This window comes from Leiobunum rupestre, chromosome 1, assembly GCF_980474605.1.
Source record: "Leiobunum rupestre chromosome 1, qqLeiRupe1.1.hap1, whole genome shotgun sequence".
Lineage (NCBI taxonomy): Eukaryota > Metazoa > Arthropoda > Arachnida > Opiliones > Sclerosomatidae > Leiobunum > Leiobunum rupestre.
The window spans coordinates 23,605,228-23,710,006 of NC_143384.1; the positions used below are offsets into that span (position 1 = coordinate 23,605,228).

General features: G+C 38.2%; 5 protein-coding genes and 1 long non-coding RNA gene across 7 annotated transcripts; all 6 read right to left on the bottom strand.

The window, feature by feature from the left end:
- Positions 1-12,977: 12,977 nt before the first annotated feature.
- On the bottom strand, positions 12,978-56,861 carry LOC149961891 (organic cation transporter protein-like). 2 transcript variants are annotated; one of them, XM_090177201.1, is made up of 11 exons: positions 56,568-56,861; positions 23,472-23,873; positions 21,249-21,352; positions 21,023-21,177; positions 20,382-20,550; positions 15,889-16,033; positions 15,736-15,827; positions 15,462-15,676; positions 15,175-15,356; positions 14,212-14,351; positions 12,978-13,182 (listed from the first exon to the last, which is right to left on the bottom strand). In XM_090177201.1, the coding sequence occupies exons 2-11, from the start codon at positions 23,844-23,846 to the stop codon at positions 13,167-13,169; spliced, it is 1,593 nt and encodes a 530-aa protein (XP_090033327.1). In that variant the 5' UTR covers positions 23,847-23,873; positions 56,568-56,861; the 3' UTR covers positions 12,978-13,166. The 2 variants fall into 2 exon arrangements, with proteins under 2 accessions (XP_090033327.1, XP_090033335.1); XM_090177209.1 differs by having other exon boundaries at positions 56,564-56,861.
- LOC149961892 (uncharacterized) lies at positions 26,014-37,189 on the bottom strand. The gene is made up of 3 exons (XR_016481126.1): positions 36,997-37,189; positions 26,662-26,995; positions 26,014-26,592 (listed from the first exon to the last, which is right to left on the bottom strand). It is a non-coding gene; the product is annotated as an uncharacterized LOC149961892 (long non-coding RNA).
- Positions 48,847-49,722, bottom strand: LOC149961893 (uncharacterized). Its single transcript, XM_090162085.1, has one exon. The coding sequence runs from the start codon at positions 49,720-49,722 to the stop codon at positions 48,847-48,849; it is 876 nt and encodes a 291-aa protein (XP_090018211.1).
- Positions 56,862-61,049: 4,188 nt separating the features above from the next.
- On the bottom strand, positions 61,050-64,131 carry LOC149961894 (uncharacterized). Its single transcript, XM_090177189.1, has 2 exons — positions 64,059-64,131; positions 61,050-63,979 (listed from the first exon to the last, which is right to left on the bottom strand). The coding sequence occupies exon 2, from the start codon at positions 63,552-63,554 to the stop codon at positions 61,377-61,379; it is 2,178 nt and encodes a 725-aa protein (XP_090033315.1). The 5' UTR covers positions 63,555-63,979; positions 64,059-64,131; the 3' UTR covers positions 61,050-61,376.
- A 12,061-nt stretch (positions 64,132-76,192) lies between these two features.
- LOC149961895 (uncharacterized) lies at positions 76,193-82,530 on the bottom strand. Its single transcript, XM_090171210.1, has 2 exons — positions 82,454-82,530; positions 76,193-78,697 (listed from the first exon to the last, which is right to left on the bottom strand). Exons 1-2 carry the CDS (start codon positions 82,479-82,481, stop codon positions 76,740-76,742), a joined length of 1,986 nt encoding a protein of 661 aa, XP_090027336.1. The 5' UTR covers positions 82,482-82,530; the 3' UTR covers positions 76,193-76,739.
- Positions 82,531-95,911: 13,381 nt separating this feature from the next.
- On the bottom strand, positions 95,912-101,566 carry LOC149961896 (uncharacterized). The gene is made up of 2 exons (XM_090171307.1): positions 101,462-101,566; positions 95,912-98,344 (listed from the first exon to the last, which is right to left on the bottom strand). The coding sequence occupies exons 1-2, from the start codon at positions 101,487-101,489 to the stop codon at positions 96,387-96,389; spliced, it is 1,986 nt and encodes a 661-aa protein (XP_090027433.1). The 5' UTR covers positions 101,490-101,566; the 3' UTR covers positions 95,912-96,386.
- Between the last annotated feature and the right edge of the window lie 3,213 nt (positions 101,567-104,779).

Genomic DNA, 104,779 nt, shown 5'->3' on the forward strand with positions numbered 1-104,779 from the left:
TACAAATATATTTAAGAAAACAAATATTAAATGTAATACTTTTACGATTATATTTAAGTTATTACCCGCAAGCTGTTACGATCTCAAAATTGAAAAAAAAAACCCATCGAAATCCTACGGGAATAGTTGATTCTGAAATATTAGGTGGCTTTATTTCGCCTGTTCTGGGTTTTTTGAGCAGCTTCCAAAGTGAAGACCTATGACGTCATTTTACTCCAATTCTATCTTGACGAAAAAAACGAGTTGGAGTAAGAAGGGAGTAGTTAGAGGTTAAAGGTTATATATTTGTTTTGTTTTTAAGATGGCGACCGGTGGTGATATCATCTATATAGGACTCATTTTTCTTATTTATTTAATAATAATAATTATCAGCTAGGCTAATACCCAAGATACCACCTTAGGTCTAAGTCACCAAGCAACTTTTAAAGTCATTAAATAGCATTTAACAATTGTATATTCGTTATTAAAAGCTTGCCACATGTGAAGATGTTCAAAACCCGTTATGTTTTTGTGAAACGAAATTTAAGCAGACGAATTTTCTATATAAGCTAGATTACTCCCTCTACACCTCCTTTCGAGGAGGAGTAAAAAGTGTAACGTTTGAGCTCTGGAACAAGCGAACAAAATTCGGGACAGGGTAAATCTTACCCAGAGAACATGCGAATAAAACGTTTAAGGGTAAAAAGTTTACACTTTTTGTCCTGGGATCGGCGAAAAAAAACCACCTATTATTTCGACAAATACATGTACAAAAGAGTTAATTTTATGGGCGCGCGCTCTTGATATATTAGTAGATTGTGGCTCGCGCGATTGTGCACGCGCGTTGAAAATGAAAAATAAAGCGCGCGCTCAAATACTCTAACCATACAACAGAAAGTAACCAAATCATGTGACCACCGATCTTTTTCGGAATCACCTATTTCCCGAGCTTGGCTGTCGATTGCATCGTCGGCAATTGACTCCCGCGAGAATAGCAGAACCACTCTACGGCCTATCATTGGCTGAAGGTTCAAAACGAACTGGCGACAAGCTCGGCCGTAGGCGGCAGCATACTAGTTACCTATGAGATTTCTATGGGAATAAGTGCCCAAATGTATTCATTTCAAACATGAACATCGAATTAATCACCCATTTCTTCCATCTGGGACTATGATTGGCGGTCATTTTCGCTGACTCAGTTTAGTTTTATCGCTGAACAAGATCAGCGAGACAATCATATTTTTCCAATTGACGGATTTTGAAATGACGTTTTAGCGCGTGACACTACAGGTACATGTCTTGGGCACACAGCCTTCTTTGCGTGCTTTTTTGACCATAACATGTAGAGGTATTTTCACGCGCAAAATTAATTTTAAAAGCCGTCAATTCAAATCGTTGTTTTTTAAATAGTACCCGCGATACTAGCGACCCTAGTAGGAATTCGGGCAAACTCACGAATATCGCAATTTTCAAAGTGCTACCAAGAATGTATAGAAGTTACTAAGAATATTGGACTACAGAATTCTGATTCCCATCTTCGCAGCCTTTGGAGCTTAAATTCGTCTGCTTTCCCATTTAAGTTTGCTATGTGGTATAACCTTGAATGCCCCTTAAATGCAGACGAACTTTCTCCACAAAAGCTGTGAGGATGGTACCAGGGGTTAATGCTATGCTCAAATATTCTTAGTAACTTCAATACGTTCTTGGTGCTACGAACGTCCAATGTAATCATGCGCATTGCGCAAGGGGGAAATTAAGAACATGACGGAGAAGTTGAAAATTTTCATGGCCCCTCGAAGCAACAAACACAAAGGAGAACGCAGCTAGCCTTGTGTACAAATTCCACCGGACGAACCTTTACGCTGCACGTTTTACAGAAGGACAATAAAGGTGGGAAGACAATTTCCGAATTTCCCCCTTCCGAAGGGGGAGAGTTTCGTTTGGCCGACTTCTCATTTGGCCGACCACAAAATACACGTTACGCCGACTGTCCATTTGGCCGACTGCACATTTGTCCGACTGAGAAGTCGGCCAAATGGACTGCTCATTTGACCGACTGAACATTTGTCCGACTGTCCATTTGGCCGACTGAGAATTCGGCCAAATGGGCAGTCGGCCAAATGGACAGTGCATTAGACCGACTGCTCATTTTTCCGACTACTCATTTAGCCGACTGCTCGTTTGGCCGACTGCTCGTTTGGCCGACTGCTCGTTTGGCCGACTACTCGTTTGGCCGACTACTCATTTGGCCGACTACTCATTTCGCCGACTGCTCATATGTCATTTAGACGATACTAGGTGCGTTTGGCTAGGTACTGTCCTCTAGGTCGCGTTTTAGAAGGCCCAGCTTGGTTATAAAGAACGGGGCTGGGGGGGCGCCGGTCCGGCCCCCCCAGCGCTCGAGCGAAGTGAGTGCGCGGCGCCGTCAGGCGCCAATACTTAGAATACACTGCCCGTTCTATAAGTCAACCTAACACTAAAGACATAGATAAGGACAGGCTATAGTATAAGAGTCAGTGAAATGAGCAGTCGGTCAAATGAGCAGTCGTTCAAATGAGCAGTCGTTCAAATGAGCAGTCGGCCAAACGAGCAGTCGGTAAAACGAGCAGTCGGTAAAACGAGCAGTTGGCCAAACGAGCAGTCGGTCAAATGAGTAGTCGGACAAATGAGCAGTCGGTCAAACGGGCTGCTCATTTGGCCGACCAGAATTTCAGCTAAAAGAGTAGTCGGCCAAATGAGTAGTCGGCCTAATGAGTAGTCGGCCATATGGTCTGCTCATTTGGCCGACCGAAAAGTCGACCAAATGAGCTGTCGGCCAAATGGGCATTCGGACATATGAGCAGTCGGCCAAATGAAAAGTCGGCCAAATGCGGAGTCGGCCAAATGCACCCCACCCTCCGAAGGCAGCAGGCGCTAAAGCGTCTAACCAATGAAAAATGTACACAAGAAAATAAACGACTTTGGACGGGGTGCTGTGTTTATTGCTTCTAGATGGCACACTCTTTTTCTTCTATCATTTATTAATTTTACCATAAGCAAAGGCTTAGGCCAAATTTTTTACGATCACATACCCGTTATTAAGAGGTAGGTATTCAAAATCTGCACCTCCTAGTGGTTACGTCCTCAACTATACATTTCTGAAATAAATTTCGCGAACGGTTTTAAACTTAGAACCACGCGGGATAAATCTCCGTCGCGAGCCCTTATTTGCTATTTTATCGCTTAAAAATGTAAATTAACACTTCTCATGGCAAAATGATTCATCAGAACCTAAAACTGGCTATTAGAAATAAGAGTTGCGTATTTATTTTTCAAATTTGAGATTTAGACGCGTTTTGTGTGGCATTTATCAACCCGATTGTTTTTTTTTGTTTTTTTTTTAGTCGATTGTGACAATTTAGTCATCTCGTCCATTTGATTAAGCAGGGCAAGATTTGTGTAACGGCCACGCCAACGGGGGGATACGTGGGGACAGAGGTGAGGACACCCGTGGCGGAAGTATTCCGACCACCCGTTGGGGGATTGGTGGTCTTCCTCAAACGGCCATCCACAACCTCTGCCTCCCGGACGCTTGGGATTACAGGAGTACGCCACTACTCCCGGCCAACCCGATTGTGGCTGCTCTACCAAGTAAGATAATATTTTAGATGTAGAAATTTTGAAAAAGATGTCGCTACTGCCCTATCCTCGTACGTTAATTTTCTTATCTCCACTCTCCAGGACAACGCCGTTAACATGAGACCTTATACTTATGGGTACCCTATGACAGGCTTATGATTTTACCATCATATAACAGTTATTTTTAGTAGAGCAGCTGCGGCACCGTTCTTCACGCAGCAGCCGTAGATTTGGAGTTATAATTATGAAAAAAAATCATAATCAGAGCACAGAACGCGCTAAAGCTGCAGACGGTGTTTGACATCCAGTAGCGAAATGACTGTTATTGGTAAGCATTTCGCGACCGAAACGAGTCTAGGTGGCATAACGGCACTAGCATCTCCGAAGCTGCGCTTATGAGCTAGCGTCTGCTACAGTCAAATTAAAAAGTAATAAGAACTTTTTTTCTTAAATAAACTTATCAACATAAAAGCCAACGATGCAAAAACTATATTAAAATGCAAATATAATTATTTATATAGTAAAATCTACGAAGAAAGCAACTGCCGGCTCTATCATTGCCACCTGTATTATGAAAAGACCTCTGTTATTAGAGATGGCCATGAATCTATCCGATTCTTCGAAAAAAAGCGACTTTAGTGGAGAGCGTAGTGCCATCTATTAATGGCAAAGGAAGTTAAATTCAAAATAGCCAAATGATAACGTCGCCAGAGAGCCTTTGTAGGGGATTATATTTAGACAACTTGTACTCTATTTAGTGGGCTTTAACCTAAACCAAGAATGTATTTATTTATACTTAGGGATAATGAATATGTCGAGACTATCGAAAGACACGTTGAGGCCCTAACGCCGTCACGCGGAGGAGGGAGGAATACAAAAGGAGGCGGTCTTATTTTTTGCGTAACTCGCGCCAGCTTTTTACGTCAATCGCGTCGGGAAACGTTATTTTTAAGAAACCCATGAGATTGCAGTATTATTTGAATTGTTTTAAGCGGAGGAGCATACTGGGGTCCCAACGGGTGGAATTGGAGAAACGCTAAAAATAATCTCGACATATTCATTCTCCCTGAGTATAAATAAATACATTCTTGCCTTAACTATATATCCCATGAAAAAAATATTGTTTAAAATTACTCTAATTTATGTCATTGACCAATTTACAAACGATATAATCAACGCGAGGGATACCTATAAGTACCCGCCTTTTGGGTAAAAATGTAGCTTAACTAACTTGTTTTAATTTCGACAATAGCGACATCTGTTGAAAAACGAGCTACTTGACGTCGAGCCGACACTTACTTTAAATAGAAGCTATAAAATGTTCATATTTGTGATTTGTAACACAGAGCAATTACAAAGCACAGAATTGCCCATTTTTCTCTAATAATGTCAATAGGAGATGCTAGATCATAGGCGCTACCTAGGAAGAGTGTGGCACAGCAGCGTGACCTAGATTCGTTTCGACCGCGAATTTATACAATTCTCAAGTCAATACATAGTTTGCACCGAAGGGAGGGGCCAATAGTCTCCATGGAAACCGGGAGGGGGTCAAAAAGCTACTAAATAGGTCTCCATTTTGTTGGTTATCTCATTGCGGCGACAAAACTGACGAAAATAAGATTTATACGCTTTAAAGTTTTTAAAATAATATCGTTATGGGCCTTAAGCAAAACCAGATAAGATTTTAAACCCGGGATATTTAGCACTTTCGCCTCGCAGCAAGAGGAGCCGGGTTCGATCCCAGCTTGTGGCACTGGGTGAAAACTCGGAACAAGTCCTTCCGCGTTGAGTTTGCAAGTTCTCTCCCCACTGGTTTAAGGGGTTTTCCCCCGAGTTCTTCGGTTTCCCCTTCCATAAAAACTTGTCTAGGTTAACGGTAATAGTTAGTGTAGGGAGCTGTTGGCTCGATCTCGTGGCATGCAGGGCTTGCCACCACCCTCCTACGCATTGTAACCCGGCCACCTGATTTAAGGGCTTCAAAAGTCGCATGATGACTTAGGCCTAAGGTGGTGCCTTGGGTATTCCTAGCTGATTATTATTATTATTTTATTAGTTGGCAAAGTTTATCAAATTACTAAATTAGGCCTTTGTGGTGAACCCTTTTACAATTACCTCCGGTATCGAATAAAATGAAAATTTTCGGTCTCTCTTTCTAATTGAACTAATCGAACAATTTTGAACAAGGCAGGTAACTCTTTTTAACGTGAAACTAAATCATTTGAAAATAATTAAAATCCGCAAAACAGACGATTGAAATTGTTAACCCTCGCATATTAGTAAGAAATCTACACCAGCAAAATGGCGTTATTATAATTTTCATTCTTGCTCAAATTAAAAATATTACATATTTATTCTTGGTGCATATATCTGTACTTGGAACTGCGTTATTGATGACGTAGGGATGCAAACTATGTATAGTTCTTGTGCGTAATGTTACTCATCCAGAAGGAGTGAATTCATGGGCTATTTTGAAGCAATATAATTCAAGCTTATACGAATTATCCTTTTCAACTTACTTATCTGCTGAATTTTCGTCTACAAAGCACACGCTTCGTGTTTAAAAATGACAACTATTTTTCGCGGTATTTTCCAGGGCGTGTCCATGTTTTGTTTTCCCTTTTCAACCCCATCCGCCATTACGGGAACCGAAAGAGTGGATGGCCGACGAGCGGGAGGCGAGTAAGAGGGGTAAAATAAAGGCGCGAAAAAGAGTGTATAGCTCAGAGGCTTCTGGTGTAGATCGCAAGGTGGCAATATGTTATCTAAAAAAATAATTGGGAATAACCAAAAAAGACCAACTTCATAATTATTATAACACTGCCTCTCGTGACGCCAAAATTCGTAGCCGAAACGCTTCGAGGTATTGCGTCTTTTTCTAAGATCACAGTTACCACTCCTTTTATGGTGTTTTCTGTAGCTTTACCTTCATACAAACTGTTTTTACACATAGAAAATAATGTAAGAAAAGGAATGAAAACTAGACGCATTTATATTCTCCAGAGTACTTTAGACCCTAACTTCCGGTAATGTTTTGACTTATTATGCGTCTTGTATTTAAATATATATTAATAAGAAGTAATAATAATAATAATAATCAGCTAGACTAATACCCAAGGCACCAAACACATACATTTTAGAGCTTTTTCTTTAAAACAAGATTTTCTATTCCTCTTCTATATTTTCTCTTGCCTGTAGTTTGTGTTCGCGAATGGATGCCGTAAATGAACTTTAGATGACTTTAGGGAGTTCCCCAAAAACCAACATTCCAACAAAGGCAGCACCCAAAAAATACCAAACCACCATCAACAAAACACGAAACTAAATCGACACGTTTAAAATATGTATTATCAGAAGTACCGAATATATCCTAACGCAAAATCTATTGGGCGCCATTTTCCCGCCAAACTGTGGATTTGTACACTGAATCACGGCTCAAAATTACATTTCCTAATTATGTAAAATGTTAAAGTTACACTCCGTAGGAATATGCACTAATTAATAAATCATTTTCTCTGTAATAATTTTAGAAACTTGCTATTTGATGAACTTTGCACTATGTTTTCTTCGAAAGAGCATTTTGAAAAATCAGTGTTAAGTAAGGAAGTTGGGAACCAGCGTAGATCAAATCAAATCAAATCAAATTTTATTGCTGTTAGTATAATCATAATTTTTTGTTAGATATTTGCAAGGTGCATGTTTCGATCGATTAACATTAACTTTTCTCGTAAGAGTTAAATTTAAAAATGCGTACCTTTTGAGATCCATTTTATCTGCTATCCTTATTAACTTTAAATGGTTTTTACGCTACTACACTGTAGAGGCTGGTTAAAACGCCATAAAACAGCTTTATTTTTCAAAGTGTTTCTACCTGAACTCATTATATTTGATGGGTATAATATTTCGACATAAATTTACCCTTAAAAGGTAGACATTAACAAAAGCCCTATTCTTCAAACTGCGTCGGCCGCACTGCCGTGCAAAGCGCAAAAGCATTAACGACCAAATTTTCGATTTACAGATTTTGATTTTATTTCACCTTATTTTATACGTTAAATTCAATTTTGAACTAATTTTCGAATTTAAAATTTTTGTTCTTAGACAAATGACTTGTGGCACACGCATTATTTTAGGTTTTTGCATTATTTTCAAACCAAAAACGCATTAATGTGTTTATTTTCTTTACAATTCAAATCAAGACGCATTTTTTTTCTAGTTTTAAGACATGGTTTTAATGATATTTCTGAAATATCATTTGGCCCGTAAATTGTTTAGTACCAGAATATAATTTGAGTTTGAAAAATCTAAGTCTACTATATAAACTTGAAAGAAGTAAGTTGGGGTATCTTAAGGCAAAGAAAGTTTGAATTTCGCGGGTTTTCTCCATATTTTGGTTTTGGTCGTTGATGCTTTTGTGCTTTGTACGGCAGCGCAGCCCTTCTACCGAGATAATTTAGCGGAAACGTTTCTACCCAAATACAAGACGTAACAAATATTTATATTACCATAAGTAACTTAATTTAAATAAATATGACACTTCCTATATCTCATTGTTTTAATGGTAAAATTTCCCGACCGAACCTTTTTTTTCGACACTGAACTTCTCGCCAAGCTCCGACTAGAACTCAGTAGTAGTATTATATTTCGCCTTTGGCATATTTAGACACTAGCAGTGTTGGGCACCGCTCATCTCATTGTGGGCGGATTTGTTATTATGAGCGAAAATGAGCGGTAAAATATCTTTTTAAAAGAGCGCAAAACAAAAATGAGTGGAGCGCCAATTTTACCGCTAAAAAAAAAGAGCGGTAAGAGAGGAGCGAAAGTTTTACCACTCAAGAAAGAGCGGAAAGAGAGGAGCGAAAATTTTGCCGCTCAAAAAAGAGCGGAAAGAGAGGAGCAAAAATTTTACCGCTCAAAAAGACGTGAGCGTGAGCGGCTCTTTGACGAAAATGCCCAACACTGGACACTAGGGGACTCTGTGTTGAGAACTAAATCTAGATTCTGAAAATCACTTCGGTGATAATTTGGTCCAACAGGCGCTTCAATAAATCTTCCTCCCAGGAAATCGCCAAGAAGTAATATTACCGAGAACCAGGACCCACAAGGTATTGTTTATATAGTGGTTGTTGAAATAATGGAAACTTTGCACCTATAAACAGAAGATCGTGTTTTTGCCAAGCCTTAATATGTCTAAAAATCTACTTGGTTAAAAGGGAACGCTTGTGGCTGCCCTTACCATTATTTCAACAAGCACTATATAAACAGTGACTTGCGGGTTCTGACTCTCGGAAATATTACTTCTTGGCGATTTCCTTGAAGGATGATTTATTGAATCGTCTATTGACATACTTTTGGTTGTTGTTATGTTTTTTTTATGATATTAGGCTTAACATCGGATTATTTTAATATTTGGGTGGAAATCTTTTCAATATCGGACACGGTGGCGCTAAAAGCCGTTAATAAGAACCAAGCTCGCAATCTAGTTTCGGGCGCAGCAGTTTATTTGTTCAAGGTTTCGTAGGCATTCCAGCTTGGGGTTACATAAGCCTATTTAATTTTTTTTAAATACGGTATTATTAAGATTTACAGAGATTATAGAATATTTACGATTTGGTTTTAGAATTATGCTAAATCAGGTTGGTCACGATTATTAAGATTTAGAGATTTAAGAATTTTTACGATTTGGTTTTAGAATTATGCTAAATCAGGTTGGTCACGATTATTAAGATTTAGAGATTTAAGAATTTTTACGATTTGGTTTTAGAATTATGCTGAATCAGGTTGGTCACGATTATTAAGATTTAGAGATTTAAGAATATTTACGATTTGGTTTTAGAATTATGCTAAATCAGGTTGGTCACGATTATTAAGATTTAGAGATTTAAGAATATTTACGATTTGGTTTTAGAATTATGCTAAATCAGGCTGGTCACGATTATTAAGATTTAGAGATTTAAGAATATTTACGATTTGGTTTTAGAATTATGCTAAATCAGGTTGGTCACGATTATTAAGATTTAGAGATTTAAGAATTTTTACGATTTGGTTTTAGAATTATGCTAAATCAGGTTGGTCACGATTATTAAGATTTAGAGATTTAAGAATTTTTACGATTTGGTTTTAGAATTATGCTAAATCAGGTTGGTCACGATTATTAAGATTTAGAGATTTAAGAATTTTTATGATTTGGTTTTAGAATTATGCTGAATCAGGTTGGTCACGATTATTAAGATTTAGAGATTTAAGAATATTTACGATTTGGTTTTAGAATTATGCTAAATCAGGTTGGTCACGATTATTAAGATTTAGAGATTTAAGAATATTTACGATTTGGTTTTAGAATTATGCTAAATCAGGTTGGTCACGATTATTAAGATTTAGAGATTTAAGAATTTTTACGATTTGGTTTTAGAATTATGCTAAATCAGGTTGGTCACGATTATTAAGATTTAGAGATTTAAGAATATTTACGATTTGGTTTTAGAATTATGCTGAATCAGGTTGGTCACGATTATTAAGATTTAGAGATTTAAGATATATTTACGATTTGGTTTTAGAATTATGCTAAATCAGGTTGGTCACGATTATTAAGATTTAGAGATTTAAGAATATTTACGATTTGGTTTTAGAATTATTCTAAATCCGGTTTGTTACCATTTTTAAATACTCCCACGAATTTGTAGTCTGATCTACAGATTTTATGTTAGATTTAAGGATGTTTTATAGCGTTTTCCATTTGATTGCTCAAGATTCGCTCTGAAACTGTCTCTGACGTCATAGATCTCGCCCCGATCGACTAGAGTAAAAAAGCAAATGGAACATTCCATGAACATATTCCCGCGCTTTGTTGTTTTTCGTCTGCTTCGCGTCTTGGTCTGCCATTTTGCCAAAAATCTAAAAGGAACACGCGGAAATTTGCTCCGATCTCGATCTCGATCCGTTGATCTGTCGAAATCGGCAGATTGGTTTTGGGCGATCTCGGAGCACGCGAGAGCGTGAAATGGAACACGTGAAACTTGATCGGAGCAGATCCGAGCACTCTAATGGAACATAAAATGTTGATCAGAGCGCTCGAGAGCAGTCAAATGGAAAACGCTATTAAGGATAAGAGAAAGTTTGTTGCAACTATATAGCTTCCGTTTACATGACACCTGGAAGATGATAATGCGCCGTTGCGCCATGTACCAAGAATTTAAGGGGGCTCACTGTTCAGGCTTTAAAAAGCGTTAATACTGGGAATAGCAAAATCACGGTTAATTTTAGTTCAATGTGGACAAACTTGGCGTCGCTGAAGTCGTTTTCCGACGTAGTTTCGTAGAGAAGCTGGAGCGAGCACGTTCAATTTTGACCAAATGGCGCCGTTGTTGTCGGTTAAATGATTAGGCTTGGTAAGTTTTAGACCTTTCATTTTTGAAATTGGTTCTTTAAAAGTTTAAGTAATGGTAATTGCCCATCGTGTTAAGTAAAAATAACTAGTAAGTCACATATGGCGGAGGTTTTTTTAGTCAAATTCCCTGGAATTCATTTCCTTTCTAAACTTAAAACTCTAATGAACTAAGCCTAACCTAACTTTCTCGCACGCACTGTCGCTTTAGCCGCGAACAAGCCTTTCGCAGTGGTAGTTGAACCGAATTCTTGAGGCGCTTCAAAGCGGATGATGTACCTCAGTAAGCCTTCCGATTTAGACCACGCCTGCCGTGTCAAAATATCGGGAATAGCGATTCCCCTTAGATTCTTGGTCCATGACTAGTCCAACTTCATCATCCATGAGAAAAACGCGGAAGTAGCGCGTAAGAGGACTCCGTGTGGTATTTAGAAGCCGTGGTCATAACAACTGGGGATTTAAGTCAGAGTGTTGGTTTCTAATTTGGCGCTGTTTCTGTCGGGGTCATTGTCAGGACATAACTGGCTGGGGCGAGAACGACCGGGGAGTATCGTACACATTCGGGGGTGACGTGGTGAGGTCGTTTCTGCAGAAGCACGACTGCACGCTGGTCGTCAGAGCGTACGGGGCTAGCCCCTAAAGTTCCAACCATGGACATTCTATAGAATGTCCTTGCTCCAACCTGTGTAGTATTTATAAACTGCGCTATGGAAAGTGGAGTGTTAGCCGAGCTTATTTGAAAAACCGAGCTCGGACCACTGGCGGATACAGAAACAACTCAAAGGGGGGGGGGGGGGGGCGCTAAAAGACATCTTGACTTACAGTTGTAATAACAAATCATCAAGTTACATGCAAAGCTAAAGCGTCAAGGGGGGGGGGCGCTCCCCATATGTATCCACCTCTAGCTCGGACGGAACCTACCTCATCTGGATAGGACTATAATAATAAGTCCAAAAGTAATCCATGATCGGGCACATCAGTTGAACATAATTCTTGAGGCGCTTCAAAGCGGCTGGTGTACCTCAATAAGCAAAGACTTTATATTCGCTTCGCTAAATAGATTGGCGTGTTCAATGGCTCAGCTTCCATACGATACCAGACGCTGGTCAATATTTTACGCGCGGTTCAGCATTGCTACTAGTGGCGCCTCTAACGGCTGGTCAAAGGCTTCTCCCGTGTTTCGAAAGTGTTCACAGATTTTTTGTATGAGACACCTGTTTAATAAGCGAAGCGTAGATACAGGGTGTCTTCAAGAATTTGAAGGAGTTGTAGGGGGTGAGTTGAAAAGTATGCTGGATTTTCCCCATTTTCCTACGATGAGTGAAAAGAGCGCCAGAGAGTTTCAAAGTGTGGCTTACTAGCCCCTGGAAGTAGACTGCAACAAGCGCAAACCCAAGCAGCAGGGAAACGCGAACACTAAGGTTTGGGTTCGTGTGATAGGTGAAAAAGGACTTAGCAAACAAATCGAGGTAACCAGCGTAAAAAAGTGAACTTAAACAGTATTTAAAGTCCCTGCTGCTTGGTTTTGCGCTTGTTGTAGCCTACTTCCAGGGGCTAGTAAGCCACACTTTGAAGCTCTCTGGCGCTCTTTTCACTCATCGTAGGAAAATGGGGGAAAAACAGGCATACTTTTCCACTCACCCCTACAACTCCTTTAAATTTTTGAATAACCTTTTGAAACACCCTGTATACTCTTTGTCAATAAATCTTCTGATTTAGGCCACACCTACCGAGTCAAAATATTGGGAACAGTGAGTCCCCTTAGATTCTTGGACCATGCTTGCGCGAACAACGCATCAACAAAGTTGGCTTGATTCTTATCTGTAGTTGATTATCATCATGGCAACTATGGAGCAAATTTTTTCGGAGTCCCGGCAGGAAGTGGGTAAACACTATTGAATACGCGAGAGGCAGTTATTTCGAAACTAGGAAAAAATCGCGTCAACATAGTCCTAAAATATAATAATAAAGGAAAATACGCATACAAAATAGTGCTACTCTTTGAAGTCAATAAAGTTTATTATCAACAAAAAAAGATTGGGGGAGGTAAACGAATAATTGAAGGCGTGAAAGACTTCTAACACGTATATAAAACATAATGAAAACTTAAAAAAAAAGAAAACAAGTACGAAAAACGTATAATGAAGTAATGAACCACTTTTTGAGATTTTTTCACGGGTATGGAAAGTCATGTAACTTTGACTCTGAAAAGAAAAAAATAAAATTTTAATTTTTGTAGTTCTTGCTGTTTTTCGCCAAATACAACCGAATTCATAGATTTCAATAAATCAGTTTTTATAGTTAAATATACTCGCTGAAATGCTAATCTAGCAGAATAGACGCTTCAATAAAGCATCTTCAAGGAAATTGCCAAGAAGTAATATTTCTGAGAGCCAGGACCCGCAAGTTACTATTTATATAGTGCTTGGAAACTTTTCACTTGTACGGTACGCAAAAAGTGTTTCCTTTTAAGCAGGTAGCTTTTTTTTGACATATTAGAGCTTGAAAATTTCCATTATTTTAACAAGCACTATATAAACCGTGCATTGTAGGTCCTGGCTCTTTAAAATATTACTTCTTGTTAATTTTATTGAAGCGCCTATATTGGCAATGCAAAACCAGTATAAATCATCCTAAACCTAATCCGTAATATTCAGATGAATCCAAGGCTTAATTAAATTATTATAGGAAATATGTTAGCAGTAATCCATACTTCCAGGTTGGAAGAACCAAATTTGAACCCGGCCACCTGAATTAAAGGCATTAAAAGTCGCCAGATGACTTGGGCCTATGGTGCCATGGGTATTAGTCTAGCTGATTATTATTATTATTATTAAATCCTAACTACACCACTGATCTACTCGTATCCTGGACTATGGTATTTGGTTTCGGAACCTAAATGCCCTAAGACTGCGGGACGTCGAAGGTTTAACCTTTGACTGTTTGTTAAAATATTTGGGATTACGTCTAGCCGAGGCCGCCGTCGACAAAAAAAAGGAAGACGTAGGCTCGAAAAGTGAACGCAACAGAAAATGGTTTGTTTTGTCACCCAAGCTCTTGGAGAGTTTAAAATTTTATTCACAAAACATATCTAATTGCTCATTAATTCAAGTATTCAGATTGTTTGAAAAAGAACGAATGTGTTACGTAACCTAATAATTTGCAAAGGCTTAATGTTACCGTTCTCATAAAAAGTGATCTGAATTCGTTGCAAATAGCGTTAGTGAACTTACAGTTCGAATGCTTCTCTCTCTTCGACTGTATCTGGAAGCCTCTTATCTTTCGTTTCGGGCAGGAAAACTATCGAAATTCCGCAACAGATGGCGCAACCGGCGAATAAGGCCATAGGAATACGTGGATCGGTTAATTCTCCCTAAAAAATTTAACTTTGAGTTACTTTGTGCACGCGTAATTATACCAGGGATCCGAGATTCGTATAAATCCCGTACACTCTGGAGAAAAATGATTATAGAAATCAGTTCCAAAATCACAAAATCAGCCTATAAAAACGGAAATGCACACGAAAATCGTGCTCTGAAATCTCAAAATCAGTTAGATTTCTTAAGTCACTTTGAGATTTAAAGTCCCTTACGCAAAATTTGCAAATGTCGGCAGTGGCGTAGCTAGCATGGGTGACACCCGGGGCGGATATCATGGTGGGCTACTTACCAGTCTCTATAGTTTGTGTTTTCACGGTCGGGTGTCACCCCCAAATCACGCCCAAACGGGTGTCACCCGGGGCGGACCGCCCCCTCCACCCCCCCTTAGCGACGCCACTGAATGGTGGGGTGGCGGAGTGGTTAGCACTTTCGCCTCGCAGCAAGAGGAGCCGGGTTCGATCCCAGATTGTGGCACTGGGTGAACACTCGGAACAACTCCTTCCGCGTTGAGTTTGCAAGTTCTCGCCCCCACTGGTTTAAGGGGTTTTCCCCCGAGTTCTTCGGTTTCCCCTTCCATAAAAACTTGTCTAGGTTAACGGTAATAGTTAGTGTAGGGAGCTGTTGGCTCGATCTCGTGGCATGCAGGGCTTTCCACCACCCTCCTACGCATTGTAACCCGGCCACCTGAATTAAGGGCTTCAAAAGTCGCATGATGACTTGGGCCTAAGGTGGTGCCTTGGGTATTAGCCTAGCTGATTATTATTATTATTAATGTCGGACCCCTCGGGCCCTCGGCGTAACAAATTAATAACGTACCAGTTCCTTAGCGAAGGGAGCCACAGCGGCACCAACTCTGGCAGTAAAACCACCAGCACCCATACCAATACTCCTAATGGTAGTTGGATAAAGTTCGGCTAAGTACGTATTCGAAACTGGGAAGGCAGGAGTGATAAAGCATTTGGCTAAGGTTACCATGGCGATTGATAACCATTCAGGGCCTTCGGAAGTAGACGCAAAATTGTTAGTTAACTTATAGCCCGCGTCAAGTGACGCCATTTGTGAAAACGGCGCCATCTGTCGATAAAAAGGTTTTAAAAAAATACCCAAAGTGGCGGCAGTGTAGCATAAGCAGACGATGCCCGTTGCTAAGGATATGCCGGCCAGGGTTTTCTTTCTAGATACGTATTTGACGATGAAAATGCAGATGATACCGGCGGGATACGTAATGATTGTCGATAGGAAAAAATCCATAAAGAGATCGGTTCCGAAAATACCAATGTTTAAAGAAATGCCGTAGAAAATGAAGCCAGTTGTGAAGCTAATTAGTTAATATAAGATTAGTTATGTATAAAGCGTTAAGTTAATGATGTAACTTACCAGTATGTTAAAATGATAATGGACCAAATCCTAAGCCTTGGCGTACGAAATAAATCAATTGCGCTAGATTTATTTTTCGCGTCGTTTGGATTCTAGAACGAGCGAATATAAATTAGCGACATCTGGTGGATTTTTTTCATAGGAAAATATTACCTCAACTTTTTCCCGCAACAAGGCAGTCTTACGATCTAAATTCTCAATTCGCAATTTATTCCTTTTCGCAATTTTGGAGATGCAATTTTTGGCCTCATCCATTTGATTTGTGACCAAGAGCCATGATGGAGATTCGGGTAGGAACCTATGGAAGAAATAACGATAAATTAGTTAATTAGTATTTTACTATTTTAAGGGTTTATCAAGTCAGTGAGTGAAAATTTCGTTCCCTCTATCTTGGGAAACCACATTTCCCCTACATCATAACGTCGTCTGTTCCGTCTTTTTCCCTCATGACTAGTTTTCACCATAAAGGAACAGAACTATGTTTTCACTTGACCAAAGCATGTATTAGGCCTAACGGGATTTTTTTTTGCATTGACGCCATATAAATGATTTAAGCCTAACGGGATTTTTTCTGCATCGACGCAAATAAAAATGTTTTTAAGCCTTGAGATTTTTTTTGCATCGACGCAAAAAAATGTTTTTAAGCCTTACGAGATTTCTTTTTGGTCGACGGCGGCCTCGGCTAGACGTAATCCCGAATATTTTAACAAACAGTCAAAGGTTAAACCTTTGACATCACGCAGTCTTAGGGCATTTAGGTTCCGAAACAAAGGGGGCGTAGCGATAGTTTTCGGTCGCGAATAAAAGAGGCGCGATATTTCATGACTAAAATTAGAACTTGATCATAACGTAAGCTCGCTGTATTATAAATATTTGAACAAGATTTAATTTAAAAAACATTGGTCATGAAGTATCGTGTCTCTTTTAGATAATTTAATTTACGCCTCTACAAGCTCCCCGAACATTTTTTTCAATGGGTGACTTGACCCGATTATTATGTACTACTGGTCATATAAAATTCTACGTTACAAACAAACCTAAAAGTTACGAACGAAATATATTTTTCAACTTTTGTATCGCCCGACTAAACGAAATCTATATTTCTGGGCAACGATTTTAACTTTTGTCTCGCCCGACTTTGTTCTGGTAATACGGCATTTTTTTGTGTAAATAAACCAAGATTAGCACTACAAGTGGTTACAATAACCGATTTTTGATAAAATTAATCCCCTTTTTTGTCGGTGGCGGCGTTAGTCTGAGCCGATAAAACTATTTTTGAGTGAATTATATAAACCTTTTGTCTTGGAAATGTTATTTTCAAATTACTCAACGACTGTCAGCCACTTTAAAATATTTTTAGGATCCTTTTGATAAAATATTCTTTTTTTTTATCGGATCACGTGTAGACGAATGTTAGCTAGAAATTTCAAATTTTAACGATAAGCATGAACTTCTTCTAGTCTCGGGGTTTGCCTTATTTGAAGCATTTCCTCGTACATACAAGGTCAAATTTTAACCTTGAATGCGTTGAAAAATACCCCGTTTGAGAGTATAACAATAAAATATCGGGTTTGTAAGTTTTTTGGCTCTTCCTCAAATTGAAAAGGAAAAATGTTAAAAATGAAATCAGTACAGTGGTTTTCCGTTGAATTACATTTGCTGATGAAATACACATCGTACCAGAAGTATATAGTTTGTTTCATACGAGATAAGTATCCGTAAAATTGAAACACGAACGTTAGCAGCCAGGGGTTTGACATTCGCAAGTTTCGCGTACGGGATTTTGAATGTCGAAGTCATTTCAAAAAAAAGAACCGACTTTGGGATTTCAGAGCCCGATATTCGTGTTGATTTCTTGTTTTTCTTTAAGGCGGATTTCGAGATTTTGGAACTGATTTTCGCCAAGGTTTCGAGATTTTAAAGTTGATTTCAAGATTTCTTCGCAGGATTGAGACATACCGATGTACCCAGGGCCGCATTATCGATAAGGCTGACTAGGTTGAAGCCTATGTGCCAAGCAGGCGCCCACGCGTCACAAGGGGGAGGAGGATGTCGAAGAGTTATAATACTACGCCTACGAAAAATTTAAAATAAGCAATGGAGCAAGAATCTAATACCTGAATTTATTTAAAAAGAAATTAAATTACACGTATTACTTTTTAAATTTAAATAAAATTAATATTTACAAATGAAATACAGATGAAATTGACTTGTCCGTGGACCAGGAATCTAAGGGGACTCACTGTTCAAGCTTTAAAAAGCACGCCTGAATACTGGGAATAGGAAAATCACGGTTAATTTTAGTTCAATGTGGACAAACTTGGCGTCGCTGCAGTCGATTTCCGACGTAGTTTCGTAGAGAAGCTGGAGCGTTCACGTTCAATTTTGACAAAATGGCGCCGTTGTTATCGGTTAAATGATGAGGCTTAGTAAGCTTTAGACCTTTTATTTTGGAAATTGGTTCTTGAAAAGTTTAAGTAATGGTAATTAGCTATTGTGTTAAGTAAAAATAACCAATAAGTCGTGAATGGCTGAGGTTTTTTTAATCAAATTCACTGGGATCCATTTCATTTCTAAACTTAAATTAATGAACTAAGATTAGCCTAACTTTCTCGCACGTACTGTCCCCTCAGCCCCGACTAAGGCTAGGCGCCCACTAACTCTCCGTTTAGTATCCGTTCTGCCTTCCACAAGACATTGGCTTCGTTACGAAGCAAAGGCTTGTGAAAGCTAGGACGGAGACGTTACGAAGAGCAGTGTGGGCGCTTGGCCTAAACCTTAGATTCTTGGTCCATGAATAAACTAACCCCAATCAATATTAGCTTCTGTTAAACCAGGTGCTATAAATTTACTCAATTTAAATGAATAAAATTTAAACTGAGTAGAGATATTTACTTATTAAAAACCATATTTTTCCCCATTGAACTAGTTGTAGAAAAATCAATATAATATCGATTTTTTTCTTACGTAAAGTCCTTTAAAAGATTAGCGAGCGGTGACACAATCTAAGGTTAATTATCTTTCTTCAAGAGGTATATTATATAATTCTGATCGTGCTGATAAATTACAAATATAGAAAATACAAAGTTTCGAAAAACTACTCGACGAAAATAATCTTTTGAAAACAAGTTGCCTAAGACCATTAACTTTGAACAGATGGAAACATAGCCCCAATAAAACATTCCCAAATATTACACGGAATAAATCGTTAAGACTTTTTTTAAAATGTTTCAGAGAAACCTAGACCATAAGTAATGTAATAACCATAAGTAATGAAATAACCATTAGTATGACACTCCCTATTGTTTTAAAGACAATTTTCTTGTCGAATCTTTTTTCAACACATACTCTAGCCCACCTCCAATGAATCTGTTCCATTGCGCCGAATCCCATTAGACCGAAAAGTCCGCACTTCTCCGGGTTTAGAATTCGGTTTTATCCGTTTCATCATCTGTCAGAACAGCATGCAGTGTTACCTAACCTAACCTAACCTATCCTAACCTGGCAATTCTTAAAGTGGTAGAAAAATACAAAACCCGCCTTTGGGCTAATTTCATCAAAAACATTGGCGGAATTTGGTAAAATGGGATTCGGCGCAATGGGAAGATACCCCTCCAATTGGGACTCGAAACCGAACTGAACAGTACATTATCCTCCTTGGTATTTCACCTTTGACATATTTAGATACTAGGGAGATCTGCGCATGAACTAAACCTAGACTGCGCATGAACTCTGAAAATCAGTTTGTTGAAAAATTTTGCTAAATTGTCATACTTATTGTTATTATGTTACATATGGTAAGACTGACTACAAGATGAGAAAAACCCCAAAACATTTCGCGTAGTTCCAAAACCATCACCATAAGTTTATAACCATTTTCCATAAGTGTGTGGCTGGTAATTATGTGTTGAGTGATAATTTGTTTTTAAGTTCATTGCACATTTTTTTGGATACGACGTCAAATGTACGACGTCAACACATATCTACCAGCCATTATTTCCACTAAATGACACAATTATGGAACATGGTTATAAACTTATGGTGATAGTTTCGGAATTTTGTTCAGAGCTAAAGAATACGTATTACACCTAATGCCATAGATTCAAGTCCATTAAAAATGTGTGTTCATTCTAAAACGGGCTAAAGATGTTAAGCTTATCGCGGTTGGCTTATAATGCGCGCGTATTTAATATTTGAGTGGAAATCTCTCCAATACTAAACACCGTGTCGCTACAAGCGGCGTTGCAATCTAGATTCGGGTCCCGTAGTTTTTTTAATCCAAGATTAAACTTGGTGGAAATTTTTTTTAAATGTGTTGATCCACCAAAAAATTTTGACCTTTCTAACAGCAAACAAGATTATATATTGACTACAACACCTTTTCCGAATAAAAGTTAACTAGTTAACAAAGAGCTTAAGACAACTAGTAAGCAAAGAGCTTAAAACAACTAGTAAGCAAAGAGCTTAAGACAATTAGTAAGCAAAAAGCTTAAGACAATTAGTAAGCAAAAAGCTTAAGACAATTAGTAAGCAAAGAGCTTAAGACAATTAGTAAGCCAAGAGCTTAAGACAACTAGTAAGCAAAGAGCTTAAGACAACTAACAAATTTCACCCCAAATACTAGGAAAGCACTAAAAGAAACTTACCAAATTAAAACTGCGACGAGAGAGGTCAAGACGATAGCGACAATTTGAATGTAGAACCAGTCTCTGAGCGCGAAGGCCGCGAAGAGAAGCAGCAAGTGTCCAGTACTGAAACTGAACTCAATACTGGTCCCCAAAACGGATCTGTACTCGGCGCCGACTGTCTCCATCACTGCACAAAATGATACGAATTTCGTATTAGCAGGAATCTATATTATGTACATTTGGAATGTCTAAGGAACGTGATGATTATCATAGAAAAAGCAGTGGTTTACAACGGCCTGTTAAAAGGTGCTAAGCTAGACTCTGCTCCACTAGGCTCCTAGTCAACATTAAGCCTTGTCTTTCAAAGAAATTCCCATACCTATAGCGCTCTTTTTAACCATCTAAAATCAAAATACGTGATTTATACGCGGAACTATGTCGGTTTGGTGACGACCGTGACATATTCTACAAGGCATTCAGTGAGACAACTCATCGGGGAGTGACCTTCAATAGTCATTTATTTTAATTATCAATTGTTTGGCTTGAAATAATTTTTTTTCGTCATGAAGTATCTTGACTTAAGATCCACCCGTTTCTCGGTGGCAATGAATTCTTAGACATTCCAAGACATTATACTTAATTTCGACACAATTACTCACTAAGTACGAACAAAATGTTGAAGAGGCCAGTTCCACCAGCTCCGCAGATGAACTGTCCCACGGCGAACATGGCGTAGTTGTAGGACCACAGGATAAGTACGTTGGCCACGATGGTCGGCCCGATTAAGTACAACATCGAACTTCGACGCCCAAAGCTACGCGTTTTCAGTTTTAAACATTTCACTTTCTTTGGACCAAGGCTTAATTTCAAAGTTTGTTCGCTGACCTGTCCGCCACTTGTCCGAAAACGAGACTTCCAATCAGTCCACCGAACATGAACAGTGAGCTACCGAATGAAGACATCCAACTGCGTTCGCATATTAGGCCCAGCTAGAATATTCAAATTCATTACTTTAGTTACAATTATTATTAAAACGAGTTTAATTTTCGTACAAAATTGTCTGGATAATTAGCTAGAAGCTAGAAAATAAGGTTTATAAAAGATATACATTCAAGGTACGATTTGACCTCAAACAAATGGCTAGATAATTGTTCTTTTTCGTGTCGAAATGGTAGCGAATTGAAAATTGAAAATTCTCGGTGTTTTCTTTGATGTGACCTAACGATCTTTCAAAACGCCACATTCGGTAAGAAAGTAAGCCAATATACTTTTACGATTTTTATCGTTGCTTCATGGTCGAAGAGCAAGCTCCTCCTCTTAAAGCGGAACGGTCAAGCTTTAACCAGTTAGAAAAACTAAAATTTATGGCGAAAACCGCATAAAAAAAATATTAAGTGGTTAATTTTTAATAAAATAAAGAAATTTCGGGAAATTGATAAGCAAAAATAAGATTTTTTCCTTATTTTACTTAATAATTCTTACAATTACATCCCAAAAATTTCCAATTTACCCAAACTTGATGAAATTTGCCTATTGTGGTTTAAATTACCCATTTCGTGATTTTCAATTTTTTTTTAAAAAACCGAGAAAATCCCATGCTTTTATAAATGGAGATTTTTTTGTTTCAAGTGGTCAAAAACATTTTCGGTTGCCATGGCAAATCGAATGGGTAGTGCAACGTCTCCTTTTTGGAAATTTCATATCTCATATAGGTCTACATTACGGCCGACTTTGAACAAATTCGGCAATAAACACCTCGGGTACTCTCCTTGTGAGTAGTATGTTATCGTCCTTGGAAGTAGAATATTTCGCCTTGGGTTATATTATATTATATTATATTTCGCCTTGGGTTATATATAGACACTAGGGGGCTCTGTGCTGAACTTAACCTTGATCGCTTAATAACTCTGAAAATCAGTTCGGTGATAATTTTTGCTGATTGTTGTGTTACTTGCGGTTTTGGACTAATAAGCTAAAGGACGCTAATCATAAGCAAAAACGACGTTCTTCGAAATTACATAACCCATTAGCTACCGACGAAATCGGAAAACTTTTCTTCCCAAATCCCGAGCACGTGCCTAAAAATGTTAAATGTTAGGCTTGAAGTCTTCCGCTTATCATACAGCGCGGGTTTGGAATTCACAACTTACGAGGGGACTACCCGAGGTGATAATCACCGATTTTGTTGAAACTAGGCGAGGGGCTAACCACTCTTAGAAAGTCTGTACACCGGATTACGCTTAGATTAGCACTGCCAAAGGCAGGGACTTCAAAGATTACGCGTAATCCCATTAGTACAGTCAAAGGTACGGCTCTGTACACCGATTACGCGGAGTGATCAGCCCCTCGAAACTAGGTGGGTATGTAGACCTTATGTTAACATGAAATCTCACCAAGGGAAAAGTTGCAATGGGCATTAGTTTTGCCATGGAAACCGAAAATGTTTTTGACATCACAGTATGTATATTTTCCCATTGAAAATAACATGGGAATCTGAGCACTTCTAAGGGTCCCCAAAATAATGATAATAATTCTAATCAAAATTGTTAATTTTGATCAAATTCAAACAACTTAATTCCATTTTATTAATTTCGATAAAATTAATTTAATATCCTCGATTCGGCGATTAGTTGGCAAATACAACTTTTTATCTTCACATTTCGCTTTTCTCCATTTTTACCGATTCTGAACAATTTTTACATATTTTTATCAAATTTTTTTGGTTTTGAAATTTTTCACAGGGGGGACCCTTAGAAGTGCTCAGATTCCCATGTTATTTTCAATGGGAAAATATACATACTGTGTTGTCAAAAACATTTTCGGTTGCCATGGCAAAACTAATGCCCATTGCAACTTTTACCTTTGTGAAATTTCATGTTAACATAAGGTCTACATACCCACCTAGTTTCAACCAAATCGGTGATTATCACCTCGGGTAGTCTCCTCGTTAGTGATAATTTTTGCACGTTACTTACCCTGATACTAGAAAGTAAAAGCTAACAGGCTTACTAATTCGTAGAGATCTACCAGCCATTTACCAACTTATCCTGACACTAGACAATAAAAGCTAACAGGCTCACTAATTCGTAAAACCAGCCATTTACCAACTTTTTCTGTCAACGTGTGGGTAAACACCCGGGTGCTGAATTCCAAGTCCCCGCAGGAGCAAACGTCGGGCAACCCGTCCAGGAGCTTCGTGTAGTTGCGAGACACTTGATCGGACACTCTTTTGGTCCCGTTGCCATCCGCCAGGCTCTCCTCCAGGTCCGTCTCGGCCAACAGCAATTCGTTCATGGTTATGTTCTGGTTGACAACTTGGGGGTTTCGACACCAGTGCTCCACTCGCGGTGCCAAGAAGGTCACCGTCACCGAATGCCAGCTGTGCACCGTCGCCAGGAAGAACAGAGACGCGAACACCAACTTCTGCGTGAACCCGAAGTCGCCGATTAAGTCGTTGACGCCCTTTTTTGACTCCAACTCCATCCTTAGGCCTTTTCAAGGTCACAGTTTCTGTAAGAAAAGAAAATAAGTCCACCATTTATTAACCATGGATTGCTTATCGCGGCAGATTTTCGTCTCGATGTGGCTGACGGGTTTTTTGACGTCACTATGTTAACTTAACAAACAACAACGTGAGAGGGGACCGCGGGCAGGTGGGATTTTTTCTCTCGTAGGCGGGGCCAAAGCCGTCAGAGAGATTTTACTATTCGCGATACGGCAGGATAAGCATTCCAAGTAGAGGTATGGATTCCTGGTCGTAGCTAAAGGGAATTAACCTGCAAAGCAATCTTTATGGAAGACCCTATTAATTTTTCAAATTTCCCTGTACAGTGGCGCCAAACCTTCTTAAAGCCAAAGGCAAGAGCGGCCAGAGCTCCAAACGTTGGAGTTCCACACGAAATACCGGAGTTTATATTCTTTTTAAGCCTCCTTTAAGATAAGAGGAGGCTTAAAGGGAATATAACCTCCAACGACGGAGCGAAAAATATGGGATCTCAATGAAAAGCGATAGGTCAGACTTTCAATTTAGGGCAGTCCGGGGGTCATTGACTCTCAAAATAAATGCTGAGACCCTCGAAATAAATCATCCAAAGAGGGGTCAAGGGTCACCAGGACCCCCAATTTATATTAAAAAACGTTTTACACAATATAAAGATATATCATAAACTATATGCTTTTCCTGTCGTTTCTGCATATATTTATTTAATTTTCACTATCCCATTTCACTCCCCCACGAGTCCGGGGTCCCAAGGACTCTCACCAAAAATACCACTATTTGAAAGTCTGCTACAGGTTATATTCCCTTTAAAAAAACGCAACGACGTCATTCTACGTCACAAAGCACGATGAAGAACAACACACGATTATGTTTCGAAAAATAATCACGGGGCCAGCCTGAGCGTCTAAATATCATGCTTGACATCATGGAAGAAAAAGCTGATATAAACTCGTTACCGTGGCAACGGAGATACATCACTTGGAGTACTCAGAATGCCAATGAAGATAAAAATCTGTTTAAAGTAGTCCATTATTTACGTAACGCCGAAAACTTAGGCTACCCTCCCTCCCCCCCTTTTGCACTCGTTACAAAGAGTACCAATTGAAAAGACAACCCCCCCTTCAAATTACGTCACAAATACTCACTCCACACCCAAATATAAAACCATGGTGAACCTGAAAATTATTAAATTACTTTTAAAATTAGGCCTATTTTTGGCTAAGCTTTAATATCTAATATAAAAACCTAGGAAAAATACAATTTCTCGCAATATTCGTCTACTTTGGCCTAAAATCTAGAAAATGCTCCACGTGCTCAAAACGCCAAAAACCAAAATTATTGAGGTACTAATAATATAAATATAAACAAAATCAAGGAAATATATCCCCACCGAAATCCTCTACTTTTACCCCTGGACCCACTTACGATTGTTAGATGGTAGAATTATAATTTTTTTAAACATTCTATAATATTTATTTTTAAAAGGAGAAACAACGAATTTTAAAGTGCGCAAGAAAATTTTTAAAATTTCATTTTAAAACATTCTTCACCCGACTAGTTTCGGACACGATATCGGACCGTCATTATAATAAGAGAGAAGGGTGTCTATCCGGTGATTGAGAATTTCATTCTCAATCACCGGATAGACACAAAGAGCTTGGCTCCCGCCGTTCACCCGCGCCTCTCCCGTTCCTCCCCCACCCGCGCCCCCATCTCAATCACCAGAATTTCTATTCACCAGATTCTCCCGTTCACGGGTTGCTTTCCCCCAACCCCCCATTCACTGGATACTTTATCTCTCGTTCACCAGCTCCTTTCCCCCATTGCGTTCACCCCTTCTAATCACCAGTTGCTTTCCCCCCATCCCCATTCTCCAAAATTAGTTTTCCTCGCGCAGATATCTGGAGATTAGATTTTTACCCGTTTGCTTATCGCTTCAGAACTCCTTAATTTCTAATCTCTAGGCAATAATAACAAGTTATTTTCAATTTAATTAATTTTTTATTTTATTTTAGAACTTTGTTTACATGTTAGTAGGTACTATCAGATATTCCATTAGATGGTTATCTTGTGCATTACACAATGAAAACAAATTAAAGTAGCTAAGTTTACAGGTTAATTGATTATCTACGAGTAAATTAGTAAAATCTTGTAGTACTTCCGAGGGTGATTTAAAACAGCCAAAATAAGATTTTACTTGATGGTACGAATTAAATTGATCTGGGTACAAAAATAAACCCTCGAAAGGTTTTCCATATAATAATTCGTGAATTTTTTTAAGGTTTTTAACAATAGCTAAGTACATGCATTCGATAACATTTTTATGTTCGTTTAAAAGATTTATTTGAAACCGAATAAAATCAATTTTTTTTTGGAACTCACCGATTTCGCGAGCTCCCAGATCCAGAACATGACCGTAGGCAGAGTTCAATTTGATGTTGTTGGTAGTGGCGACGATGGATACGTTGTTGTCGTGATAGTCGATGATGTTGTGGGTTAGAGACGATGCTCCGGTTTGCGTAGCGGCGAAAAGCTCTCCCCAAAGAGAGAGTAGATTGGTGAAAGCTTCGGAGGTCAGGAACAGAATATTTTCGTTCGATTTTTTGAAGAAGAGAACTTGTAATTTTGATCCGTCGAAACCAAAAGAAATGTAGACTGATCCTCCTAACGTGATTTTTATGTTGATACGTCTTTCTTGGCCCCTGCGTTTGGATACGGTATGCGTCTCGGCTATAGAAAATGAAAATGTTAAGCCTTTGTCCATTGAAATAGTAATAGTATTAATAAAATAATGCTTACCAATAGATCGTTTTTCCATGTTTACGGTAGATGACGAGAGCAAAGCGGATGCACTTCTTTTCAGTTCAGCGTCTCAGAGAGAAATGACGCATGGGAGATTAATCAGTTCCTATCTTGTTGAGATTAATTCATCACGTGATCTAAACTTCAAATAACCCTCAAATTCTATCGGCTCTCTCTCTCTGAGATAACAGTTCTAGACACTCGAAATTAAACCGTCCCGTGCTCGAAACTGCCTCTAATTATCCCCATTGACGTCACATATTAATCCACTTGGAAGAAGAAAAAAAACCCATTGTAGTTTCCTTTCGAGAGCTTGTGATGCAATCATATCCTAGAAAACAATACAATTAATAGAAATTAACATAAAATTAGTATACTTTTAATACCATTTTGTGAGCTACAGTGAAAAAAGTTACAATTTTACGGTAGAAACGTTTTCAAAATACCACAAAATGAACTCAAATAAGAAAATTGTAATTAAAATAATCACTACGGCTATAATTTTAGAAGGTTGTTTCAGGACGGTGATTATGGCAGATGTTTGTACTTCAGTGTCCATATCGGAAATGAAGTTAAATGGAATATTTTGCGAAAATAAGTATAAATTTTAGCATAACCCTAATATATTCTCGAGAACTGAACAAGTTCTTTGGGAATAAGAGATAAGCTTACTATCTTCCCCTAGGCCCTATATAAGGGGGGCGCCTGAACCGGGGGAACGTCACTCTATTGTTGTTCTTTGTGCGTCTAGTACCAGGATTTTTGAAGCGCGCTCTCTCTCTCTCTACGTAAGTTTATTTTGATTTTTTTTATCGTAATTTTTTGAATAAGGTTTAAGTAAATCGGCATTAAAATGAAAGGTGTACAATACCCAGAAATTAATTTAGTTGATACCCCGGAAATGATTATAATCGACTCCCCTGAATTGATTGATATAACTGATAACGAGTTCCCGGAAGTACCCATAGTAACTTTACCCGATTCTCCAGAAATGGAAATAATAGATTTAACTGATACCCAAGACCCTACCCTTTCCTTAACTACAGTAACTGATTCGCAATTGGAACGTTTAAAAGAAATGACAATGGTACGAGATTATCTTAGAGAATATCAACTAACCCATCAAATCTGTTCGCCCCCTATCGATAATTTACCTTCACCCCTTTTAAGACCTAGTTCTATTCCACATGCCGAAGTACGTTTTTCGCCCTCGTATACGCCTATGGATGCTCCCTCACCCTTTCTAGAATCAGATGACACATGCCACTCTTTATCTTTGGAAGATAATTTTATCATGTCGTCCCTCAGTACGGACAGCATTCAGCGCTTAGCTGAGAACGTACAAGTTGCCCGACGGGACGCGGAGGAACTTGCAGCCGCAGCCGCAAGGGCAGCCGAAATGTTCGAGGAAGCTAAAGCGTTGTTAGCTGCTCGTACGGCTAGTAGTAGTAGTAGTAGTAGGCCACCTCATAATATTTCCCCTCAGCGTAATAATGACCCTATAGCGGTCGCAGGCCCCTCACGAGCTCCGCAGTATTCACCTCCATCGTCTCAGACTGCTGAGAAAAACGCGAACCCCGAGAACGCAAATTTGACTGCCCCCACTTCGTCTCCTCCTCCTCCTCAAGTTGGAGGTGGGTTGGTTGACGTTCCAATAACGCCTCCGTCCTTTCCTAATTTACCAGGTTCTGTTAAAATATTGAATAATAATATCCAAAATTTCCCAAATTTTGGACTAATGGGACGGACTTTAAATGTCCGGTTAGAAAATAATATAGAAAATGGTATTTATATATTGATGGAAACCCTATTAGAGGACTGTTTGCCTTCAGATATGGTTTCGGTTTCATTCGTGAACGTCACTAACCCCGGTTTTCAAATTAACGTCAGTTTCCGGCGTCGGGACCAATTAGACTTGCAATGGTTGATGACGTATATCGATGAAAAAAGCTATAGATCCGAGAACGATGGTAGTTTTTTTGAAGGAATAGTTACGGTTACGTTTAATCGAGTCAGATTACCGCAAGGAGGAATTAGATCAGTTGGGTTAGGGATTTCCCTTGAAAAAGAGTTTTCTTTTTATAAACATTGCACGATAACGATAAATAACCAGGATAAAATTTGTTTAGCACGCGCTCTTGTAGTAGCCATAGCTCATAGAGAATACATGGAAAATAAAAATGATGGAGAACTTAAAAGAAAATATACTACTATAAGACAGTGTAGAGGAAAAAATATTGAAATGCTATTACAGACCCGCGAAGCTAGGACCCTTTTGGCTTATTCTGCATTAACAGACGAAGAATGCGCGGGTCCGGACGCTTTAACTCGGTTCCAAGAAATCTTGCCCGAATACAGTATTATCGTTTTTCGATTACGCGATCCCGTACCCTTAGTTATTTTCGGCGACGTCGAAGAAGAGAGGGAACTAGAAGGACCTCTCCGCAAACGTCTTTATCTTCTAAATATTGACACACATTTCAACGTAATTACTAACCCCAAACCCCTTTTCGCGTTTAATTACTTTTGCGAAAAATGTTTAGTAGGTTTTAATCATCTCGCTGACCATAAATGCCTTCTTTTCTGTCACGCTTGTTGTAGAAAACAAGATTGCAGGAAGGACGTAGATAAAATAACTTGCCAAACATGTTTAAGAGTTTTCCCTAATCAAAATTGTTACGATTACCATTTATCAGGACCCGAGCCCTTATGTAATAAAATTTACGTTTGTAATCTTTGCGGAAAATTTATCAGTATGTTTAAGCGTAAGGCAGTACACGTTTGCGGAGAGACCTATTGTCTTTCGTGTAGTGAGTTTAACCCCGCAGGTCATCTATGTTACATGCAACCTTTAGAGACCGACCGTAAAGATTCTGCCGATAAAACTACTCGTTCTCGAATAAATAGCAATAATAAACGGGTCCACGACTCCGACAATGAACAATCACCACCAACTAAGAGAAGTACTCCAAAAACGGAAGTCTTTGTTTTTTATGACTTGGAATGTAAACAAACAAATCGTACTGACGCCAATGCTTTGATTCACGAACCAATTTTATGCGTCTCGCAAAAAGCGTGTAAATTCTGTTTCGAAGAAAAAGATAGTCAGTACGCATGCGCTAAATGCGGTAGTGGTCCTCGGGAGAAAATATTTCTCTCAAAAGACCCCGTCGGCGACTTTCTAGAGTATCTTCGTACGCTTAACAGAGTGGCTGATAAGATAATATGTATTGCCCATAACGCTAAAGGTTACGACGCGCAATTTATAGTACGTAAAATGGTCGATTTAAAGTGGACCCCTAAAGTCTTGACAGACGGGACCAAATTCATGAATGTACAGTATAAAAAATTAAAATTCTTAGATTCCTTAAATTTTATGCCCTTTGCCCTTTCTCAATTCGTTTCCACATTTGGTTTAGATAATAATTTAAATAAGGGACATTTCCCGCATTTACTGTTTAATACCGTAGACCATGAATTTGATCCAGCCCGTTCGAACGAAACCAATTACGTACTACATAATGACATGCCTCCGATGGACGCGTACGACCCTAATCGTTTAAGCGGTAAGGCCTACGATGAATTTATCCAGTGGTATAACGATTCCCGGTCCGAAGCTTGCGGAAATTCGGACCCCAACTTTAATTATTTTGATTATAAAAGAGATTTAATCCGGTACTGTCGCCAGGACGTAAACATTCTTTTGCAAGGCTGTTTATCATATCGTTCTATTTTCATGGATAAATTTGAAATAGACCCGTTCTTAACTGCGATAACGATTGCGGGAGTATGCAGTTTTATCTTTAGGAAACACTTTTTACAGTCCGATACGATTGGTGTAGTGCCCCCTTTCGGCTATCGTATGAACTGCAACCAGAGTTTTGTAGCGATCGAATGGCTTGAATGGATGTCTCACTTACGAGGGAAGGAAATTCAGTCTGCTTTTAATGGATTTGAACCTAGAATTCTTAACATTAACGTGGACGGACTTCTCGATAACGAAGTGTTTCAATATCACGGATGTTATTTTCACGGGTGTAAAAAGTGTTTTCCTATCAATAGAAACTTAGCGTTATACGGCGACAACACTCAGACCCATAATTCGCGATACGCGTCAACCATTGCTACCACTAACCGCTTGAAACAATTGGGATACACTGTCCATGAAAAATGGGGATGTACTTTCAAAGCTGAGCGGAGTACTAACCCCGCCATCAACGCATATCTTTCTACCGAAAATTTAAAATTAAAAATTAAAGAACCAATCCGCCCCCGCGAAGCCTTTTTCGGAGGACGTACGTCAGCCTTGAAATTACATCACAAGTGTAAAGAGGGGGAGGAAATTAAATACATTGATATTTGTTCACTCTATCCGTGGTGTAACAAGTATTGCAAGTTACCCGTGGGACACCCTAAAATACATGTAAAAGCTCCTTTCCCTGACATTTCTACCGTAAACGGATTAATAAAAGCCACAATGTTACCGCCTCAAGCTCTCTACCATCCCGTTTTACCCCAAAGAATAGGATCGAAACTAGTGTTTGCCAACTGCCAAAAATGTAGTGAGTCTCGAAACCAGCAGGATTGTCCCCACGAAGACTCAGAGCGACAAATAACTGGTACTTGGGTTGCAGACGAGGTACAGTTGGCAATCGAAATGGGTTACAAGGTCATTTCTATTCACGAAATTTGGGAATACGAGGTAGTAAAATACAACCCGATATCGAAAGAGGGCGGTCTTTTCTCCGAGTACGTCAACGCGTTTCTTAAACTCAAACAGGAATCCAGCGGCTTACCCGCGGGAATAGAGACCGATGAAGAGATTAAGAAATACGTTGACGAATATTACGAAAAGGAAGGAGTAAAACTTGATCCTACCAATATTAAAAAGAACCCTGGTCTTCGTACCATCGCGAAGCTTTGTCTTAACTCTTTTTGGGGTCGTTTTGGTTTAAACCCTCGCAAAGACCAATCGGCTATTATTAGCGATCCCAAAAAATTTTTCGATTTATTCTTAGACCCAGACATAGAAGTTAAATCGGTTATTCCCTTAAGTCAAACGCATTGCGTGATCAAGTGGGCGTTTTTGAAAGATATTGATCTTGTTTACCCAAACACGAACGTAGTAATTGCTGCCTATACGACCGCAATGGCTAGGATCAAGTTATACTCTTATTTAAGGAGATTAGGCCAGCTTACGTATTATTATGATACGGATAGTTGCATTTATCTAAAAGAACGAGATGGAATAGAGATTGATACGGGCAACTATCTCGGAGACATGACCGATGAGTTGGCAAAGTACGGAAAAGGCTCGTACATCCAAGAATTGGCAACAGGTGGCGCAAAAAATTACGCCTTTAAAGTACTGAACCCTACGACCGGTAAAGTCTCCTACGAAATGAAAGTCAAAGGGTTCCGTATAAATCAAGGCATTAAAGATTTGGTTAATATGGACACGCTTAAAAGATTAATAGGTGTCGACGGAGAAACGAACGAGCCAGTAACCGTACCCCAGCCGAGGCAGATTTTGCGTCTACCCGATCATACGGTCGTTTCCGTCGACCGTACTAAAATCTATAGACCCGTCGTAGACAAGGTACGGTTACTGGACGACTTCACTACGGTACCCTACGGCTATAAAGCGAATCTATTTGCTCCTGAGGCCGGGGACGTAGAGCCCTCCAATCGCTAATTCTCGTTTAAAATTAGTCTCTCCACTCTAAAGTGAATATAGGTTTCAGTCTTACGACTCTAAAGTAAATATAGTCTTGCGACTCTAATGTGAATATCAAACCTATACGGGGTAAGGGATGAAATAGGTTATTCGATTATATTTTTCCTCCGCTGAAGAGTCCCATAAATTTAACCGAATTTTAATTTACATTTTCATTTGTACGCTAGTACTCGAAGAGAGATAACCATGCAATTTATTCATCCGTTTAATTGCGTAACGGCAGGCCCGAGTCAGAGTGGCAAAAGCTATTTAATTGAATCTATAATTAATCACGAAGAGGAAATGTTTGTTCCGGGTTTCAAAGAAATACATTGGTATTACGGAGAATGGCAAGCTCTATACGATAAAATGAAGCACAGGGTAGTTTTTAAAGAAGGATTGCCTGTTTTATCTGATTATGACGGAAAAGATCCTATATTATTAGTTATCGACGACCAGATGAGCGAGAGTAAAGGTCAAATTGGTGATTTATTCGTGAAAGGCACCCATCACCGTTCTCTAAGCGTTATTTTTATTACACAGAACTTATTCCATCAATCAAAAGATAGCAGATCCATATCCCTGAATTCGCATTACATAATTTTATTGAAAAGTCCCCGAGACCGTCAGCAAGTGGCTTATCTCGCTAGACAAATGTTCCCTGATAAGTGGCGTTTTGTAGTTGACGCTTACGAAGACGCGACTTCGAGACCTCACGGTTACCTAGTATTCAATTTAACTCAAACTTGTCCCGAAGATCAAAGAGTCTTGACTAATATTTTACCGGGAGAAACGTGCTACGGTTATCTCCCTAAATAAATAAATAGAACTTACATTTCGTAACTTCAATCAGTTATGAATCATGTCTCGTAGAGTACGTATCGAGAGAGACGCTCTCCGATATCTCGGTCGTTGCAAACCCGTTCAAAGAAAAGCCATTTTAGCTAAAGCCGACAAATCCCTCATAGACGCTATCAGTGAATGTATTCATAACACTTTAATTGGTAACGTAAAACTATCAAATACCCAAAAAACCAGGTTATCTCGTCATAAAAATACCCTTCGAAAACTAGCTAGTAAGCGGGTAGCTTGGAAAAGTAAAAAGAAATTGTTAGTTCAGTCTGGGGGCGGATTTTTCTCGTTTCTTCTACCCGTCGTTTCAACCCTTCTTGGTTCTATATTTGGTAGTAAACAATGAAACACGCCAGAAAAATGATTCTCGTCCCTAGCGGCGTTTTAAAGCCAGACCCGTTCCCGCACCCCCTCGCTCTGACAGTCTCTGAATTAGACGTTAAGATGGACCAAATATTAAATATGAAAGATTTAGACGACGCCTCGAAATGGATTTTATACGAACAAGCTTTAATGACACACGGAAATCTACGTAAGCAAGCTTCGGCTCCTAAAGAAATCGAAATTGCCCCCGCATTCGACTCGCTAAGTAGGGACTGGATAGACGATTTGCCTTTGATATATTACCAAAAAGCGCAAAGCATGGTGGATCAGTTGGAAACTGTACCCGAAAGAATACGGTGGGATGAAAACGGGGAGCTCGTAATAAACGGTCGACCTATTAAAGGTTCCAATATTAGCGAAATTACCAAAGCGTATTTAAATCCTAAAACCCACCCAAAACCTATCGGATATTTCGCGTTTATTTCCAATTTAACCCAATTTAACTCTTCACCGGCAATCCAAGGCTTTCCCTCCCCGCTAGCTCCGAGAACCCGACAACGACGTTCTCCCGTTAAACGCGAGTATCCGGTTCCTCAAAGTGGGCGTGCGCGCAGGACAGATAAGCCCCGTCCCACTCGTAGCCTTAACCGAGATCACTCCTCCTCCACGTCTGACTCTTCTCTTCACTCTTATAAACAAACAAGGAGTCGCGCGCAAAAGTCTAAAGTATGGGCGAAGCTATTTTAGAAAAAATATATTTTAACCCGAAGCATCCGGCTTCTTTCGGAGGCGCTGAAAGGTTATTCCAGTCCGTAAAGTCTCACGGCTTAAGTAGGGAAACTGTAGAAAAATGGTTAAGAGGAATCGACGCTTTTACGATGCATAGGCCGAAATATAAAAAGTTTCAACGAAATAAAATAGTAATTAGTAATATAAGGGAACAATACCAGGCTGATATTAACGATATGCGCTCGTTAGAGGCAGATAATGACGGATACAAATACATTTTAACAATTATAGACTGTTTTAGTAGAAAAGCGTGGGGGTTACCTCTTAAAACTAAATCGGGGAAAGAGGTTTTGAAAAATATAAAAATTGTTTTTAAAGACGGAATTCCATATAAATTTCAATCGGACAAGGGCACGGAATTTAGGAATAAAGAAGTACAAGGATATTTCAAAAAGAATAAAGTTAAATTTTTTAGTACCGAAAATGACGAAATAAAAGCCTCTATCGTAGAAAGGTTTAATAGAACGTTAAAAACAAAAATGTATAGATATTTTACCCATCACTCCACAAATAGATATTTGGAAGTCTTACAGGACTTGGTCGAAGCGTACAATTCCTCTTATCATAGCTCAATTAAAATGGCCCCTAATGACGTTTCGGAAAATAACGTATTACGTGTGTACAATAATATCTACTCTAAATATTATGCCAAGAAACTGAAAATGAAACCGCAATTCCAAGTAGGGGATTTGGTTAGAATAAATACAACTAAAATGATATTTCAAAAGGGTTTCGAAGCTAATTATACCGAAGAAATATTTAAAGTCGTAGCTATAGTTAAAAGACATCCACCCGTTTATAAAATAAAAGACTTGGCAGAAACCGATATAAAAGGAACGTTCTATTTTCGAGAGCTTCAAAAGGTCAGTGCGCCTCGTTCGTTCAAGTTAAACAAGATTTTACGTCAGAGAACTAAAAACGGAGTAAAACAATTGTACGTTAGTTGGCTAGGATATCCTCCATCGTTTAATAGTTGGGTTAATCAAGATGACGTCTGGGATTTACATAACTCTTCCTAGTAATACTAGAGATAAGAATAAGAATAATTCAGAAAATACTCTAGCCTCGTATTCTACAACGTTGGCCAAACCCATTAGTTTACGCGGAGATTGGGAAATTGCTCTGGTAGAAATTATTTATCCTTTATCTTTTTATAACGTAAGCGAGCCAATGGGATGTGGAATAGAAATTAAGGAATTACTATCGAAACCTCCAGCCCACATAGTAGATTACAAATATACCTACGACTTCCGCGAGATACCTCAGGGCTACTACAAAAATCCTCATGAACTTTTGGCAGTACTTAATGAAAGTATTAAAAGTTTGAACCTTGATTTAAAGGAAAGCGCTAATTCAGAGTTCGATAATGATTCATTAGGAAAATTTGAATATAGTTTAGAAAGTGGACACGTACAATACACTTCCTATAGTAAACATTATTATCAACTCGAGTTATCGCCAAAGTTGAGGAAAATTTTAGGATTTAGAGATAATGTTACTGATATTTCACCTAAGGTAGCATTCAGATCAGATTCCCCTATGCAATTAAACTTATTCATCCCCGATCTTATGTTCGTGTATTCCGATTTGGTAGGAAATGAAATGGTTGGGGATACATTAGCCCCCCTTTTGCGAACAATTGTTGTAGACCAAAACGCCCCCAATGGATCAACCGTTTCAAAAACTTTCGATTCTCCGCATTACCTTAAACTGAGTAGAAATTATTTTGACTGTATCGACATTAATATAAGAACTAGTTTAGGTGAATTCGTGCCATTTCAGTTTGGTTCAGTCACGTGTAAAGTACATTTACGACGAGCTCAGTAAAAAAAAAAAAGAATGGCTTATCAGTACGTTGATAGAAATTGTCCCTACATGCAATATTATTTAAATCAGGCGGGGGGAGGAGTAGATTTACCTTATTTCTCTGGGTTTGCGGGACAAAAAGGACACGGAATTGGTAGCTTTTTTTCAGGGCTAGCTAGGTTTGTATTCCCATTCCTAAAACAGTCTGCCAAATACGTGGGAAAAAGGGCTCTTTCTACAGGAAAGAAAGTACTCGGAGACGTCTTGCAAGGTCAGGACTTAAAAACGTCAGCCAATAAACGAATGACAGAAACTGTGGACGAAATGGCAGCGCAAGAAGGTTCGGGTCGTCGCAAGAGAAGAAAAACTACTAAGAAACCATTGAAGAAGAAAAAGAGTTCAGTTAAACGCCGCAAGTTCACGCGTACGGTTCGCGATATTTTTGCTCTCTAAAAAAAATGGAAGTACTTAAAAGCGAATTAAATATTTTCAACGAACTACCAACTCAACTCAGCGTTGAAAAAGGTCAAACGGTATGGTGTAAGCCAATTTCATCTATCGACAGCAGTTCTATCATCGAATTCGTGGTACCGGGTACGGGAGACTCTTATACAGATTTGGCAATGACAATGATATATTGTAAAGTAAAAATCGTCAAAACCAACGGTGACAACTTGGATGCCGGGTCTAACGTTTCGCTCGTGAACAATTCTCTGCATTCGCTATTCAAACAATGCGAAGTGAAACTCAATGATACGACGGTTTCACCATCGGCCTCAAATTACCCCTATAGGGCCTATATCGAAACCTTGCTCAACTTTGGGTACGATGCAAAAAACACTCACCTTGCGACATCTGGATGGTACGATGACACGGCTGGAAGTATGGATCTGATAACAAACGCCGGATTCATAAAACGTCAGGTTCTAGCTGCTGAATCAAAAGAAATTGAACTTTACGGGAACATTTTTTGTGACATTTTTAATTTCAACAAATATTTAATTAATGGCGTACAACTTAAGGTTTCACTCACTAGAAATAGCGATAATTTTACCCTTTTTAGCGACTCTGTCGACGCGTATAAAGTCGAATTTATAGACGCTGCTCTAATTGTACGTAAAGTTAAAATTATGCCTAAAATTTTATTAGCCCATCAGCAAGGATTATTACGTAGCAATGCCAAATATCCCTTTACTCGTACTGAAATTAAAGTTAAAACATTAGCTAGTTCTATTCAGAACGATAGTTTTGACAATATATTCTTAGGTCCGATGCCCAACAGAGTCATTATTGGTTTAGCCACCAACAAAGCGTATAAGGGCTCCGTTAAGTCTAATCCTTATAATTTTGAAAATTTCGACCTAAATTATCTGGCTCTATACGTTGATAACGAACAAATCCCTTCGAAAGCGTTGACCCCTAATTTTAATAGTAAACAATTTACGCTGGCCTATCATTCGCTATTCTCGGGATCTGGGATACTCTACCAAGACGGGGGAAATCACATTGCGTTGGCTCACTTTCCTCTAGGCTTTGCCCTATATGCTTTTGATTTAACCCCCGACAATTCGGCCAGTGACGTCACGTTTTGGAACCCCGTAAAGAGAGGGCAACTACGTTTAGATTTAGGATTTGGTACCCCTTTAAAAGATTCTACGGTCGTTATCGTGTACGCTGAATTTCAATCTTGTTTACAGATAGATAAAAATAGGAACATTATTCGAGACTATTAAAATGACTACGACAAACGTGGACTTATCTCAGGCACTGTATAAAACACCGAACTTTTTAGGCGTGTTTTCTTCAGATAATTTAAAACCCATGGTGAAATATCCGCAATCGCTTATCATTAATTTTGATAAAAGGGGCGAAACAGGTTCTCATTGGATTTGCGTCTACGTCGATGGCCGAAAACGGGGATTCTATTTTGATTCAATGGGGCTTCCCCCATTTTTACCCACAATCAGAAAATATTTAAATTCAATGTGTAAGACGTGGACATTTAGCAAAAGACGATTGCAAGGACTAACTAGTAACGTTTGCGGCGAATATTGCGTAATGTATATTTTGCATAGAACTAAAGGACAGAGTACAAAAACGTACTACCAAAAGTTTTCCAAAAATTGGGAAAAAAACGACAGCAAGATATTTTTATCTTTCGCAAATCATGCTAGAAAAATCATCACATCGAATTTAGCGAATCCATTAGCTAGAGAGAGAGGTATGGTGACTGACTGGAAAAAATCCGGTTCCAGAGGATAAAACAATATATTCCCACGCTATCTGGTATCTTTTAGAGATATGACCCGACCTCTCTCGAAAACATGCGCGCGCTTCTATGGGCGCCAAACCATTTACTTTCGAATAAAATAAACCATCCAAAAACAAAAAAATTAAAATAGAATCAGAAAGTATTGGTAAACTAGTTAGGACAACGTGGGTGGTTTACGCAATCTAGCATGAAAACAAAACATTGGTAGAAATATATTATTGCATTATTCCTGTACGTTCTATTTAAAGTACTTTCTAAAAGTCATTGAAATCTGTGACCGTCTTGAACCATTGAAATATGTTTTCTACCCGTCATTAACAAAATATCTTTAGTACACGCAAAATAAGATTGGTGAAAAAAACATTGCCTTAGATAATTTAACAGGGATTTAGTTAGCTTTGGGTCTTGTAATGATAAAAAAAAAAAAGATTGAAATTTGACTCTGCCATTTTATTTAATAATATAAACTCATGTACGCGAAAAAAACAATTGTAAACAATTTTTCCTATGTAACTTTTTTAATAAATACTTTAAAAAAACGTAACAAAAAAAAGACTCTTTATTGAAAATCGCTTACCCTTTTTTTCCAGAATTTCGTTAAGTCAACCAGTCCAATGCAAGAACGTACTACAATGCGGACTCTTATCTGTAAATTTGTTAGACTTTGCACGAACCTAAACCATCTTCTCGTGACGTACGCTAAGAGGAAGATGGTGGAAATTCCCAGTCTCACGAAATTAATTATCTACGAACACTATTTAACCAATGGAAAAATTTACAGACTTTACCCACTTATTTACACACTGAATAGATTCCACACTCAATCACTAACTTAGATTTCATCACGGAAAAGAAGGAGATAGGATATAGGGGCTAGGAGTTGGTGGGGATGGAAAATGGTATAAAAAGGGAGTAAATCAATTAGAACAAATTATTTCAACCTTTTTCTTTGCTTGGAGCAAAAACTAAATTGAAATCAAAATGAGGTAAATATTATTTTAAGATTTAAATAACTTTTAGAACAAAAATTTTAGATTTTAATTTTCTTCATGTAGAATTGAAGAATTGAAGGGAATTGTATTGCAAAGCGCGAGCGATGATACAATTAAATTTGAGATTAGAATAAGGTAATAAATTAAATTTCACGAATTATTTATACTGTACTAAAGTTAAAATTTTATGTATTGTTCTGTTAGCTTTGAGGTTGGAGAGCCCAGGAAGCTTCTTCAAGTCTGGGAACATCAATTATATTGGGACGATGAGGGCGAAATACATTCCAGTAGGATACTACTCATCGTCCCAATTATTTTATAATAAAAAAATTAACATTTATCACGATTCTTTTATTTTCCTATCCAACAATAATCATTTCAGTATATATCAAACATTACAATAACAAGGATTATATGCAATTGCAATTGCTAAAATAGTGTATTCTACCGAGTTAATAGTCTCTAAGATTTCCTCCTGGGGGGTTCCCCCCGAAACAGGATTAATTTTTATCAAAGTTGTATCAGAAGTAAATTAGTGCGAAGTAAGCGCAATGTATTTTCAGCTATTCTAATTTGCCTAATTTAACACGTGACGAATTTTTTTCGCTAACCGATGAGCAGTAACCTCTATTTTTGGTTACATTTTACATTCTCCCGTGACGTCAATTGGTTTCAGCCAATGAGAAATCAGGATTTACTTGAAGTTTCGAGTGTTATTTGATCTCTAGATATACGACTCAGCGTTCTTTTAGTTCCTGGACCTCATCGAGAAGAGACACGTAGATTTTCGCGCTCCGTACCCCGCCTTCTCGACTCTATTTACAGGCAAAGGCTTAAGGATTTCCGTAAAAGTAAGTGACTTTATTATTTTACTGTAGAGGGAAATTAGGCCTTGTTTAAATTGAAGTAAATAGACTTAGATTCTAGTCAAATAGTCTTAGAGTCTAACCAAAATAAATAGAAAAAACATTTATTGAAATTTAGGCTTAACCAATTAGGCTTAAGAATGTTGACAATAGCTTATAGAAACTATCAGTTTACAGTATGGACATCGAAGCGTATCGACTTGAAACTTTTCGTCACTGGAGAAACCCCCACGTTACTAAGGAACAACTAGCGAAGGCTGGATTCTACTATATTCAGCGGGGCGATGAAGTACGATGTTACAAGTGCCATGGCGTATTAGAAGGATGGGAATCAGGAGACGTACCAGAATGGGAACATGCTAGATTCTTTCCACACTGTCCGTCGAGGGATAATTCACCATCGGAAAAAAAGTACCTTTCGCAAGAATGGGAGATCCCGGCACCACCAAGGGCAGCGGCACTGGAGGATGACGATTTCATATCTATTCCGGTCAGACGTGGTGAGGTAGAACTTTTATTAAAATTATTTATACAATCCGCACTTGCAGAAGGTAGTTCGTTTCAGCCCATTAAATGAAATTGTACATATTCCTTACGAAGATCGAGTTAATTTTTTTTATATTGATAAAATGCGATTTAAACGCGTTATTTATAATGTCGGTCTAATATTAGAACCTGTTTTACGCAATCATGTAATTAAAAGTAAAATAAAATTGGAAATTAATTAAATTGAAAATAACTTGTTATTATTGCCTAGAGATTAGAAATTAAGGAGTTCTGAAGCGATAAGCAAACGGGTAAAAATCTAATCTCCAGATATCTGCGCGAGGAAAACAAATTCTGGAGAATGGGGATGGGGGAAAGCAACTGGTGATTAGAAGGGGTGAACGCAATGGGGGAAAGGAGCTGGTGAACGAGAGATAAAGTATCCAGTGAATGGGGGGTTGGGGGAAAGCAACCCGTGAACGGGAGAATCTGGTGAATAGAAATTCTGGTGATTAGAAATTCTGGTGATTGGAAATTCTGGTGATTGAGATGGGGGCGCGGGTGGGGGAGGAACGGGAGAGGCGCGGGTGAACGGCGGGAGCCAAGCTCTTTGTGTCTATCCGGTGATTGAGAATGAAATTCTCAATCACCGGATAGACACCCTTCTCTCTATAATATAATAAAAAACTCATTAGTTTGGTCTACATATAATAATTGTATCTTCGTATACCCTACGGAATATCAAAATGTATCAATACTCATTCTCTAAAAAATTAATCGTACTTTTCTATTCTAAAGTAAAAGTGTACATTAAAACCATTAACCTTTTCAGTTTACATAATGCCACGTAGCGGCCAACACGCAAAGTTCATAAGTTGTACTTGCTAGAATAGACGCTTCAATAAAACATCTTCAAGTAAATCACCAAGAAGTAATATTTCCGAGAGCCAGGACCTGTAAGTTACCGTTTATATAGTGCTTTTTGAAATAATAGAAACTTTTCACCTGTACGGTATACAGCAAGTGTTTCGATTTAACCTGGTAGCTTTTTTTAGACATATTAAGGGTTAATAAAAACACGTCGTTTTTATAGTGATGAAAAGTTTCCATTATTTTAACAAGCACAATATAAACAGTAACTTGCAGGTCCTAACTCTCGGATATATTACTTCTTGGCGATTTCCTTGAAGATGTTTTATTGAAGCGCCTATTGCGGCAGACACTTTGTGATTTTTCGTCGGCATAGAAGAATAGAAGACGAAAATTCAGCAGTTTGCTAGCTAATAATAATAATAATAATAATAATAATAATAATAATAATCAGCTAGGCTAATACCATAGATAAAATAACATCGTATATAGATAGGAAACTATATGTTGTAGACTTGGATTAATAATAGTAGTTCCTAGGAAGTTTAGGAACAACTATTATTTATCCAAGGTAGAGGTGACTCCAGAATTTTGTCCGACATCTGGTGGCGGCACCCGAATAATATTATTTGGTGAAGTTCGCACTACTCGAAGTCCATACTACTCTTAGCTCAGCGTAAGCCTTGGTTGTAAACATTGCTTTAATGCTTCAGCTTTGATTAATAATATATCCAAAATCCCTGGCTTCCATAAGTTATGACTTATACGAGCTTAGGATAAAAAAATATGGCTGTGCGATTAGTGGTTTTAGATAATCGAGTCGGTTATCGAGTATCAAATTTTTTTCATCGAGTTTTCGAGTCGAGTAACATTTAGGGGAAACTTTCTCTTATTCGAGTCGAGTAACTAAAAAAAAATCGAGTAATATTTTTAACGAGTCGGGTTATCGAGTACTTGATTAGGAGCTGGTTTTATTTAAGTAATTATTAAATTAAATTTAAAAGGAGTATAAAGTAAGTTTCAACGCTGAAAAATATTCCTTTAATTTAAATGAACCATTTTCCACAACTTTGTAGGTACCGTTTATTGCCCCCAAAAAGTTGTAAAAACCCCTCTTTGAACTTTGAAGCAACGAGGATAGAAAAAACAAATACTCGACGAGTTTTGAGAGCAGCTTATTCGAGTAATCGGGTACCCGAATATGCAAATTTCTCGTACTCGGTAATCCACGAGTATTCTCCAGTTATTCGAGGTCGAGTTCGAGTACTCGACCACAAAAAATTCCGAGTACTCGATGATGTTCGAGTACTCGCACAGACCTATAAAAAAGTATGATGAATTATAATTATTTAGCTTTGGTTATTAATCCAAGGTTAAGGTATGTTAAAAAATTATTTAAATGATAATAAAATTGGCTGAATGTATAGTAATATTAGACAACTAGTATTATAATTTATACATATTTTAGTTATTCCCTTGATATTTGGGGAAAAGGACTATTATTCACAATTTTCTGGGTATAATAAACATAACTTTCTATTACGCATACGCAAACTTTGGATTCAGAATTTTCTTTCCTAAGTCACGAATTGCCAATTGCAAAGGTGTATTAAAAGTACTTTTTTCATGTACTGAAAGCAAATTTAAAATAAGCACAAAGAAATTGCATTCAGTGAAGATTTCTAGTTTGTTTTCTTGTATATTGGATGGTATTTACCTTTATAAATAAGTTTATTAGCAAAAACGCCGACTGGAATTCCTACATACTATCTACGCTCTTGAGAACACAGCCAACTGGCGCAGTCACTAGATGTCACGGGAATCTGGTGGAAGTCAGTTTGCCCCATTGAAGTTTCATATCTATATACGAAGTTATTTTATCTATGGCTAATACTCAAGGCACCACCTTAGGCCCAAGTCATCTAGTTTTAGGATGGAGCGAGATCCGATTATGGCGCCCCCTTGCTGGCCCCTAATATAAAAATATTTTTTCTTTTATTTTTCTTTACCACCGAGGCGCCCCCTGTGACTTGGCACCTGGAGCGGCCTCTCCCTTCGCCCTATGGTAGGGCCGGCCCTATGCGTTATCAATTATGTATTTATCTATATTTAAAATTTAATCGATGGTCAGACATTCGTACAAATCCCGTACACTCTAGAAATTTTTTTTTAATAAATGTTAAAACGAACTGGAAAATCCCGAAATCTCAAAATCAGCCTAAACCAAGATGTCACGGATATTTAAGTACACGCAATCCCCCCGATGTATTAACTATTAGTGCGTGGCGTTATGTTTCTCGTGTGCACGTAAATGAAAGAGTATGGTGGGTGGTACCCAAATTTTCAGAAAAATGAGGAGAATCCGAATATCGATGGTACAACTTTGGGGGGCGCGTCTGGGGGGCGGTAGCCCACCCAATAGCTTTTCAGGGATTAATAATTAGTAATTAATTAACTAATTAATTAATTATTATTGAAATGCTTTAGAACTTACATATATACACTAATTACCACCCTGGTTAAGCACAACCTAATATATGTTAGGTATTTTAGATAGGGGGCGCTATATATTCCGCCCCCTTCGCACATTTGAAGTTAACTCAGTTTTTGAACTATACCCCGTGATGTAGGGTATCAAATTAAAGCTTATAACCTCAAGACTAACACTATGTAAACTCTAATAACCCTGGGTATATTTATGCAAAGTATTAAAGATAGGGGGCGCGTCAAACCATAACCCCAGATACTTTGATGTCGCCGTTTGGAATATAACCGCATGATGTAGGGTATCAAATGAAAGCTTATTACGTCAAAAATTAAAATATATAGAGTGCAGGCTAAGAGCGCGTTAGTTAAGGCAAGTTTTCAGGTTATAAAAGGGTTTTCTATTACAGAAAGATAAATATTTATTACGCTATTTTAATACAACAATAATGGTAAAATATATTTGATATCACATTTTTAAAGAAATGCACCTTTTTAAAAGGGAGTGCACCTTTTAAAAAGGGAATACACCGTTTAAAACGAAAGTTCCGTTTTACTGTCATCATCTTCACTACACCCTTCAAGGTCTTCGACATTTTAATTTTCTATGTACGAATTGTCAAATTTTTCTGGGTTTGCCCCACACTCGCACATTTCAGTACATTTAATTCGAGGAGTGTGTGAAGCACATTTACACAATTGCACTTAATAAAATACAAAACGTCCTCTGGGGCGCAAGGAAGGTCGCGCAGAACTAGTTGATAGGTACCATCTTGAAAGAACCACCAGTAAATCTCTGGGGGGGGGGGGGGGTAATCGGGGTAATGCTTTAATAATGCGCCCTACGTATTGCAGGTCTCAATGCTCAGAATAGGAGATAATCCAAGTAATGGTAGAACAGCGATGCGTGTAATTTCTTTGGTATTATACGCAAGGGAATTGTGTGCTGACCAAGTGAGCGCCTGGTCAAAGCCATATTGTTTTCCACTACCTATTCTTGAAAGAATCCACAGGAAATCGTGATTGAAAGCTTTTTCCATTTGACTAGAAACTCCAACATCTTAGGTATAAGTGGGAAATACTGCGCTTTTAGGGCGTATTGACTTCGAAACTGAGCATGGAAGTAATTTGAAAATTGACGGTGGAATTTCTGTATTTTGTGCCTCTTCTTTAAAGAGAAATGGTTTGCATCAGATGACTTGACTTTTTGTAAATAACCATAACTGTTCCGTGCATAGTACGTTGACCATCAGGGGTATCCTCTTGGAAGTCTAAGTTGTCAAAGGTGAACGATATTGCTCTTCCAAATATGAAATTCGGTGGAAGATAGATACCGCCATTTTCTTTCATTCTACAAAGCACATTTTTAGCTATTAAATTCGCAACGTCTTTTACTCTTGAATAATTGACGCTCATTCCTAAATTACTTAGTATTTCAACTAGTTTTGAGCTTCGTGACTCCTTGTGAATGGATAGTCCGACCCCCAACTGCAAAGGCATTTCTCGGGTTCTTCTTATACTTTGCGATTTCGTGACAGATGCTTGACGAGGAGATAAACATTCAAAAATTAGCGTCTGAGCCAATCTTAATGATCGTTGGTCGATTTCGCTTTCGCGTTTTTGATTTGAGCTAAGAGTAGCTTTTCCGTTCATACACCATTTAAAAAAGTAATACTTCTTGAGGTATTACGTGACTCTCCATGTCAAGAGACCCATTAAAACACCACTTTTCTGACGACAAAATCAACTTTCGTATTACTTGGCCATGCTTTGAACAGACTCTTGGTTATCTTCGTCTTTCTAAGTGGTTAAAACCGCGTCTTTAGGTGCCTCTCAAAGACACTAATTCCGAGGAGCGCTTTTGTTTTGGTTGAGAAAACTCGATTCCGAGTACTTCCTCTTATAAAAAATCTTTCAGTTGCCTTCTTGACATAATTTCGTCTTTAGTTTGGTCAAGAGCATTTGAAGTACAAATATTTAAGTACAAGGCATGAAGTTCAGTCATAGCTATGACTTTCATTGTATTCTGTGCAAAGTCCTCTTCAACTAGATTAAGGAACTCGATGCCCGCAGCTACCACTGCCGCTGTTGTATTTGTGATGTTGTAAGATGAATAACATTCAATTACAAGTACCTCTGTACTTTTTCCTAACTTGTTCCCACCCCTCATGCGCCCCCTAGTGCTCGCAAGAGTAACTAATTTTACCTATACACTTCAGTACCTTCCCCATAAAAGAAAAGTTAGTTGCTAGGTTACAATTATTATTTCACTCTTGACTAAACTTATTTGCTCGTAACAAAGTCTTTCAATTTGGCTGGTTTCTGTGTAACCCTCCTTGACCTGCTAGGTTTGGGAACTTCGTCCTTTGATTGCGTCGTGTTTGATTGCTCTTCCGGAATCTCTTGGTTCGTTGACTGCTTAGGAATTTCTTGGTTTTTTGATTGCTCAGGAATATCTTGGTTCTGCTGCGTGTGTCCATGTTGGACCTTAGGAGTGGTGAAATCTAGGTGAATTTGGATGGTTCGATCTCGTTTGGGTTCTGGAGTTGCCATCTGCTCTGCTGCTACTTGTTGTTCCACTGGTGGTGGGGGTGTGGCAGTCGGTGTCATTTGCGGATGGACTGCTGGTTGTGCGATTTGCCTATTTGGTTGAATTGCTGCAAAACAATTTTGTTTATTTGTTTGAGGAGGAATTGTCATTGCTTTCATGGGTTGTGCATTTCCTGGATTGAGAGTTTGTTTCTTGCTAGACTCTTTTGGTGGTTTAAGTCGTATTTGGTTCCGATGTCTCCTACAGTTTCCTTTATCAGTTATAATTTCAAACATCATGTTTCCCTGTAGCTTCTTAATAGTACCGTTTATCCATTTGGGACCTTTTCCAAAATTTAGAACTGATACTTCATTGTTAATTTGAAAAGATGGATGACATTCAGGGTATTTGCTATCCTCACTTCCTTCTTGTGAGATATTCTTAGAAAGTTTAAATAATTTCGGATTACATGTGTCCAACTTAGTCAAAATGTTCCTACCAAACATAGCTTCAGCAGGGGATTTTCCAGAGTTATTTGGGGTCCGACGATAATTCATCACGATTCTGGAAATTCTTTCTTCTAGAGTGCCCTTGTGATAATTGTATAAACCCTCATCGATTAGTTGAGTTTCTTCGGTTTGACCACCATTTATCTTTCTCAAGCTAGATTTAACTGTTCGTACGCTCCGCTCTGCCTGTCCGTTTGAAGCTGGGTGGTAAGGAGCGGATGTCAAGTGTTGAATACCATTCAGGCGAGTGAACTCGGCAAAATCTTTGCTTGTAAAACAAGTGCCGTTGTCGGTCACCAGAATGGGCATTATGCCAAATCTTGAAATGTGGGCACGTAAGTTTTGTGTTACAAGAGCTGTTGATGTCGTATTCGTGATATCGACTTCCATCCATTTGGTGAAGGAATCGACCGTGATAAGAAGATATTTGTTTTCGACTGGTCCTGCGAAATCGCAGTGAACTCTTTTCCAAGGACCGTCTGCCTTTGGCCATTCTTGATATTTAGCTGCAGGTAGTGTTGCATTTTCTTGACAACTTCTGCATTCACGGGCCAACTTCACTTCTACGTTCTTTAATCTTCCCAAACCTGGTGAGAATAATTTGTCATATTTTCTGAGAATATTCTCCAAAGTTTCTTGTGGTGGAACTGCGGCCCTAAATAGGTTAGAGTGTGCAATAACTGGTGGCTTTACCGGGGAGTCGGGGTCCGGCTCTTGTAACCCATAAGGGCGGTGGCGCACTGGGAGATGTTAGCTCTGATCAAATGGTCCTATCTCCACCTCCGAATTCGGTCAGGTTTGGGCTGGATACTGAACTTCGGTTCAGGCTAACGGAGAGGGTCCAGGCAGACTGGCCGCCTCGGCGGATTGGGTAGACTGCTGTGGGGCGGCGAGCCTCCATATGCGGGCAAGGCGGTCCTGTTTCCCGGCCTTTTGGGGCCCACCGGGATCTCCGGTGCCAGCTGTGCCGGGTTACTCGGGCTGCTGTGTGCTCGTCGTTCCCCTTTAGGAGCTCTTTCCAAAGGGTTTGGCTCCTTACCTTCATAGGTAGGGTGTTGGCTGGAGTTGCTATAGCATCCATTCTAAATCCCACTGCTGTGTGCGAAGTGGGGATTGGTCCACCCATTGCTGCACCTTCTGCTGGGTTGAGTGGCTTGCGTCAAAGGTGAGACCATCAGTAGTGGGGTTCTGCTACCCATGCTGGATTTGTCACCTGTCCGGGCTTGGGGACGCTGGCGTAGGGCACTATGATGATAGGCCTCCGGTGGTATGGTCTTTGTTACTAGGTACACCGGGCTATAAATTCTGACACACTGTGGTGGAACTGAAATATTGTGCACAGTTTCACCATTCTCGAATATCATTGGTAATATATCCAGTGTGGAATAAAGCCATTTTCTTCCGCATAGACTTTCTTGATTTATGTCACTGATGATTAAGAGAGGTAAAGTTTCCTCTTTGTTGCCATATTGTACGTGAATCCGAGCCTTCCCCAAAACATTGAGGTGTTCACCCGTGACTGACCGTAATATTTTGGAAAATGGTTCTATTTTTGGTATCCGAGGAATACGATGGAATGTTTCTTCCGATATAATGGTGTGTCCTGATCCGGAATCAATTTCAAAAGAAAAGCCATGCCCATTAAGCTAGCATATGACCATTTTAGGTGGTGGAGCATCGTCGTCATTAAGCTGTTGCTGATTGAGTCCAGTTGCGACTTTCCTCGTCCTGAACATAGTTGGTACGGTAATTCTTCCGTTTGTTTTTGTGGTATGAAGAAGTCCTATCAACATTTTTAACCGTTGCTTGGGAAGACGCTCTGCAAGCGGCTTGTATATGACCTTTTTTTCCACACGCGTGACACGTAGCGTCGATAAAAGGGCATTTAGAATTTACATGATCCATTCGCTTACATCTCGTACATTCAGTCTGACTCCTTTGAGCTTGCGCGTTTGAATCGTGCGTACGTGGTGGTTTCTGAGCTTGATTTATTCTCTTGGAAGTTTTAACTGCGTTGACTTTTGACGTTGCCTCATGTTGAGTATGTGTCCTCATTTGTTGGGCATTGTGTTTTGCTGTTCCGATCTTCTGAACCAGATCAATTGCTACTTGCAATTTTATGTCATCGCTTTCTTCTGTTAGTCGTTGTTGCATGTCCTCGTTGTTGATGCCACAAACGAGCTGGTGCATAATCATTTCATCGAAGTGTTTGCCAAAACCACAATGAGCTGATAAACGCTTTAGTTCCGCAACGTACTCCGCTACTGTTTCGTCATTTTGTCGATAACGTCGATTGAATTTCAATCTTTCCAATATCCTAGAAGGTTTGGGATTGAAGTGTTTGTCGAATAAGGCTGCCAAGGCCTCATACTCAGTTTCTAATACAGTTTTCGGATATACCAAACTGTTTAATAGGGTTAGAGTAGGTGCTGGTAATACTGTCAGCAAAACAGCTCTCTTTTCTTCTTCTTTCACTTTATTGATTATAAAATGGGCGTCTAAACGTTGTTTATATTGTGACCATGGCTCTGTGTCTTGATGAAAGTCCGGTAATTTTCCCATTGTGGAGGAATTCGAAATCCTTGTTGCGTCTGCCAGGTCTCTTGTTGAGCGTAATTAATGTAATTGCTTGTTGCTCTGTTAGAAACGGCCGCCGTGGATGTTTACTTAATTTCTGTTTTCTTAGTTACTTAGTTGTTACCTCGTGGCCTTCCCCTCTCCTTGAGGCTTAGGAAAGTCGTGCACTGTGTCCGCGGTCCGTTAGGCTTAGCACTCGGGCCTTTGTTGTCCTCGTGGGTTCCGTCGGAAAATCCTTATTGCGCGGAAAAGAATTTTCGTAGAACCATCCCCGTCGCCATTGTTGTATTTGTGATGTTGTAAGATGAATAACATTCAATTACAAGTTAAAATACACTTTATTATTCTAAGTATTAAAAGGTTAAAATTGAGGTACTAAATTTGCCATTACTTGCCCGGTCAGGGACTGAATCAAGAGAGACCTCTGTACTTTTTCCTAACTTGTTCCCACCCCTCATGCGCCCCCTAGTGCTCGCAAGAGTAACTAATTTTACCTATACACTTCAGCCGCCTTTTTCACTTTCAGTGGAGCTGCCATTAACGTCTTGGATCAGAAAGCTTTAAGCCCCGTTTTCAATTACGACAAAACAGCCGATCGAGAAGCTTCTCTCAGTTGGTTTTGACGCAAAAGCGTGATTTTTGTTCGGAAAAATTGTGATTGTTTTTTAACCAACATTGCAAGTGATACATAATATCTACTGCGTAGGCGTCCATTTATACATTAATTTAATCGTACCCTCCATGTGTCGTTCCAACTTAATTCAACTGCTTCTCTTAAAGATGCACCGCTTGAATCATAAGATATAATATGTAAAAAGTGCCTTTTAGTTTATTTGTTATCACAAAAGAAGCAAAGAAGTTTAAAGTACTTTGCTTCTCGTAAAAGGCAATGGTACACCCTCAGTCTGACCCCTACTAGTAGAAGCGGCTAGCTCTAAAGACTTTTTGCTATAGCTTCAGATTTAAATTTTTCTCGATAAACTTTTTCAATTTGACTCCCACGAGACTTCAGATAATTTTTTTATAACAGGTCAAATGCCACTTTACCTTTCGCTTCTTTAAGTTTTCAACTGTTACATTTCCACCCAGGAAATTTAGAAGTTCTTGGCTGTCAACGTCTTCTTGATCTGCATTTTTCGTCAATAAAGAAGATATAGTCTCGTAAATAGAATTTGCTGGATTTTTCACAAGGTTTTCTCTGGTATCCTTTTTACAAAACACACAGCTAACACGTTTAGGCACCCGTGACATCTTAAAAATAATTTTAATCCCCAGAAAACGGACGTTTCCTTAGCTGACCGAAACTCTTTGCTAAATAAATCGAGGTTCTCGAAGTCAACAAACGCTATCGATCTGCCCATCCACATGACCCTAAAATAATAGCCCTGAAATTTGGTTTTTCATTCGTGTAACAGTTATAGGTGTTATAACCGGAGACCTTTGCCTTACTCGCCCGCTTATCTCTCTCGTTCTATGCGGGCCCGCTAATTACTTATGGTTTCATATAACCTTTCTAACTTTATGGCTTTAAGTATACCCCTTGAAACTATATTTTTTTTTAAATAATATTTTTTGACGTAATAAGCTTTCATTTGATACCCTACACCGTGCGGTTATATTCCAAACGGCGACATCAAAGTATCTGGGGTTATGGTTTGACGCGCCCCCTATCTTTAATACTTTGCATAAATACACCCAGGGTTATTAGAGTTTACATAGTGTTAGTCTTGAGGTTATAAGCTTTAATTAATACCCTACATCACGTGGTCTAGTTCAAAAACTAAGTTAACTTCAAATGTGCGAAGGGGGCGGAATATATAGCGCCCCCTATCTAAAATACCTAACATATATTAGGTTTTGGTTAACCACGGTGGTAATTAGTGTATATATGTAAGTTCTAAAGCATTTCAATAATAATTAATTAATTAGTTAATTAATTACTAATTATTAATCCCTGAAAAGCTATTGGGTGGGCTACCGCCCCCCAGACGCGCCCCCCAAAGTTGTACCATCGATATTCGGATTCTCCTCATTTTTCTGAAAATTTGGGTACCACCCACCATACTCTTTCATTTACGTGCACACGAGAACGTTTTTTATTACATAACGATACGCACTATATATTTTAAATATTAAATTGAAATTTGATCAAATTTCAAATCAAATTGTACATTAACTTACTAAACCTCAAGACGAATTTTATCGAAAATCATTTTTTCGAGTTACCTAGTTTTGGACATAAGGTAGCGAAATTTATTTTAGTCACAGAGAGAGGGTACATAATAATAATACGCCTAGGCCAGAAGAAAAAAAGAAGAAAAAAAACAGAAAGACATAACACATAATACATATGATAAACAACATGAAAAATTTAGTTAATTATTCTTGACCCAATCAATTAGCTTAACACGAAAAGAACCCTTTGATTAAATTAATTTTTATGCAAACCAAATTTTTCGCGGAGACCAGAAATCTCACTTAAAATTAAAATTTCTTAATGCAACCGAAAATGTAGTTCAGAAATGATCAATACTAACTAAAATATAATTTTCAACCTAATCGGTCTTATTTTAAAAAAGTATTTTAATGCGAATATCACTAAAAAGGTAAAATGCTTAACTTCCGATTTCCAAAATTTATAATGGGTTCCAAATCCCATACGCAAAATTTGTAATTACGGACCCCTCGAACTAACAAGGAGACGACCCGAGGTGTTACATACCGATTTCGTTCAAACTCGGGGGATTGCTAGTAGGGATGCACCGATATATCGGTAACCGATATATCGGCTAATTTTTCAAATATCGGTATCGGCCAATATCGGCTTAAGCGAGGCCGATATTAGCCGATACTTCTGGTAAGAGAAAAATATTTTCAGGAAAAACTTTAAAAAAAGGTGATACTCAACTAACTAATTAATGGAAAACATATATTGCCACAACCTTACATTTCCTTTTAAAAAGGCCAGTTGATCGCTGTTGTAGGAAATAATTATTCGCGTCCAAAACGGTCAGGAATCATAAGTGGTTTTTCGACTCCAAAAGCCATATAGATCAAATCATTTTTTAACAGGTGGTTACGAGAGTAAACAAAAAAGCATAATATTGTGATAGGTAACTTTGTTAATATCGGCCGATATATCGGCCGATATTATCGGCCACGATTAGCCGATATATCGGCCGATATATCGGCTGTACCCATATCGGTGCATCCCTAATTGCTAGACCTTCATGTAACTTAAAAAATCCTTAAGGGAATTTATTCAATGGGCAACGGTTTTGCCATGGCAACGAAAAATGTTTTTGACAACATAAAATTGAAATTTTTCCTATTTAAGCCATATCGGTTCATTTTCACCCATTTGGTTCAAATTGATCAAAATGTGATCAATTTTGATTTTTGTCGTCAATTTTTAATTTTTTTTTATAATTTTGGTATTTTCAAACTTTTCAATTTTTTTTTAAATCTTTCACAGGGGGGATCGGTCAAAATCCCATGTTATTTTCAAAAAGAAAATTTCCATTTTATGTTGTCAAAACATTTTTCGTTGCCATAGTAAAACCGTTGCCCATTGAATAAATTCCCTTTAGGATTTTTCAAGTTACATGAACGTCTACCAATCCCCCGAGTTTGAACGAAATCGGTGTGTAACACCTCGGGTCGTCTCCTTGTAAGTACGCTAATAATAATAATAATGAGCAGCTAGGCTAATACCCTGGCCACCTTAGGCCCAAGTCATCAAGCGACTTTTAATGCATTTAAACAGGTGGCCGGGTTACAACGCGTAGGAGGGTGGTGGCAAGCCCTTCACGCCACGCGAGCCAACAGCTCCCTATACTTGCTATTACAGTTAACCTCAACAAGTTTGTATGCGAAGGGGAAACCAAAGATCTCAGGGGAAAACCCCTTTAAGCAGTGGGGAGAGAACTTGCAAACTCTTCGCCGAAGGAGTGGTTTCGAGTTTTCACCCAGTGCCACAATCTGGGTTCGAACCTGGCTCCTCTAGCTGCGAGGCCACCCCACCATATACTCCTCAGTTCGGTTGCGAGTCCAGGTTGGACGAAAGCTTCAGTGTTTAAAAAAAGGTTCGATTAAAAATCTACCGTTAAAACAATAGGAACTGTCACACTTTTGTTTACGTTACTTATGCCAATACGTAATTTAAAATAGACGTGAGACGTCTATTTTGCGTGGCACTGCGTCAGAACCGTCCCTCGAGTAGGGCGAGCGGGGCAGTGGCCCAGGGCGCCAAATCAAAGATTTTCATTTAAATTGGATATTGAAAAATCAAAAATTTCTATCTAAGGTTCTGGGGGCGCCATTTGTTTTTTTTTTTTTGCCCAGGGCGCCATTTGGGCTAGGTACGGCTCTGAATGCAGTTAGGAAATATCTCGCAAATGACAAAAACCATTTCTTGGGCCACTCAAGAAGGTGTAACTCTGGCACGAAAACGTCTCTAATCGATATTAACAAAAAATTACCGTTGGTAACACGATGGAGACTAGTTTGAATCACAAGACTTTTAAAAAGAGGAATAAGTAAAATTCTAAGGCACAAAAAAGATTCAATTTCTAAAATGCTGACTCTCAACTAGGCGTGACTTTTAAAACGATGAGTAATAGGTTTTTCTATAAAATACGGGAGGTCACGTGTAAAGGTTAATCATCGCCGTTTAAACAAAACCACGTAACTTGAGATACGTGGTTTTGTCAAAATTGACATATTTAGATTCTACACCCCAATTTACAACATTAAAAACATTAATAGGTTGCAATTTAATTTTTTTTAAATCGAGAAAACATTCAAAAAGGCCACCGAAAACATACGTGGTTTTGTTTTATTCCGCGTCATTTCGCTGTAGTTTTTGAAGATAGAGAGAGTCGATAAAGATTTTGGGAATTTCAAGTCCACGTGCGAAACGCGCATGCCAATAAAAAGTTTCAACTCGCGACGCAGATAAAAATATTTTCTACTTTTAATTTTTAATTTTATAGAAACACCTATTAAAATTCTAAGCCACAAAAATTTTCAATAGTTCTTTTTATCTAGGAGCAACAAACACAAGGAGAACGCAGCTAGCCTTTAAACACGCTAACGAAGGGTTGTGTACGAATTTCATTGGACGAGCGTCACGAGCCTTTACGCTGAACGTTTTACGGGCGGGGGGGAAGACAATTTCCGAATTTCCCCCTTCCGACAGCAGCAGGCTCTGAAGCGTCTAGCCAATGAAATACGTACAGAAGAAAATCCACGACTTTTGACGGGTTGAGTTCTCCTTGTGTGGGGTGTTGTGTTTGCTGCTCCTAGTTTTTATGAAGTAACGCGGCCTTCTGGTTTAAACGTGGCTCTGACGTCACCGTCTCCAACTTTGACAAGGCTACGAGCGCGCGCTACAGTCGCCAGAGGAATATAGGTTTTTCTAGCGCGCGTAAAAATCGCTCGTGCGAAAAATAAACTAAATAAAGCTGGGTCTTATGAAGTTAGAGCAACATTTGAACAAGTTGGGCAAGAGCACTTTTATTTTATAAAATGCTGACTCAACTAGTCAGGACTAGTTTAGAACGAGGAATAATTAAAATTCTAAGGCACAAAATTTCGTCGATACTGCAAAACCTATCAGAAGTACAACGGGCCAAAAGTACACGTGGAATATTTTAATTTATATTTTTCTCCAAACCACGTGGAATACAGGCGGCCGAGGCTTAAGAATTTTCATCTACATTTATCATAAGCCTATAATCACGTCTCATAAGGGTGTCACTTAGTCAAACTAACTACGCATTAGTACACGAACGACAATCTACCCAAAAGTTCAGCGCCTCTAGCGAGCGAAACAAACAACTTAAATGAAAATAACGACGCCTCGGCAGGGCACGCGTACTCGGTAAACATTCAACACGACGTATCCGGCGTACGGAGGCACTTATGTGAAACATAAAATTGGGTTTTTATTATCGTCAGAATAAATATTCGCCATGTGTTCTCCACAGCCCATTGAAACATATATTATCATAAGGTATTTTTAGAAACAAAAGAATTAGACATGGAGTGAATAGTTTTAATTCATGTTCTATTGTGTAATTCTTTCATTTTTAATAACACATTAACCGTGTTATACCTATTAAACCACCGACCACAATAGCCTTAATATTTACGTATATTACCTAATAAGTAACTATACGGAACTGTCAGTAAAGTCGCGATAAAAACGTAGTAAAATTCGACCGATGTTTACGGATGTTTCATTAGATCTAAAATATTTTACGCAATAAATTATTTAAAATGTTGTTAAATCCTATTAATTTAAATTTTATTCCAGCGACTTGAAAAGCGATATAAGTTTAATTGCTTTTATTTAATTTACATTTATGGCAAATTTAATTTAATTGGCTTAATTTATAACTTTACGGCATTAAATTTCATTTAATTGGCTTAGTAAAAAAATATATCGCAAAAAAAATAATTGACTTTGTTAAATGCGTAGAAATTAAGGACAAAAAACATAAATTAATAAATTTACTAAATTAAATTAACGAAATTAACTAATACCACTTAACAAAGAAAAATTGCAATTTAAAATTAATCTTACTTTATACGCGTGTATATTATTTATTCGATAAATAACCGCATTGAATTAACTGGAATGACAACACCGAATAAAAAAAATACTACAAATTTAAAAATAACTTAATGCCACCATTTACCTTAGAATTAAATTAAACCCAAAAACCACAAAGAAAAAAAACATTGTTAAAACCTCTCGACTACCATATTGACACGCTTAGAGACCTTATTAAAAACCACAAAATTTGCAAATAAAACTTACGTACTATATTGTCAATCCAAAAAAAAAATTGGGCGAAGTTTCAAAAATACCGAAATATTATTTTTATAAAATTTCATTCATTCTGAAAGTCCCTAAAAATTTCGTCTTCCACTGGCTGGTTTCGCACGTGAAGAGACGCTCGCGCACAAAGAGACACAGCGCCGAGTCTGCTAGCTCAATTTCAAGCCTTCCCACGACCACCCGCTATTCGCCGATTTTTTTAAATCTAGTAATACGTCACGCCACGTGACCTTACGACCCTCCCCACGCCGGAATCCGGAGTAGTGACGCCAAAAAACCGTGTGCTTTTAGCGAAACGACTGGCTTCGGCTGTAGACCTATCGATGCGTCTCTCATTTTCTGCGACAACTGGCGGAGACACTTATTGGCAGCGCGCCAAGTTTGTTATCGAAACAAGAGGGCTAAGACCATTTCGGTTCTTCTACAATGTGTGCGAAAACAAGGAATAGGCCTTACATGAATTCGCTACGACTGCCCAGCTTGTTCTTGAGATAGTGCAGTCAAGCGTATGGACGAATTCACTAGCTCTCTTTAGTGGGAAAGCTGGGGAAGTATTGTAGAAGTGGGGAAAAACAGTAAACAAGAAATGTCATTAAATATAAAATTTATATTAATTTATAGCATTTGAAAAACTTTTTTTGGAAATTAATCGATTTGGAAAATAATTTTTAGCAGATGACACTTTCGATGTAAATCGCGTTAAGGGAAAACTCGCCACTAGAGGTCCCTATAGAGTTCAAAAACGTCGATTTATTGATTTTTAAATTACTGACGACCAGAACGTATTTATGTGTCTAAGAAACTTGCACGGTGAGGTTTTCTGCTGCCATTCTCGTATATTGTTCAGATTGGCCACGACCAAAAGTCTATTTGTAGCGACATCTGAAGGTTGTAAAATATAACATTGGCCTTATTCAAATCCCGGATTTAATTAAAGCTTTTTAAAACATATTTATTTGAAAATTTGCATAATTTCATTTCTATACAGAATATTTTTTAAAAGCGTTAAAACATTGTGTATTTTCACGCGCAAAATGAATTTTAATATCCCCCTACAAATAAAACAAAATAATATAATATAACAATATTCAACATTTTTTATACAAATGTAATTATACACATTTTATAGAAAGTATAATAAATTAAATAAAATCTATTGAAATTTTTTTTTGATATTCACAAGACAAGGGAGCTATAAAAACTTCCTTGCAGACGCTGTGGTGTATGTATGTTAATGCTTCAAACAATTTTCAAAAATAATCATTAAGTCATCACAATCAAAAATTAGACTAATGAATCCGGTTGGGCCGCTTTAAAAATGTTAAAATGTCTAGTTAATCAAACCTAGAGTCCTCTGAACGGACACACAAACACGGCTACACAACTAAAGCGCATCTGAGCCTGCGAAACCTCTAAAAAAACCGCTGAACACTTGTGGGGCCCCTCATCAAGACAGCGATTTAAAAAATAACCCGATAAAAATACCGGTGTGTCTTTCTAAATATAAACTTCAAAAAGCCAAGACACGTTGTCAACTCCGCGTGCGACAAAATTAGAAATACCGGAGGTAAATAAGATACCTCCATATAAGTTTTTTTTTATAGATGTAAATAAATCTAAAGTGTTATTAAAAATAACACTGGTTTGTAACTTTATTATTCACTTAATACATTTGTTTATCTGTTCTCTTAACTAAGTTTTTTGTTTTTAATGTAATCTTAACAATTTTATTGTTTATATTTGTTTAACTAATTATAACTTTTGATTTAAATGATATTTTCTGTTGTAAAGAGGGCTATAAGTCGCAGGAAGACTTGGCCCTCGAACATTTAAAGTCGCTACGATACTTAATAAAACAATTTTTGATTTGATTTGAATTATTCATCTTCGTAAATAGTTGATTTTATAAAATAAAAAGGGGTCTTGCCCAACTTGTTAAAATGTTGCTCTTACGTCACAAGACCCAGCTTTATTAGTGTATTCCTCGCACGAGCGATTTGCACGCGCTCTAGAAAAAGCTATATTCCACGCGACTGTAGCGCGCGCTCGTAGGCTTGTCAAAGTAAGAGACTGTGACGTAAGAGCAACATTTCAACAAGAAGGCCACGTTAGTTTATAAAAAGAACTATTGCTGATTTAATTGAAATGTGTAGCTCCCGATGGTTTCTTAAGATGCGATTTGGAATAAAAATAAGTATATATTGATTTTCTAAGACTATTTTATCGGGAAAATTGTTATTGGGATTTATAAATACGTAAATATCCTTACAAAAAATACAAAGTGTTAATTCATACCGTTAAGTGGAGTAATAAAGGCGGTTAATTTTTCAGACGCGAACCGGTGTATACATCCGCGATTTGTAGGGAAAATGACGTACATTGAACTTACCTCGAGCCTACCGGGGGGGGGGGGGGGGGGGGGGGTAGCCACTTGGGAAATAACTGTACACCAGATTTCTGATTTCTCAAATATTTCCGATATTTCTCAAATATGTTCGATATTTCTCAAATATTTCCGATATTTCTCAAATATTTCCGATATTTCTCAAATATTTCCGATATTTCTCAAATATTTCCGATATTTCTCAAATATTTCCAGTATTTCTCAAATATTTCCAGTATTTCTCAAATATTTCCAGTAGTTCTCAAATAATTCCGATATTTCTCAAATATTTCCAGTATTTCTCAAATATTTACGATATTTCTCAAATATTTACGATATTTCTCAAATATTTACGATATTTCTCAGATATTTACGATATTTCTCAAATATTTACGATATTTCTCAAATATTTCCGATATTTCTCAAATATTTCCAGTATTTCTCAAATATATTTCTAATATTTATCGTGGATTTCTAATATTTCCTACATATCTTGTGGATTTCTAAATTTCCGGAAATAATTATTTGGATTTATCGCTATTTGTATACTCCTTCGGAGCCTACAAAGGAACATGTTTCATTTTTACGTGTTGGATAGTTACATATGTCTATAATATTGTACCATAAGTTTGTCACTTTGGGGAATATTTTACTGAGAGCTAATAACTAAGTTCCGTCATCACAAGAAGAAAATCTCCCCCCAGCGAGGTGCTTTCAAAGATGACGTGTGACTCGTTAGCGAACGGACGCAAAACTGCGACGAAGCCCGTAATGTAGTCTGTCAGTAAAACGTTTGTAGGTGAAAAATAGGAAGTGTCACACTTATAAATATTATATACTTCTGTAAATAATATATTTCGCCAACTCTTCGATTTCAATGGCAATTTGTATTCGTTTACTTTCTTTTTTTAAAAGCTTTATTATAATCAATGTGGCTCTTTTTGTCGGTTTTCGAAGACGCGTGATTGAGATAGTAAGGAAATTCGAGGCCTAATTAATGTTATGACTTGAATGAAATAAAGATAGTAAAATTATATTCGGTTTTGAATTACCGCTCGTTTTTTTGCGTCGCTCCAAGGTTGATAAAAGTCGGATTACGCTATTGAATATTGTTCCGTTTCTCATCACTCGATGGGGCTGTTTTCAAATTTATTAAAATTTTATACTTGAATTTCATTTTAAGTTTTGTTATTAATAAAGTTTAAATTGTTTAAAATGCATTTAAAATAAAGAAATTCAGTTGTAAATTTAATATTATACTTATCGTGGTTTCATTTGCTATCAACAGATGGCGTCGCTAAATGGATTTTGGCACGAACAATCAATGGTTTAAACGGATTCGTCATAAGGTACCCGATTCGAAAACCTACTTTCTAATTAGTTTGAGTATATCGAATACTACTAGTGTTGTAAGTCGGAAAATTTTACGGAAAATGACCGAGGCCTTTTTCCGGAAATATTCCGTATTTTTCCGAAAAAAATAAAAAAAGGTTTTCATCCAATGATTAGCCTATTTTTTTCGAATCTAAAAGTAAAACTAAACCTTTAGACTAGCTTTAAACTGATTAACAATGTAACACTATTAATGTTTTGTAGTATGTTCAAGAATGTATTTATTTATACTCAGGGAGAATGAATATGTCGAGACTATCGACGGACACGTTGAGGCCCTAACCCCGTCACGCTAAGGAGGGGCGGAGGAAAAAGGAGGCAGTCTTATTTTTTGTGTCCTCGCAGCAGCGTTAATCGCGTCGAAAAACGTAATTTTTAAGAACCAATGAGATGGCAGTATTATTTGATTTTATTAAAGCGGAGGAGCATACCGGGGGCCCCAACGGGTGGAATTGGAGAAACGCTAAAAATAATCTTGACATATTCATTCTCCCTGAGTATAAATAAATACATTCTTGGTATGTTATTAGACATTTCATATCGATAAAAAATTTAAAACCCTTAAAAAGTAATTTATGTTTAAATTTTTTATTTTTCCGCAATTCGGAAAATTTTCCGCATTTTATTTTTTCCGGAAAATTAACAACACTAAATAGTACTGACCAGGAACATCTTAAAAATTTATAAAACTAAAGAAAAAACAAAATTTTATTGTAATACCCAAGATAAAATCACAGTAGGTGTATTCATAAAATCCGGCTATGTTGTTTCCCCTCCGACAAAAATTGCCCCCTCAGTCTTTGATGGGAGTTCAGTTCACTACGTTCCAGTTCTTAAACCGTCAGCGTGACTCGCATGCATGTACGTCAAAAAGCTGGCAAACATGTTTCCCAAAAAGTCAATAAAAACCAAAGACTACATACATGTCCCTTCCTTGAGAATACCAAGGTTATCCTTGAGAATACCACCTCCTAGGCAGTCCTTTGATGGGGATTTTATAAAAACACCTATAGTTAGTTAACCCTCGCGGTACAACAGGAAATGGTAACTGGAAGGCTTAAAACTATTAGCTTTAAAACTGCGCAAATACTCGGTGCACAATTCCAATTCTTCATCAGCGTAGGACTTCAAGACGTTCCTGATCAACTCCAAATGATGGACCATCACTCTCTCCGCCAAACAGGAGACCAAATAGTCCAGAGTAAACTTCAACATTTTGGCTACGGACCGACTACTCCAACCGTGATGATGTCGATTATTAATCACGGCGGTGACGAAGACATCGCTATCCAACTTGGACATGGGCGTCGAGATCAGCGCTTGCAGAAGGACTTCGAGTACGGCCAGCCGGCAACCATGGTCAAATTCATCCATAGCCGCGACTAATCTTTGCGTCTCCAAATCGTAGTTGCGTTTCCAGTAGGTTTTACCGGGTTTGTTGGCGTTTACCAGCGTAAGTGTACCCGGTATTTGAGGGTTGTTGACGAAACAGACTGCGGGAATGACATGGAAGGTTAGGACGCGACCCAAGTTCTCAAGTTTAACTTTACACTCCACTCTGTCGTCGAATACCATCGTGGTAACTGTTACGTCATTTTGGAAGTAAAAATTATTTATAGCGGAGGTTATTTCTCCATTTATGGTCGAAGTAAATTTGCAAGAATCCATTTGGTAACACGTTTCTTCTTTGCCGTACTTTAAGGCTTGGTTATTTTGTTTAAAATCGTCGGTGTATTTGGCCCAAGTGCAATGGTAGGGTTGGAAGTCGTCCTCGAGTACTTCCGGATCGTGTTCCGATTTGGGTAGCCATACTGTACCGTCTAGTCTAAACGCGAGTACTATTCGACAGTCTTTGACCTGTTGGTAATTACCACCCGTGACAACAGAATGGTACCGTATTGACACGCGATTGGCAATGTCGTCTCGGTTAAAGTGATCCTCTATGATTTTCCCCAACTGTTCCTGAATACTCGCGAGTACTTCTTGTACCTTTAGTACTTTTCGTTTGTTGAATTGTACCAAGGCTTGATCTAAAAGTATCAAATCCGCGTCTGGTTGTTGAGGTACGTTGACTTTGTGCTCTAACAAAAACTCAATGTGGTCGGATTCGACGCTTTTCAAATAACCGGACAGGAATTGAAGTACGATTGGATCTAAGGCGCACAGCACGTTGACACCCGGTTCGTAAAGGTGTGGCATGTTTCCGCCTCTTAGGCTCTCCTCTAATTGCATCAAGAACATTTTGAAAGCTTCCTTCAAGGCGAGTTTGTGGTAGCAGAAACCGTATTTCTGGCTCAAAGTTGCAAAAAAAGTTTGAATGACGTCAGCGTTTAATATGGACAAGGGACGATCTTCGATATTGATAATTGTAATTAATATCTTGTATATTTTCATAAGTATATGACTGAACTTATTTCTGGCGAAGGCACCCTTCCATAAGTTATCTTCTACGACGTAACATCGCCTCCAGTGCGACCCTTGAGGTAGCATCAACGTCCGCTTCTCATTACATATATTTGAAGTAAAAATCCACCCAACGCTAAGTTCGAACTTGACTTGTACTACTTCCAAGGTCGGTATTAGATTTAGCCGTAACTCTCGTTCGTTATTCTTGATAAGCATTGTTAAATTTGTACCATCTTCGACCTCGAAAACTAACTGGTCCAAATAGCTCAATTTGGATTTTATTATTTCTTTGGCTTTGTGGAGAAACTTAATCGGACAAAGCTGGTCGTAATGAATTTCGTTCAAGTACAATTTGTTGCCGTACGTAGCCATTTTGGACTTATACTCTACGGTAATTCCATCCAAATCTGGACTTTTACGGCGGATGACGTAAGGAATGGCGGTTAATTTTGCGTCTTCGTGTGGCGAGACTTTGTTGCAAGTCCATTGCTCTCCCAAACAGCCTAGTTTGAAGACGATTAGTAGGTCGAACTGGCTGGACTGGCAAGCGAATTTAGGGTCCCAAGCTAGTCCAGATTGGGTTACGTTTGATATCTCGAGACCTTGTAGTTGATCTACGTCTTGTTGTAGTAAACCTTTTAATTGTGATCCAATTTTTGTGACTACGTTGTAGGTTTCAGTTAGATCCGAGGTCGTTAATTCTACCTCCTCTTTGAGAAATTCGTTCAGGGCCTGGTCCATTGGGTCCAATGGACCGTAACCAAACCAAGAACCGCACGAAATTGACATTATACGCAAGTTTATAGTTCAACGTTTTTTGGAATGTAACAGCTGATTTTGAATTTGGTCAAGCTGATATTGGACTTTGTTCAAGCTGGTATTGTAAAGGTTCAAGATGGTATTGTAAATATGCAAGACGATATTGGATCTATTCAAGATGATGTTGGACTTTGTTCAAGCTGTTATCGTCACTTATTCAAGCTGATATTAAACTTGTTAAAGCTTATATTGAACTTGTTAAAGCTTATATTGAACTTGTTAAAGCTTATATTGAATTTGTTAAAGCTTATATTGAACTTATTCAAGATGATTTTCGAAATGTTCAAGATGATATTGGACTTGTTCAAGCTGATGTTGTAATTGTTCACGGTGATATTGGACCCGTTCAATCTGTTATTGAATTTGTTCAATTTGATACTGGACTTGTTAACACTCTATTAAATAAAAAATTACATTAATAAATAATCTTAAGCAGCAAAGAGGTAAGCCTTGATTCACAATGACAGCCCTTACCATATATTTTTCTGATGCGCTGGTGGAGTGTCAAAAGTGCAACGTGTCCCTAGAGATTTTGAAAAGGCGATTCCCAATTAACAGCTATTTTAAAAAAAAACTACAATAGGAGCTCCGCTTAAAAAATAAAACAAAGATCAAATCACAACATTAGGCGTAGAAGGAATCCATTTTGATCGAGAAAAACCGTACGCATCAGCAAAAACGTTCCGGAATTATAATAATCTTTGATAACGATAACGCGGCGAGCTGATTAAGAAAGACTTCTGAACAACGAACTTTGGTCGACCGAAGAATGCATATATACTTGGGGAGAAAGACTAACAAGGAGAGTACCCGAGGTGTTTATTGCCGATTTTGTTCAAAGCCTGGCATAATGAAGACCTATACACTCTTTTTCGCGGTCTTTTTGGCCCCTCTTTTTGGTCGCCCGCTAGTCGGCCATTACCTGTAACCACCGGTGGGGGGTCTAGGCTCGGGTCTTTGGTCCCAGGATATGGAGAATAGGGGTTAAGGGGGGTAAACTCAACATGAACGCACCCAGAAAAATTCCCAAAAAAAGAGTGTATATGAGATATGAAATTTCCCAAAAGGAGACGTTGCACGACCCATTCGATTTGCCTTGGCAACCGATTGTTTCCTTATTTTACCCCATAAGTGTTACAAATTTCCCCCAAAAATGTTCCAATATATCCAAACTTGATGAAATTTACCTAAATGTGGACCAAATTACCCATTTCGTGATTTTCAAATTAAAAAAAAATTCGTAAAAAGTACCCTGTGAAACCGAGAAAATCCCATGCTTTTTTAAATGGAGATTTTTTGTCTTAAAGGCCTAGTATCTCTTCTGCCTGTTTTCCTTTAAGTTTTCTTCCTGCCGCGCAAATATCCTGGTGGTAGGCCAACCGCAGAACAAGTTAGCCTACCACCACGATATTTGCTCGGCGGGAAGAAAACTTAAAGGAAAACAGGCAGAAGAAATAGTAGGCCTTTAAGTGTTCCAAAAAAAATTCGGTTGCCATGGCAAATTAAACGGGTAGTGCAACGTCTCCTTTTGGGAAATTTAATATTTCATATAGGTCTACATTACGACCGACTTTGAACAAAATCGGTAATAAACACCTCGGGTACTCTCCTTGTCAGTTGAGACGTTTTTTCGCGTTGCTTCCAATCCCCTCGAATTCGCTCTTGAAGCCCACCGTTCGTTTCGACGTTTTCTCCATCATTATATGGAAATACAACCTTGGTGGGTGAAGTTTCACCAAGAATGTATGTATTTCTACTGAGCTACCGGGCTATAAATTCTGACACACTGAGGGGAGTTACTAACTATTTTAAGATACGACAATTCGCGGTCACCATTGTCGAAATTTCATCGGCGCAAGAGGGGCGGGGTTAAGTAAAACGTCACTAGGGGGCGCTTCAATCGTGTTGGAAGACGTTAGTTAGTTTTTTAATAATAATAATAATAATAATCAGCTAGGCTAATACCCAAGGCACCACCTTAGGCCTAAGTCATCAAGCGACTTTTAAAGCCTTTAATTCAGGTTACCGGGATACAATGCGTAGGAAGGTGGTGATTTGTTTTAGGGGGGCGGAGCTTATTGTTAGAGCGTGAAGGGGATTGGAGCAACGCTAAAAATCGTCTCAACTGTCATTCTACCGAAGTAAAAGTTAATATATTCGTGGTAAGCCGATCCCCTCTTAGTGCGCGACAGAAGGAAACGTGGCGCCATCTCTAGATTAATTGCTGAACTATTAAAAGTCAAAGATTCTACAAACTGTTAAGGCGGATGCACACACATAGCCTTCGCGCGCGAAATTTCGCTAGCAAATCGCGTCGCGTCGCGTGACTTAAATAGAATGGAAGTCATGGGGTATGGGCGCGTGCACGAAAATTCGCAGGCGAAATCGCTTGCGAACCGTATGTGTGTTTGGGCCTTAAGACTCTAACGCCGCGAATTTTGACCAGCGGCGTGGCACGGCGTTTATATGAAATTTGATTTTCATGGTAGGACGTTTTAGCCATTCCTTTTCTAGGAGTTTAAGACGTTTGCGTAGACAGTGAAAACACCTAGAAAATAGTTATTTGCACTACCAAAGTAATAATTGAATTTATTGAAATGTGATAAAGAAGAACTACATTTTTATGAAAGCTGCAAAGAGACTGATCAACGGGGAAATCTGGTAGCCCTGTTAAAAAATATTGTAAACCGTCGGCGGCACGCCCAGAAAACATAGGCGGCGGCAGCTGCCAGCTGTGGCGCGCCGTTCAAAACCGGACAACGGTGGCTCTAAAAAATAATCGGTGCCGGCGCCTACATCGGCGGCGTCGGGGTCTAAAAACTGTGTTATAAATTGGTGGTTCAAAAACGACTCGAAAGATGGCGATAGTTTAGTTACAAACGTTCGTCTACTATGATATTAATGTACCGTACGTGGAATATCTAGTATATTTTGGTCACCTATGCACTGAATACGCCTAGGCTGCAGATATCAAATATAAAATAAAAACTGAAATATAAAATTACTTCTACAATAGGGTCAAAGTTTTAGGTTTTAATGTATTAATTAAATCATAATTAACTGAACTCGGGAAAAGCTGTAGACGTTGTTTTTCTTGACTTAACAAAAGCATTTGACACGATCCCTCATAATGGTCTACTCGCTGCTTTGGAGTCTGCCGGAATTACCGACTTTGCTCTTCAGTGGATTCGTGATTTACTGGTTAACCGCTCCCAATCTGTGTTTTTGAAAGGCTTCTCTTCTGACACCTATTGTCCATTGAGTGGTTTTCCTCAGGTACTTGGTCCGCTCTTGTTTTCTGTCATCATAAATGATCTACCTTCTGCAGTATCTCACGTGACTCCCTATTTGTTCGCGGATGACACAAAACTTGGTTATCCATTTGATAATAGTAATGACTGTCCCAACTTGTAAAATGATCTTAACGAACTTCACAACTGGGCGTCCAATCTTGGAATGAGCTTTAACCCATCAAAATGTTCGGTTCTTCATCTTGCAAGACCTAGTCCACAACACTCTTAATAACTCTACTGAAGTTCGAGATCTCGGAGTGATTACTGACACCCAAACCATCAGTAAATGTACTCAATTTCCGGTTTAACTCGTCGGAATTTTTATTTTCGTTCAAATACATTTATGCGAACAATCTACAATTCCTTAATTTTACCAAATATCGACTTTGCATCTGTGGTGTGGTCCTCAGCTCTAAAAGGTGATCAAGTCATACTCAGCAAATCTCATAACCGTCTTACGAAGTTAAATTGTGGTAACAATTCCCTTCGGATCATTGATCCAATAGTTCGACATCGCGTTAATGATTTGGTTTATGTTTTCGACCTTTATCTTCGATCACTGAACGCACCCAGTACTGACATGTTTCATGAATTAATTACGGTATCAACTAATACTCAAACAAGAGGTCATCAAGCTTAATTGGTCAAACCCTTGGTCAAAACCTCCGCCCGTCAACGCCATTTATCAACTAGAGTCATTAATGATTGGAATGCGATTCCACCTGATGTTCTCAAATCACCATCAAAAGATTCATTCCTCAAGGCAATCACATCATGGCTTTGTACTCTAGATATTTCAGTTTATTATTTCAATTAAATAGTTTTCATTTTAATGTATTTTGTTGATTTAATTTCAGATGACACATAAGCCTTCTGTGGCTTCGTGATCTTTGTATTTTTTTAATATAAATAAATAAATAAATAAATAAACAGGCATGGGCAAAAAAAGTCCTACTTAAGACCTTTTCACACGAGCCAACTTTTCAAATCAAAATGCTGAGTCCGCAAAAATGGATAAGTGATCCATTTTTTTATCGCATACTTTTTTGTTGGATCAACTCATCGAACTTTTATTCCCACGAACCATCTAGTTGACTCCACTCAAGTTGACTCATCTAGTTTTGTCAAAAGGTTGGCTCGTGTGAAAAGGCCTTAAGTCAAGCGATTTTTTATAACCATGACAAAAGCTAACACTATTGGGAATTGCCACCTGCGTGGTTGGAATGGCATGTCAGTATCACCAGGAAGTCAATCCAAAGGATAAGCATTTGTGTTCATTTACACTTTCCAGTAATCAGGCAAGTGCCATTGCATAAACATCAGTTTTTGTTTAAGTTTCTTTGAAACGTATCAATAACCTCAATTTTCATATTGAGAAATTCTACTAGGTAGTCCACAGTACTTCCACTGTCGTCCACAGCGACAGTGTCAATGCTGTAATATGTAACGGTTTCGTCTACAGAGAGTTTTAAAATTTCGTCATTCAAAATATGAACGTCTTAATTTTTGGGTGTAATAATTGCATTTCTCGCCAATAGGTGCATATTGGCTTCTTAGAGGGTAATAGATTTCCCAAAAATAGAATTGATCCAATCATTATCTTCAATTTCTATTATGTCATTGCCAAGATCATAATCATTAGACAGTTCACCATTCCTAAGCCTCAATAACCAATTTTCGAGGGGCTGACACGCCCGTAGCTTTGACTGTACTAAAGTGATTACGTAATCGATTACAGATTTAGCACTATTAAAGGCTGAACTCGCTGTAATCGGTGTACAGAATTTAAGGAGTGGTTAGCCCCTCGCCAATTTTTACCCCTCCGAGGGGACTTTGTACCCTAGGAGGGGTTATACAACCACCGTGTCTGTCTGTCTGTGGGTGGGTCTGTCTGTCTGTCAGGCCTGCGAACGCGTTCGCATTTTCGGGGCAAAGGGTAAACACTGCGTACGCAGTTTCTTAGAATCAGGGAAAAGGTTTATCCAAAAGCGCCCTCTTTTTGTCATTGGGTGTAGCATAATTTTTTAATTGGCCGGGATTCAAACCCGAGCCCTTTTGAACTACAGGTGAGCGTTCTACCGCAGAACCAACTTGTTGTACTTAATATCATTAAGAGATGTACGTATATTTTGAGACAATGTAAGTTAAGTATAGAGTGGCGCCACACTTTCGATTCTTTAAAGGAGGACTCCGTGTGTAACAATTGGAAGAGTTGGCCTAAAGTTTCCACCGATCAGAAATACCTTATTCCCAAATTCTTTCTTGACTCGAGTCACCTCGCAAAAAAGTCTATCAACGGCATCCATATTAAAACATCGAGTCATTGTAACTTCATCCCGCGAGAGTTGACCCTCTTTTGACGTAGGTTTGCTTTTTGAAGTTGTAGTCTCCTTTCTAAAGTTTCTGTATTGTAAATAAATGCGATTTTTAAACTCCATGAAGTAGCAGTCTTTTTTGAAACCTTTAATCATTTAAAAAGTACCATGGAACAAAATTTTAAAATTTATAATAATTAAAAATTGTTTTGTGATGACTATCTTGAAAGTGAAAAGGAAGTTCAATAAATAAACTTAATTTTTATCTCAAGAAAACACACTTCCCGTCTACAATCGCAAAAAATTTAAAATATGAAATTTCGACCGACTAGTGTACAATATTATATAATTTCCTTGAAATCTTGAGTATACACTAAACAAAAGTTACTTAACTTATCAAGCAAATGCATTTGTAGCGTAGACATAACCCGTTATTGTTGTTAATAGTAATAATAAAATACAATTGGAAACGTTTTGCCTCGTTTCGATGTCGCTGCGGTTCGTAGCGTTTGGAAAACTGTTTGTTCACACGTTCGATTTCCAGTGAGTTTTGAAGAAAGTTGGGCATGCGTAGTATAACTGTATAGCGATATAACTAGAAGTTCATCTGCTCACGCATTTGAATAACATTAAAGAGTAATGGCCCCAGAACCGAGCCTTGGGGCACGCCAGAGGGGACGGGGTACCACTCGGATTCCGCACCAGGCAGAACTACCCGGAACTCGCGTCCTTCGAGCTAAGAGGCTTCCAACAATAGAGTGGTACCCCGAACGCCGTAATTACGCAATTTAGCAAGAAGAAGCCGACGGGGAACCGTGTCGAATGCTTTCTGGAAAACGAGGAAGACAACATCCACTTGGGAGGCGCTCTCGAGCCCGGTAGACCACGCTTCGACGCAAGAGAGGAGTTGAGTTTCGTTGCTGAAGCCGCACCGGAAACCGTGTTGGGCTTGGGTGATAGCGTCGTGAGTTTCGAGGTGATTGGTGACTGAGGACGCCACCAGATGTTCCGTTACCTTCAGTAACTGTGATAGTAGCGATATCTGGCGGTACTCCTCGGGGTCCTCGGGTGGCCCACCCTTCGGGACCGGCGTTACGTTGGCTCACTTCCAGTCCTGAGGAAGCTCGGCGGTAGCAAGAGAGCAAGAGATCAAATCAGCGACAGGCGGCGCTAAAGCGGTGGCACACCGCTTCAGGATGGCTGGGTGGAGACCATCTGGCCCAGGAGCTTTGTACTGGTTAAGATGTTGCAGTAGCTTCAATACTCCGCTCGTAGATGTTGTAATGTCCGCCATAGGGGGACAGACTGTGGTTAGGAGGGGAATGGCAGAAATAACTGGTTCAATGTAAGCGTGGCTGAAGGTTTCAGCCAGGATTTGTGCCTTTTCGGCCGGGACGGAGATGACACGCTGCCCTACGCTGACGTCAGGGACTTTGGAGTGTTTAGTATTACTACCGATAGCGCGGTAGAAAGATCTCTTATTGTCTTCGAAGTTGTTAGCAGCGGTATCATGACCAAAATGATTTAATCGTGACCCAAATGGTTTAATCGTGACCAAAATGATTTAATCGTGACCAAAATGATTTAATCGTGACCAAAATGATTTAATCGTGACCAAAATGATTTAATCGTGACCAAAATGATTTAATCGTGAGATTAAATATCTCGGATTAACTATCTACAAGAACTTGAAATGGGATTCTCATATCAATAACGTAATAAAAAAGTTACGCTTCTGTATTTTCAAATTTTATGAAATTCGAGGCTTCCTTCCATTGTCGTGGATAAAAATTGTGTATCATGCTAAGGTACAATCTGTTTTAAGTTATGGAATCATTGCTTGGGGTAGCACTTTTAAGTCTATTATTGAACCTTTAGAAATCATTCAAAGAAAAAATTTAAGAATATGTCTACGTAGGAACGTCTTTGAACATCGTATAAATTTATACAACGACTGTCAAGTCTTCTCCGTTAGACAATTATATTCCAAAACTATTTTAATGTACACTTTTGTAAAACGCGAAAATATCTGGTTTCATAATACCTACAACACACGTTCGGTCACAGATGGTCACTTAACGCTAGAAAAAAAATCAAAAACCCTTGGCCAAAAAAATCCATTATAACTCGGACCTAAACTGTACAATATTTTAGACAAAAATATTAAATCCTGTAACAATTATTATTTATTTAAAAAAATGATATGTAAATGGTTGTGTGAGTACGGATACAAAAAGTTATACAATTTTTTAGATTTCAATTAATTTTTCTCCCTTATTGTTGAACTAAAAAAAATAAATAAATAAATAAATAACAAAAAAGTGAGACGCACAATGGTCATGATTATGACTATTATACGCTGTTAGCCCCACCACGCACGAGCTTTTGCTTATGTGGATATTGGGGTGATGTATGTATTCAAATGAACTATTATAATGTATTACTATGTCATCAAATAAATTATTATTATTATTATTATTAAAATGATTTAATCATGATTGAAATGATTTAATCGTGACCAAATTGATTTAACCGTGACCAAAATGATTTAATCGTGACAAAAATGATTTAATCATGACCAAAATGATTTAATCATGATTGAAATGATTTAATCATGACCAAAATGATTTAATCATGACCAAAATGATTTAATCATGACTGAAATGATTTAACCATAATAATGGGAAAAAGATTCAACAAGTTTAAAAATATTGCATATTTTATGTAATGATAAAAAACCTAAAATGGACAACATAAAAATATGAACTGGAAATAATAATAAATAATAATCAGCTAGGCTAATACCCAAGGCACCACCTTAGGCCTAAGTCATCATGCGACTTTTGAAGCCTTTAATTCAGGTGGCCGGGTTACAATGCGTAGGAGGGTGGTGGCAAGCCCTGCATGCTACGCGATCGAGCCAACAGCTCCCTACACTAACTATTACCGTTAACCTAGACAAGTTTTTATGGAAGGGGAAACCGAAGAACTCGGGGGAAAACCCCTTAAATTAGTGGTTAGAGAACTTGCAAACTCAACGCAGAAGGAGTTGTTCCGAGTTTTCACCCAGTGCCACAAAATAAAATAAAACCATAGAAGGAACATGTTCCAAGTTAAAAACATCAGCAGTATAAGAAGGTGGATACTTCAGTCCTAGGATACATATTTATATACTTTTGACGACATTGATCTGGCTAAGTCCTCAGCTCAGTTCTTAAAAAGTTAAAAGTAGTAGCGCGTTGATCTGACGAAGGAACACGTTGGAAATGAAGTGCCAAACACGTCCTCAGTTCAGTTCTTAAAAGTAGTTGCGCGTTGACCCGGCGAAGGAACTCGTTGGAAATAAAATCCCAAACAGTTGTCATTTCGGTTCAACCACGAGGTCATTATAAAATAAGGCAAGTTGAAAACCAAGCAAAAATGACTATTAACAAATCTAGCCCCTTTTTTTAGTAATTCCAGTGTCACGTGGCACGAACAAAACGAAGTGACGCTAATCTGTCCATGGCGAAGATGGCCGGAATTGGTCCACACCTGGAACAAGAACAGATATCGGCCTCGAGATCACTGTCGTAACCGTGCACCTGACATGCTTGAATTCCTCTACAAACGCCTCCCTTAGTGTGCGGGACTTGAAATGGAGGCGAGGCAGAATTCCGATCCCGATTGAGTGTACCGACATCTATCGGTCACCCTAATCAACGTTTAATTAAACGTAGCAACAGTACCCAATTTTCATTGGTCCAAATTCCTCTAGCAAACTAAAATTAATTTTCAACTTAAATACATAGATATTCATTAAGTAACCTAATTTATCTTAGCATTAACCTAACCCAGTGTCGTAACTAGGCCAATGCTCCCCATGCGACGCATTAGGGCCCATCTAATTTATAGGGGCCCGCCACCTTAGCTATCCACCACGACGGGTGGCGTAAATAAAGCGGGGCCCATTTGGCATTGGGGTACAATTGTTACGCCACTGACCTAACCTAACCTTAAACTAAACCCAAACCTAGCTATAGCCTAAGTCAGGACGTAGCTAAAATCTTATTTTTTCCAATATTATACGAACACGATTACGACAACTTTGCGTCAAGCAATTTTCAAAGTCTTCCAAAGACGGCCCCCAAAGTGTCCGACACGAGAAACTTACCCCCTGACCAAGACACCAATGTCATACTGTCAGGACGTTTACCGTCGCCTCTTGAGAGGTTGGAGATTCCAATACTGAAGGTAAACTGGCGTAAACTAGAGCACGCTTTAAGGTTTGTTAGTTGATAGTTTATAGCGAATGGTTCGAAGATTTTTCAAACGTGTTCGCTCTTAAATTAGAAAACAGTCCAAATGTTAATTACTTATAGTTTTAGCTAACATCAAACTATTTACTTTATAGTTTTTCAAATTATTTCCAATTAATGTATTTGAATATCGCCTGAGATTGAAATTAGAAATTGACGTGATAGTGCCCTAAGAGCCAACATCGCCTAAATATGTAACTAATCATTGGAATTATCATACTACCGAAAACCTTAAAACAATTAAATCACATTGATTGTTTTGCCTCTTGAAAACTGATTATTTTAATGAATTAGAGCAACCAGTGCTAATTTGAGAATGCAATTTCAAATAATAGATATTGTAAAATAAACCAAACCCTTTCTTTCTTAGACATAAAAATTAAAAGAGAAAAAAATGAATTCCAACTTTCGATATATCAAAAACCTTCACACTCTAAAAATTATTTAAATTACAAGTCTTCCCACCCAAATATCATAAAATTAAGCATTCTAAAAAGTCTAAAACACAAAATTGAAACAATATCAGATAACCCCATAAAAGATAAAGAAATATATTCAAAACAATTAGAAAAATGTGCATACCCAAAAAATCTAATCGAAGATATTTTTAATTCACACATAATAAAACAACCTAAAATACCCAAAAATTATGAAAACAGAAAAAACAAATAGACAATTAAAAAATATAAATATAAATTTAAAAAGTAAAAAATCAGAAACAATACAGTCAATCCTTATAAAGAATAAACCTAAAATAGATAAAAATAACGAAACCGGTATTATATATAAATTAACTTGCGAATGTAAAAAATCTTACATAGGCCAAACTAAAAGAAAGTTTAAAATAAGAGAGGATGAACATAAAAAATGTATAAAGATGGGTGACAAATATAACGGAATTGCAAACCATACATGGGCGACAAAAGTACTTAATAAGGATTTTGATAACGGTGATATTGTTTTTAAAGAACAACATTACTTTAAAAGAGATTTTAAAGAGGCAGTAGCAATTAAAAATATGGGAGAATTAAATTTAGACAAGGGTAAAATTTGTATTAAAAATTGGGGAGACCTAAAAATTAAATCATAAAAACTTGTTGTATGAGAAATGTTAATCTTTGTATCGATATATAAAAAATTCCACAATTTGTAATTAAATCTGTAAAATTATTCAGTTCTCAAAATACCGCTTGACGAAGGGTCTCGAACCCGAAAGCTTCGGAAACATGTACATTTTAACTGTTTTTAATAAAATTAAAAATACCATGAAGTATCAGTCAGGCTTTAACCAACTATTAAATTAATATTTTAAACCATGGTAACTAAATTTTTTAACTTATACGATTGTAAAGTTAGTATAGTTAATAAATAAACAACTTTTCAACGATTACCAGTACAATATGAGGACATTTCAATGGTGTAAGTGATACTAATATAGGAAAGCAACGTACACGAAAATTTACAATATAAATTGGACAGTTGGACTTAACTAAACCTAATATGTGAATAGGATATTTTTCATTGATTTTGTTTATTTTTCTAGGATACAATGATTTTTTTAAGTGCGCACAGTGAGCTTTAAAGGGGGGCACAAATGATTTTGGAAGGGGTCGGGCCCTAAAGGCCCCCTCGTTGACTTTGGGCCTGGGTTCCGGTATAAAATAATTATTTTTAATTATGCTACTACAATACCCTTCCAGAAAATGAAATAAGTGAATCAGAAATTACAATAAATATTCTTTATTTGATTACAAAATTTCCAAAACAAACAAATCACACATATTATTTACAAGAGTACTAAAAAATAAAATTTAGTCATTCAAGTAAATTACGCAATTTCGCGTATTTTGTCTATAAAAACACAAAATATAAGTTACATAATTTATTGAGGAACTTAATTTAACTTTTAGTCTTAAGACTGCAGTTCTAAAAATTGGACTAGCAAATATCCAATAAAAGGTATCTCATAACAGTTAGGCAAATATTATTGTTTTACGAAAGCATACACCGAATCGCGGCTCAAAATATACCACGTGTGTAAATACAACAAGTCGGCCAAGGCCGTAATATTAGTTCCACATGGATGAATTAATTAATTATTCTCTAAGCCTTGGCGCGTGTCAAAATGTTTAAGCATAACGTCAGACGTAAGCTTCTTTATCTGTATTCTAAGTTTGAGCTCCGTATCTCAAAGCCAATAGGAACTACGCTCACTAACCCTTGGCGCGGGTTAAAAGAGTTAAACATAGGGTCAGACTTCAGCTTCTTATGCTGGGTATGTCACCCCGTTAAAAAGATATGGAAGGTGTTGCAAATGTGGACGACGACGACGAAGACACTTCACAACATTCTAACGAAAACAATAGTCCCACTCGATATACATATATCTATTATGTGGAACTAAAAATGACATCGCGGAGGGATATTTGTAAAACATAGTTCGGAACTTCGGATGAAATAATTTTATAAAGTCAAAATTATGATTATTTTTTCATCCGAAAGGATTTTACGTCTCTCGTAAGATATGCGTTAGAAAAAAGTACAAAGTACAAGATTTGATCCACTAATATTTATATTTGGCAGCAAAAAAGTGTAAAACAATTACACATTTTTAATTTATAAAGGTATAATTATTTCTAAATTATAACAATAGTAATTGAATTGAATTGAATTTATTTAACAGTAAGTAGTAAAGGGCTAAGTCAAGCTGATAATTATTACAATTATTAATTGTCGTGATTTTTATGTCTTTAAAATAACTACTATAAATTACATGATAGTGTATAGTTTTTAATGATATTTGTATAATTTTTAGACCGAGTGTTAAACGAGCGGTGTTAAATAATTCAAAAGCGGGCTTAGAAGTCGTCAGTTGACTTAGACATAAAAATCACAATAACTAATAATAATAATAATAATCAACTAAGCTAATGCCTTTAAGCAATCATTTCGAGTGACATAAAAGTAGAAAGAGCAGACAATTTGTTGAAACGGGATGAGGCAGTTCGCCAAGTGCAACAGCTGGTTTCAAGGTGACGTTCGTCCACTTGTCCGAATGAAAAACGTCACATTGAAACCACACCCTTGCACTCCCCAATCTGTCCTTAGCTAAGGGAGATAACCCGACGAGGTCATCTCCCACAATATGTTAAATATACAATCGCTCAACGTGACGGCATCGCCGATGACGTCATGCAGTTCGATCATATAACTAACACATACTTTTTAGTCTGTGCTAATCAAAAACCTTTAAAAAAGCATCCAGTAACCATTCCGCTCCTTCAAAGACATTAAATACAAACACATGACGTCTAGTGACGTCTTTTTGTAAGAAGAGAACATATTTCTTCGCGAATCAACGGCATTGGGCATGACGCCGCAACGCAAGCAGTTGCTGATGTAGTCCAATATATGCTTCACCATATAGGCTACTTGTTTATGGTGGCTGAACCGGAAGTGCTCAGCGTTGTTCAAAATGGCCGCCTGGCAAATTACTTCCGTCAGGGGCACCTGCGGGTTACCAACCAACGCGACTTCAAGAACATCAAGCACTCGATGACGACAGCCATTGTCGTAATCGTCCATGGAATTAAGTTTATTCTGCATTTCTGTTTCTACAACTTGCCTAAATAAGGTACTGTCCGAATCTTTGGCCGGCGTGAGAATAAAATGCGGGCTTTTTTCGAGGACAATAGATGGCACGACCTGCATTTTGAAATGGTCCGCGTAGCTCAAAGCCACTTGGATTTCTTCCGTGATTGCGTCGTTCAGTTTAGCCGCGTCTAAAGACTTGGTTCCCTTCCTAACGTACGTTCGATGGACTTCGGGCTGAAGCGAGTCGTCGCCCTGAATGACGCGAAACGCGGTGAAGCCACGATGGTTGTTGATGGGCCCTGTTCTCAAGAACGCCAACTCGTCGAGGCTGAACACGACGGCGACTTCGTGGGCGTTGAGAACCGATACATCTTTAAACTTCAATTTCAGCCTTTCCTGAATGTAGTGATTTTGGAAATGCTGTTTTAAATTTAACGCGTGATTCAGGCTATCAAAAGTCGCTTCAGCTTTACATTTCAAATTGCCTATGACCCTATCTAGAGAATCTGAGGGGGCTTCGTAATTCAGAGCGTTTAATTGAACGAAGTCCTCGTAGGACTTATTAATGATGATGTTATTGAGATATCCAGAGAGAAATTTCAAAAGAGGTTTATCAACTCGGTCAAGCAGGTTGCAGTTCCCTTCGAAATATCGGGGCAAGATTCCACTTTCAAACCGGTCTCTCAGAAAGACGAGGTACCGTCTGAAGACGTGGGACAGACTCGCGTTTGAACTTTCTTCCTGCCAGAGCCAAAAGATGGCGTTCTTGTAAGTGTAGCTGTCGATTTTAGACAAAGGTGACGTCACCTTCTCTTTACTGGAGATGGCCTTCATAATCCGAAGTACTTGGGGAAGTGTTTGGTTGCTATTCTCGATTTGCTCCATCAAATCTTTCTCTTCCAGGGCGTAGGATTGTCTCCAATGTTCTTTCTTGGGAACCAACAACTTCGTACCATCTCTACCTCTCATTTGCAGAGTCGCGACCAAATCCAAGGACATCTCTTCGCCGCTGACATCGTCTTTGACCGTGACTGTCAGGGCTGGACCGTTACTGAGACAATCTTTCAGGTCAACTTTCATGGGCAACGGGCTGTATTGCATAGGTGTTGCTCGCAATACCTCGACCATAAAACCCGCAATTTGTTGGTAGAATTTGGTGGAACTCAATACCTCGAATATTTGATCTTCGTGCGATACATTATTGCAGAAACGATTCGTGAACTCTGTGGCGTGAAGGGAATCCGACATGGCCCTGACGACGTCGATGTTCAGGTACCCAGAATTGCGGCTGTCCTTGTCCATGACGGTGGTGGTCCATGGGCGCACGTCATTTAAGTCAAAGACGATCATGACGTCGAATTCATCGGGATGACGTACTTTTAGGTTCTCGAAGGCGCTTCCAGATTTCATGACGCTTTGGAATTTGACGCGTTGGAACTTCCGGTTGGCTATGGGACTCTGGAAGGCGTCTTCCAAGATCTTAGTGACGCGATCAATCAGACATTTATGACGTGCCATCAGTTCTTGGTTGTATTTGACGTCGCTGTTGACGTAGTTGGTCAGTACATCGTTCAGTGGGTCGTCCTCAGGGACTCCGCAACTGAAGAGTTTAACTGCGGGGTTGGAAAAGAAGGTCACTAAATAAGTTAAGGTAATTACAGCTTATTAATTAATGATAATGTTTTTCCGGATAAGAGGTTATTTTTGATACCACAGAAAAGTTAAATATTTTACCCTCACGACTAAAATTTGTTTGTGTTTAGAATAAATTATTTCGAACCGCTCAAAGCACTACAATTATTTGACATTTGGGACTTTAACAATAAAAATATGCGAAAATAACAGGGTGACCATAGAAACCTCAAAAAATCTTATAGGAAAAAAAGGACATTTGTAGTCGATTTATAGGAAAATATAGGAAATATTTTGGCAAAATGAAGTAAAATATAGGAAATATTTTGGCAAAATGAAGTAAAATATAGGAAATATTTTGGCAAAATGAAGTAAAATATAGGAAATATTTTGGCAAAATGAAGTGAAATATAAGAGATATTTTTGCAAAATATAGGATAAATGCTATTAAAATGACAGGGAAACATAGGTTTCAAGTACTTGTGAAGTGAAAATCCATTGTTTTTGAAGGGAATTTGGTTTAATAATTGAATTGTGTGAGCGCAGATTTCTAGTATTTATAAAATTAATTTTGACTTTGTAGATTTTGATATCAACAGCGAAGAGGAAAAAACCGCCCCTTTGTCTTCCACACCAAAACGCGCCCAACCGTTAGATGGCGCGAAGCGCGTATCAGAACTATTATTAATCCAAGATGGCTGGTTCTACTCCCGCCTTTTTGGTCTATCTCGCTTTCCTATAGATTTTTGTCGCGTCAATCCAAGGACAGTAGACAAATGGGCATTTTTTTATTTACGCTAGTAGTTTTATTTTTAATTTAACATCAAAATGGTAAAAACTAACTATAATAATACTGTCCATGGTGAACCACGTCTTAACAATGGCCGCGGTTTGTTTACATCTAACTCCCCGTGAATATGAAGACGTTTAAAATCGAATTTTTTTCCTGCTTTCTCGTCCCTGTATCTACTGTCCTTGGTCAATCCGGCCATATGAAACGAGCTAACGAGAGGGGGCGGGAAATGAGGGGTAGAAAGCGCCAAAACTAAGGCCTAGTTTGAACTAGAAAGAGACGAAAAGGTAGGATTGTTCCAAAGGCAGACCAGTTTTTTACGAACCTTGAGACCAGGCAACTGACGGAGAGGAATGGAAAGACGCGTCAAAACATGGTGCGGGAGGAAAGCTGCAGAAATTAGCGCGTGCTCGAGATAGCGTTACGTGTCGTTCCGCGATTGCTTATAGTGAGAGCGCATGGTGATAAATTGTTCGAAATTGGTATACAGCTCTGAAAATTAATATACATGTGCCTTTATTTTTCAAAACAACCGACTGGAAAAACGTTTATAAGCAAAAAACGCCCTTGTTGCCGAGGACGCACGCATCTTAGTTAATATGTTTTTAAAACAAATGTTCTACGTTGCACCGCATCTCCGCAGCTTTAGGAATAAAAAATGGTGAATCGCGTGTAGCTCGCGTGGTAAAGGTGGTAAAGTTATTAATTTTTTAATGGTAATAAGTAATGAAACGTAATAAAATTATTTTGTAGTGAAGTTGAAACTACTCTAATTGTAAAGCAAATCACTCTCTTAAGCTAATCTTCGTTTTACATGATTTCATTGCAAATTTCTTCCCAATGGAATGTTTGGATAGAGTGTTACTGATTTTCGCGGATGAATTAATTAAATCGAAAGAATGTAATTTATCTTTTATGAGATAAGTATCTATGTAAACTATACATAGTTTTCACCTTAGAGGGGAGCCCTAAGATCTCCATGGAAACCGAGAGGGAAGGTAAAAAATTCAAACCATTTCGCGTGTAGCTACTAAAGAGGTAGCCATTTTGTTGGTAATTTCCCCGAAGCGACAAAACGTACGAAAATAAGATTCATGCTTTCAAATTTTACATTAATATCGTTTTGGACCCTAAAAAACCAAATAACATTTTAAACCCGGGTTATTAAATATAATAGCAAATGACGACCGGAATATCTAAGGAAAGGAGTTGCCAAAGTTGACCAAATTAGGAATTACAGTGGTTTTCCCTTTTACAAACACCTACGGTTCCGAATGAAATGACAATTTTCGCTCTCCCTTCCTAATCGTACTACTCGAACAATTTTTAACAAAGCAGGTAACAATTTTAACGTAAAACTAAATTCTTAATCATTTAAAAATAATTAAAATCCGCAAACAGAAGATTGAAACTGTTACTAAGAAATCTACACCAGCAAAATGGCGGAAATAAACGACTTATTCTGGCTCAAATTACATATTTATACTTGGAACTGTGTCATTGATGACGTAGCGTTGCAAACTTTCTGCTTTCAACGGGCGAAAATTTCCCGCCAAAAAGGGGATTCGTGCAAGGCCCAAACATTTCCCGTATTACTCCGCCTGACGATTTAAAAATTTTAAATTAAACTGCGTAAGAATATTTAATAATTGTTTTAGAGCTATTGTTCTTAAAAATTGTATTTAAAAAATCTATGGCAGCCTGCGAAGGTCCTTGTTTCAAGTTAATAACATAAGCTATTGATGGAGACGAATATTTAACCCACCAGAGGGAGAATTACGTAGTTCCAACGATATTTCAATTTTTTGTGAGTGATTTTATACGGGAATCTAAAGGTGAAGTTAATTTGCAGGAGTTGGACTACTAATGATTAATTTCCCGTTTACGGGGTGTTTCATCTAATATTAAATAACCATCGACATTAAACAACAGTTTCTGTGCCAAAATACGGAGTCATCCTTTACAGCCCGATCGGGTGAGGACTAATTTTTTCACCGATTAGATTAGACGCTCCCCCCTTCAAAACCACAAATCAAAACTAGGGCGTTTGGAGCGAGGTTGGTTGTTTGGCGCTGTTAAACGCCGGACTGAACTCAGCACGTCTACGCTATTTCCACCCCGTCCTTTCCCCCAGCAGTCTGCAGACGAGGGGTGAACTAAGCAAAGATGATTTCCCTTCCCAACCCCCCACTATTTCAGAGTTGTAGTGTTTCTTTCAGGCATCTCAACCGCCCCCCCCCCCCGGAGCTTCCCCTTTTTCCGATGCCACTGCCAGGGGTGCAGGGAGCGCTACGCTCGTCACTGGATACCGGCACCCCCGAATGTCTGGGAACCCCCCCCCCCCCGAAGAAACTTTTCTGAAAGAAACACTGCAGAGTTGGCCAATTGTTACCCAACTACAAATAGAGTACAGGTAAAAATGGATATTTGCCAAAAACTTCAGGACTTAGTATCCGTATTCCCAAAATGAAAACGGCATTATGAAAGCAAAAATATTACTTTCAAAGCAAACTGATCTTTAAAGTTATTTTTAGGATTTGGTTATTTTAGAAATTTACCAATATGATTTCTGATGTTCGACTAATATTAGATTAATAAACGTATAGGGAACAAAGTTTGGCAGTTATAATTATGAAGCAAAATACGTTTTAGGGTGGTTCTCGGGGCTGTTACGAGGGATGACGCAACATAAATTTAAATTTCTAAGTATATTTCATACAATTTCCTTAATTTTTTTAAATGTATTATACGTTTATATCGATTTATGATTTTGCCATATCTTAGATTTAGTAATTTTTAAATTGGAGTAACGATCTCCAAAATCTATTTTCTAAGTTTTAATTAAATAGTTATGGCTGAGACAAAGTTTGCGTCATCAAAGTAATTAATATTACTGAATAAATTAGTGCTAAATTGAAAATTTCAAATAAAAATTGATATTCACCTGTGATGTTTTGAAATAAAGATCCCATGATGCGACTACACCTTCTTCTTTCGTGATCTTACGCGGCTCTGACTTGCCCAGCTTCGCGGATGATCGTTCGATAGAGACACGTAGCCTTGATCCTCAGTTCAGTCCAGTTCTTAGGCCTCTCTCAGTTCAGCGTATAGTCTCGTTCACGGAGACACTAGTACCATCTATTATCGGAATTTCGCACTCTCTCAAATTACTCGCGTAAGATTAAAAACTAACGTTTTCCTACGGAAATCAAACTGTTTAAGTAGAGCCAAAGTTGTCTCCAGAGCGGAATTAGGAAACCAGCACTAAATCTGATCCTTTATAAGGATTCCCATCCAGCCGAAAATGTTTCTGGAACGTTTCGGTACTTTTGAATAAAGTTCCCAAAGGGAAAATTTACCGTTCGTTTGTGGGCGTGATTGAAATTTACCGTTGCGCTTACGGAGAAGTTAAAAGCTTGATTCATAACCTCAGTTGAAAACAAATCTTAAAGGGGTCGTCAATGATGTTACAGATGTAAATTACGTTAAACACAGAAAAACTTTTAAATCTGAGGGGGCATTGTAATTCCGAGCGTTTAATTTAACAAAGTACTCATAGGACTTATTAACAATGATGTTATTGAGATAGCCAGAGATAAATCTCAAGAGGGATTTATCAACTCGGTCAAGCAGGTTGCAGTTCTTTTCGAAATATCGGGGCAAGATTCCACTTTCAAACCGGTCTCTCAGAAAGACGAGGCACCGTCTGAAGACGTGGGACAGACTCGCGTTTGGACTTTCTTCCTGCCAGAGCCAAAAGATGGCGTTCTTGTAAGTGTAGCTGTCAATTTTAGATAACGGTGACGTCACCTTCTCTTTACTGGAGATGGCCTTCATAATCCGAAGTACTTGGGGAAGTGTTTGGTTGCTATTCTCGATTTGCTCCATCAAATCTTTCTCTTCCAGGGCGTAGGATTGTCTCCAATGTTCTTTCTTGGGAACCAACAACTTCGTACCATCTCTACCTCTCATTTGCAGAGTCGCGACCAAATCCAAGGACATCTCTTCGCCGCTGACATCGTCTTTGACCGTGACTGTCAGGGCTGGACCGTTACTGAGACATTCTTTCAGGTCAACTTTCAAGGGCAAAGGGCTGTATTGCATAGGTGTTGCTCGCAATACCTCGACCATAAAACCCCCAAATTTGTTGGTAGAATTTCTTGGAACTCACTATCTCGAAAATGTGATCTTCTTGCGATTATTGCAGAAATTTTGCGTGAACTCTGTCGCGTGAAGTGAATCCGACATGGCCCTGACGACGTCGATGTTCATGTACCCAGAAATGCGGCTCTCCTTGTCCATGACGGTGGTGGTACATGGGCGGAGGTCATTTAAGTCAAAGACGATCATGACGTTGAATTCATCGGAATGGCGTGCTTTCAGGTTTTCGAAGGCGCTACCAGATTTTATGACGCTTTGGAATTTGACGCCATATGGAGCTTCTTGTTGGCTATGGGACTCTGGAAGGCGTCTCCCAAGATCTTGGTGACGCGATCAATCAGACATTTATGACGTGCCATCAGTTCCTGGTTGTATTTGACGTCGCTGTTGACGTAGTTGGCGAATACATCGTTCAGTGGGTCGTCCTCAGAGACTCCGCAACTGAAAAGTTTATCTGCAGGGTTCGAACAGAACGTTAAAGAATTTACAAAGAATTTTTACAAAGATGTTTATCGCTAAAAGAAAGCTGATCTCGCTGCGAGGTTGGTTCAACCGCGCTGGTATCAAAGTAATATGTTTCGCGAAGATTCCGAAGAAGTAAACCATGTTTTATTATTAGTTGCGGATGAATTATATTGATTGTTCGAACATCAGGGCATAATTAGCCCGAATTGAAATTACCACCGAAAATACCTTTGATTTCTTATCTATTGAAAGGCTTAAGAGAAACTTCAAGCCCAAAAGGGTATCGCGATCGACCAAGATTCCACTCCTGCATTTCGACGGTTCATTTACATTGGCCTCCTCAGCGGTGGCTTAAAAATCCAGAACATCTTAGGAAAAAGGGCTCGGACCCTTTTATAAAGCAATGCCTTGCCACCTGGTTTTATTTAAATCCGCTAATAGCCAGAAAGGTCGAGAGGAGCTCTGGATAAACGACTCTTTATTTAGTTCACCACAGATCAGTTCATTTCCCAGGCCTTCATGAACCCTCAGACGCGAACTATGCACCGCCAAACAATAAACACATTTGCATGTAATTATTGATAAATTATATTGGACTAGTGTAATCCTTTAGTAACGTCACTAACAAGGAGACGACCCGAGGTGTTACTCACATATTTTGTTTAGTAGACCTTTACGTAACTTTAAATTTCCCCAAGGGAAGAATTTCAATGGGCTTCCGTTTTGCCATGGAAACCAATATTTTTTTTTTCAACTAAATTGAAACTTTTCTTTATGGGATTTAACACGAGAAAATATTAAAATAACATTTTGTTGTAACAATATCTTACTCAAATGAAGATTTTATTTTTTGGGTGAAATTCTGGTCATTTTGGGTAATTTAACTTAAATTTAGGTAAGAACAATTAAATTTTGGGTAAATGCGAATAAAGGCTAAATGTCAACAAACTTGGGAAAATGCGAAAACATTTTGCTAAATGGATACAAAATTGGATAAATGCGAATAGCTTTGGGTAATTGCTAATAAATTTGGGTAAACGCGAACAAAATTAGTAATATGAAAACCAAATTGGATAAATGCGAATAAGTTTAGGTAAATGCTAACAAATTTGGGTGAATGGAAACAAATTTGGGTAAATACGAATAAGTTTGGGTTAATGCGCATTCACCTAAGCTTATTCGCATTTACCCAATTTTATTCATATTTACCAAATTTTATTCGAATATACCAAATTCTATTGGAATATACCGTAACGTTTTCGTATTTATCCAATTGTTTCCATTTATCCAATTTTATTCGCATTTCCCAATTTTATACGCATTTACCCAAACATATTCACATTTATCCAATTTTGTTTCCATTCACCCAAATGGATTCGGGTCATTCCATACGATTTCGACCAATCATGTCACCATGGCTCAATCGATTTTCTTTAAATTTTAAACACGGATAGATTTGCCTAAAAAACGGATATACCCAAGGTATTTGCTGAAAATATTAAGTAGTTTTAAAATAAACACAGATTAACCGAAACCCCCCTTTTTTGGTATTTCGTCCCTCGATTTCAGTACCTCTTCGCTTAAAGTTTAATAACTTTTTATAAATAAATTTTATTTTAACAAAATAACACAATCTTACACATTTCGACAAGGCCAATTCAAAGGTGGAGTTTATATAGTCCTAACTTGAATTGATACCAGGTTATTGGATGTCAAAATGTACATTTTTATTTTTGGGGGGTTTCATTCGAGGGGTTAAAGGGTCATGTGGGAGATTGAAAACAAGAAATATAAATACGCTATTAGATAGCTCCAGAAAAGAGCTTTAAAATAAGGAAAATACCCCTTTTTTAAGAGCTTGTTTTTATTTGATAAATAAAAAACTATTTTCTTGAAATTCAACACTTTTGAAATTTTATATTTTTTATATCATACAAAAAATGGTTTAAATCTTTCAGAAATTATTACTACGTATTTAACGATGTGTGATAAATAATGCTCGAATATTTTCTAAATCATAATCTTTAAGAATAAAGGATCTAGCTCTGGAAGCAGCCTTCAGCGCTTCTAACGTTGGTGCCGCTATTGTCTGTGACGTTTATTTGTTGTGTTGGTGTTTAAGGCTCCAGCCGACACCATATCGTGGGACTCTAAAAAAAAGCTCTGGAAGCAGTTGCGTTGACATCATTCGCAAAATCATGTCAAGAGGTACATGGCATTTGTAATGATTGTGTACCTTTCCGTAATTAAAAATGTTTATTTTCCGTGACTGGCACATGCGCAGTTTACATACCAAAATGCAAATTCATAATTAATTATTTTTGAAAAAAATTGTAATTATTTTAATTAATTTAATTGTAATAAACTTTTTAATGTAAGCCCAACTACTTGTTCTCAACCCATTATGTTGTGTAAATTATAGGAAGGTACACAATCATTTAAAAACATCCTTAGTTTTAAAAATTGCTAGTACTTAAAAAATTACGTAATGTTAGTTTCATTAAATTTCGTCTATAACTAATTATTTTAACATTAACCTTATTGTTAATAATTTCAAACTGGTGCTTCAAAAATCATAATATAAAATCATCTCTTCCATAAGCAGATATAAAAAGGTGAGTTTTACGAAGTGAGCAACCTGAGCCGTTGAGTCTAATTTTAACACTTATTTAGTTTTGTGACTATACATATTAATTAATTTTTACCTCTCCAAGGGCACAAAGTCCCCTAGTAGGGTTATACAATCACAGTGTCTGTCTGTGTGTCTGTCTGTCCTGCGAACGCGTTCGCATTTTCCGTGCAAAGGTTAATCATTGCGTACGCAGTTTCTCGAAATCTCTGCGTTGGCAGTTGCTAGGACTGGACAAGTGTCAGATTTATAGCCCGGTGTACCCGGTAAGCAGTTGCTAGGACTGTCGAAGGGTTGGCAAAACCACCGTGAGCGTTAACGGATTAATTTGCGGTTTGGTTTGGTTTAGAGAGCTGCAACGGAGCGGAAATTATTCCGTTTCCGCAGACTCCGTTCCGTTCCGCGGCGCTGGAACGGAATCGGAGCTAATTTATAAGAAAGTAGAGGAACGGAATGGAATCGGAGCAAATTTCCGAAAATTTGTTTTAACGGAACGGAATCGGAGCAAATTTCCGAAAAATCGTTGTAACGGAACGGGATCGGAGCAAATTTCCAAAAAATCGTTGTAACGGAACGGAATCGGAGCAAATTTCCGAAAAATCGTTGTAACGGAACGGGATCGGAGCAAATTTACGAAAAATCGTTGTAACGGAACGGGATCGGAGCAAATTTCCGAAAAATCGTTGTAACGGAACGGGATCGGAGCAAATTTACGAAAAATCGTTGTAACGGAACGGGATCGGAGCAAATTTACGAAAAATCGTTGTAACGGAACGTGATCGGAGTAAATTTCCGAAAAATCGTTGTAACGGAACGGAATCGGAGCAAATTTCCGAAAAATCGTTGTAACGGAACGGAATCGGAGCAAATTTCCGAAAAATCGTTGTAACGGAACGGAATCGGAGCAAATTTCCGAAAAATCGTTGTAACGGAACGGAATCGGAGCAAATTTCCGAAAAATCGTTGTAACGGAACGGGATCGGAGCAAATTTCCGAAAAATCGTTGTAACGGAACGGGATCGGAGCAAATTTCCGAAAAATCGTTGTAACGGAACGGGATCGGAGCAAATTTCCGAAAAATCGTTGTAACGGAACGGAATCGGAGTAAATTTTTCCAAAACCTTTGTAATGGAACGGGAGCGGAGCAAATTTCCGAAAAAAACGTCGTATATTGAAGCATGGACACTGTTTTCATTTCTCTTTTGGCTGCTGATTGGGTCTCCCACTTTTACAGACAGTGAGATCATAATCCTCCTTCTTCACCGGCTCGTGGGAAACATAACTGCAACTGAAGCCTTTTTCTCTACGACTACGTTGCGTACATCAATGCACAGAATCGCAAAAGGTACAAAGGCCGTTTAGCGAAAAGGGGGAATAAATTGGCTGGGTGACCCGGATTGCGGTAAAGTGTTAGTTTTACATACAGTTCAATAGAAATAATAAATGTTTCTGTTAATTTCTGTATTCAGGAAAATAAAATAATTTTTCCTCATTTTTCAAGACTATAGACTCTTAAACGCGCCTTCCCAATTGACCCCCATTACCATACAGTCTACGGGGAGGCTGATGATAAAACCGGTTTTGATGGGATGAAATTTCTGCGTTAGAGGGCTGGCTCGTTGGTTGCCTGCGAGGGGTAAGACACTCTGCGAACTCGGTGTACACTGCCGTACCTTTGACAGTGCTAAATGGAACTCGCGAACTCTGGAAAATATTTACCTTTAACAGTGCTAAAGGCACGAACTCGGTGTGGAGAATATCTGAGACTGTCTTACCCCTCGGTTGCCTGTACGATAATGGCGGCGCCCAGTAAACGTTTCTAAAAAGAGTGTATACTGAGGGAAAGCAAAATGTAAAACGGGAGCGGAAACTGAGCATAAATATTAAGTGATATAGACGATTAATGAAACTGAGCGGAACACGAACGGAAATAATATCGGAGAAACAAACGGAGCGGAAACGGACGGAAAATATTGACGATAAATGAAACGGAGCGGAAACGGACGGAAAATATTGACGATAAATGAAACGGAGCGGAAACGGACGGAAAATATTGACGACAAATGAAACGGAGCGGAAACGGACGGAAAATATTGACGATAAATGAAACGGAGCGGAAACGGACGGAAAATATTGACGATAAATGAAACGGAGCGGAAACGGACGGAAAATATTGACGATAAATGAAATGGAGCGGAAACGAACGGAAACAACGGAAAAGAAACCAAGCGGACCGGAAACGGATATATGTACCATTCCGGGAAACAAAACGGAGCGGAAACGGTATGGTATTTTCGCTGCTCTGCAGCTCTCTAGTTTGGTTTGGATGGTTTCTTTTCGTTAACGCTCGGGACAGTTTTAACTCAGTTTGATTGGATATTTCGTTATTGTAATGTTTATGTGTAGGGTGTGAATGTTGAGTTTGTGTTATGACGGTTGTGGGTGTTGAGTTTTTTTTTGTTTGTGTTATGACGGTTGTGGGTGTGTTGGGCTGTTGTGTTTGTACGGGCATTTTCTCTCCAACTTCTTCTTATTGACTTTTGGGATGGACTAAGTGCTGAGTGTTATGGCAACCTCTCAACGTCCAATGGCAGGGTTTCCACCAACTGTTCACGATATTCGTCTGAAGCCCGGTTCACACTATACAATTAATTGGGCCACTTAATTGAAACCAACTATTTGTAAGCAAGAAAATTTAATAGTGTGAACAGAAAAATTGTAACCATTGTTCCAACCTTTTCTGTTCACACTGTACAATTTTCTAGCTTACAAGTAGTTGGTTTCAATTAAGTGGCCCAATTAATTGTATAGTGTGAACTAGGCTTTAGTAACAATTTGCGATTTATTGGCGATATTTATAAATTATACTAATCTTATATTTAATTAAATATTTATAAATTATACTAATCTTATATTTAATTAAATATTTATAAATTATACTAATCTTATATTTAATTAAATATTTATAAATTATACTAATCTTATATTTAATTAAATATTTATAAATTATACTAATCTTATATTTAATTAAATATTTATAAATTATACTAATCTTATATTTAATTAAATATTTATAAATTATACTAATCTTATATTTAATTAAATATTTATAAATTATACTAATCTTATATTTAATTAAATATTTATAAATTATACTAATCTTATATTTAATTAAATATTTATAAATTATACTAATCTTATATTTAATTAAATATTTATAAATTATACTAATCTTATATTTAATTAAATATTTATAAATTATACTAATCTTATATTTAATTAAATATTTATAAATTATACTAATCTTATATTTAATTAAATATTTATAAATTATATTAATCTTATATTTAATTAAATATTTATAAATTATATTAATCTTATATTTAATTAAATATTTATAAATTATATTAATCTTATATTTAATTAAATATTTATAAATTATATTAATCTTATATTTAATTAAATTTTTATAAATTATATTAATCTTATATTTAATTAAATATTTATAAGTTATATTAATCTTATATTTAATTAAATATTTATAAATTATATTAATCTTATATTTAATTAAATATTTATAAATTATATTAATCTTATATTTAATTAAATATTTATAAATTATATTAATCTTATATTTAATTAAATATTTATAAATTATATTAATCTTATATTTAATTAAATATTTATAAATTATATTAATCTTATATTTAATTAAATATTTATAAATTATATTAATCTTATATTTAATTAAATATTTATAAATTATATTAATCTTATATTTAATTAAATATTTATAAATTATATTAATCTTATATTTAATTAAATATTTATAAATTATATTAATCTTATATTTAATTAAATATTTATAAATTATATTAATCTTATATTTAATTAAATATTTATAAATTATATTAATCTTATATTTAATTAAATATTTATAAATAAACGGATGGGTTTATCAACCAAGCGTTCTCCAATTCGAGCAACGTGACAGGGTTTGGCAATAGGGCGGTAATTGGCGGGGTGGTCACGGGCGCCAGCTTTATGAATCGGAGTGATGTTGGCACTCTTCCATTGCTGGGGTACAATCCCTGTAGTGAAACTCATATTGTACATGATGCATAACGGAGAGGCGAGCGCATTGGCTAGGATTTTAAGCAGGAACGAGTGTAGCCCATCGGGGCCAGCAGATTGGGTAGAGTTCAACAACAGTAGTTGTTTGTGTACAAGAAAAGGAGTCGAGAGAAGACTGGGCACTGCCCGGGGTGGGAGGCACAGTAGAGGGCGAAAATGATTGTTTGACAGTAGAAGAAACAGAGATGAAATGGTCAGTGAGGATAGTAGCCATCAAACTTGAATCAGTGACAAGTTGGCCATCAGAGGCCTTCATCGCTGTATACACTGTTTATAAAACAGTAACTAAACTGTGGACATAATATTTCAAAGTTTGTCACTGGATTGTTTGTAAAACCGACACCAACAGTACATTAACCGTGAGGCACTGCTGAAAGTCCGTCAATAAACCGTTTAAAAACCGCTTTTAATGCTTTTCGAAAAGTGTAATCGTTACTAAAAATGACGCGAGTGACTGTTTATTGAACAGTAAATAACGCTATTTAAACATAATGATTCAAATTCTGTCATTGGACAGTTTTGAGAACAGTTAATAAAACCCTTACAAACAGTAAGGTCATTTGTAAAAACACCGTTCACGTGACTGCTTTAAAAACAGAAAATATCGATTAAAAACATAAAACCTTGCAGTTGGTTTAACAGCATACTGTTAGTCCCAAATATAGCTGTTATATTAAAAAAAAGTTAAGTGCCGCTATTGTTAATGCGGTAGTTACACTGTTTAATTTACTGCTTTTGCTGACACCCACGAACGCCAGTAACTGCTGTTATTTTAACGGCGTTTTTCCCCAGAGTGTATTGTAAGCTATATCATCAAGTGGCCTTCTTCGTGAAATCACCATGAAGTGGCATTTCTTGATATTAAGCTCAATGTTGTTGGCCACACCCCAACTGAAAATACTAGTAATGCTATCTTGCAAGTTCAAACGGTCCGCGGTAGATCGAATTGCGAGAGATATATAGCTGTCATCAGCATCCTGATATAGAGAACATTTCGAAGTCAGCACAGACGGCAGATCAGACACAAAGATGTTGAAAAGTAATGGTCCTTGAGGCACCCCAGAAAGAACTGGACGGTACGGGCTGAATTCGCCACGATAGGTCACTCGTTGAAAGCGATTGGATCAAAAATCTTGAAGCCAACGCAAAACCTCTGCACTGATCCCAAATCTTTGTATTTTAAAAATAAGTCGCATGTGGCCAAAGGAGTCAAACGCTTTCGACCAATCAAAGCGGGTTACGCTCATCGGGAACGGAAGACCACTCGTGGAAAGATTGCAGAAGCTGGTGCGTACAAGAGCGACCCTGCCGAAATCCATACTGCGAGGTAGGTATTACCGAATTGTCTTCCTGGAACTTGTTCAGTTTCTCATAAATTATCGATTCCAGTAACTTTCCAAAGACAGAGGTGTGAGATATTGGTCGGTAATTTTAGGGCTCATTACGTTTGCCCGACCCTTTGAAGACTGGCACAACATTAACAAGCTTCCAACCCGAAGGTAGAGAAGACATCGAGAGTGATAAGTTAAAAATCTTCACCAGCGGGTCAATTATAGCAGGAAACATCATCTTAAGAAGCCTAGGCGTAATACCATCTGGCGGCCTAGAGGCCTGCGCCGATCTGATATGGGTCGGCGGCGGCGTTTGACCCAAAATATACCGGCGGCGGCGGCTTACGCCGGCGTTTAGGCCTACGGCGGCGGCGTCTTCGGCGAGGCCAAAATGACCGGCGGCGGCGGCGTACGCCGGCGTTTGTATAAATTTTAGAGCTATTTCTTGTAGCGACAGTTTAAAAAACACGGCCCACGAGGGGTCGGAGTGTGCAATAACTGGTGGCTTTACCGGGGCGTCGGGGTCCGGCTCTTGTAACCCAGCACGGGTGGTGGCGCACTGGGAGATGTTAGCTCCGTCCAAATGGTCCTATCTCCACCTCCGACTTCGGTCCGGTGTGGGCTGGTAACTGGGCTTCGGCCCAGGCTAACGGAGAGGGGCCGGGCAAACTGGCCGTCTCGGCGGATTGCTTTGCCTGCTGTGGGGCTGCGGGCCTCCGTATGAGGGCACGGCGCCCATCTCCCGGCCTTTTGGGGTTCCACGGGGATTTCCGGTGCCAGCTGTGCCGGGTTATGCGGTCTGCCGTGTGCCCGCCGTTCCCCTTTAGGCGCTCTTTCCAATGGGCTAGGCTCTCTACCTTTCTAGGTAGGGTGTCGGCTGGCGTTGCCAGAGCATCCGCTCTTATTCCCACTGCTGTGTGCGAAGTGGCGCGTTGGTCGGCCCTTTGCTGAACCTTCTGCTGGGTTGAGCGGCTTGCGTCGAAGGTGCTACCGTCAGTAGTAGGGTTCTGCTACCCATGTTGGTTTTGTCAAATGTCCGGGAGTGTGGACGCTGGCGTAGGGCATTTGATGACGGACCTCCGGTGGTGTGGTTTCAATCTTACTGGTACACCGGGCTATAAATCTGATGCATGATTTTATTAAAAACAGTTAAAATTTACATGTTTCCGAAGCTTTGTAATTCAATCTGTAAAATTATTCAGTTTTCAAAATACCGCTTGACGAGGGGTCTCGAACCCGAAAGCTTCGGAAACATGTAAATTTTAACTGTTTTTAATAAAATCAAGAATACCATGAAGTATCAGTCATGCTTTAAACAACTATTAAATTCTTGGACCCCCTTTGACGAAATTCTGGCTACGCCACTGACGCTCTGAGCCTTCCAATCAGAAATAAATCCGAGTTACGAATAATATAATTTTTGCTGCCGAAGGTTATCATCGCACGGTGAACAAACATTTGGCTATTTTGATATGTTATTTTCCATTTAAATAGAATTTAAGATTTTATGATGTGATTTTATAAACGTATTGGACGTCTAAAATGCAGTATATCAAATGCTTCATTTATTGAAATTAAAGTAAAAAATTATTATCAGTCTCGGATTGGCCATATAGGTAACCTGCCCGATGGCGTGGATCCCATGGACCGTTCACGAAGTGGGCCTCCGTAAACATGGTAGCGTTATAGTTGTTAAAGCTGGGACTCTTAGTCTCCTAGCAACCAAAAAATATTAGACCCAGTCCGCCACTGATTATTATAATGCAATTTTAGAAAACATATCGATAAACCAAGCAACATTTAAATTTAAAGATAATTAAAATGTGGATAAGCCTTGGTTATATTAGTGACTCTCTCTATAGCCAAGATAGCAATGCTGGAATCTATTGACGCGAAGTGAAAATGCTATGCGTCGACCGAAATCCGAAAACCAAAATTTGACGTTCGACGTCGTGTTCCAATGTAGTTATTTTCGCGTAAATGAAAACCAAGCTTAATATACCAAAAAAAGTCTATCGGCGGCGGCGGCGGCGGCGGCGTGCGCCGATTTCCGAACAAGCGGCGGCGGCGCGATCGGCGCGTTCAAAATTATCGGCGACGGCGGCGTTTAGCGGCGGCGCAGGCCTCTAATCTGTCCCACAGGCTGATCCATTCTTCAAACGTTCCAAGGCCAATGCAACATCTGATGCTTCTACTGAAGCGAGGGGAAAATGTTTGTCTGATGTCCCGAGGGAAGGCAGAGTTAAATTAATGTCTGGTGTGCTAAAGCTGCGGTAGAAGTAGTCTCCAATGACCTTAGCTATGGCCAAAGGAAAAGATATTTGCCCATTCTGTACTTTAAACGACCTCGGCTGTGGGAGGGTGGACTTCGAGCAGACGAAACTCCAAAACCGCTTAGGACAAGAAGCAATGGTATCATGCAAATTGGAAATAAACATATCATATGCACATCTGGTCTTTCTACTCAATGTGTTGTTAAAATCGCGATACTTCTTCCAATCAAGATGTCTTTGTGACTTTTTGAAAAGCGTGTTTTTTCACATGGCTCGCATGGACCAGATCAGCCGCAATCCAGGGCGAGTGCTTCTTCTCACGACTGCTTTTACTCGGAATATAACGCAAAAACGCATCCAAAAAGAGATCTGGCCAATGTTCCCAAGTTATGTCAATATCACTTGAAGAAAAAACAATGTCGCGGGGAGCATAGTTCACGGTGTCAGCAAAGGTCATACTGAGACAGATCTTTGTAGTTAAGGAGAGTAGACGTGCCAAATTCAGATATCCAGTAACCACAAAGTGATCACAACCAAGTAGACTGGCCAAGTCAAGGAAATTTTCTCCGCGTGTGGGATTTGTGACTGACTGTTGATACTAATATAGTAAAGCAAGGTTCACATAAGTATATAATATATTTTGAACCGTTGAACTTAACTAAACTAATTTGTGAATAGGATATTTGTCATTGATCTTGTTTATTTTTCTAGGGGTACAATGCTATTTTTAAGGGCGCACAGAGCCTTTTAGGGGGCACAAATTATTTTTGAAGGGGCAAAAGCCCCCTCGCTAACTACGGGCCTGGGTTCCGGTATAAAATAATTATTTGTTAGTTACGCTAATACAATACTACTTAGAAAGGGATAAATTGTAATAGAGAAATCGCTTTTAAAAACTAAGTTTATTTCACCCTAATTGAGGGTTTGAACAGAAACTTTAACCAGTTCAATTCAAAATTCCAGGTAAATTAAAATGAAAAATGACTTAATTTGTAAGTGAATCTGAGAGTACAATAAGTATTCTTTATTTGAACACACAATTTCCAAAACATACAAATCACATTATTTACAAGATTAATAAAAAATAAAATTTAGTCATTCAAGTAAATTAGGCAATTTTGCGTATTTTGTATATAAAAACACAAAGCATAAGTTACATAATTTATTAAGGAACTTAATTTCACTTTTAGTCTAAAGACTGCAGTTCTAAAAATTGCACTAGCAAATAACCAATAAAGGGTATCTAGTAATAGTGTTTTTATTATAATAATATTAAGTTAGGCAAATATTATTGTATTATCAGCTAAAAATATACCACGTGAGATTTCACACTTAAAAGTACCAAGTACAAAATTTATTCCACTAATATTTTTATTTGGCAGCAAAAAACTATAAAACAATTACACATTTTTAATTTATAAAGGTTTAATTATTTCTAATAGTAGAAATACTATTATTAATTTATAGTGGTTAATTTTTAGACATAAAAATCACAATAACTAATAATAATAATAATAATAATCAACTAAGCTAATGCCTTTAAACAATCATTTCGAGTGACATAAAAGTAGAAAGAACAAACAATCTGTAGGAACCGGGATGAGGCAGTTCGCGAAGTGCAACAGCGGGTTTCAAGGTGACTTTCGTCCACTTGTCCGAATGAAAAAACGTCGCATTGAGACCACACAATTGCTCTTCCCGAACTGTCATCAGCTACGGGCGATAACCAAGAACGTATCCAGGCTGACCACTGACCTCTAAACCATTTATCTCCCACGATATGTTAATAATACAGTCGCTCAACGTGACGGCATCGCTGATGACGTCACGAAGTTCGATCATATAATTAACACATACATTTTAGTCTGTGCTAATCAAAAACCTTTAAAAAAGCATCCAGTAACCATTCCGCTCCTTCAAAGACATTAAATACAAACACATGACGTCTAGTGAAGTCTTTTTGTAAGAAGATAACATATTTCTTCGCGAATCAACGGCATTGGGCATGACGCCGCAACGCAAGCAGTTGCTGATGTAGTCCAATATATGCTTAACCATATAGGCTACTTGTTCATGGTGGCTAAACCGAAAGTGCTCCGCGTTGTTCAAAATGGCCGCCTGGCAAATTACTTCCGTCAGGGGCACCTGCGGGTTACCAACCAACGCAACTTCAAGAATATCAAGCACTCGATGACGACAACCATGGTCGTAATCGTCCATGGAATTAAGTTTATTCTGCATTTCTGTTTCTACAACTTGCCTAAATAAGGTACTGTCCGAGTCTTTGGCCGGCGTGAGAATAAAATGCGGGCTTTTTTCGAGGACAATAGATGGCAGGACCTGCATTTGGAAATGGTCCGCGTAGCTCAAAGCCACTTGGATTTCTTCCGTGATTGCGTCATTCAGTTTAGCCGCGTCTAAAGACTTGGTTCCCTTCCTAACGTACGTTCGATGGACTTCGGGCTGAAGCGAGTCGTCGCCCTGAATGACGCGAAAAGCGGTGAAGCCACGATGGTCGTCGATGGGCCCGGTTCTCAAGAACGCCAACTCGTCGAGGCTGAACACGACGGCGACTTCGTGGGCGTTGAGAACCGATACATCTTTAAACTTCAATTTCAGCCTTTCCTGAATGTAGTGATTTTGGAAATGCTGTTTTAAATTTAACACGTGATTCAGGCTATCAAAAGTCGCTTCAGCTTTACATTTCAAATTGCCTATGACCCTATCTAGAGAATCTGAGGGGGCTTCGTAATTCAGAGCGTTTAATTGAACGAAGTCATCGTATGACTTATTAACGATGATGTTATTGAGATATCCGGAGATAAATTTCAAAAGGGGTTTATCAACTCGGTCAAGCAGGTTGCAGTTCCCTTCGAAATATCGGGGCAAGAATCCACTTTCAAACCGGTCTCTGAGAAAGACGAGGTACCGTCTGAAGACGTGGGACAGAATCGCGTTTGGACTTTCTTCCTGCCAGAGCCAAAAGATGGCGTTCTTGTAAGTGTAGCTGTCGATTTTAGACAAAGGTGACGTCACCTTCTCTTTACTGGAGATGGCCTTCATAATCCGAAGTACTTGGGGAAGTGTTTGGTTGCTATTCTCGATTTGCTCCATCAAATCTTTCTCTTCCAGGGCGTAGGATTGTCTCCAATGTTCTTTCTTGGGAACCAACAACTTCGTACCATCTCTACCTCTCATTTGCAGAGTCACGACCAAATCCAAGGACATCTCTTCGCCGCTGACATCGTCTTTGACCGTGACTGTCAGGGCTGGACCGTTACTGAGACAATCTTTCAGGTCAACTTTCAAGGGCAACGGGCTGTATTGCATAGGTGTTGCTCGCAATACCTCGACCATAAAACCCCCAATTTGTTGGTAGAATTTGGTGGAACTCAATACCTCGAATATTTGATCTTCGTGCGATACATTATTGCAGAAACGTTTCGTGAACTCTGTGGCGTGAAGGGAATCCGACATGGCCCTGACGACGTCGATGTTCAGGTACCCAGAATTGCGGCTGTCCTTGTCCATGACGGTGGTGGTCCATGGGCGCACGTCATTTAAGTCAAAGACGATCATGACGTCGAATTCGTCGGGATGGCGTACTTTCAGGTTTTCGAAGGCGCTTCCAGATTTTATGACGCTTTGGAATTTGACGCATTGGAACTTCCGGTTGGCTATGGGACTCTGGAAGGCGTCTTCCAAGATCTTCGTGACGCGATCAATCAGACATTTATGACGTGCCATCAGTTCCTGGTTGTATTTGACGTCGCTGTTGACGTAGTTGGTCAGTACATCGTTCAGTGGGTCGTCCTCAGGGACTCCGCAACTGAAGAGTTTCACTGCAGGGTTGGAAAAGAATGTCACTAAATAAGTTAAGGTAATTACAGCTTATTCATAATATCTTATCGTTAAAAGAATGTTTAGTTGTACCGTGAGTTTATCAAAATAATGTTTTTCGAAGAAATTTGGCAATAAATGAGCGTGCGATTATAGAAAGACCTAAAGGTGACGCCTCATGTTTTAATTTGATTGATTAATCATTAAAAGTTATACAACTCAGATGATAATGTTTTTCCAGATAACTTAAGAGGGTACTTTTGTTACCACAGAATAGTAAAAACTTTTACCCTCACGGCTATAATTCTTTTTTGGTTTGTGTTAAGAATAAATTATTTAACAAAGCACTACAGAAACCTCAAAAAAAAATTGGACATTTGTAGTCTATTTATAGGAAAATATAGGATATACTTTTGCAAAATATAGGATAAATGCTATTAAAATGACAGGGAAACCTAACTTTCAAGTACTTGTGAAGTAAAAATCAAAGGTTATTAAAGGGAATTTGGTTTTGCGATTGGTTTGTGTGATCGCAGATTTCTAGTATTTATAAAATTAATTTTTACTTAGTAGATTTTGAATCAACATAGCGTAGAGGAAAAACCACCAATTTGTCTTCCACACCAAAACGCGTCCAGCCGTTAGAGGGCGCGAAGCGCGTATCGGAACTATTATTAATCCAAGATGGCTGGTTCTACTCGCGCCTTTTTCGTCTATCTCGCTTTTCTCTAGATTTATGGCGCGTCAATCCGGCCATATGAAACGAGCTAACGAAAGGAGGCGGGAAATGGGGGTAGAAGGCGCCAAAACTAAGGCGTAATTTGAACTGGAAAGAGGCGAAAAGGAAAGGATAGCTCCTAAGGCAGACCAGACGACTGACGGAGGGGCGGGGGTAAAGGGGATCCGTTTTTTGATATGGATGTCTTTTAAATAAATTTAATGAGTTGATGATGATTATTACGTAATGAAACGTAATAAAATTATTTTTAAGTTAAGTTTTATCTACTCTAGTTGTAAAGCAAATACTTTCTTAAAGCAACTGTCGGCTCTATCATTGCCACCGGTATTATGAAAAGGCCCCTGTTATTAGAGATGGCCATGAATCAATCTGATTCTTCGAAAAAAAGCGACTTTGGTGGAGAGCGTGGTGCCATCTATTAATGGCAAAGGAAGTTAAATTCAAAATAGCCAAATGATAACGTCGTCATAGAGCATTTGTAGAGTATTATATTTCGACAACTTATACTTTATTTAGTTAGCTTTTACATAAACTATATATCCCATGTAAAAATTATTGTTTAAAATTACTGTAATTAATAAGTCATTGACCAATTTACAAACGATCCAATCAACGAGAGGGGTACCTATAAGTACCCGCCTTTTGGGTGAAAATGTAGCTTAACTAACTTGTTTTGATTACGACGATAGCGAAATCTGTTGAATAAGGAGCTTCTTGACGTCGAGCCGACACTTGCTTTAAGCTAATCTACGTTTTACATGATTTCATTGGAAAAATTTTCCCAATGGTATGTTTAATAATTTAAATAAAAATAATATAATTTATCTTTTATGATATAAGTAAAACTATGCATAGTTTGCACCTAAGGGTATTGCTATGATCTCCATGGAAACCGGGAGGGAAGGTAAAAAATTCAAACCATTTCGCGTGTAGCTTCTAAAGAGGTAGCCATATTGTTGGTAATTCCACCAAAGTGACAAAACGAATGAAAATTAGATTTATGCTTTCAAATTTTACATTAATATCGTTTTGGGCCCGGGTTTTTTAAAATATAATCGCAAATGACGACAGGATTATCTACGAAAAGAAGTTTTTATTCTTGTTGCAAATATCTATACTTGGAACTGCGCCATAGATGACGTAGGGATGCAAACTTTCCCCTTTCAACAGTCGAAAATTTCCCGCCAAAACGGAGATTCGTACACGGCTCAAAAATTTCCCCTGTATTACTCCGCCTGACGATTTAAAAATTTGAAATTAAAATCTAAAGGGTGACGTTAATTTCCAGTTGTTGGGCTAATAATGATTAATTTCCCGTTAACGGGATGTTTCATCTAATATTGAATAACCCTCGACATTAAACAACAGTATCGGAGCCAAGTACAGAGTCATCCTTTACAGCCCCATCAGGTGAGGACTCACTTTTTCACCGATTAGATTAGACGCTCCCCCCTTCAAAACCACAAATCAAAACTAGGCCGTTTAAATACGCGCTGTAAGTTTGTAGCGAGGTTGGTTGTTTGGCGCTGTTAAACGCCGGGCAGAACTGGGCACGTCTGCGCTAACTCCACCCCCGTCCTTTCCCCAGCAGTCTGCAGACGAGGAGTGAAAATAGCAAAGATGGTTTCCCTCTCTAACCCCCCCCCCCACCCTATTTCAGAGTTGGTCAATTGTTACTTAACTACTAAATAGAGTACAGGTTAAAATGGATATTTGCCAAAAACTTCAGAACTCAGTATCGGTAATCCCAAATATTTACTTGAATATAAGTCTAATTATTGAAAACGGCATTTCGAAAGCAAAAATATAACTTTCAAAGCAAACTATTTATTATTTATTATTTTTACTATTTTGTTATTTTAGAAATTTTCCAATATGATTTCTGATGTTCGACTAATATTAGATTAATTAACGTTTTGGGAACAAAGTTTCGCAGTTAGGATTATGGAGCAAAATGCGTTGTAGGGTGATTCTCGGTGCTGTTAATAGGGATGACGCAACAGAAATTTACATTTCTAAGTATATTTCATATAATTCCCTTAATTTTTTTAAAATTATTATACATTTATATCGACCTAATTTTTTGCCATATCTTAGATTTAGTAATTTTTAATTTGGTGTACCGAACTACCGATTCTAAAAATATATTTTCTAAGGGTTTAAGATTGTTCATCGAATGTCTGACCCCTCGCCTTACTTTTCGATTGAAAACACAAAAAGATCAGAAGTTTTATTTAAATTTTTATGGCCGAGACAAAGTTTGTGTAATCAAAGTACTTAATATTACTGAATAAAACTACCGTTCTACTGAAGTTCCTCGTTTTAATTATTATATAAAATAGTGCAAAATCGAAAATTTTAAATAAAAATAGATATTCACCTGTGATGTTTTGAAACAAAGATCCCATGATGCGACTACACCTTCTTCTTTCGTGATCTTACGCGGCTCTGACTTGCCAAGCTTCGCGGATGATCGTTCGATAGAGACACGTAGCCTTTATTGGTTTATCCTCAGTTCAGTCAAGGTTTGAGGCCTATCTCAGTTCAGCTAGCGTATAGTCTCGTTCACGGAGACACTAGCACCATCTATTAAAGGAATTTCACACTCAAAATACTCGCGTAAGATTAAAAACTAACGTTTTTTTACGGAAATCAAACTGTTTAAGTAGAGCCAAAGTTGTCTCCATAGCGGAATGAGGAAACCAGGACTAAATCTGATCCTTTATAAGGATTCCCATCCAGCCGAAAATGTTTCGGGAACCTTTTGGTAATTTTGAATAAAGTTCCCAAAGAGAAAATTTACCGTTCGTTTGTGGGCGTTATTGAAATTTACCATTGCGCTTACGGAGAAGTTAAAAGCTTGATTCATAACCTCAGTTGAAAACAAATCTTAAAGGGGTCGTCAATGATGTTACAGATGTAAATAACGTTAAACACAGAAAAACTTTTAAAATCGAGATTAAAATTATTTTAAATTTTCTAACCTTTATTTTTGTTCGATAACCGTCTTACTCAAGTACAGAACAAGATGGCCTACTCATAAGCGTCCGTTTTCCTCGAGTATAAATTAAATGTATTTTCAATTAAGGCTATGTATAGATTTCCCCCTTAGGCTAGGTAAGAAGATTGCCCCCCCCCCCCCAATTTTGTTTGAAGATTAACCCCTTAGAATATGTAAAAAGATTGTACCGCAGACTAGGTATGAAGTTTGCCTATTTTTAGACTTTGTTTAAAGATTGGCCCTTTAGACTTTGTGGATAGGTTGCCCCCTTTAGACTTTGTGGAAAGATTGTACCCTTTACACTATGTAAAAAGATTACCCCCTTTAGACTATGTGGATAGATTGGCCCCTTTAGACTTTGTGGAAAGATTGCCCCCTTTACCCATGTGGAAAGATTGCTCCCTTTAGACTATGTCTAAAGATTGATACCATTTAAGATATGTGGATAGGTTGCCCCCTTTAGACTTTGTGGAAAGATTGTACCCTTTACACTATGTAAAAAGATTACCCCCTTTAGACTATGTGGATAGATTGGCCCCTTTAGACTTTGTGGAAAGATTGCCCCCTTTACCCATGTGGAAAGATTGCTCCCTTTAGACTATGTCTAAAGATTGATACCATTTAAGATATGTGGATAGGTTGCCCCCTTTAGACTTTGTGGAAAGATTGTACCCTTTACACTATGTAAAAAGATTACCCCCTTTAGACTATGTGGATAGATTGGCCCCTTTAGACTTTGTGGAAAGATTGCCCCCTTTACCCATGTGGAAAGATTGCTCCCTTTAGACTATGTCTAAAGATTGATACCATTTAAGATATGTGGATAGGTTGCCCCCTTTAGACTTTGTGGAAAGATTGTACCCTTTACACTATGTAAAAAGATTACCCCCTTTAGACTATGTGGATAGATTGGCCCCTTTAGACTTTGTGGAAAGATTGTACCCTTTACACTATGTAAATAGATTACCCCCTTTAGACTATGTGGATAGATTTTCCGCTTTACACTATGTAAATATATTGTACCCTTTACACTATGTAAATAGATTACCCCCTTTAGACTATGTGGATAGATTGCCCCCTTTAGACTTTGTGGAAAGATTGTACCCTTTACACTATGTAAATAGATTACCCCCTTTAGACTATGTGGATAGATTTTCCCCTTTACACTATGTAAATATATTGTACCCTTTACACTATGTAAATAGATTGCCCCCTTTAGACTATGTGGATAGATTTCCCTCTTAAGACTATGTAAATGGACTGCCACATTTAGACTATGTTAATATATTGCCACCTATAGACTATGTTAATATATTGCCACCTATAGACCATGTGAAAATATTGGCACCCTTTAGTCCATGTATAAAGATTGGCACCCTTTAGACCACGAGGAAAACGTTATCCCTTTACACTTCGTAAATAGATTACCCCCTCTAGACTATGTGGATAGATTGCCCCCTTTAGACTCTGTGGATAGATTGCCCTCTTAAGACTATGTAAATGGACTGCCACATTTAGACTATGTTAATATATTTCCACCTATAGACCATGTATAAAGATTGGCACCCTTTAGACCACGAGGAAAAAGTTATCCCTTTACACTTCGTAAATAGATTGCCCCCTTTACACCATGTGGGAAAGATTGGCACGAATATTGCCCCCTTAGACTAAATATGTTAATGCCTTCCTTTATACAATAGAGTGTTGTCGTCTGATACGATTTTGAAAACTTGTAACGTCACAGCTGTAGTGTTAATAGTGGCCACCATGACAGTTACCGTTTTTTATCAATAGGCAAATTACAATGGTGACGTCGCAGGGTTTCAGACGACAACACTCTATAGGTGATCAATGAAATACGTTACGTCACATATCTTTATGCCATACTGGAAACGAAATTAATTATCAAAAGGAATTATAATTAAAGTGGGTTTAAATAGTTGTGACGTTATTTCGGGGTTGGGGTCTTACTATTTATTGCTTTTCAGTTGCGAGAGGAGGGAATTCAAGAAAACGACTTTTAACTTTAAGAAATCACGTCATTGGCCGATTTTAGAGATTTGCGGGTTGCGTCTTTGACTGGGGTCTCCAACTGATTTGGGAACTTGGATGGTGACTCTGTGGTTGCCCGAGCGTCTCAACTAGCGGGAACGATGGACGAACTACCCAGCTAGCAGTGGTGGGCACCCTACACTCATTTTAGAGAGGGTCGGAGCGTTTGGAGTCGGAATGAGCGCTCGCTTTTCAATAATTGAGACATGGAAAGCGGAGCTGCCTCTAAATTTAGTTATTATTGAGCGAGACGTTCGTGAACCTCAAATTGAGCTAATCTTTCGGCAGGACGGTGAGCGGACCTTCGAGATGAATGCTGCACTTCCTCATAGATTGAGCGAGAGATGAGCCGAGCTATTAAATTAATCTACGCTTTTATGTAGATTTTTCGGAATTTCATATTATTTTGGAAGTTAAAAAAATAATTTGGTTGTTTATATAGGTAATCCGACGGCAGTAGTTGATGTTTTAAGGGGTTTTAAAGAACTGATTCAGTTTTGTACGTTCGTTGATCCGTTTGATGAGACGAGCGGAAGTTATTATTTTTTCTTAGAGCTGAGCGCGAGAGAGCTTCGGCAGAATTCAATTCGAAAATGAGCGGATGAGAGAGCAGTCGCCTTCCGTACAAAATTGGAAGTAGAAAAG

Bases quoted from the DNA above. Each gene is read 5' to 3' on its own strand.
- LOC149961891 (XM_090177201.1), bottom strand. From the start codon at position 23,846: ATGGAGTTGGAGTCAAAAAAGGGCGTCAACGACTTAATCGGCGACTTC. The intron at 21,353-23,471 runs GTTGGTAAATGG...TGAATATTCTAG, and splicing joins CCCACACGTTGACAGAAAAA to CTGGGCCTAATATGCGAACG. The intron at 21,178-21,248 runs GTCAGCGAACAA...GAAAACGCGTAG, and splicing joins TTCGGACAAGTGGCGGACAG to CTTTGGGCGTCGAAGTTCGA.
- LOC149961893 (XM_090162085.1), bottom strand. From the start codon at position 49,722: ATGGGAAAATTACCGGACTTTCATCAAGACACAGAGCCATGGTCACAA.
- LOC149961894 (XM_090177189.1), bottom strand. From the start codon at position 63,554: ATGTCAATTTCGTGCGGTTCTTGGTTTGGTTACGGTCCATTGGACCCA.
- LOC149961895 (XM_090171210.1), bottom strand. From the start codon at position 82,481: ATGGGATCTTTATTTCAAAACATCACAG. The intron at 78,698-82,453 runs GTGAATATCAAT...CCAACCCCGCAG, and splicing joins TTTATTTCAAAACATCACAG to TTAAACTCTTCAGTTGCGGA.
- LOC149961896 (XM_090171307.1), bottom strand. From the start codon at position 101,489: ATGGGATCTTTGTTTCAAAACATCACAG. The intron at 98,345-101,461 runs GTGAATATCTAT...CCAACCCTGCAG, and splicing joins TTTGTTTCAAAACATCACAG to TGAAACTCTTCAGTTGCGGA.